General features: G+C 38.8%; 4 protein-coding genes and 7 non-coding genes across 11 annotated transcripts; 9 read left to right on the top strand and 2 right to left on the bottom strand.

The window, feature by feature from the left end:
- The first annotated feature begins 23,144 nt into the window (after positions 1 to 23,144).
- LOC118484604 lies at positions 23,145 to 23,243 on the top strand. The gene has a single exon (XR_004873711.1). It is a non-coding gene; the product is annotated as a small nucleolar RNA R41 (small nucleolar RNA).
- A 297-nt stretch (positions 23,244 to 23,540) lies between these two features.
- LOC118484598 lies at positions 23,541 to 23,643 on the top strand. Its single transcript, XR_004873705.1, has one exon. It is a non-coding gene; the product is annotated as a small nucleolar RNA Z103 (small nucleolar RNA).
- A 1,067-nt stretch (positions 23,644 to 24,710) lies between these two features.
- Positions 24,711 to 24,808, top strand: LOC118484606. Its single transcript, XR_004873713.1, has one exon. It is a non-coding gene; the product is annotated as a small nucleolar RNA R41 (small nucleolar RNA).
- Positions 24,809 to 24,855: 47 nt separating this feature from the next.
- LOC118484614 lies at positions 24,856 to 24,934 on the top strand. The gene has a single exon (XR_004873720.1). It is a non-coding gene; the product is annotated as a small nucleolar RNA Z155 (small nucleolar RNA).
- A 134-nt stretch (positions 24,935 to 25,068) lies between these two features.
- On the top strand, positions 25,069 to 25,171 carry LOC118484602. Its single transcript, XR_004873709.1, has one exon. It is a non-coding gene; the product is annotated as a small nucleolar RNA Z103 (small nucleolar RNA).
- Positions 25,172 to 62,677: 37,506 nt separating this feature from the next.
- LOC110889771 (glutaredoxin-C13) lies at positions 62,678 to 63,334 on the top strand. The gene has a single exon (XM_022137334.2). The coding sequence runs from the start codon at positions 62,759 to 62,761 to the stop codon at positions 63,059 to 63,061; it is 303 nt and encodes a 100-aa protein (XP_021993026.1). The 5' UTR covers positions 62,678 to 62,758; the 3' UTR covers positions 63,062 to 63,334.
- An 11,711-nt stretch (positions 63,335 to 75,045) lies between these two features.
- LOC110887873 lies at positions 75,046 to 76,767 on the top strand. Its single transcript, XM_022135437.1, has one exon. It carries the CDS (start codon positions 75,046 to 75,048, stop codon positions 76,765 to 76,767), a length of 1,722 nt encoding a protein of 573 aa, XP_021991129.1.
- Positions 76,768 to 81,714: 4,947 nt separating this feature from the next.
- LOC118484062 (glutathione S-transferase T3-like) lies at positions 81,715 to 108,861 on the bottom strand. The gene is made up of 3 exons (XM_035979950.1): positions 108,361 to 108,861; positions 108,016 to 108,261; positions 81,715 to 81,783 (listed from the first exon to the last, which is right to left on the bottom strand). Exons 1-3 carry the CDS (start codon positions 108,823 to 108,825, stop codon positions 81,715 to 81,717), a joined length of 780 nt encoding a protein of 259 aa, XP_035835843.1. The 5' UTR covers positions 108,826 to 108,861.
- Positions 87,178 to 87,284, top strand: LOC118484453. The gene has a single exon (XR_004873564.1). It is a non-coding gene; the product is annotated as a small nucleolar RNA R71 (small nucleolar RNA).
- Positions 108,862 to 121,774: 12,913 nt separating the features above from the next.
- LOC110887874 lies at positions 121,775 to 133,856 on the top strand. The gene is made up of 2 exons (XM_022135438.1): positions 121,775 to 122,116; positions 133,608 to 133,856. The coding sequence occupies exons 1-2, from the start codon at positions 121,775 to 121,777 to the stop codon at positions 133,854 to 133,856; spliced, it is 591 nt and encodes a 196-aa protein (XP_021991130.1).
- Positions 133,857 to 140,719: 6,863 nt separating this feature from the next.
- On the bottom strand, positions 140,720 to 140,826 carry LOC118484517. Its single transcript, XR_004873627.1, has one exon. It is a non-coding gene; the product is annotated as a small nucleolar RNA R71 (small nucleolar RNA).
- Positions 140,827 to 144,179: the final 3,353 nt, after the last annotated feature.

Here is a 144,179-nt window from a genome sequence, read left to right as displayed (position 1 = left end):
ATAAGTATATGATGGATAAGGGTCGAAATTTTGTTCTTCATAGTACTCATAAGAGGTGGGTTGTTCACGCCATGGTTCCTCATAATAAGCGTATGAAGGTGGAGGCTCATATCTTGACTCTTCAAAGTATGAGTATGAAGGCTCATACCTTGGTTCATCAAAATATGAGTATGAGGGAGGAGGTTCATACCTTTGGTCCTCATAGGATGTGTATGAAGTTGATGGCTCATACCTGGGCTCCTCATAATGGTTGTATGAAGTGGATGGTTGAAACAAGTTACAATATTGTACTGAGTGCGGGTTACCACAATTAGTGCAATAGTCTCTCCTATAATCATCCTCCTCATAGGTGTAGTTGTAGCCTCCTGAGTATTGATCCATAAGAATCACTCAACAGACCACAACTGAGTCTCGGGACCAGAAAACACGAATAAAGATGGAAACAGAAGCTGGACACGGCCCCGTGTACAGGGTCTGTATCTGGGCGTTTTAATTAAAGTTACTGGTCTCGTTGAGCACGGGGGCGTGTTCAATGAGCACGGCCCCGTGTTCAGACTCTGTATCTGGATATCTAACTAAAAATATGCAGCACGGGGGCGTGTTCAGTGGACACGGCCCCGTGTTCAGGCTACTGTAAATGCAAACTAAACTAAAATGTAGAAAAATGTGCGCGCGTTTTTAAAAAAAGTTTTGAAAAACTGATTAGGCCGTCGATTTTAAGCTTTCTTAAAATCCTTGTGTCCCCGGCAACGGCGCCAAAAACTTGATGTGCGTGAAGTGTGTTATAATTTGGATGTATATTTTAAGCCCTTTTTACACTTTTTAGCCAAGTTTTAAATTTATAAAACACGATATTTACTAACACTAAACACACATATGGGCAAGTGCACCCATCGTGGACGTAGTATAGTGTTGGTAAGATACCGAGGTCGTCCAAGGACACAAGAGCTTTTAGTACCGGTTTATCCTCAACGTCTAATCAAATCAAAATGTTAGAAAAAGATTTTTAAACTATGAAAATAAAACTAACTAAATGCTGAAAAATAAAATAAAAATAAAAACAGATAGACAAGATTAATCACTTGGATCCGACTCGTGTATTAGTATAACATTTGATTATTTTCGCACTTTTGCACTTGTTTCAGAGATTATCTTAGTTATTGTAGTAGGCCCCTCTTTTGAAAGCGACGTTACCCTCAACCCAGTAGTTTGAGTCAGCAAGGATACAATCCTAAAGGGTCGGATTATTGAAAGATAATGAATTAAGTTATTAATGCAAATTATGGTAGGCCCCTCTTTTGGAGGTGACGTTACCCTCGACTAAGTAGTCTGAGTCAGCAGGGATACAGTCCTAAATAGTCGGGTTATAGTATCAATAGTAGTTAACTTATGAGGGGGTCAAAGAGTTTGGACCCCCGCCATCCAATACCTTTGGGTATTGAAGGAGGTCCTACTAAATTTGACCCAGGTCCCTTGCAGGACCTCTAAACGCTGAACAAGGGCAAGACCCTTACCAAACCGTTCCCTTAACCCCCGACCAGGTAGCCAACATACCTCCATATAGACCGTGTAGATATGAATGGTGAAAATCTTTTATTTTATATAGACAGTAAAATAATGCCAAGACACCACGGACAAACGATAAGGAAGAATCACCTTCAACATAAGCAACTAGTTATTAAAGTCATTAATACAAAACCAATTAAAAAGTGCAAAAGATTAAAAATAAAAGTATTATACTAAACACTTGTCTTCACCAAGTGATGTAAGAGACTTAGGCAAACATGGCCTTGATTGTCAAGAACTCTTACGATCAATCTTGGATCCCGAGACGACTCACACACTCTATGATGGACAATGGATGATGGTGGTGGATGATGGTGTTGTGATGGTGGTGGGTGGTGGATGAAGTGTGAGAGAGGTGGTGTGCCAAGGGATGAGTTGCAATGAATCCAAGCACTCCCATTTATAGGCTAAACAGAGGCCTGGGCACGGCCCCGTGCCTGTCTGACACTATCTCTCCTCATTAATTGTAATTCGCAATTACAATTAATGCGCCTGCAGTACTTTGGGCACGCCCCCGTGTTTACTGGGCACGGCCCCGTGGTGAGCAATAGAAGCTTCTACGGGTTTGTCTTTTCTGCTGCTTCTTGGGCACGGCCCCGTGCTCGCTGAGCACGGGGCGTGTTCAGTCTTCTGCCTTCTCTGTTTTGCTTGGGAGGATGATGTCGAGGGGTCGGGCAATCCACTTTTGTTCCTTTTCTTGTATTTATGTTAGATTTAGCTGCCTTTTTGCTTCTTTTGTTAATTTGAGCTCATTTAATCCTGAAAATACAAAAGGAAGACAAAAACACACTTTTTCCAACATTAGTACTTAAAAAGGGTTAGTTTTATGCCTCATTTAATGTAATTTATATGTTGCATCTTACACACATCAGTGAGAGAGGTGGTGTGCCAAGGGATGAGTTGCAAGTGAACCAAGCACTCCTATTTATAGGCTGAACAGAAGCTCGGGCACGGCCCCGTGTCCGTTGGGCATGGCCCAGTGTCCATCCTCCTCTCTTTCTTCATTAATTGCAATTTGTCTGCATTAGTTGACCACGCCCCCGTGTCCGCTGAGCACGACCCCGTGTGCAGAAGCTTATCTGTACTATCAAGATTTGCCTGGATTCCGCGAATCTTAGAGTTGACCATGGCCCCGTGTCCGCTGAGCACAACCCCGTGGTGGGCGATGGAAGCTTCTACAACTTTGTCTTTTCTGCTGACACTTGGGCACGCCCCCGTGCTCACTGAGCACGGGGCGTGTTCAGCCTTCTGTTCTCTTGTTTTGCTTGGGAAGATGTTGTCAGGGGGTCGGGCATGCTACGTTTGTTCCTTTTCTTGTATTTGTGTTAGATTTAGCTGCCTTTTTGCTTCTTTTGTTTATTTGAGCTCATTTAATCCTGAAAATACAAAAGGAAGACAAAAACACACTTTTTCCAACATTAGTACTAAAAAAGGGTTAGTTTTATGCCAAAATTGATGTAATTTATATGTTGCATTTTGTGCACATCAACGCGCGACACCTGTGGTGAAACTGAAAGCAACTATGAGCAACACACTCACCAACAAAGGAAGCTGTTGCAATCATTTAGGCCTGCGCAACATTAACAATGAATGGGGAAGTTACAACGATGATGATGACACAACCTATAAGCAAGAAAGCACGGTTTTCAACAGATTACCACCAAATCATGAGGCATATAGGCCCCACGCACGCGCGGGGTATAATCCAAACGCTGAGTACGATTGCACGTTAAGCTATCGTCCAGATGGCATAGCTGAGAAATCAAAGTTTATCAGAGAAATTGCCACGGCTGATATTGACAAGACAAAATTACCACACAATGTGGGTAAGTACAATGGCTTAACAGATCCGGATGACTACCTCCAAGTTTTCACCAGCGCAGGGGTGGTAGGTGGTTGGTCATTACCCAATTCGTCATGAATTATTAAAAACGTTTCATAAGATAAATTACTTATTAGGGCATAACATGCCTTTTTGAAATTCCATTTATATACAAGTTCACATACCTTACGGGGGATCACTCAACACTCGGCCGAAGGTGTATTTTTAGTGAATCACTCGAGAGCGGCATTGAATTTACTCCTACCATATGCTTGCCAAGTAATCAATCCTCCTCCTTTTTAACTATAGACCTTTGTAAATATCAAGAGGGCTTTTTGGGCGAAAGGTTAGGCTTGGGCTAAAGGTGGATGGTTGGGTTAGTGGTTAGTAAAGGGGCAAAAAGCGTAAAAAGCGTCGGTTTTCGTAAGACTTGAAATTTCTCAAAACTTTTTATTTTTATGAAGCATTTCAAACAAAGTTATTTTTGATAAACTTGTTTGTTTATTTCTTTGGATTCATTCTCAATTTTTTTTATCAAGTCATAAGAGAAACCGAGCTTTGTTACTAAAATAAAGGGTTTAAAAGGAAAAGGGTTTAGGTGGGTAAAAGGGTGTTTGAATTGGGTTAAGAAACGAAAAGGTTTAGGCTCAAAGGGGTTAACTAGAGGGATTTTGGGTAGGTGGTAAAAAAAAGAAAAATAAGGGTGTAGAAATAAAATGGGTTAGTCCTAATGCCTCCATCAGTTACTTACTCGGGTTTAAGTTGGTAAGGACCGGGAATGTATTGTCGTGGCAAGTTCTAGAGTTGTAAGAACCAAGCGGCTATTCACACAAGAAACGAAAAATGAGCATTTAGTTTAAAGATATGTATTTGTATGCTCAATAAAGGCTCAAAACTCACTTTTGTGGGAATGGGTTTTTATGTGATCAAGTATATATAATTAAATTTTAACTAAGTTTGTCATGGCGTTTCATAATTTTCTTATTTTGGTTCTTTTTATCACGACGCTATCGGTTGTAAATTTGTAAAAATATAACCTTTTTAGAATTTTGAAATTCCCAGCTTAAACTTAGACAAGTAAAAAAAATGAAAATTTTTGAAAAAATTTGGGGTGATTAGCGGTTGCAATAGAGTTTTGTGTAAGGCTTGTTAATTAGGACTTGCAAGAATCAAAGTTTTAGCATCCCCCCACATTTAATTACACATTGTCCTCAATGTGTCCCAAAAATAAGTTTTTAGGTTGATTGAATATGTAAAAAGGTGTGAAAAAGCAAAATTTCATGTTACTGGTACTCTGGACACGGCCCCGTGGTGTCCGGGCACGGCCCCGTGTTCAAGTGCCAGTAACAAAAGTTTGTAAAAAGAAACAGAAGCCTGGACACGAGGGCGTGTTCAATGAGCACGGCCCGTGTCCAATTACCTGAACTGGACATTTCCTGCAGATTGTGCAGCACGGGACCTTGTCGGGCGGACACGGCCCGTGCTGAACTTGCTGTAATGAAGAAAATTTGTCGGACGGCCCTATTTTCGTACATGGGGCGCTGGTGCAAGTTTCCCTTATTATCCTTCACCATCCCGAGTGTGCTTTATCATTTACAACATCATCCAAACACTAAAACCATCATTTCATTAAAGTCATAGATATTTACATAATCCTAAAAAGCTAATAATTTAGATAAGCAAGTTAAATGAAGCACAAGAAGCTTAAACCAAGAAGTTCTAGCCTAAAAGTTATTTTAATTAGCAAAATTTCTGAAAAGATAATTCTCTCGGTTGGATGCGGCTTTAAAGAACTCCTTTCTCCGGGCATGGGTTCCTCACACGTCGGCAAGCCATTCCTCTATCTCCATTGGGAGGAGAAAGGCGGGCTCGTTGGCGTCGGTTTGAGGGGGTACAACTTCCATCGGGACTTCTTGTAAATCTTCAAGTGGAGGCTCCGCTGGAATGTCATCCCATCCGGTAGGATTGTTGACTCCAAGTGCTAGGTTCCAATCCTCTTGAAGGAGGATTGGTTCCATGGGAGGTGTTACAAGAATGTTTAACATCTAGTCCAAGAGGTTAATTTCTTGAAAACTGTTTTCCAGCCCCACCGTAAGATAATTTATACGGTCTATTAGGACCTCCTCTACCGAAGTCATCTCATCAAGAGCTTCCTGTAGCGCCATGACGTAGCGTACAAGAGTAGCTTCAATTGAAGACCTTCTCTCCCCTCGACTGTTTCTGGAATGTGCAGAAGATGTTCCACTGTTTTTGACTTGACATTCTATGAAAAACAAACCAGAAATAGCTTATTTTGATGAAACAGTACCTTGGACACGGCCCCGTGCTCAATGAGCACAGCCCCGTGTTCACTTTTCTGCAGATTTTTGGAACAAGGACTCTCGAAGTTTCAAGTTATTTTTCCAATTTGAAGCATTTTTTAGTAATAATAACTTAAAACAACGTTATACAATTTATTTTTAACAAGATTCCTTGAACAAAACCCAACAAACATCACAATAAAGCTTGAAATCTTAAGCTTTAATGGAGGTTTTGGAGCAAGAAAGATGAAGAAGAAGGAAATGGATAAAAGAGGAAAGGACAAGATGGTTGTTAGAACCTTCTTTTAGAAACTACCTAGGATGGTATGTGAGAAGATTCTCTCAAATCTCTGCCCTTGGATGGTCCAAATGTGTAGAATTCTTGGCTGCATTTATAGAAAACGACAGCAAGCTGGACACGGCCCCGTGTCGGCTGGACACGGTCCCGTGTGCAGGCAAGATCCTGACACACTTTGTCCGTATTCTGACAGAAAGTCAGAAGGTAATCTTTCTGGTGGGCACAGGGGCATGTTGGCTGGACACGGCCCCGTGTCAATAGGCTGTTTTATGAAGTTTGTCTCTTTTTAAGGAATTTATTCCTATCGGGTGGTTCCTTACTCGATGGGACAACCCCAAAGTGCCAAAGATACCTTAATTGCTCCACACTAAGACGAGAACGCAAGAGGTTGTCGATGAGGGTGATTCCTATGCTATATGTAGGTGGACAAGTCCAACCCTTTTCCGGGCTCTCGTTAAAGAAGGTGTATGCCGAATCACTCAGGTCTATGTATGCACCGAACGAAGTCGATGGAGAGTCCTTCACGGCACAATCGGCACAGGGACGACTATCGATCAAGTCCTCGCTAGAGTTGGAGGTATCATCGGGAATATTAGAGTTGTTTGAATGCGATCCTGATGCGTGTCAGTGTGTATATGTTTTAAGTATGTATTTTAAGCCCTTTTACACTTTTTAGCCAAGTTTTAAATTTATAAAACACGATATTTACTAACACTAAACACACATATGGGCTAGTGCACCCATCGTGGACGTAGTATAGTGTTGGTAAGATACCGAGGTCGTACAAGGACACAAGAGCTTTTAGTACCGGTTTATCCTCAACGTCTAATCAAATCAAAATGTTAGAAAAAGATTTTTAAACTAAGAAAATAAAACTAACTAAAATGCTGAAAATAAAATAAAAATAAAAACAGATAGACAAGATGAATCACTTGGATCTGACTCGTGTGTTAGTGTAACCTTTGATTATTTTCACACTTTTGCACTTGTTTAAGAGATTATCTTAGTTATTGTAGTAGGCCCCTCTTTTGAAGGCGACGTTACCCTCAACCCAGTAGTTTGAGTCAGCAAGGATACAATCCTAAAGGGTCGGATTATTGAAAGATAATTAATTAAGTTATTAATGCATAATGTGGTAGGCCCCTCTTTTGAAGGCGACGTTACCCTCTGCTAAGTAGTCTGAGTCAGCAGGGATACAGTCCTAAGTAGTTGGGTTAAAGTTTTAATAGTAGTTTAGCTTATGAGGGGATCAAAGAGGTTGGACCCCCGCCATCCAATACCTTTGGGTATTGAAGGAGGTCCTGCTAAATTTGACCCAGGTCCTTTGCAGGATCTATACACTGAACAATGACAAGACTCTTACCAAACCGTTCCCTTAAGCCCCGACCACGTAGCCAACATACCTCCATATAGACCGTGGAGATATGAATGGTGAAAATCTTTTATTTTATATAGACAGTAAAATAATGCCAAGACACCATGAACAAACGATAAGGAAGAATCACCTTCAACATAAGAAACTAGTAATTAAAGTCATTAATACAAAACCAATTAAAAAGTGTAAAAGATTAAAAATAAAAAGTATTACACTAAACACTTGTATTCACCAAGTGATGTAAGAGACTTAGGCAAACATGGCCTTTGATTGTCAAGAACTCATACGATCAATCTTGGATCCCGAGACGACTCACACACTCTATGATGGACAATGGATGATGGTGGTGGATGATGGTGTTATGGTGGTGGTGGGTGGTGGGCGAAGTGTGAGAGAGGTGGTGTGCCAAGGGATAAGTTGAAATGGCTCCAAACACTCCTATTTATAGGCTGAATAGAAGCTCGGGCACGGCCCCGTGTCCATCCTCATCTCTCTCTTCATTAATTGTAATTCGCAATTACAATAAATGTGCCTGCAGGAAGTTGATCACGCCTCCGTGTCCGCTGGGCACGGCCCCGTGGTGGGCAGTAGAAGCTTCTAAAGGTTTGTCTTTTCTGCTGCTACTTGGGCACGGCCCCGTGCTCGCTGAGCACGGGGCGTGTTCAGTCTTCTGTCTTCTTAGTTTTGCTTGGGAAGATGCTGTCGAGGGGTCGGGCATTCCACTTTTGTTCCTTTTCTTGTATTTATGTTAGATTTTGCTGTCTTTTTGCTTCTTTTATTAATTTGAGCTCATTTAATCCTGAAAATACAAAAGGAAGACAAAAGCACACTTTTTCGAACATTAGTACTAAAAAAGGGTTAGTTTTATGCCACAATTGATATAATTTATATGTTGCATTTTGTGCATATCAAATACCCTACACTTGAATCTTTGCTTGTCCTCAAGCAAAACTCTTTATAATGTGGCTTTATTCACTCCCAAATGGAATGGGTAGAAGAGAAGGTTTTTGGGCTTGTCATAGAGTGTCAGGATTTCCAAGATTCTTTATTGAGGTTTTATTTTTATTTATTTACAATCTTATTTGGCATGATTTATTAAGAACGTTTCTTAAGATAAATTACTTATTAGGGCATAACATACCTTTTTAAAATCTCATTTATATACAAGTTCACATACCTCACGGGGGATTACTCAACACTCGGCCGAACGTGTATTTTTAGTGAATCACTCGAGAGCGGCATGGAACTTACTCCTACCATAAGCTTGCCAAGCAATCAATCCTCCTCCTTTTTAACTATATACCTTTGTAAATATCAAGAGGACTTTCTGGGTGAAGGGTTAGGCTTGGGCTAAAGGTGGGTGGTTGGGTTAGTGGTTAGTAAAAAGGGCGAAAGGCGTAACAAACGTCGGTTTAAAAGACTTTTATTTTTCATATTTTTATTTTATTTTGATGAATTGTTAAAACAAAGTTATTTTTGATAAACTTTGTTAAAAATAAGAGAACCGAACGTTGTTACTAAAAAGTTAAAAATAAAAAGGTTTAGGTGGGTAAAAAGGGTTGTTTTGGGTTAAGTAATGAAAAGGTTTCGGCTCAAAGGGGTTAACTAGGGGGATTTTGGGTAGGTGGTAAAAAAAATGAAAAATAATGGTGTAGAATGAAAAAGGGTTAGTCCTAATGCCTCCATCATTTACTTACTCGGGTTTAAGTTGGTAAGGACCGGGAATGTATTGTTGTGGCAAGTTCTAGAATCATACGAACCAAGCGGCTATTCACACAAGAAACGAAAAATGAGCATTTAGTGTAAAGATATATATTTGTATGCTCGTTAAAGGCTCAAAACTCACTTTTGTGGGAAAAGGTTTTTTTTTATGTGATCAAGTATATATAATTAAATTTTAACTAAGTTTGTGATGCCTTTTCATAATTTTATCATGTTGGTTCTTTTTATCACGACGCTATCGGTTGTAAACTTGTAAATATATAACCTTGTTAAGACTTGAATTCCCAACTTAACCTTAGACAAGTAAAAAAAAATGAAAATCCAAAAATTTGGGGTGATTAGCGGTTCCAATAGAGTTTTGTGTAAGGCTTGTTATTAGGACTTGCAAAATTCAAGGTTTTAGCATCCCCCCCCCCCGCACACGTAAATTACACATTGTCCTCAATGTGTCCCAAAAATAAGTTTTTAGGTTGATTGAATGTGTAAAATGGTGTAAAAAGCAAAATTTTATGTTACTGGCAATCTGGACACGGCCCCGTGGGGACCGGGCACGGCCGTGTTCAGGTGCCAGCTACAAAAATTTAAGAAAAAGAACAGAAGCCTGGGCACGGGGGCGTGTTTAGTGAACACGGCCCGTGTCCAGTTACCTAAACTGGGCGAATTGCTGCAGACTGTGCAGCACGGGGCCGTGTTGGGTGAACACGACCCGTGCTGAGCCTACTGTAATGGAGAGATCGTTGTCGGATTGCCCTGTTTTAGTGCATGGAGCGATGTTTCTTGATTCCCTTGTTATCCTTCACCATCCCAAGTGTGTTTTATTTATTATAACACCATCCACACTTTAAAACCATCATTTCATTAAAAATCACAGAGAGGATTACATAGTCCTAGAAAAAAAATTAAAAACAAAGAAGAAACAAAAAGTTAAAAGTCCTAAATTAGATAGGTCTAGTGATACATAAAATTATCATAAGGAGTCCTAATTTCTTGTTAAGAACCAAAATTCCGGGAATATATTCTCGGTATTGTAGTAGGACTCTTGGCCGAGGGTTATCTTCCTGGATGTTGTTTAAAGCCATTCTTCTATCTCTCTTGGGAGAAAGAAGGTGGCTTCGTTTGCCTCAACATTTTGCAGAGGAGGGGAAGTGCCAACTGGGACTCCTTGTAATATGTCCCTAGGAGGCCCCGGGTGCATGGCATACCACTCGGCTGGTATGATAACTTCAGGCACCACGTTCCATGCCCTTTGGGTTATTATAGGCACCAAAGGAGGAGATGCGAGAATGTTCAACCTCTGGTGCAAGAGGTTAAACTCTCGGAGACACCCTTCCAGTCTCACCGTCAGATGGTTGATGCGGTCGACCAAAGCTTCTTCCACCCCCGTCATTTCATCAATAGCCTCTCTTAGGGCGTAAACATAGTTTACAAGAGAGTCTTCCGCCGTTGATGATCTCCTTTCGTGTCGGTTGTTCCTTGCGTGTGATGAAGACGTTCCGCTTGTTCTGCTCGCCATTCTGGGAAGAAAAACCGAAACGAGCTCAATTTTTGCAAAACAGTCCCTCAGACACGGCCCCGTGTTCGATGAACACGGCCCGTGTCCAGGTGTCTGTAAGTTTTTAAATCAAGGAATCTTGAAGTTTTAAATTATTTTACTGGTTCGTATATAAATTTTAAGCACAAATAACTCAAAACAAAGTTTGCATAACTTATTTTAGACAAGATTCCTTGAATAAGAACTTACAAACACTTCATTAAAGGTTGGAATCCTGAAGTTTCCAACTATAATGGAAGTGTTAATTAAAAATTGAGGAAGAAGGTAATGGACAAAAGTGGAAAAGACAAGATGGCTCTTGAGAACCTTCTTTTAGAACATACCTAGGATAGTATGAGTGAAGATCTCAGGAATCTCTGTCTTTTGAAGTGGTCCAAATGAGCAGGAATCATGCTGCATTTATAGAAAACGACAGCACGTTGGACACGGCCCCGTGTCGGCTGGACACGGCCCCGTGTGCAGACAGAATCCTGACACATTTTTGTCCGTAGTCTGATAAAATCAGAAGAGAATCTTTTGGTGGACACGGGGGCGTGTTGGCCGGACACAGCCCCGTGTCGAAGGGCTGATTATGAAGGTTGTCTATTTTTTTAAGGAACTTATCCGGATCGGGTGGTTCCTTATTGGATGGAACAACCCCAAAGTGCCTAAGATACCTTAATTGATCTAGGTTAAGACGAGAACGCAAGAGGTTGTCGGTGAGGGTGATTCCTATGCTATATGTAAGTGGACAAGTCCAACCCTTTTCCGGGCTCTCGTTAAAGAAGGTGTATGCCAAATTGCTCAGGTCTATGTATGCATCGAACGAAGTCGATAGGGAGTCCTTCACGGCATAATCGGCACAGGGACGACTATCGTCCAAGTCTTCGCTAGAGTTGAAGGTATTATCGGGAGCAACGAGGTTGTTTGAGTACGATCCCAACACTTCTTCTTGGTCATCGTCTTGAGATGAATTTAGGAAATCCATCCTAAGTTCTTTTAACCAATTAAGAATCAGATCTTCTAGTTGAAATAGTTCATCAAGAAGCATTTCCCCTAGAATATCTGGTTGGGCGCCTTCGAGGGAGAGATAAGGATTGTTTTTACTTTTGCCCCTCTTACGGATACAGGGAAACGATGGGTCTATATAGTAGGGCTTATAATTTTTAAAATAACATTCTAATTCTTTATGTCCGCCTCCACATAATTGACACCACGTACCATAAGAGTGCCGAAAGTAAAAAAATCATTATCACTCATTTCTGTGTCGGAATTTACCAACCGTCGGGATCTTACGGTTCTGTTTTCAGTAACTGAATCTTGGGCACGGGGGCGTGTTGAGTGGGCACGGCCCCGTGTTTAGCTTACTGTCTGACTTAAAACTAGATTGCCAGTCCCAAAGATTGGGCACGGGGCGTGTTCAGCGGGCACGGCCCGTGCTGAATTCTGCAGAAGCTGAAAAATTTAAGAAAATCCTAAAAATAAAAAGAAAATAAAAAAAAAACATGATTAGGCCGTTGATTTCTAACTTTCTTAAAATCCTTGTGTCCCCGGCAACGGCGCCAAAAACTTGATGCGTGTCAGTGTGTATATGTTTTAGGTATGTATTTTAAGTCCTTTTACACTTTTTAGCCAAGTTTTAAATTTATAAAACACGATATTTACTAACACTAAACACACATATGGGCAAGTGCACCCATTGTGGACATAGTATAGTGTTGGTAAGATATCGAGGTCGTCCAAGGACACAAGAGCTTTTAGTACCGGTTTATCCTCAACGTCTAATCAAATCAAAATGTTAGAAAAAGATTTTTAAACTAAGAAAATAAAACTAACTAAAATGCTGAAAATAAAATAAAAATAAAAACAGATAGACAAGGTGAATCACTTGGATCCGACTCGTGTGTTAGTGTAACCTTTGATTATTTTCGCACTTTTGCACTTGTTTAAGAGATTATCTTAGTTATTGTAGTAGGCCCCTCTTTTGAAGGCGACGTTACCCTCAACCCAGTAGTTTGAGTCAGCAAGGATACAATCCTAAAGGGTCGGATTATTGAAAGATAATTAATTAAGTTATTAATGCATAATGTGGTAGGCCCCTCTTTTGAAGGCGACGTTACCCTCAGCTAAGTAGTCTGAGTCAGCAGGGATACTGTCCTAAGTAGCTGAGTTAAAGTTTTAATAGTAGTTTAACTTATGAGGGGATCAAAGAGTTTGGTCCCCCGCCATCTAATACCTTTGGGTATTGAAGGAGGTCCTACTAAATTTGACCTAGGTCCTTTGCAGGATCTATACACTGAACAATGGCAAGACTCTTACCAAACCGTTCCCTTAACCCCCGACCAGGTAGCCATCATACCTCTATATAGACCGTGGAGATATAAATGGTGAAAATCTTTTATTTTATATAGACAGTAAAATAATGCCAAGACACCAAGGACAAACGATAAGGAAGAATCACCTTCAACATAAGAAACTTGTACTTAAAGTCATTAATACAAAACCAATTAAAAAGTGCAAAAGATTAAAAATAAAAAGTATTACACTAAACAGTTATCTTCACCAAGTGATGTAAGAGACTTAGGTAAACATGGCCTTTGATTGTCAAGAACTCTTACGATCAATCTTGGATCCCGAGAGTACTCACACACTCTATGATGGACAATGGATGATGGTGGTGGATGATGGTGTTATGGTGGTGGTGGGTGGTGGGTGAAGTATGAGAGAGGTGGTGTGCCAAGGGATAAGTTGAAATTGCTCCAAACACTCCTATTTATACGCTGAACAGAAGCTCGGGCACGGCCCCGTGTCCATCCTCGTCTCTCTCTTTATTAATTGTAATTCACAATTACAATAAATGTGCCTGTAGGAAGTTGACCACGCCCCCGTGTCCGCTGGGCACGACCCCGTGGTGGGCAGTAGAAGCTTCTAAAGGTTTGTCTTTTCTGCTGCTACTTGGGCACGGCCCCGTGCTCGCTGAGCACGGGGCGTGTTAAGTCTTCTGTCTTCTTAGTTTTGCTTGGGAAGATGCTTTCGAGGGGTCGGGTATTCCACTTTTGTTCCTTTTTTTGTATTTATGTTAGATTTTGCTGTCTTTTTGCTTCTTTTGTTAATTTGAGCTCATTTAATCCTGAAAATACAAAAGGAAGACAAAAGCACACTTTTTCCAACATTAGTACTAAAAAAGGGTTAGTTTTATGCCACAATTGATATAATTTATATGTTGCATTTTGTGCATATCAGATCCCAACAATTCTTCTTTGGTATCGTCTTGAGATGGATCACAAAAATCCATCCTAAGTTCTTTTAACCAATTTAGAATTAGTTCTTCTAGTTGAAATAGTTCATCAAGAAGCATTTCTCCAAGAATGTCCGGTTGAGCGCATTCGAGGGAGAGATAGGGATTATTTTTACTTTCGCCCCTCTTAAGGATACAGGAAAACAATGGGTCTATATAGTGGGGCTTATAATTCAGAAAAAAACATTTTAATTCTTCATGAGAGCCTCCACATATTTGACACCACGTACCATAAGAGTGCCGAAAGTAAAAAGTATCAGTATCACTCATGTTTGTGTCAGAAATTACCCACCTTCGGGATCTTACGGTTCTGTTTTCAGTAACCGAATCTTGGGCACGGGGGCGTGTTGAGTAGGCACGGCCCCGTGTTCAGCTTACTGTCCGACTTAAAATAAGATTGCCAGTTCCAATGATTGGGCACGGGGCGTGTTCAGCGGGCACGGCCCGTGCTAAGTTCTGCAGAAGCTGAAAAATTACGAAAATCCTAAAAATAAAAAAAAATTTAGAAAAAACTATTAGGCCGTTGATTCCTAACTTTCTTAAAATCCTTGTGTTCCCGGCAGCGGCGCCAAAAACTTGATGCATGTGAAGTGTTATATATATTAGGTGTATATTTTAAGCCCGTTTACACTTTTTAGCCAAGTTTTAAATTTATAAAACACGATATTTACTAACACTAAACACACATATGGGCAAGTGCACTCATCGTGGACGTAGTATAGTGTTGGTAAGATACCGAGGTCGTCCAAGGACACAAGAGCTTTTAGTACCGGTTTATCCTCAACGTCTAATCAAATCAAAAGTTAGAAAAAGGTTTTAAACTAGAAAAATAAAACTAACTAAGATGCTGAAAATAAAAATAACAGTAAAAACAGATAGACAAGATGAATCACTTGGATCCGAATCGTGTGTAGTGTAACCTTTGATTATTTCCGCACTTTTGCACATTTTAAGAGATTATCTTAGTTATTGTAATAGGCCCCTCTTTTGAAGGCGACGTTACCCTCAACCCAGTAGTTTGAGTCAGCAAGGATACAATCCTAAAGGGTCCTATTATTGAAATATAATTAATTAAGTTATTAATGCATAATGTGGTAGGCCCCTCTTTTGAAGGTGACCTTACCCTCGGCTAAGTAGTCTGAGTCAGCAGGGATACGGTCCTAAGTAGCCGGGTTAAAGTTTTAATAGTAGTTTAACTTATGAGGGGGTCAAAGAGTTTGGACCCCTGCCATCCAATACCGGTAGGTATTGAAGGAGGTCCTACTAAATTTGACCCAGGTCCTTTGCAGGATCTATACACTGAACAATGGCAAGACTCTTACCAAACCGTTCCCTTAACCCCTGACCAGGTAGCCAACATATCTCCATATAGACCATGGAGATATGAATGGTGAAAATCTTTTATTTTATATAGACAGTAAAATAATGCCAAGACACCACGGACAAACAATAAGGAAGAATCACCTTCAACATAAGAAACTAGTTATTAAAGTCATTAATACTTAACCAAATAAAAAGTGCGAAAAGATTAAAAATAAAAAGTATTACACTAAACACTTATCTTCAGCAAGTGATGTAAGAGATTTAGGTAAACATGGCCTTTGATTGTCAAGAACTCTTAAGATCAATCTTGGATCCCGAGACGACTCACACACTCTAAGATGGACAATGGATGATGGTGGTGGATGATGGTGTTGTGATGGTCGTGGGTGGTGGGTGAAGTGTGAGAGAGGTGGTGTGCCAAGCGATGAGTTGCAAGTGAACCAAGCACTCCTATTTATAGGCTGAACAGAAGCTCGGGCACGGCCCCGTGTCCATCCTCCTCTCTTTCTTCATTAATTGCAGTTTGTCTGCATTAGTTGACCACGCCCCCGTGTCCGCTGAGCACAACCCTGTGTGCAGAAGCATATCTGTACTATCAAGATTTGCCTGGATTCCGCGAATCTTATAGTTGACAACGGCTCCGTGTCCGCTGAGCACGGCCCCGTGGTGGGCGATGGAAGCTTCTACAACTTTGTCTTTTCTGCTGACACTTGGGCACGCCCCTGTGCTCACTGAGCACGGGGCGTGTTCAGCCTTCTGGTCTCTTGTTTTGCTTGGGAAGATGCTGTCAGGGGGTCGGGCATGCCACGTTTGTTCCTTTTCTTGTATTTGTGTTAGATTTAGCTGCCTTTTTGCTTTTTTTGTTTATTTGAGATTATTTAATCTTGAAAATACAAAAGGAAGACAAAAACACACTTTTTCCAACATTAGTACCAAAAAGGGTTAGTTTTATGCCACAATTGATGTAATTTATATGTTGCATTTTGTGCACATCAACGCGCGACAACTGTGGTGAAACTGAAAGCAACTATGAGCAACACACTCACCAACAAAGGAAGCTGTTGCACAGTCATTTAGGCCTGCGCAACATAAACAATGAATGGGGAATTTACAACGAAGATGATGACACAACCTATAAGCAAGAAAGCACGGTTTTCAGCAGATTACCACCAAATCATGAGGCATATAGGCCCCGCGCACGCGCGGGGTATAATCCAAACGCTGAGTACGATTGCACGTTAAGCTATCGTCCAGATGGCATAGCTGAGAAATCAAAGTTTATCAGAGAAATTGCCACGGCTGATATTGACAAGACAAAATTACCACACAATGTGGGTAAGTAAAATGGCTTAACAGATCCGGATGACTACCTCCAAGTTTTCACCAGCGCAGGGGTGGTCGGTGATTGGTCATTACCCAATTCGTCATGAATTATTAAAAACATTTCATACGATAACTTACTTATTAGGGCATAACATGCCTTTTTAAAATTCCATTTATATACAAGTTCACATACCTCACGGGGATCACTCAACACTCGGCCGAAGGTGTATTTTTAGTGAATCACTCGAGAGCGGCATGGAACTTATTCCTACCATATGCTTGCCAAGTAATCAATCCTCCTCCTTTTTAACTATAGACCTTTGTAATATCAAGAGGACTTTTTGGGCGAAAGGTTAGGCTTGGGCTAAAGGTGGGTGGTTGGGTTAGTGGTTAGTAAAGGGGCGAAAAGCGTAAAAAGCGTCGGTTTTCATAAGACTTGATATTTCTCAAAACTTTTTATTTTGATGAAGCATTTCAAACAAAGTTATTTTTGATAAACTTGTTTGTTTATTTCTTTGGCTTCATTCTCAATTTTTTTTAATCAAGTCATAAGAGAAACCGAGCTTTGTTACTAAAATAAAGGGTTTAAAAGGAAAAAGGGTTTAGGTGGGTAAAAGGGTGTTTGAATTGGGTTAAGAAACAAAAAGGTTTAGGCTCAAAGGGGTTAACTAGGGGGATTTTGGGTAGGTGGTCAAAAAAAGAAAAATAATGGTGTAGAAATAAAAAGGGTTAGTCCTAATGCCTCCATCATTTACTTACTCGGGTTTAAGTTGGTACGGACCGGGAATGTATTGTCGTGGCAAGTTCTAGAGTTGTAAGAACCAAGCGGCTATTCACACAAGAAACGAAAAATGAGCATTTAGTTTAAAGATATGTATTTGTATGCTCAATAAAGGCTCAAAACTCACTTTTGTGGGAATGAGTTTTTATGTGATCAAGTATATATAATCAAATTTTAACTAAGTTTGTCATGCCGTTTCATAATTTTCTTATGTTGGTTCTTTTATCACGATGCTATCGGTTGTAAATTTGTAAAAATATAACCTTTTTAGAATTTTGAAATTCCCAGCTTAAACTTAGACAAGTAAAGAAAATGAAAATTTTTGAAAAAAATTTGGGTGATTAGCGGTTCCAATAGAGTTTTGTGTAAGGCTTGATAATTAGGACTTGCAAGAATCAAAGTTTTAGCATCCCCCCCACACTTAAATTACACACTGCCCTCAATGTGTCCCAAAAATAAGTTTTTAGGTTGATTGAATGTGTAAAAAGGTGTGAAAAAACAAAATTTCATGTTACTGGTACTCTGGAAACGACCCCGTGTTCAGTAACAAAAGTTTGTAAAAAGAAATAGAAGCGTGGACACGAGGGCGTGTTCAATGAGCACGGCCCGTGTCCAATTACCTGAACTGGGCATTTCCTGCAGATTGTGCAGCACAGGGCCGTGTCGAGCGGACACAGCCCGTGCTGAACTTGCTGTAACGAAGAAAATTTGTCGGACGACCCTGTTTTCGTGCATGGGGCGCTGGTGCAAGTTTCCCTTATTATCCTTCTCCTTCCCGAGTGTGTTTTATCCATTACAACATCATCCAAACACTAAAACCATCATTTCATTAAAGTTATAGAGAATTACATAATCCTAAAAAGCTAATAATTTAGATAAGCAAGTTAAATGAAGCACAAGAAGCTTAAACCAATAAGTTCTAGCCTAAAAGTTATTTTAATTAGCAAAATTTCCGAAAAGATAATTCTCTCGGTTGGATGCGGCTTTAAAGAACTCCTTTCTCCGGGCATGGGTTCCTCACACGTCGGCGAGCCATTCCTCTATCTCCCTTGGGAGGAGAAAGGCGGGCTCGTTGGCGTCCGTTTGAGGGGGTACAACTTCCACTGGGACTTCTTGTAAATCTTCAAGTGGAGGCTCCGCTGGAATGTCATGCAATCCAGTAGGATTGTTGACTCCAAGTGCTAGGTTCCAATCCTGTTGAGGGAGGATTGGTTCCATGGGAGGTGTTACAAGAATGTTTAACCTCTGGTGCAAGAGGTTAATTTCTTGAAAACTGTTTTCCAGCCCCACCGTAAGATAATTTATACGGTCTATTAGGACCTACTCTATCGAAGTCATCTCATCAAGAGCTTCCCGTAGTGCCATGACGTAGCGTACAAGAGTAGCTTCAATCTAAGACCTTCTCTCCCTTCGACTGTTTCTGGAATGTGCAGAAGATGTTCCACTGTTTTGACTTGACATTCTACGAAAACAAACCAGAAATAGCTTATTTTGATGAAACAGTACCTTGGACACGGCCCCGTGTTCACCTTTCTGCAGATTTTTGGAACAAGGAATCTCAAAGTTTCAAGTTATTTTTCCGATTTGAAGCATTTTTGGGTAATAATAACTTAAAACAACGGTATACAACTTATTTTTAACAAGATTCCTTGAACAAAACCCAACAAACATCACAATAAAGCTTGAAATCTTAAGCTTTAATGGAGGTTTTGGAGCAAGAATGATGAAGAAGAAGGAAATGGATAAAAGAGGAAAGGACAAGATAGTTGTTAGAACCTTCTTTTTGCAACTACCTAGGATGGTATGTGAGAAGATTCTCTCAAATCTCTGCCCCTGGATGGTCTAAATGTGCAGGATTTTTGGCTGCATTTATAGAAAACGACAGCAAGCTGGACACGGCCCCGTGTGCAGGCAAGATCCTGACACACTTTGTCCGTATTCTGACAGAAAGTCAGAAGGGAATCTTTCTGGTGGGCACGGGGGCGCGTTGGCTGGGCACGGCCCCGTGTCAAAAGGCTGTTTTATGAAGTTTGTCTCTTTTTAAGGAATTTATTCGTATCGGGTGGTTCCTTACTCGATGGGACAACCCCAAAGTGCCTAAGATGCCTTAATTGCTCCAGACTAAGACGAGAACGCAAGAGGTTGTCGGTGAGGGTGATTTCTATGCTATATGTAGGTGGACAAGTCCAACCCTTTTCAGGGCTCTCGTTAAAGAAGGTGTATGCCAAATCGCTCAGGTCTATGTATGCACCGAACAAAGTCGATGGAGAGTCCTTCACGGCACAATCGGCACAGGTACGACTATCGATCAAGTCCTCGCTAGTGTTGGAGGTATCATCGGGAATATTTGAGTTGTTTGAATGCGATCCCAATAATTCTTCTTTGGTATCGTCTTGAGATGGATCACAAAAATCCATCCTAAGTTCTTTTAACCAATTAAGAATTAGATCTTCTAGTTGAAATAGTTCATCAAGAAGCACACAATGTGGGTAAGTACAATGGCTTAACAGATCCGGATGACTACCTCCAAGTTTTCACCAGCGCAGGGGTGGTAGGTGGTTGGTCATTACCCAATTGGTGTCATCTGTTTGTGCAAACCTTCGTGGGCGCGGCGCGCGCATGGTTTGACAGTTTACCAGAAGGAAATATCAAGTCCTGGATGGACTTTCAACACAAGTTTCTAGCACACTTTTCCCAACAGCGCATGCACACCAGAGATCCAGCAGATTGCTTAAACATCTGGAGGAAAGATCACGAAAGCATTGAAGACTTTATCACCACATACAACAATGAATGTCTGGAAATCGGAGATGTGGGAGAAAAGATGATGCGCACGCATTTCATGAGAGCTGTTAAATGTGATGACCTAATAAAAAAGGGTCAAAGGAAAAGATGGAGGTCCCAAATATTGGCATACTTTCATTGAAGCAGCGAAACTATTGCGGGAACAGACAAGCAACTGACCGACGACGACAGCCATCAGTATAACTATAGTCAGCATGCCAACGATAGACGTAACAAGAAGGGCAAGGGCCAACCCTGGAAAGCATCTGGCTATAAAGAAAGAAGCCCACCAGCTGAAGATGCCCGAGCGACCATCAATCAAATCAGCTACCGCAAAGAAGTCAAGAAAGAAATAGAGAAAAACATTGGACACCTCTGAAAAAAACCCTTTCTGAAGTCCTGTCAACTGAAAACCATCAATTTAAACCTCCATTGCAGATGCGAAACAAAAGAGGGCAAGACCCAAATCTCTTTTGTGAATTCCACAAAGACATAGGCCATTTAGTCAAAGGGGGAAAAAGACAATTGTCAAATCCAAAGAAGGGAAGAGGGTCCAGATAACCAGAAACTTCGAAAGCTGGAAACACACATTATCCAAAGAGGTCAGAGAAGACCGAGAAAAAATTACAACAAGCGCGCCCAGGATAACTCCTGGCGCGAGAGGCAAGTTGTCTTTCCAGTGGTACGAGGTGGTCCGAGAGAAAGAAGACCAATAGTCATTCCTGGTGTATTTGGCCACTACCAGACTGACTACATTTTTATAGACCCAGGAAGCACCGCGGACATCATATATGAGAAATGTTTCAATCAACTGGACCTTTAAGATAAGGCGTGCTTAGAGCCGGTGGATTACCCACTCACCAGTTTCTACAATGAGGTCGTCTTTCCTCTTGGCCAGATATCTTTCCCGGTGCTACTGTCTGATGGAAAGAACTCAAGGATGGAAGAAGTCATGTTCATGGTTGGTAGTGGTGGCGGTGGTTGTGGGGTCGACGGTGGTGGTGGGTGGAGGCAGCGAGTGGCGTTGGCAGCGGTGGTGGTTGGTGGCGACGGAGCCGATGGCGGTGATTCTCGGGTTGCTGGTGGAGGCGGCGATGGCGTTGGTGGTGTGTGGCCGGTGGTGGTTGCGTTGGTTAGTGGAGAAGGTGGTGGGTTGTGGTGTTGTTGATGAATGGTGCAAGAGGGGATGTAATGAAAAAAATGGGGCATGGATGGAATGTTTTTGAGGGAATGGAATGCCTTATGGAATGGGTGATTCCATTCCATTGACCAACCAAACACCCTTTTCTTCATTCCCTCGTAATGCTCCATTCGATTCCGCTTTTCATTCCTTCATGCCAAACACTACCTTAACTCTAGATTCTCTTATATATGTTGTTCTGTTACTTGTCCGTGAACACCAGTTAATCAAGTTAAGTGGATTTGATGTTTGTTCCCCAAAGTGTAACTCTTACGGCTCATAGCTCGGTCAACAGCAATGACTTATCGAGTCTGCATATTTAAATCCAATAACAAGAATCTTCGGGTTTAGAAACCCCTTTTCTTTTTAATTGGGAAAAAGAAAAACCGAAAACCATAAAAATATACCATTACCGATACCGATGTGGCGATGTTGCTCGGTCGGTTTTCCGTTTGATACGATAGCGGCACGATATACGTTTTCAATAAAATTTATATAATACACATGCTTTTGAAGAGTTAAAAGAATAAAAAATTAGGCTTATAAAAACTTATCAATTCTTGATCCCAACTGTTATTTCATTTACATTGACCCGTTGTTAGGCTTAAAAGAATTATGAGGTAATGGAATGGACAAGATAATGGAATGAACAAAGGAATGAAATGGATCATTACATTACATAGTCTTGTTTGGTTACCATGCAGGAAAGGAATAAATCATTACCTTGTGTTGTTTGGTAGGTAAGAAAAGAGGAATGAACTAAATCGGCGATGGGTGGAGGCGGAGATCGGTGGCGGCTAGTGGCGGTGGCAGGGATGGGTGGCAGTGGTCAGTGGTAGCGGCGGTGGGTGGCGGTGGTCGGTGGGTGAAGGTTGTTAGCGGTGGCGACGTAAATAGTTGGGGTTGGCGGTGGTCAGCGGTGGCGGGTGGCGGCGATGGTGTTGGCGACGGGTGGTGGTCGTGGCGATGACGGTGGGTGGTGGTGGTGGTCGACGGTAGCGGGTGGTGGCCGTGGAAGATGGTGGTAGTGGTCCGTGGAGGGTGGCGGTAGTGGTCGGGTGGCGGGTGGCGGCGATGGTGGTCGATGGTGGTGGCGGTGGCGGCGGCGACGACGGTGGGTGGTGGTCGACGGTAGCGAGTGGTAGCAGCAGAGGATGGTGGTGGTGGTCGGCGGAGGATGGTGGTGGGTGGTGACGATGGCAAGTGGTGATGGTGGCAGATGGTGGTGGTGATGGGCGGTGTTTGTGACGTAGGGTAAGAGAGGGAATTGAATGGAAAAAAAGGGGAATGTTACTTCATTTTCATTGACTAGTCTAAATTTTTTTAGTATTTGATGCCTTTTTTTTATAAAAGTCTGATCAGTTCTACCCGAGAAATTAATCCGGAACCAAACCATTAGTAATGATTCGATTTAGTTTGATTTAAATTTTTAAAGGTTTGGTTTCGGTTTCCATAAACAGAAACCTTTACTAATGGTCTATCTCACGGTTTGAGATGTAAACATTAAACCATCCAAACCGGACCATATACATCAATGACGCGTGAGGGTGAATAATGCAAAATATTAACTTTGAATAGATTAGCAGAAAATTTGGATTGAAATGCAATCATAATTGAGGGATGAATAATGCAAAATATTAACATTTGAAGGCCATAACCTGTACATTTTCCCCTTCCCTCTTTCATATACTCCCGCCGCATCCCATATATACAACAAACCCTAAAACCCTAATATTCCGCCATAAATACACTCTAGCGCAGTTGACTTCAAAATGGACCAATTTGCAGGCATCCTTAATCTCTCTGTATTAAAAACATCTTAATTTTTTTCTTAACGATTTAGAGGTGCAATGATGTTGAAATCTACCTATTTTATGAAGGAAAACTTGAGTTTTATCTTCATGATTAGAAACAACCAATGGATCCTTCTGAGCACTCTACTTTCATTCTATTTATTTATTATTAGTTCATGTCGATACAATGTAGTTTAGATGCCTTTAAGGTGATGAGAAAGTTGTCGGAAAATATGATGTCGATTGATAAATACTTCCAGACTACAATTATCTGATTAATGGATGATTCGTTTTCCACCTTTTGACATTTTTTTTTTAGAATTTTAATTGCTATTAGTTTTCATTTTTTTTTTTTTTTGGCTGCTGTTGCTCTTTTTTTTGTTGCTTTAGACGCAGTGAATTTTATTTTTTTAGTTTACATGACACGGTTTTAAGGAACGAAAGATGGAAGTGATGATTATTTCCCCAGATGACCGAAGCTGATTATACTGTGCGCTATTTTTACATTCTTTCTTTAGGAAGAATCCAAGCCAGAAATCTGATCCATCTTTTGATTTTTATTAATCAATTATTCTGGTTTTATGAGTTTAGCACTTAGCAGGTTCATGACTCGACTTAACAATAAGATTCGCCTGACAAAGGGGTTAATTAAAGTATAAGTTAAGCACATTGAACATAAGCTCACATGCCACGCTACAGTAGGCTTCTTCAATCAAGCTTAGGGTTGTAGACTAGTCAACCCATTTTTGAAATATTTAAGATGAGGTTGCTAAATTTATTAAGTTTGTTTAATAAACGAGCCTAGATCCCAGCTTTACTTATCAAGCTTGACTCGGCTTGTGATCTTAAATGAGTTTGATTATGTACCCTTTTTTCTTATCCAAATTCCAACAATATTATATTTAACTTCTTACAATAGTTTATTCCCACACCATATACCATATGTGTTTATTATTATTCTTTTGTAAACTCCAAGTGGGTGTTGTCCCACATCGCCTTGGGAAAAGAAATTATTAGTGTTTATAAACATGTGTCAGTTTTCTAAATCGCTGGACTCAGTCATGCGAGTCTGTGACCCAAGTGGGGGCATTAAGATGGGTTAGAAGGTTCATTTAAAGGGGACTAGTTATGGTTGTATGGTCAAGTAACCAAAGAGAATCGTTTCGGGCTACTAAAGGTTCACGGCTCCTTTCAGTCTTTGCAGGTATTTGTTTGGAGGATCCATGGTATAAATAATAAAAGCCCGCCTCTGTGGGAGAGAGGAAGTCCTTGAGAGAGAGACCGCTGGCTGATGGCTTCGAGCTATATAAACTGGAAGCCAATTGGAGTATCTGTTTCCATCCTTACCAAGGTGGGATGGCGTATGAGCTGACTTAACCAGAGCAGCAACCAACAATACCAGCTTACCATTCGACTGTTTGAGGCGCGTGAACCGGTTCTCCTGTTGTCTTTGACCAAATGTTCGGTAGCTCTTCCTTCTGGATCAACACCCCATTTTTTTAAATAACACGGTTAAAAAATCAGTTCTCGGTCTGATTTGGAGATGAACCTCATTCACAGTTGTGTTTATTAGCATGGGTTTTAGACTTGCATTTCTAGTTTTTTGAATGATTTAGAGGTGCAATGATGTTGAAATCTACCTATTTTATGAACGAAGCTTGAGTTTTCGATTCATGATTAGAAACAACCAATGGATCCTTCTGAGCACTCTAAATATATTCTATTTTTTTAACTCATGAATACAATGTAGTTTAGATGCCATTAAGGTGATGAGAAAGTTGTCGGAAAATATGATGTCGATTGATAAATACTTCCAGACTACAATTATCTGATTAATGGTTGGTTTGTCTTTTACCTTTTGAGTTTTTTAGAATTACATTTGTGATTTGTTTCATTTATTTTTTGGATCTGTTGCTTTAGACGGATTAAAAGTTTGTTATTTAAGTTTTATATGAAACAGTTGGAATGAAAGATGGAAGTGATGATTATTTCCCCAGATGATCGAAGCTGATTATATTGTGCGCTATTTTATTTTCTTCTTTTTAAGGAGAATCCAAGCCAGAAATCTGATCCCTCTTTTGAATTTTTTTTGGTTTTATTAATCAATGAAGTTTTTATCTGTTTAGAAGCTCATGTAGAAAACAATGTATTTGACATTTTTAAGGGCACCTTCACATTGGAGGTGTGTAAATGACTTAAGATGCTCATAAAAGATACCCCTGATCCCCAAAAAATGTTTTTGGAATACTCCTGAATTTTTGGGCTAGCTCCAACATTTGGGTCATAAAAACTATTGGAGTTGGATCTGTTGCTCAAGTGAGGGTCAATAATTTGAATAAAATTTTATTAATTCTAATATCTTTAGTCTTATTTTGTATATAAAATTTTATTAATTCTAATATCTTACTAATGCTGATATGTGTTTCTTCTTGTGAGGGTCAATAATTTGAAAGTCATTTGCTCTATGGGCTTGAAGTCTTGGATTGGGCTGAGTTCGTGAGTCAGAAGGTTCGTGAGCTAAAAAGTGTTGCAAAATAGTGGTTGTTGAAGTCCTTATATAAAAGGGTTGTGGATCTCACTTGTTATAACTCTCCAATAATTCACACAGTTCAGTAAGTTGTGTCTAGGGTTTCTTAAAGTGGATCTCATATGTTATTTGTGGGGTCTTGTGTTTTCTGTTCGATGATCATCAGATTAGTCGTTTGCAAAAGAACTTTATCTTGTGAAAAGTTCTAGTGATTGTAATTAGTTGATTTGCTATAAATTGCATAAACCTTTAGTTTCTGACATATCTTATTGTCGAATACCCAAATCCCGGATGCCATTAAATGGATCTTCGCTGACGTCAAGAGGTCTTTGTCTTCGTTACTTCAAAAGAGCAAATCGTTAGCCTCTCCACGGAGGACCCCGGGGGGGGGGGGGGGGGGATCCGTGACCAAGCTCCGGCGTGAGAGTAAGTAACCTTGCCAGAGAATGAGAAGGAGTTACTCCGATGCTTAAGATCACCGGAGTAGTTCCTTTAAGGTGTGAATCTAATAAATGCCTGAATGTTTTTAATGTGAGAATGTTGGTCGGAGATAATGCCGAGAGAGAGTAAATGAGAGTGTGTTAAATGTGGTCATACCTCTTGTTACCGTTTTCCTCTTCTTATATAAGCGAGCAACCTTATCTTGCATGTGGGATATTAGCTGACATGATCCAACGGCTTCTGGTAGTCTTTGGGGGGCTCAGACACGTGTCTGAACCCCAGCGGCAGGATGATAATCTCATTTAATGCTTGCGGCTGGAAGTGTACCATGCCAGCCGAGATGCTGGTTACATCGGACATTAAATGCTTTTTCTTTACTTATCTGAATTCATGCTTCCCGCTCATATTTTCATGTGGAAAACCTTAATGGAGAAGCAAACTTGTTCGTGGGTCTCAAGTGTTTGGGCTTTTGTGGTGTCAGCCCAAACCGGGTAAATGGGGCAACCCATTGGCCCTTCGTCAAGTCATCTTTAGTCCCTGGCTCTGAGACCCAAGGCTCATGATCCGGGGTTGAGCCATACCTGTATTTTCAGAAGGTAGTTTTCTGTCCTAGAAATGGGCCCGGGCCCCAAGTGGTTATTATTAACCCTCTATTAACCTGCCGAGTATTAATGGCGGGGTTTAATCCCCTTGATACACGTGCCTCCTTTTTGAATTTTGAAAGGACTCTCCCATCATCTCTTTAAATGCACTCTTAGCCTCTTTGATCTCTTGCTCTGTTTTCACTATCATCTTTCTTCTTCTCATTTCCTTTAACATTTCTCTGATCGTTATACCTACATTTGTCATGAGCCGTTCAGGCCGTTCGGCGATCAGATCGGTTTTGACAGCAAAGGACTTGAAGTCCTTTGTTGAAACGTACAATATCCCTGAGCAGTTTTCTCCTTCTTTGCCGGGTCCTAATGAACCGGCTGAGTGTACGCTGGACAGGATCCCCATTTATACGCTAGCATTTTCCTCCTGTGGGGTTAGGTATCATCTTTCCCCTTTTAAGGTTGCTTTGCTTCGTCATTTTGGTGTTCACTTTTCTCAGATACATCCTTTAGGATTTATGAGGGTGGTACACTTCGAGTTGTCCTGTGCAGCCGTTTCTGGGGAGACTTCTATTCCTCTGTTCTGCATGTTCTATAAGCTAATCTCTGATGGAGATTGGTTTACTTTTGCAAAGCGGCAGAACAGCGTGTCGAAACCTTGTTACAATTTTATGCCCACTTCTACCTATCCGAAGGATTGGAAGAGTAGGTTCATCTTTGTTTCTGCTACTATGCTGCCGGAATCTCCATTGCCAAGAGATCTTGAGGCTGTTATCGAGGATGCTGTTCCGACCCTGTCTGCTGCTGAAACCGTCCAGTGGAAACGGATGTACGAAAACCCAACGAGGGCCTTTACTTTTTCCGAGGGGATGCTTGCCATGGGGGGGCTGAGCCCTTCCTATCCGGTTCGTCCCAAGGCCTTTTTTGGCAAAAAGGGTATCCTTTATTCTTGACCTGCTATTTGCTGTTGTCCTTTTTTGTGCTTTAATGGTTGTGCAGTCATCTTTAGTGCTTTTCCTTGTGCAGAGCTAACTTTGTGGAGGCTACTTCAAGGTGATTCAAAGGATGTCAAGTTTGTAGTTGATAACAAAGTCGATCCTGGCTTGAATGCAGAGGTACATGTTACTGGGGGGTCTGCCCAGGTTGGGGGTTCTGTCACCGTGGGGGGTGATGAGGGGAACCCTTCTGATGAGGAGGAAAGTTCCGCTGACCTTCCCCCTGTTCAACACTCTGATCAAAGTGATGATGAAGCCTTGGAGGTTCGTTTGGTTCGTAAAAGAAAGGCTGCAAGTCCTAAGCCGACCCCTGCTCCTCGCGATATCCGGCAAAGACTCCGGAGTGTCAGCGGTCAGAAGCCCCCTCCTTTCTCGAAGGCTGTTTCCGATCTTCCCCCTGTTGGGGTCAAAGGTTCCTTGTCTAAACACCTGAGGTCTTCAAGTCTTGTGAGTGCACCTTTACTGGTAGGTCTTTTCTTCCCCCCATTCCCTTTTTCCTACCTTTGTTTTGTTTTTGATATCCTTTTTCTTGTTACGCAGGGGAGTTCTCTGGATCCCATAGAAATTCCTACTGGTCCCTCTTCTTCCCGTGTTCGGGATAAGACTTCCGAGGTGGGCATAGCCCGTTTTTCCCCAGCTTTTGAACTTTCACCCTCTCATGCTATTGGGACCAGTAAACCCACTCTCCTTGAAGGTCCTACTCATCGATCCCAAATGGAAAGTTTCTCATTCTTCAGTGATAGGGACTCCTGAGGCTGCTAGGGACTTTCTTACTCATGTTGTTCCTCCCTCCCATAAGTTTGTGAACTCCGTTTTGTGGGATGATCTTTTCGAGGATCAGTACAGCATGTCCCTTTGTGAGAGCTTTTTCAGGAGTGCTGGTATGCTGCAGCGGATTGATGATTTAAGGAGGGCGAATGAAGGACTCAAGGCTGAGCTCAAGACCTCCCAATCTGTTGCTGCCGAACTTAGATGCCAAGTGGTCGAAGCTGAGAGGAAGTTGTAGGAGGAGAAGGTATGTAGCCCTTCCTCCCCCCCTTTTTTTTGCTTTCGGGTTGTTTGTGATGCTTTTTTGTTCAGGGAGCAGGGCCATGCTGGAGCAGAGGAAACAAGCTTGGGAAAGGGAGATGGCGGCGCTGGTGGAGGAGAAGGAGGAGCTGGCTGCTGAGTTAAAATATTTGAAAGAGGTTGGTTCTGTCTCCCAGGAGCAATTGAACACCATGTATGCAGACTATGGGGTGACTTCTGATGATAACCAGCGGTTGGCCGGGGAAAAACATTGGCTGATCACGGAGGGGTTTGGGCCTTCCTTTCTGCTATCTCCCAGTCAAAGGATTTTAAGAGCGGTTTGGAGGAGATATATAGGGCTTACCGGGATGTCGGCTACCAGGCTGCGTTGAAGGATGGTTATGCTTATTCTGCTCAGGGTCTAGGCAGGAAGGAGACTCCGCTGTACAACTCCAAAGCTAAGAAGAAATTATCCAAGCTGGATGAGGAGTTTGGGAGCAAGACCCCGGTTATTCTGAAGAAAATCCTGGAGCATCCCTTAATATTGATAGATGAATTAAAGGCCCTGTTCTCCTCTGTTGGTCCTTCCTCTCCGCCATCTTTGTCTGGGGGTGCCCCCAGTGATTCCTGGACATTTGTTTTCTTCAATATGGTTGTAACTTGAATAACTACTTTCCTTAGGATACTTTTGAACTTTTTGTGTTTGAAAAGGGGGACCTTTGTGTGGGGGTCCTCCTTGGTACCTAATCGTATAACTTATGATCCTGTGTTGTTGTCCTGTCATTTGCATGCTTTTTTGTTATGCTTATTGTTTTGCAGGGACTTTTGCCTAGGATCAAGCCGGTGTTTTTCCTGGGGACCTTTGGACCGTTTCGCAGGAAGTTGAGCTTTGGTCTTTTTGGTTAAACCTGTTGTGTTTTGTATTTCGGCCAAAGTTACTAAGGCTTTTCTTTGTACATTTGTTTTGTTAATGAAGAAAGGATGATTTCTTTTTTGTAGTTTTGTTTACAGAAATGTGTTATGCTTGTGGTTTGTCAATAAACCAGGATTGTCTGTTCGAGGCCAATCATAGGACAAGTTTATAATGTGAGATTATGTTTTTGGTTGGTTTTGTCCGCTTTCTTTGGGTTAGCTAGACCCTATTTTGCCCCATGGCCGGGCTTTTGGCATGTTTGATATACCTTGTACGCGTGTGTTTACTTATTAGTTAGGCTTTATAGTGTTTATAGGCACGTCTGCCTAGATATAATACCTGCTCTTTTGTCAAAAGAGGACATGTTAATTGTCCATTTTTCATTTACTTGGGGGATTTAACTTCCCAACATAAGTCGTTACAAAAGATCTGTCCTTGGGGGTGAACCCCAGATTATCAGTTACATATTACAAAAGTGGCTCTTTGGCCGTTTTTTCCGGGGGCTTATCCCTCACATGTGGTACTTTCTAAGTTGCATGAGGTTCCATATCCTGGGGACCTCCTTGCCTTGGAGTGTTTCCAATTTGCAGCTCCCTTTGCCGTTTGCCCATATGACTCGGTAAGGCCCCTCCCAGTTGGGGCCTAGCTTTCCGGTGTTCTCCTGTAAGCTGGCTTCATTTGCTCTTAGGACCAGATCTCCTGGGACGAGGTTGAGCTTTTTCATCTTGGCGTTGTAACAACTTTCCAGCTGCTTCTTGTATTTGGCCTCCCAGATTGCTGCTACTTCTCTTCTTTCTTCCAAAAGGTTCAGATTCATCCGGAGGTCTTGCTCATTCTCCTCCTCCCTGAGCCTCATTCGGGCAGTTGGGGATCCTATTTCAGCCGGGATGACAGCTTCCGTCCCGTAAGTTAGGCTGAAAGGAGTTTCCCCATTGCAATCTTTAGGAGTGGTCCTATATGCCCATAGCACAAATGGTAGTTCCTCCAGCCATCCTTTTTGCTTCCTTCCGAGTCTCCCTTTCATTCCCTTAATGACGTTTTGATTGGCCCTTTCTACCAATCCATTGCTCTGAGCGTGGGTGATGGATGTAAACACTTGTTGTATATGCATCTATTCACACCAGGGTCTGAAGGGTATTCCCGCAAATTGGACGGCGTTGTCACTTACCAGCTCCTTTGGAACCCCATATCTGCAGATGATGTTGTCTAGCACAAATCGTCTCATTTGTTCCCCGGTTGTTTTTGCTAAGGGTTTTGCTTCTATCCACTTAGTGAAATAATCGATGGCGACTATCACATACTTGACCCCTCTTGGACCCTCCGGGAACGACCCTATTATGTCGATGGCCCACTTTTGAAAGGGCCAGGACGTCGAGACAGATATCATCGGGTGCTTGTGTCGGTGGTTCATAGGTACATGTACCTGGCAATTGTCACATTTCTTGATTTCCTCGGAAGCTGTCTCATACATTCGAGGCCAATAGAACCCCGCATTCATTGCCTTTGCTACTACTGTCCTTGGCCCCGAATGCATTCCACAAATCCCTTCGTGCATTTCCCTAATCACATATTCAGCTTCTTCCATGTCAACACACTTTAATAAGGGGCCTAGGTACGATCTTCGATACAGCTCCTCATCGATCAATTTATATTGCAGGGCCTTGACCCTTACCTTTCTGGCCGCCCACTCTCCCTCAGGCAGAGTTCCGTCTCTGAGGAACTTTACAATTGGTGTCATCCATGTTTCTTGTGCATTTTCGACTACAACCACCTCTTCTGTACCGAGGGAGGGGGAAGTCAGGACTTCCACTTTGACTTCTCTTGCTAGGTGGTTAAATGCTACTGAGGCTAGTTTGCTGAGGGCGTCGGATTTTCTGTTTCTCCCGCGGGGGATGTATTCTAGCTTGAAAGTTTTGAACACTTCGGCCATTTCTTTTACTTTTGCCACGTATTGTGCCATAGTGCTATCTTTTGCCTCGTATTCTCCTTGATATTGCTTGACTACCAGCTGCGAATCGGTGCTCGGCTCCACATGCCTTGCCTTCATTTTCTTTGCCAACCTCATCCCTGCTAAAAGGGCTTCATACTCGGCTGTATTGTGGGTGTTTTCGAAATCTAATCTTATGGCATAGGTCAACTCAACCCCCTTCAGGACTTATCAAGGTAATGCCTGCTCCACTTCCTTCCTCACTGGAGGCTCCATCTGTGAATATCTTCCATATAGCCTTGTCTTCCTCCTCTTTCTCTTTTCTTTCCAAGGCTTCCTATTTTTGGAGTTCTTTCCCTTCTTCCTCCGGAACCTCTGCTAAGAAGTCGGCCAGTATTTGTCCCTTTATGGCTGTTCTGGGCTTGAATTCCAGGGAGTGTTCTCCCAGCTCTACGACCCACTTAGCCAGCCGTCCGGACAGCTCCGGCCTTTTGAGCACCTTCTGGAGGGGTTGATCTGTCATTAAAGTGATCTTGTGTCCCTGGATGTCACACCCCCAAAATCCACCCGCGGAGTATCACCGCTTGGGAGCGTGACTGACCAGGATCAAGCCACCAATCATATAGAACATTGTAATAAGTAAAAGTAATTGCAATATAATCCAAACCAAATCCATATGAAAGGTGTTTCCAAAACATAAGTAAGTTATCAGTGTTTAGCGGAAGCGTATAATCAAAACCCAACATAAGTAAGTACGAAATGTCATAAGTGTTTAATAAGATAATCACGATCCAAGCCCACAACGACCCGCTCCTCCATGTGCAAGCTCCATATACCTAACGACCTGCAAGGCATGTAACAGAGGATCAACAACTAGTTGAGCGAGTTCACAGAAAGTAAATACGTAATAGTAAGTTCGTTTGTAACAGGTGGCTCTACTGGGCCGTTAGTACGTTCTATTGGTGGGGGCTTCCCCATGTTGTATATATCCACTAGACTACACGTAACCATAAGTATCCTTCACAACCGAGGATAGTAATAATCATAAGTATCCTTCACATCCGAGGATAGTAATAAGTATAAGTATCCTTCACATCCGAGGATAGGAATAAGTATAGGTATCCTTCACAACCGAGGATAGTAATAAGTATAAGCCTACGTAGAGGGTAAGTATGTGTCCTGCACAACCGAGGACAGTGAATAGCATAAATATGTGTCCTGCACAACCGAGGACAGTGGTATGGTAGTCTAGTAACAGTATAAGTACAGTTCTATTCAATCTCGATCCTTCAATCCCAATTCCCGTGCCCTGGGAATCCCATGCCTTAGTAAGGGTGTGAACTCACCTTGGTTTGCTCGGTATGCTAAATAATTGCTCACAGTTAATTAATCATGTCCTAAATACGCACGTACACATAATCAGTTTATATCCAAGTTGTTCACGTATAACTATAATCACAGAAGTACTAGCATGCGTCCACTATCATAAAAGTCATGTTCATCACTTAACAGCAGTTAAATATCTCAGTTAACATTTAACAAGGTTAAATCATGTTACTGTGCAAAAATAACCAAGTTGGCGAAACAAGGATTTTTGGCGAAACATAGGTTGACGAAACACATTGTGTTTCGTCAACTACCCTTTGACTAATCAAATTTCTATTTCGTTAACATCCTTGACGAATCACATTTTCTATTTCGCCAAACATCCTTGGCGAAACACTTTCTGTTTCGTCAAGATCCCCTTTGGCGAATCACACTTTTGTTTCGTCAAAGCCAAGACTGTGCTACTAAATAATCATGACACAAGACTCAAGTGGCCGACATAAGCAACCATCGCCCAATGCTATAGGGCCGATCACATTTTTAGTCAAATGAGGGGTGGCGGCCATGTGTAATTTAGTTACTCCATGACTTGGTTCTCTAGCCCCATTGGGCCAAACCCACACCCAATGGCCTTCCACTTGCCGCCCACATCCCTCAATCACACAAGATCCAAATTCAATTCACAGTAATATAACCGAATACACAGTTTCCTATATTCATTTAATATCATCATTATTTTCTACAAATTTTCACATGGTGCACTCAGACTTTTGTCCACTTGATTAGACCAAAAAAGTTAGTGGGTCGGTGGCTTCTAGTTCGATTGGACCATCCTAGTTCAAGCCGCCACTTGAGCCAATGGCACCCAACAATTCAACAACATTTGACCACAACTATTATCACATATAATAACTGACAAAAACACATGCAATCATAAGTGTAATAGCCGGCGGTTTTAAGCAAATCTTAAATCATTTAGTGATGCAACCATGTCAATCAACAACAAACATATCAAATAATTATCGCAGCAAATATGTAAGAATGATATTCAAATAATCGAATAACCAGATAATAACTAGAACTAACCACGATGAACAAGAAAGTGATGTTCTTCACGAATCACAAAGCCACAGGGCTGCCGTCAATAGAAGAGGAGTCTAGGGTTTTCTCTTTTTTTTTTAAAAATCTCGGTTCCGTTTCCCCTAATCTATAAATATACGCATATAAGTGTGGGCCGTAACTGGGCCTCGATGAATTTGACGGGTCGGCGAAACAGAACCCCATTTCGTCGAGGTATTATTGGCGAAACACATCTTGTGTTTCGTTGGGCCTATTCATGTGTAACCCGTTAATGGTTTTCTACTAAGTCTCATTATTAAAATATAATCACACACAAGCAATATTCAAAACGCGTTTCATTATAACATGTGCACAGTTACCAGTCAAACAAATCAACAATTACACAGTCAAAGTCAATGGTAAAGGTCAACGTGCATTAAATACGAGTCAAAAGTTCGAGTTGTCACATTATCCCCAACTTAAAAGAAATTTTGTCCCGAAATTTGGTACGTACTTACTGAGGAAGCTAGGTAAGCTGTATTGTTCACTGGTTTTCCTGGCGTGTCACATCATCCCCCCGTTGATTTGGAATTTCGTCCCGAAATTCAGTAGTAGTAGCTTCAGCCTCAGTAGTGGTTGCATTGGTTTCGAATAACTGGGGATACTTTTCTTTCATTTTATCTTCGCGTTCCCAGGCGTACTCTGGGCCACGTCGGGAGTTCCAACGAACTCGTACAAGAGGGATTCTCTTGTGCTTGAGGACCTTCACATCCCGGTCCGTGATTTCTACTGGTTCCTCGACGAACTACAACCGCTCGTCGATAGTGAGTTCCTTAAAAGGAACTATGAGGGTCTCATATGACAGGCACTTCTTCAGATTCGACACGTGAAATACATTGTGAACTGCACCAAGTTCAGCTGGTAGGTTCAATCTGTAGGCTACTGGGCCTATTCTTTCTATGATCTCGAACGGTCCAACATACCGTGGGTTGAGTTTGCCTCATTTACCAAATCGAACCACACCCTTCCAGGGTGAGACTTTAAGTAAAACCCGGTCCCCGACCTGAAATTCCAATGGCCTCTTACGCTTATCCGCGTAGGCTTTCTGACGGTCGCGTGCTGCCGCCATGCGTTGTCGTATCTGCGCAATCTTTTCTGTGGCGTCCACTACAATCTCTGGACCCGTAATCTGACTATCCCCCACCTCTGCCCAACAGAGAGGTGACCGGCATTTACGTCCGTACAATGCCTCGAATGGAGCGGCTTGAATGCTGGTGTGATAACTGTTATTGTATGAAAACTCCACTAAAGGGAGGTGCTTTTCCCAGCCGTTGCCGAAATCGATAACACACGCTCGAAGCATGTCTTCTAGGGTTTGAATCGTGCGCTCAAACTGCCCATCCGTCTGAGGGTGATATGCTGTGCTCATGTCTAAACGAGAGCCAAACGCTTTGTGCATCGCTTGCCATAGTTCTGACGTGAATCGTGCATCCCGATCCGAAATGATGGATGTGGGCACCCCGTGCCTCGAAACAACTTCTTTAAGATAAATGTCTGCGAGAGTGGAGAACTTATCCGTTTCCTTTATAGCTAGGAAGTGTGCAGACTTTGTGAGTCGATCCACGATGACCCATATTGTATCGTTCCCACGCTGAGATCTAGGTAGGCCTGTAACGAAATCCATGGAAATTTCTTCCCATTTCCATTGAGGTATCTTAGGCTGTTGCAGTAGACATGCGGGTTTCTGATATTCAACCTTGACTCTCGCACAGGTCAAGCACTTGCCAACATAGGTGGCGATGTGGGCTTTCATACTTGGCCACCAGTATGTTGTTTTGATATCGTGGTACATTTTATCCGACCCTGGATGTACCGAGTAGCGAGACTTGTGAGCTTCATCCATTACCAGCTCGCGTAAACCGCCATAAAGTGGGACCCAAATACGCCCCGTTACATAGTAGGCGCCGTCTTCCTTTTGTTCCATGCGTTGCCTTGAGCCGCGTAAGGCTTCAGCCGTGACATTCTCGGGTTTTAATGCTTCCACCTGAGCATCTCGTATCTGTGCAGGAAGACTAAACTGGATGGTGAGCTGTAAGGCTCGTACGCGTCTAGGTAGAGTGTCTTTTCGACTGAGAGCGTCAGCCACAACATTGGCCTTGCCTGGATGGTACTTGATGGCGCATTCGTAATCATTAAGCAGTTCGACCCATCGTCGTTGCCGCATATTCAATTCCTTCTGCTTGAAGATATGCTCGAGACTCCTGTGATCGGTGTAAATTGTGCACTTGGTACCGTACAGGTAGTGTCGCCATATCTTAAGCGCAAAAACAACAGCTCCCAGCTCTAAATCGTGCGTCGTGTAGTTCCGTTCATGAACCTTGAGTTGACGAGAGGCGTAGGCAATAACTTTATCCCGCTGCATCAATACACAACCAAGCCCTTGTATCGATGCGTCACAATAAACCACGAAGTCATCCGTGCCCTCGGGCAGTGAGAGGATAGGTGCGCTGCATAGTCTATCCTTCAAGTACTGAAAAGCAGTTTCCTGCGTATTACCCCATCTGTAAACGACACCTTTCTGTGTCAGCATAGTAAGCGGCTGCGCGATCTTGGAAAAGTCTTTGATAAACCGCCTGTAGTATCCCGCCAAACCCAAAAATTGGCGTATTTCTGTCGGTGTACGCGGTGCTGGCCAATTCCTGATCGAATCTACCTTGGATGGATCGACATGAATCCCATCCCTGTTCACCACATGGCCTAAGAAGTGGACTTCACGAAGCCAGAAGTCGCATTTTGAAAACTTTGCGTACAGTTGCTCCTTTCGAAGAAGTTCCAGGATAAGACGTAAATGCTGCTCGTGTTCCTCCTGACTCTTGGAGTAGATCAGAATGTCGTTGATGAAGACAATGACGAACTTGTCAAGATAAGGTTTGCACACTCTGTTCATAAGATCCATGAAGACTGCAGGCGCGTTCGTAAGCCCGAATGGCATGACCAGAAACTCGTAATGGCCGTAGCGAGTTCTGAATGCCGTCTTGGAGACGTCCTCATCCCGGACTCTCAGCTGATGGTAACCTGACCTTAGATCAATCTTGGAGTAGTAACTCGACCCCTGCAACTGGTCTAATAAGTCGTCAATACGAGGAAGAGGATAGCGGTTCTTCACCGTGACCTTGTTCAGCTCGCGATAATCAATGCACATTCTGAAAGTGCCATCCTTCTTTTTCACGAATAGTACTGGAGCTCCCCAAGGCGAAGAGCTTGGACGAATGAAGCCTTTATCTAAGAGCTCTTGTAGTTGCTTTGACAGTTCTTCCAGTTCGGTTGGAGCTAAACGATACGGTGCGCGAGCTATAGGTGCTGCTCCTGGAACTAGCTCGACTTGAAATTCGACCTGACGATGAGGCGGTAGACCAGGTAAATCTTCAGGAAACACCTGAGGAAATTCGCGTACAACAGGAATATCCTCTATTCTTTTCTCTTTCGAAGCGGCATCAGTAACCAGTGCCAAGATAGCAGTATGACCCTTGCGCAAACATTTCTGAGCCTTCAGGAAAGAGATGATGCCAACCACAGCACCACTCTTGTCGCCTTGAACTTCGAGAGGTTCCTTTCCCGAACGAGGAATACGAATGATCTTCTCCTTACACAGAATCTCTGCCTGCTGCTTGGATAACCAATCCATGCCGATGACGATGTCGAAACTACCCAGAATTATAGGAATAAGGTCAATGGAGAAACTCTGACCAGCTAAGACAATGCTACAACCCTTAACTATCTGCGTGGCCTCTACACTTTTACCGTTTGCTAGTTCTACGACATGCTTGGTGTTTAGGGGTGTTGGTGTACGTTTTAACAATTTGCTCATTTTCAAGGACATATAACTCGTATCCGCACCCGAATCAAACAAAACAGTAACATAAATATCATCGAGAAGGAACTTACCCATAACGACGTTGGGATCATTTCTGGCATCACCCTGCCCCAACACAAACACACGGCCCCTTGCATCATTGCCATTGTTGTTCCCACCATTGTTGTTGTTGTTGCCATTGCCCTGATTGTTGTTATGGTTGTTGTTGTTGTTCTGGTTCCTGTTCAGCTGAGGGCAATGCCTTTTGAAGTGACCCTCTGCACTGCAATGAAAACACCCCTTGTTGCCCTGCTGTTGATTCTGCTGTGCTTGAGGCTGCTGCTGATTCTGGTTCGCAGGGCGAGGGCTTCTACAATCTTTGGCCTCGTGACCCATCTTGAGGCATCTTTGGCAGCGACCCTTATTACACTGGCCACTGTGGTGCTTGTTGCAGGTGTTACACTTCGGGAGGTTTCCTCGATATCCTCCCTGTCTGTGGCTGCCTGAGGAGTGCTGACTGGGACTCTGGTAACTGTCTGTCTTTCATTGCTGAGCTTGTGACTGCACTGAAGCTGACCCCTTGCTAGAGTCCCCATCCCATTTTCTCTTACTTTCGCTGGGTGCAGCAAGTGTAGAAGAAGCAGTAGCGGTAGCAGTAGCGCTGATACGCTTTGGCAGTCTGTTCTGATCCACTGCCTGATCTGTGATGCGGTGAGCGAGGCGCTGAATAGCCTGAATATTGTCAAGATTAGCCGATGTTACGTGGCTCTGGATTTCCGGCACCAAACCCTTGAGATACAACTCAATACGCTTGTATGGAGGGTCTACCATGGTTGGACACAACACAGCCAACTCGTTCGATCTCTTTGTATAAGCCTCGATTTCTGACCCAGTCATCTTCAAATGATAAAACTCATCCTCCAGCTTGTGGATGTCTTCCCGAGTGCAGTATTCACGCTTAATCAATTCCTTGAAGTCATTCCAAGGGGTGGCATTAGCAGCTGCCAACCCTAGGATCTGCACCTGCGCGTTCCACTAAGTCAACGCGATCCCTTCCAAAGTGCCAGTTGCAAATTTAACCCTGCGTGCCTCAGGGCATTCACACATCTCGAACACAGACTCGAGCTTTTCAAACCAGTGGAGGAGTCCAACCGCTCCTTCAGTGCCGCTGAACGTGCTAGGGCGACAATCCATGAAATTCTTGAAAGTGCAGACAGGCTGCTGCGCGTGTTGACCTATTGTGTACGGATAGGACAAAGTTAAATATGAGCGTTAATGTAGGATCTAAAGATCCTAGTGTGAGTCTAATCTGCAGGGTATACTACCTGCTTGAGCAGCTGCAAGTGCCGCAGCAACTTGAGCCTGAACAAGAGCCTCTAGCTGGGCTTGAGTCATGTTGATTCTTCCGGCCATTGATCTTCACATCAAAGGCAACATAAGTAAGAAAGGTTCGCGAATAGTGCGATGACAGAATAGTGTAAGCACATAGATGTTCTTAAGCAATAACAAGTAGTGAGCAAGGTAATGTAAGCATACTACGAGCAAAGTTCTATGCAGTACTAGCAAGCAGGTAATAAACATAAACCTTATTACCTAGGGTGTCGAGTCTTGCACGTGGAGCGAAGCGTCGTTGTGGATCGTTGAGAGCACTGTTCTGGTTATAGTCTGGTTTTAATAAAACGTTTTCCCCATATTAAAACCAAGTTCTCTATAACCAATGGCTCTGATACCAATCTGTCACACCCCCAAAATCCACCCGCGGAGTATCACCGCTTGGGAGCGTGACTGACCAGGATCAAGCCACCAATCATATAGAACATTGTAATAAGTAAAAGTAATTGCAATATAATCCAAACCAAATCCATATGAAAGGTGTTTCCAAAACATAAGTAAGTTATCAGTGTTTAGCGGAAGCGTATAATCAAAACCCAACATAAGTAAGTACGAAATGTCATAAGTGTTTAATAAGATAATCACGATCCAAGCCCACAACGACCCGCTCCTCCATGTGCAAGCTCCATATACCTAACGACCTGCAAGGCATGTAACAGAGGATCAACAACTAGTTGAGCGAGTTCACAGAAAGTAAATACGTAATAGTAAGTTCGTTTGTAACAGGTGGCTCTACTGGGCCGTTAGTACGTTCTATTGGTGGGGGCTTCCCCATGTTGTATATATCCACTAGACTACTCGTAACCATAAGTATCCTTCACAACCGAGGATAGTAATAATCATAAGTATCCTTCACATCCGAGGATAGTAATAAGTATAAGTATCCTTCACATCCGAGGATAGGAATAAGTATAGGTATCCTTCACAACCGAGGATAGTAATAAGTATAATCCTACGTAGAGGGTAAGTATGTGTCCTGCACAACCGAGGACAGTGAATAGCATAAATATGTGTCCTGCACAACCGAGGACAGTGGTATGGTAGTCTAGTAACAGTATAAGTACAGTTCTATTCAATCTCGATCCTTCAATCCCAATTCCCGTGCCCTGGGAATCCCATGCCTTAGTAAGGGTGTGAACTCACCTTGGTTTGCTCGGTATGCTAAATAAGTGCTCACAGCTAATTAATCACGTCCTAAATACGCACGTACACATAATCAGTTTATATCCAAGTTGTTCACGTATAACTATAATCACAGAAGTACTAGCATGCGTCCACTATCATAAAAGTCATGTTCATCACTTAACAGCAGTTAAATATCTCAGTTAACATTTAACAAGGTTAAATCATGTTACTGTGCAAAAATAACCAAGTTGGCGAAACAAGGATTTTTGGCGAAACATAGGTTGAGGAAACACATTGTGTTTCGTCAACTACCCTTTGACTAATCAAATTTCTATTTCGTTAACATCCTTGACGAATCACATTTTCTATTTCGCCAAACATCCTTGGCGAAACACTTTCTGTTTCGTCAAGATCCCTTTTGGCGAATCACACTTTTGTTTCGTCAAAGCCAAGACTGTGCTACTAAATAATCATGACACAAGACTCAAGTGGCCGACATAAGCAACCACCGCCCAATGCTATAGGGCCGATCACATTTTTAGTCAAATGAGGGGTGGCGGCCATGTGTAATTTAGTTACTCCATGACTTGGTTCTCTAGCCCCATTGGGCCAAACCCACACCCAATGGCCTTCCACTTGCCGCCCACATCCCTCAATCACACAAGATCCAAATTCAATTCACAGTAATATAACCGAATACACAGTTTCCTATATTCATTTAATATCATCATTATTTTCTACAAATTTTCACATGGTGCACTCAGACTTTTGTCCACTTGATTAGACCAAAAAAGTTAGTGGGTCGGTGGCTTCTAGTTCGATTGGACCATCCTAGTTCAAGCCGCCACTTGAGCCAATGGAACCCAACAATTCAACAACATTTGACCACAACTATTATCACATATAATAACTGACAAAAACACATGCAATCATAAGTGTAATAGCCGGCGGTTTTAAGCAAATCTTAAATCATTTAGTGATGCAACCATGTCAATCAACAACAAACATATCAAATAATTATCGCAGCAAATATGTAAGAATGATATTCAAATAATCGAATAACCAGATAATAACTAGAACTAACCACGATGAACAAGAAAGTGATGTTCTTCACGAATCACAAAGCCACAGGGCTGCCGTCAATAGAAGAGGAGTCTAGGGTTTTCTCTTTTTTTTTTTAAATCTCGGTTCCGTTTCCCCTAATCTATAAATATACGCATATAAGTGTGGGCCGTAACTGGGCCTCGATGAATTTGACGGGTCGGCGAAACAGAACCCCATTTCGTCGAGGTATTATTGGCGAAACACATCTTGTGTTTCGTTGGGCCTATTCATGTGTAACCCGTTAATGGTTTTCTACTAAGTCTCATTATTAAAATATAATCACACACAAGCAATATTCAAAACGCGTTTCATTATAACATGTGCACAGTTACCAGTCAAACAAATCAACAATTACACAGTCAAAGTCAATGGTAAAGGTCAACGTGCATTAAATACGAGTCAAAAGTTCGAGTTGTCACACTGGAAGTACCTTCTGAGTCTTCGGGATGCGAAAACAAGGGCCAACGCTAACTTTTCCGGAGGCATGTAGCGCTCCTCAGGACCTTTAAGCGTTCTACTGATGAAGTATATTGGTATTTGCTTTCCCTCCCGTTCCACCATCATGACTGCGCTTATGGTTGTCTTTGAGGCTGATAAATACAGGTGCAGGTGTTCCCCAGGTACTGGGGTGGCTAGGGTTGGGAGCTGGCAGATATAGTTCTTCATTTCTTGGAAAGCAGTTTCTGCTTCAGAGGTCCATTTGAATTTATCTGTTTGAAGGCAATCCTTCAGTACCTTCATGAAGGGAGGGTCCTGTCGGCCACTTTTGAGAAAAAAACGGTTCAATGCAATTAGCCTTCCATTCAACTGCTGGAAATCTTTTAGGGACCTGGGATATCTCATTTCTGCCACGGCCTGGGTTTTCTCTGGGTTAGCTTTGATTCCGCCTTTGGTGACCACTACCCCCAGGAACTTCCCTTCTTCTACCCCAAAACAACACTTCCCAGGGTTCAATTTCATATTTACGTCTTGCATGGTTCGGATTGTTTCGGCTATGTCGTCTGTCATAGCCGCTTCGGTCAAACTCTTAATAACAATGTCATCTACATACACCTCCAGGTTTCGTCCCCGCTGTTCCCTGAAGAGGGCATTCATGAACCTCTGATAGGTTGCACCTGCGTTCTTGAGCCCGAAGGGCATTTTGGTATAACAAAATGTCCCTTCGTCTGTGATGAAGGCGGTCTTCTCCTCATCTTTCATTGACATCTGAATCTGATGATATCCTTTATAAGCATCCAAAAAGCACTTCAGGGGGTACTGAGACGAAGAGTCCACCTGCACATCTATTTCTGGGAGGGGGTAGCAGTCCTTGGGACATGCTTTGTTCAGATCTTGAAAGTCAATACACATCCTCTATCCCCCGTCTTTCTTTTGAACCATGAGTGGGTTGGCGACCCAGGATGGATACTTTACCTCCCTGACTATTCCTGCTCTGAGGAGTTTTCTGGTTTCCTCACAAGCAGCTCTTCTTTTGTTGGGCCCCATGCTTCGTTTTTTCTGTTTTACTGGCTTTGCCCAGGCGTATGTGTTGAGCCGGTGTTCAGTCAGGCTCCTGGGGTTCCCTGTCATGTCCCCATGCTGGAATGCGAATATGTCTATGTTGAGGAGGAGCAACTCTTTAAGGGCACTTTTGCACTTGTCACTCAAGTGACTTCCTACTTCAATCGTGTGCTCTTGGAACCTGTCACAAAGGACCCATTCTTCGACCCCCTCCCTTCGGGGTTTCCCGGGTGCCTCCCCCTCAGACACAGAAGAGATTACTTCATATGAGGACTTTACCCAGGCTAAGCCTTTTGGTGTCTGGAATACTAAGGCTCCGTGTGGGGTGGATGCTTGTGCTTGCAAATCCCCAATTCCGGGTCTTCCTAAGATTGCGTTATATTTTGAGGGTGCCCAGACCATTGTGAAAGTTAGGGTTATAGTTCGAACGCGGTCCCCTACCCTGACTGTGAATGTGAGTCTGATTTTTACCAAGGGGTGTGATACACTGTTGTTGAATCCTACTAAGGGGATGGAGTCTTCCTCAAGCCGATCTCTTACATCTCTGTCAAATCTGAGGAAACAATGCTCATATATTACTTCGACACCGGACCCTCCATCCACATGTATTCGGGATACCTTGTGACCAGCTATTATGGCCGAGATGTTGAGGGGGAGTCGTAGCACTTCGTTTTCCTCCAAGTGTGGCATGAGGATGGGAGCTTTCATGCAGTCCGGGGAGCCCAGGATTCTGGCCTTTACACTTCGGGTGGTATCGAAGTCATTCCTCCTTCTAATCATATCCACATCTGCCCTCCCAGGTTCCCTTGCATCTCTTCCCTTGCGATCCTCTCCTCCCTCCTTGATTTCCTTAACCAAATATGCCAGTCTTCCCGTTTTCACTACGGCTTCTATCTCTCTCTTCAGATACATGTAGTCATCAGTTTTATGGCCAAACCCTTTGTGGAAGTCACAATACTCGTTTGGTTGTGCCTTTGGCCCAGGTTTTATGGGTGGTGGCCTTGGGAAGGAGTTCTTTACCCTCTCAGTTGCCAGTATCTCGGTTGTGCTATTGGTGAGAGGGGTGAAATTATCAGAGTAAGGAGGGGGGCCTCTCCCCCGAGGTCTATGTGGGGAATATGAGGGCCTTGCTCTGTCGTGTAACATTCTATCAAAAGCAGGTTTTCTGGGATAAGGTGTACCTTTGTCAGGAGGTTTTGCAGCCGGGGTGACCCTTCGGGGTGTGACGTCCGTCTCCTTAGCTTTGCTAACTGTGTCTTTTCCCCTGACAAAGGCTCTGACCCTGTCCATGAGGTTGTCAAACGAGTGGGGGAATTCCTCCCCCAGTTTCTCACATAGCTGTGCATGCTTTAGCCCGTTTATGAAACTGCTGATCTTCATGACCTCCGGGACATCCTTGATTTTCATGCTCTCATTGACAAACCTCTCCATGTACTGGTCTATCCGCTCGTTGTCCCTCTGCCTTTTGTGCAGAATCTCGTTTGGATTCTTGACCACTTTTCTCTGCTGCCCAAAGTTCCTGAAGAACTTTGGTGAAACTGCTGATCTTCATGACCTCCGGGACATCCTTGATGTTCATGCTCTCCTTGACAAACCTCTCCATGTACTGGTCTATCCGCTCGTTGTCCCTCTGCCTTATGTGCAGAATCGCGTTTGGATTCTTGACCACTTTTCTCTGCTGACCAAAGTTCCTGAGGAACTTCTCGCTTAGCTCTTCATAACTGTCGATTCCTCCTGAAGGGAGGCTGTCAAACCAGAGCCGGGCTCCCTCCGTCAAAGTTTGTACAAACATGTGGCACCAAACCGGCATGGGCCATCGCCCAAGTTGTCCCGCTCCCCTGAAGGCATGGAGGTGATCTTCAGGGTCTCTTGTCCCATCATAGCGGTCAAAGTTTGGAGGTAGCTTTGTTTTAGGGGGCATCAGTGCTTCTGCAATCCTCCAAGTGAACTTCAAGACTTCAGCTAAGTCCCGTGGCAGGTAAGGTTGGTCCAAGCCATCATCATTTTGATTATCCTTTTCTTTCCCCTTTCCTTTTGACTTCTTTCCTGTGATGAGATCCTCCCTTTCCTCTGAGGACATCTGTCGGAGGGCTGTCATGAATGTTTCTAGTGGGTCACCACTGCTGCTTCTGTTTTGAGGGGCTGTCCCTTCCTGGTTGGAGGGTGTATCAAAGGAAAGTCTAGCCCTAAGGCTGTTAAGCTTTTCTTGTCTCCCCAAATCTTCGAGATACTTTGTTAACTTTTCTCTGTGCATGGCTACAAAATCTGGAGTGATATGTTCCGCTCTTTCTAGGTTTTCCACTTGATTCTCGTTGCCTTCTTCATGAGTTATATCTTCTACTTTGACCTTATTATGATCATTCTGTACCGTCTGGATGGTACGTGAGCTGGGTGGGGTTGCCATGCTGCTGTTTGTGAGACAGGCTGCTCTTAACGTCGGAGTTTGATGTGGGAACACCGGTCAGGCTGATGTCCCACGGATGGCACTAATGTCGAATACCCAAATCCTGGATGCCGTTAAATGGATCTTCGCTGACGTCAAGATGCCTTTGTTTTCGTTACTACAAAAGAACAAACCGTTAGCCTCGCCACGGAGGACCCCGGGGGGGGGGGATCTGTGACCAAGCTCCGTCGTGAGAGTAAGTAAACTTGCCGGAGAATGAGAAGGAGTTACTCCGATGGTTAAGATCACCGGAGTAGTTCCTTTAAGGTGTGAATCTAATAAATGCCTGAATGTGTTTAATGTGAGAATGTTGGTCGGAGATAATGCCGAGAGAGAGTAAATGAGAGTGTGTTAAATGTGTTCATACCTCTTGTTACCGTTTTCCTCTTCTTATATAAGCGAGCAACCTTATCTTGCATGTGGGATATTAGCTGACATGATCCAACGGCTTCTGGTAGTCTTTGGGTGGCTCAGACACGTGTCTGAACCCCAGCGGCAGGATGATAATCTCATTTAATGCTTACGGCTAGAAGTGTACCATGCCTGCCGAGATGCTGGTTACATCGGACATTAAATGCTCTTTTTTTACTTTTCTGAATTCATGCTTCCCGCTCATATTTTCATGTGGAAAACCTTAATGGAGAAGCAAACTTGTTCGTGGGTCTCAAGTGTTTGGGCTTTTGTGGTGTCAGCCCAAACCGGGTAAATGGGGCAACCCATTGACCCGTCGTCACTTATAAATGACAATGTGATTCTACCATTATGTTTTATTAATAAGAGTTGAATACGGATCTCGGACACTAGATGTATGTTTCGTTACAACAATCTTTTAAGCGATTGTATGGTGTGAAATGTGTTTTTCATCTTGAAAAGTTGTCACGACACTGATACCTTCTAATATATTAGAAAAGTGGTTTAAATTAGAAAATAATAACTTTTTTGCACCAAAACTGAAAATATATCTTTCTCGTTTTTACATCTATACAATTTATTTTTCATTTATAGATATTTAAATTTATACCTTATATGTTTATTATTATTCATCGGTAAACTCTATGTGGGTATCGTCCCACATCGCTTATAGAAAAGAGATTATTAACGTTTATAAGCACCGCTTAAACTTCTTGGTCGCCGGGCTTAGTCACGCGAGCCTGTGACCCAAGTGGGAGCATTAAAGTGGGTTCGAAGGTCGATACACAGAGGACTAGCCATGGTTGTTAAATCAAGTAATCAGAGAAATCAGGTCGTGCTTTAAAAGGTTTACGGCTGTGCACAAGTGTTGCACATTTCAGTCTTTGGAGATTTGTCGGAGGACCCACAGTAAAAGTCCGGGTATTTTAGAGACCGTGGGCTGGTGGAATCACTTTCAAGGGCGAGCCATCTGAATATCCATTTCCATTCGACCCAGGTTGTATGGTTTATTAGCTGACTTAACAAGAGTAGCAACCAACACAATGTTACACTGACTGTTTGAGGCGTACGAACTATTCCTCTTGGTGTCTTGACTGAGAGTTCCTGTCTCTTCTTCTCGATCAACACCCCACTTTTTTAAACAAAATGGTTAGTTAGAAATCAAACCGAATTTCAAGAATTAGTTCTCAATTTGCTTTCGTCAGAAAAAAGCTAAACGAAATTTTATTTATTGTTTATAAAACACTCAGGGACGAATCACTACAAGAAAACTGGGTTTTTAGTACGCGCAAAAGCGTCCTAAAATGCTATTTTATAGGACCTTTCATTTAATAGGACCAACGGTAAAAGTGTTTCATGTAAAGGGGTTGTAATAAGTCCCGGAACTAAAAAAAAAATCCTAACATCTCAAATAAGATTATGAAACCAATTTTATGGTCGCGTAATATGTCTTTGAACAACCAAAATAGTGTCCTAATAAAAAAAACATATTAGGACACTTTTACGATGTTCTAATATGTGCTTACATTCTTTTAATCTTTTGATACACTTACAAGCATCCTTAGAAATTAATTGATAGGACCCTTATGATGTAACATTATAGCTAATTTAGTACCAAGAAAAGGGTCCTAATATACCAAATAAGATTATGAAACCAATTTTATGGTCGCATAATATGTCTATAGACAACTTAAATAGCGTCCTAAAAAAAGAACATATTAGGACACTTTTACAATGTTCTAATTTGTGATTACCTACTTTTAATCTTTTGATACACATACAAGCGTTCTTAAAAATTAATTTATAGGACCTTTATGATGTAACGTAAAGCTACTTTAATATCAAGAAAATAGTCCTAATATCCCAAATAAGATTATAAAACCAATTTTATAAACAGACCACCTAATAGTTATTGTATAACATCAACTAATGAAAGAAATAACATTATCTAACATAAAGTCTTAACATTTAACAAAGAAATTAAAAGCAATTAAAGAAATAAGAAGCATAAAATCTTAAGTCATCATGCGTCCTCAATCCTCATGGACTACCTACAAATAAACCATCCATTTATAAGCATTAAGTTCAATGATATTAAAATTATTTGTATCACAAGTTTAACAAATACATACCGAGATGAATGGATAGGGCCATGCAATGGATACACCGATGCATTCTAAATCAGTTCTATTCAGAAATTCAGATTGTTGATTAAGTATAATGAAATACTAACATAAAAGATTAATTGCTTGATCTCAGCATCATGTTAAATAATGTGTGCAGATTGAGAATAATAAAATAAAAAAATACCTCAAGCACACTGTGAGCTAGGTCACTATTTCCATCCACAAGTCCAATTGTGGTTTGTGATGAATCCCATTCCGGATCAACTTCATCTGAAACAAGCATGTAAGTTGCATAAGATAAGCTTTAACACTAGAAGAGATAAAGTAGAGGTGGCAACGTGGTCGGGCCGGGTCGGGTAACATGTCCGGGTCAACCCAATCCTTTTGTACAAAAATGGCAATAATTATATACATAAACTTATAACTGTAAATATATAAATAAATGAATATATACACATATAAATGAATAACTAGTAAATAATAAGTCAGCCAAGCTCGAGCTTGAAAAATTACTCACATACCATGCTTGAGCTCTCTTAATTAAACGAGCCGAACCCCTACGTTTGACCCATCAGAGATAAATAAATTCTAAAAAAATGAATAGCCATTTTTATTAGTAACAGGTCTAACTTGCCACCTCCAGGATGAATTAACGAATAGCCATATCCCATAAGTGTGTTCATACCTAAACCCATTTCAAGTTCCGTCTGATCGGCACTGAAAACCCAATTGTGCTCCTTTTCTTCATCTGAAAAAGAACTAGAAATGAGTTAACAAACGGGCAAAAGTTCAAAATGTCTTGAAAACTACATTAAAGGGGCTATTGGAACTCCACCTTCAACAGGTTCGGGGTTTAGCTCTGCACACTAACTAGCAAATCCGCCAGTTATGATTTAATAAGAAACATATTAATATGGAATAAACGCATTACAAGTATGTAATGTAGTGAGAATTATACGTTGATTAGGATCTGAAGGCACTAGCCTCATCTCGGTAATCTTTGATAAATCCAACCTCTCATTAGATTCAGAATCAGAATCAGAGCTTTCTTTCTGATTCATCAGCATCTTCATCTCCTGTGTCAATCTAAGACAATAATAAAATAATAGGAACTAACACGTGTAGAATAAACAAAATAATTATCGTATAGCCAATGTTTAAAGTATTAACAGAAATTAGACCTGGCAAAAGGGTTGAGTCGGGTCATGGGTCAAAACGGGTTCGGGTCAAAATGGGTTCGGGTCAAAACGGGTTAATTTAAAAAAGGGTTCTTTTAGTTCGGGTCGAAACGGGTTCGGGTCGAAATGAGTCGGGGTCGGAACGGGTTCGGGTTGAAACGGGTCCGTGTCAGAACGGGTTTCGGGTCGGGTCGGGTCAGTTAAAAACTGTTTTTTAAGAAAAAAAGAGATTGTATAGCGAGGGGCAAATTTGTCGGGTTGAAACGGGTTCGGGTCAATACTTTGTGACACCAATCAATCAGGATTTAAGCATAAATAGGTGATCAATAAAGGCACAAATTTGATAAATAATTCTACCGGCAATTCTCAACTCTGTAGAACATGCAATATTTTGGTCAATATTAGAGAACATACAATCGTTTATAATGATCATACAGATTCAATGTTTTCATTTTTCAACATTAAGATAATAGAAATATGGTCAAACTCTACTTTCATCACATTAATGGTTGACTTTTGTTAACAAAGTCAAAACTACTCTTTATAATACTTTTTTTTGACTGGCCAACAAACTCCATTTTACTACTCAAAGTGGCTAACCATTAGCCACACCACAATCGTACAGTTACACCAAATGGAGAAAAAATAAAAAGACATGAGTCTACACAGTAGCCCACATCCAGATTACAAAATCAAACCATTTACTTCAAAAATTCCTCCACTATCCCAAGACACTAGTGGTGAGACAACTGAAAAGGAGTAGAACTATATCAACAAAAACTGAGAAGACCAAACCAACACAAAACATACATTTAGAACACACAAATAACACAATCAAATGAAAAAAAGATAATACCTGAGCTTCATACTCCTTGCTGTACTACTTAGCCCTGTTGAAGATCAATTTCCTGTTGGTTGCATTCTTCTTCTTTGCAAGAGCCCACTCTTCATTTCTTTTATGTTTCTTCAAAACAGACTCGGATCAACATACTTCGGATCCACCAGCACACGATGCTTAAACGCCTCGATCTGAAAAAGGATATAAAGACAATATCCATCACATTTAATACAAAATGTCAACCACACCCACAATCTACAACCGAATCAAAGGTTTATATTAAAAACTAGCAAGATTTCAAGTCCATCAACCTCAACCACACCCACTTCTCTCAGTTATCTATATTATTTTATTTAACGGTCGTTGCTTGACTGCATCATTACTAATTCGATTTCAATAGTTTATACTGCTATAAGATTTCACAAATAACGGATTTTGTTTAGATTTACAGTTTAGAGTGAAACACTCCTAGCAATAAACTTATAAATGAGAGATACCCATATACTAAAATGCACAAAGTTGAAGTTTTTTTAAACAAATGCAAGAATGTGAAACACCCAGATAGTGAAATTAGCAAAATACCCAAATCAACAAAACTAGACAATGGTAACAACAGAGGAAACCCTAGGCAACGAAACTTCATATTTCTTATTATATCACAACTGCCTCAAATCAACAAGCTTTCGTTAGCAATTTACAGTAAAATAACGCAGCAGTCTAATTCAATTCCATACATTTTATGCTAAATTAAACGAGTTATTAAACCCTAAGGCGTTCGAACAACTGGAATTACTTAAGGAAGATTAAATTCAGATGAACAAACAACTAATAGAAAAGAAGGATAGAGAAACTACGGAGGTTTCTTGTTGAATTCGTCACTGTCTCCACCGTCATTGCCGTCAGAGAACGGTCGTTGAACTATTGCCGGTTGTTTGATGGATCACTAGAGAAAAGCTTGCAGTGCAAAGTCTTTGATTCTCTGAAAGTGAGAACTGAGAAGAAACCCCAGGTCAGCTGTTTGGCATTGCGATAAGAGGTTCGCCGGTGTCTGATCTCTCGGTGAAAAATCTTAGTCCTTTTGTTGCCATTATTGATTCTAAAACCCTAGGTTAGTTGTTTGGCTGGGTTTGTTTTCGTTTTTCAGTTAGTGCAACGATTGATTCTGGCCGGTAAAAAAAAGGAAATCATTTAGGATTGAAATCTGAAGCGGGATTGGTTGGGAGGGAAATTTTTGGTGAAAATGAAACAAATTCATAGAAGAAAAATCAATTAGGGGGAGTTAAAATTGGAAGCCGGATCAAACTTGGGGGAAATTTTTGGATGAAAATGTGAAAGCATTAAGGGGGTGTTTGGCCTAGCTTTTTTAACAAAGCTTATAGATTTTTTAGCTTTTTTTTTTAAAAAAATAAGCTTAACTTGGTTTTTGGTTTAGCTTTTTAAGCTTATGCTTGTTAGCTTATATAAACTAATTTAAAGAAGCTTATTTGAAGATGGTTTTTTAGCTTATTTGAAGAAGCTTATTTATGTAAGGGCAAATGATAAAAAATAAGCTATAAGCTAATCCAAACACTTAAAAAGAGCTTATCAAATGATAGAAAATAAGCTATAAGCTACTTTAAAATATAAGCATAAGCCAAAAATTAAAAGTTAGGCCAAACACCCTCTAAGATCCATTAAGACCTGCAATATGGTCCATCAAGACATGTAAGATCAACTAGTGTCCATAAAGATCCATTAAGGCCCAATATGGTCTACTCATGTATGATCTACTATTGTCCATTGTGATCCATTAGGGCCCAATATGGTCCACTTAGACATGTATAATCTACCATTGTCCATTGTGATCCATTAAGGTCTAACATGGTCCATGATGACATGTGTGATCTCCTATCTCCTATTGTCCATTGTGATCCATTAAGTACCAATATGGTCCATTAAGACATGTATGATCTACTATTGTCCATTGTGACCCATTAAGAGCCAATATGATCCATTAAAGCAAGTATGATCTACTACTGTGCACTATGATCCATTCAGGCCCAACATTGTCCATTAAGATATGTATGATCTAATATTGTCCATTGTGATCCATTAAGGCCCAATATGGTCCATTAAAACATGTATGATCTACTATTATCCATCGTGCTCCATTAAGGCCTAATATGTTCCATTAAAACATGTATGATCAACTATTGTCCACTTTGATCCATTAAGGGACATATGGTCCATTAAGACATATACGATCCACTATTTGGCCGTTGTGAATTATTTAGGCCCAATATGGTCCATTAACACATATATGATATACTACTGTTTATCGTGATCCATTAAGGCCCAATATTGCCCATTAAGACTTGTACGATCTACTATTTGACCGTTGTGAATTATTTAGGCCCAATATTGTCCATTAACTAATATAATTTTTCAAATGAAAATATTAATTGAGAGAGAAGTTTTGAATGAAATATTTTGATGGGAAGTTTTAGAATGAAATATTTTGGGGGAAGTTATTTTGGGGGTAAATTTAACTTTTAGGATGAAATGTTTTGGTGGGAATTTTTAGGATGAAATATATTGGTGGGAAGTTTTAGGATTAAATATTTTAAGGGAAAATTTAAATTCTAGGATAAATATTTTGATGGAAAGTTTTAGAATGAAATAATTTTGAGAAATTTTTTAATATATTGTAAGTTTAACATTTAGTCACACATTTTTTCATGACATTTGATAATATTTCGTCACACGAAAACAAACAAAGTGACAATGATGTGATGAATGTTATGTAAAGGCCCATGATTTTTTTTTTAAATTTTAAGTGTAGATATTGTATAACCTTTAGCTAAAGAAAATAATATACATAACCATATGTATTAAATTTTAGCCACATTAGTAAATATATAATGTGATCGTAGATCATATTTGGCAATACTTTTATAGTGTGGCTGTTTTTTCTTAACGTGTGGCTAAAGGTTTCGAATACTTATGTTTTTAGTCAAATGAAACAATATATTGTGGTCGTAGCTCACATTTGACATACTTTTTTAGTGTGGCTAATAAATGTCACACCTTTTTTCTTAAAGTGTGGCTAAAGATTTTGAATTTCATATGTTATTGGTTACATGAATACAAATACTATGATCATAGATAACAATTGGCCACCCTTTGCTAGTGTGGCTAATATATGCCATAAATTTTTTTAAAGTGTGGCTAAAGGTGTCAAATAAATATGTTTTTGGTCACATGAAGCAAAAATATGTGGCCATAGATCACATTTTGCTACACATTTGGAGTTATGGCTAATAATTTTCTAAAAGTGTGGCTAAAGGTTCTGAACCGGTATAAATGGTCATATTAAATGTGTGGCTAAAGGTGTTTTAAAATGTGATGAATGACCTTTAGCCACACATTTTTTTCAAATGTGTGGCATGACAGTTTTGCCAAAAGTGTGGCTATAGCCCTTTTTCACGTAGTGGTCATCGATTGAATGAAGGATTGAATAATTTGAGATCCTATTATGATGGGAATTCAAAGAATGAAAATGGGAGGGAGTTTCTAATTTTTTAGTACAAATTAGGAGGGAATAAAAATTCCATTATGATCCAAATTTTTGACCTTTTGTATCAAAGAATACGATAGTTTACATAAACGTCCTATAAAACTTATGTTTTACGACTTAAATATCAAGTGTCCTAATACGATGTATTTTAATAACACCATAATGATTAAGCGTCTTATAAAGGTTAAAGTTATAAGACCCTAGTGTCAAGTGTACTATTAAGTTATGTTATAATAGAACTCTAGCGAATAAGCGTCCCATTAAACTGATGTTTTATGACTCAAATATCAGGTGTCCTATTACAATGTATTATAATAACACCACAATGATTAAGCGTCCTATATAGGTTAAATTTATAAGACCCAAGTGTCAAGTGTCTTTTTAAGTTATAATATAATAAAACTCTAGCGAATAAGCGTCCTATAAAACTAACGTTTTATGACTCAAATATCAAGTGTCCTATTACAGTGTATTATAATAACACCACAATGATTAAGCGTCCTATAAAGTTTAAAGTTATAAGACCCAAGTGTCAAGTGTCCTATTAAGTTAAATTCTAATATGACTTCGACGAGAAAGGGCCCTATAACACTGAACATTTATGACTTAACTACAACGTGTCCTATTAAGTTATGTTATAATAGGAACCCAAATGATCAAGTGTCCTAATACAGCACCACATAATGAGACGCTAACAATTAAATGTCTTATAAAGTACTTTATTAGGATCTACATTTTAAGTGTCCTATTAAATTATATGATAATAGGACCCAAAAAAATCATCCATCCTAATAAATAGTTTTTTAGGACACCAGTTTAGTAGAGTATATTATAAAACGACCCCAAAAGTTCATTAGACCTATTAAATAGTTTTTTAGGACCCTCTTTTACAAGCGTCCCACAGAAAAGGTCCTAAAAAGCCATTTTTGTTGTAGTGAATTTAAACATAGCCCAAAGGGATGGTTAGGCCCCAATTGAACTCATAAGTTTAGATACACATTCATTTATTTATTTATTTATTTACTAGGTTAGAACCCCGTGTATTACACGGTTTGAATAATAAATGTAATTTTATATATATTTAATAATAAAAAAGTTATATGTTTATGAAACTCGCATATTTTAATGGTTAAATAAATTTAATTTTATATATCAAATAGTAAAAAAAAGTTATTTTAAAAACCATGTGTATTACACATATTAAATAAATGTAATTTTGTATTCTAAATACTAAAATCGCCGTATCTTTAAAAAAACCCGTGTATAATCGGGTTGAATAAATCTACCAGATGATAAAAAAATTACATCCTTAAAAACCCTGTATATTACACGTGTTGAATAGATTTAAAAAAGAGTTATATCTTTAAAAACCATGTGTATTACACATATTACATAAATGTAATAAATACTAAAAACGTCGTATCTTTAAAAAAAAACCCGTGTATAGTCGGTTGAAAAATCTACCAAATAAAAACAATTATATCCTTAAAAATCTCGTGTATTACACGTGTTGAATAAATCTAATTTTACATAGCAAATGATAAAAAAAAGTTATATCTTTAAAAACTTTGTGTATTACACGGGTTATATAAATGTAACTTTGTATAGTAAATAATAAAAGTTAAATTTTTAAAAACCCCACGTTTTACACGAGTTGAATAAATATAATTTTGTATACCAAATAATAAAAAAAGTTATGTTTTTAATAAATTAGGGTAAAATTTAATATTAATTTATTACTAGGTTAGAACCCCGTACATTACACGGGTTGAATAAATGTAATTTTATATATTAAATAATAAAAAAGTTATATCTTTATGAACCTCGTATATTGTACGGTTTAAATAAATGTAATTTTATATATCAAATAATAAAAAAGTTATATCTTTAAAAATCATGTGTATTACACAGATTAAATAAATGTAATTTTGTATACTAAATGCTAAAAACATCGTATCTTTAAAAAACCCGTCAGATAAACGTTGAACCTCGCACGCACGTTGCGACGTGTTAACTCGAAAATTTAGAAAGACACGTTAAACGGAGAACTTATGAATGATGAAAAGTATATAAGAGACGAAAGTTGAAAGTAAAAAAAAAATGTTGAGATTAAATTGCGAAAGATGAAAAGCTTTCTGTTGAAAGTAAAAAAAAAAAATTAAAGGGGCTAAATTGCAACAGATGAAAACTTTTGAATTAGAAGTGAAAAATCAAATTAATCAAAGGGGTTATAATACCAAATATTAAAACTTTAGACTTAAATTGCCAAAGTTTGAAACTTTAGAGTTAAAAAAGAAATCAATTTCAGATTATGAAAACAAAAGAGATAAATAGATTTAGTTAAATTGATATTTAATATTATTATTATTTAATAAAAGAGATAAATAAATTATTATTATTATTTAATAAAAGAGATAAATAAAAAATAAATGTGAGAAATTACAGAGAATGACACGTGCCCAAAAAGAATTTTTGTTTATTAGTATAGAAAGATTTATATATTTAATATAAGATAAGTAGGAAAGAGAGGTATTTGTTTTAAAAAATATTAAATTAACAATTTAGATTTGAGGATAATATTTTATTAAAGTATGATAAGATTTAATATTAATTTATTATTTATTTAGTTAATATAAGATAATTTGAGGATTCTTCAATGAATAACACGTGTTAAAACTTGATTTCTTTTATTATAGTAGATAGATGAGCCCCATTAAGTTTAGATTTCATTAAAGTTCCAACCCTAGTAGTCGCACCACTCCATAAAAACAAAAAATGTTCACTAAAAGAAACCTATTTTGCCGTTAAAAAAAAAAAACCTATTTTAGTATATGTTAGGACTTGGGAGAATCAAAATTGGACTTGGAGAATCGGAGGACGCCATTTGCAAAACCGAATTCGAGTTGGGAATTGGTAGAATCATAATCGTAATTGCCTGACACAATCGCAGTCGAAGTTCCAATCGAATTCGATATTGTTCGACGTTTTTGTTGGATTACTCGTTTACTTGGATTTCTTGGAAGAAAATGTCAGCCAATATTGAAAGTCATTTTACCTTTTTGATCAACAGGGCCTTTTTGGCTTAGAATTTGTATAAAACTATAAATTGTTTGATGTTTTAACAGGTGCTACTACTATGGAATGGTTTTATAAACTACACTTCGTATTTCGGACCTAGTTAAGTTTGTTTAGTAGTCCTAAACAGGGATGAGCTCGGTACCGGTACCGAAAGTATCGATACCGAAAATCACCAAATATAGGTACCGGTAAGGTACCAGTATATGTGTGTAAAATCATGAAAAAGGCTCAGGTTGGGCGAGATAAGAAATTAAAATTAGGCCATTCTAGCAAAGTGAAAATGGAGGATAAAGAATTTTCCAAATCTTGTGGACTCGTGTCATATCGACGATCCGTGGTAGTCAAAATATTGTTGATAGTGTTCCGCTTAAAAAGGATAGTGGTGTGTGGAAACACATCTTGGCTAGCAATAAATATTAGAAGAAAGTGGGCATCAAAGAGTTGGATAGTTGGGGCATTGTTATGGGAGATAATAGTAGTCCTATGTTTTATGTTACTTAGTTCAGAGAAGAGGTGGCAAAGAAGATAGGCACAAAGATTAATGTTGGTTCATTTAAGTGGAATGCATGAGCTCCTATTAAAATCAACTTGTTCGTTTCAAGGTCGATCCTCAGGTGCATAGCTACGAAGGCTGTTTTGGCGGATTGGGGGGGGGGGGGGGTTAATATTGGGGATACAACATGCAGCCTATGTGCTTTCGAAGGTAAGTGGGTACAACACCTGTTGACTACGTTCATTATGTCAAAAGCTATTTGGTGGGATATTTTTTCTTGAGTAAAGATACCATTCCCTTTGGATGCAAAATCTAGTCAAGATATGCTTAAAGCAATCAAACAGCAACGTGGAAGTTCTAAATGGAGAAGAGTCATTAAGATGGTGTTCTTTGCGATAATGTGGAAAATTTGGAGGTCGAGAGGAATGACATCCTCTTTAATAATGCAAAACTCTCTATAATGAAAAGGATGATGATAGTCAAGGAAGAATCATTTCTGTGGGTAAAGAATAGATCCTTGTATGGGAGTCTAAATTGGGATAGATGTTGTGATTTTAATATTAGAGATGTGATCATGTAAATGTCTTTGTTCATTTTTTTTTGTTTTGGGATTCCAACTACTTATTGTCCCCTTTCTCTATATTTGAAAGGGTCGGCTCAATAGGCTTGACAACCTAGGTATAGATAGGCCTAGGGCCACACAAAAAAATTAGGGCCTTCAATTTTTTTAGAAAGTTTTTATATATAGTATATGTATTAGGTCCAAATAAATACCTTTATTTCAAAACTAAACAGGTTTCTCATTGAAGAAGTCCAAAATAAATATTAGGCTAAATTACACTTTTCGTCCTTTATGTTTGTAGCAGGTTGCAATAGATAGCCTTTAACTTCAATAATTACAGTCACAATCCTTTATTTGGAAAACACATTACACCTTTCGTCCTTTAGCATTAACCAAGTTAAAATTTTCAGTTATGTCTATCCACTTAAGGGTATTTTGGTCATTTCATGTTTTATTTAAAATGTCTATTAATAAATAAACACCATCTTTCCCAATTCCCCAACCCTAACCTTAGAATATCTCCTCCTCATCTCTCTCCAACCAACCTCTACCACCACCACTCATTATCGCCGGATGCAGTAAGAACAAAAACAGTCTCCAAACTGATGTGCTGAATAAAAACCATGTGCGAGAAGATTCAGTTCTATGTGCCATATTCAAATTCTTCAACACCACCGTGTTTGATAATTTCATTTATTAATCAGTCAATGAAAACTCATACATCAACAAATAAAAAATCAAACAGAAGAATCATAACATATTCTTGAATCACAAACTGAACAAATCAATCAAATAATTTCTTAAAAGCTGTTATGAAACAATGGATCAGACAATCAAAATAAATTCATCTACAATATATCAAGTTCTTCACACACATGGAAGATATTTTATAACAACAAAAAAAATCAACCTCTTCACACCGACATCGGAATCCAGTTAAACCGACTCTTTTCCAGCAACCGGAGCACCGATTAATAACCTTCATTTCTTTATTTGTCTTCACAACCGTCCGATCTACCGTCATATCTGTAGATTCATCATGTGACGCAAACGTCACCGTCAAGGTGTCAACCTCGCCGGAGACCTTGGTTCATTAATTCAGACCTGCAACTATGGTTGGGGTTTTTCTAAGGGGGTTTTGTCACAGGTAGAAAGAGAGGCAGGAGTGAGAAAGATGGAGAGTGATTTTGTTTTCGGTATGGCGAGAGGGATGCTATGGCGGTTGTGGTGCTATGGCAGTGGTGGTGCTCTGGTAAAGTGAAGCATTTGGAGAGAGATGTATTTAGGTGTGTAAATGTATATTTTCTGTTTTTATTGGTATTAGTTGTTTGTTTTTTAATTTTATTTATTTTAGTGTAAAGTGACATAATTGCCCTAATGTGATAATCACATGATCTGACTTAACTGAAAATTTTAACCTGTTTAGTGCTAAAGGACGAAAGGTGTAATGTGTTTTTCAAATAAAGGATTGTGACTGTAATTATTGAAGTTAAAGGCTATCCATCGCAACCCGCTACAAACATAAAGAACGAAAAATGTAATTTACCCTAAATATTATTTGGCAAAAAAATGCCAAGTTTCGAAGCTCATTTCGTCATGATTTTCAGTTATTACAACACAACGACCATAGACCTAATCATCATTATTCTGCGGCTTAAAGCCCCTAAATATAGCCTTAATCATCATTCCCACTTTCCATCGCAACCTGCTTTCAATTTCTAGGCTGTCGGTGGCCTCGGGATTGGAGAAGAGTTTATCAACGAAATTAAGGCCCCCACTTTATAGTTCGCTTAGGGTCTTCAAAAACGTAGGAACGATCCTTCATATTTGAATAAAAATATAGTGGAAAAAACATATCAATTAATCAATCTAAACTTTTTGGAGCAAGGCTTCTTAAGTTAAAGGTCACTTACAAGATAGAGAAATATTACATAGGGAAGTATTGGGTACATGTGATACGTGTTTTAATTGGAGCATTTGTTAACCAGAATAATCATTGGCAATTCATGGTTGCCCATACCAGATTTTTTTATAAGGTGACAAAAAGTTTACCACTTTATATGATTCTTTAGCAGTAATTGTCATCCAGAATAATGAAATACAGGCTTTTATATGACAGATTCTTACAGATATAAAGGCTTCAATGTCAGTGGCTGCTATTTCCTTAGAAATGCTCATATTCACTAGCGTCTGTGAGAATTCATGTATCATGTTCGAGCTCAAGAAAATGTGTCCTTCCGTAATGTTTTATTATTATTATTATCTTTTAAAATCAAACGAGTATTGGCCCCACTAAACCTAATGGCAATGGACTAACTTAACCATAAAAATGGTTTTGTAAATGGGTATATCTTTTAGTTGGTATTCGTATACTATTTAAAAAAAAAAAATAACATATATATATGTCGGATTTAAAAAAAAAAAAAAACGCTTGCCACTTGAAATCACGAGACTGGTGCGGTGGTCCTCCTCGCACACCCTCATCACCGCCTCTGGCTCATATAAACAACAAATTTTAATTTTTTTTTTCAGGAACTTATTAGGCAAGAGCTAGTTAACATATCAAATACATTTTTCCTACCACAAGTTATGGCATAATAATCTGATATGTGTTATGTGTTATGCATTCAATAAGATGATTTATCTAATCAATTTAATTCATTAAGCTAGACTATCTTTTACCCATTTTTTAAAATACACCCACTAAAATACGCAACTAGATTTGAAGAACATAAGGATTTCGTTGATTGATACCTACGATGACTCGAGCTTTGGTCACACTTGACCTAAAAAAAAATATGTGAGGCGACGTGTGACATGTCAAAATAGTATGTTGTATAAATAGATCCAAACTGGTCATGGTAGGTAACTAACCTGAAACACCTCTCCCAAACATCTAATTTAGCTTTAATAAATAATAAAACATATACTTTTAGCCACTTCCTCACATTTCCTGTTATCTTCTATGATAGTTTTGTGATATTACCTTTTTCTGATAAAACATAGCCCAAATAGTTACATTCGTAAGTAAATGACTTGAAATAGTTGCCTTTTGTAGGATGTAATCCTCCTACTTCCGCAGTACGTGTTCATAAGCAGTAAATATATATAAAGGCTTAGCTGAATGTATCATTTCCTATCATATTGATGGATCTCTAAAGCACATGCTCATTGGAGCAACAAGTGTATGATTCTAGCTAAAACACTGGAGATAAAGCCACATATGTTTAGTTTATATGCTGTGAAAAGAGAAAATAATCTCAAAGAAAAATTCGATAATTTTTTGAATGCTCAAACCATTACGTCAAGCTCCTTTTTATAGGGTGACTCCAGGTTGAACCAAAATCGGAAAACTGAAATAGTCCGCCTAAGTATGAAATTGACTTCCTAAATAAGTGTGTGAATTACTCAAATCAAAGATTCATGCGTCCTTACATAAAAAAGAATACATCGAAATTATAAAAATTGGGGAAAATAGTCGGTATCTTGCCACGAGATCCATATTGTGAAGACCTTTTCCGTCCAGGACTTACGGGCTCATAACTTCAAACATAGTCCAAGCTATGCCCTTTTTAAGTTGGGCCATTTTCTATTCATTTTAAGTCTAGTTGGTACCCAAGTATGAGTCAGCAAGCTTCTGGATCAGCTCAGCTTCATTATGGCATCATATATATAATGATTTTAATTCATGGTAGAATTTCATGCCCACTAAGAACGGTCCACTTTGAATAACACTCCCATGGTTCCCTTATTTCTGGTGTTAACCTTCACTTCCTTAGCTTACTTGAGCATGAAAATAGTGATAAACACGACTGAGCACAATTACTAGGAATATTCGAATGTACAGCGCAAACAGAATAAAAGACTAAAAGATTATGATCTAACATATTTGACAGAGAACTTATCCCTTGTCCAATGTGACAAGTGAACAATGAGGTCCTTACTACCACCACCACAAACTAATGAAGTGATGCTTTCAGAAAGTATGATTGAAAAGAAGGTTTATAGTATTAATTCAGTCCAAGTTGAGTTATTATTGTGGAGTCACTAAGACTTTCTACATTTCTTATTGTTTTAGTATAGAAGTTCAGCAGCAGCTTGGTATCATCTCTATATAACCGAAAAATATTTTCTAACATGGAGACCTGATTTGCAGGCAGTCCTGATTTCAGGTGATATACAATTAAAACGAAACATAGATAATACAAAAACGAAACTCTTGTAAAAAACACTGAAATTGTTAGATTCTGATCAATAGTTATGGCTATTTTTATCATAACGCTCCGTCCACAACTTGGCCATTTGTTAATCTGTTCCTTACCAGCCATATGTACTAAATTTTAAGCAACATAAACACAAAAGGTAATCCTGTAGTTTTCAACTGGAATTCATCAACAACTAGAATCAAGATCATGATGGTTGGTTTTTCTAATATAGTATACTAGATATATACGTTTCTAGAAACTAGAATACTGATCTAGGCATATAATATATTGGTATATCAACTGCCTAAAAATTATATTTACATTCTCTGTTGATGATGAAATTTATTTTATATCTGTAGTTGGTAATACTTCCTTCACTTTAGACTCACTGAACTTGAAACCATGTGAAAAGAACTCACACACTCACAAGATTCGCGTGTTTGAAAGAGTGTAACCAAGTTGGTGGCGCAATATAAAGAATCGTACATAGCCCACTTAAGGCAATCTCATTCCCAATCTTTTTACCCTGAGGAATATATATTCTATAAATTGATTGAAGGAATCTGTTTGAACAAATATTGACCAGCCCTTTTGAACTTTCATCTTTTCATGTACTGCTAAGTAATTAGGCCCGTAGAATGTGGAGGACTTAAACCCGTGGTCTTTAATTTGCCCACGTTGTTCAGTCAACTAAACTAACTTAATGATCAAAGTATACATGAAATCTATGTTTTTTTCTATGTATGAACTAATGCAAGTTCAAGAAGAATATATGTGTTCAACTTGTTCCTTGAAACGGTATCTGTCTTTCTAAAGATACCTTTAGTAGTTTTCAAGCATCTCTTCTTTGGAATTTCTTGTTTGGAGAAAAGATGTCCAGCTTTGCTGATATTTTTATAAATAGGAGTGGCATGAAAACCTCAAACTTCAAGCAAATCTCACCCCCCTCTTCCTATAAGAAAATCCAAATCACCGGATCGCAATCTAATTTAGATTTTGATCCTTTGAGATGGAGAAGATACAAGCATTGACATCACAAAATGGAGTTGTGATTTTCACCAAGAGCACATGTTGCTTGTGTTATGCTGTCACCATTCTCTTCCAAGAACTTAGGGTGAACCCTATAGTTTATGAAATCGACCAACATCCTGAAGGAAGGGAGATGGAGAAGTCACTTCCTAAACAAGGGTGTAACACTGTGCCGGCTGTGTTCATAGGTGGCAAGCTTGTCGGGTCCACCAACGAGGTCATGTCCCTCCACCTAAGCGGCTCGCTCATTCCACTGCTGAAACCATATCAGTCACTATCTTAAATGAACTCGGGTGTACAATTTATCTAAGGAAATAAGGTTGGCTCCAGCCTGATGAGCAGTGGTCAGCTAGATGATTAATTCTTACTAGTATTAAAAATATCTTTTTATTAGCTTCAGCTTCTACTAAGCAAGATTGGCTTGTTAGGTTACTATGATTATTATTACAATTTTAGACTGAATGTAGCTTATTTATTCTATCAACATGTGTTTCTTGAAAACACATGGCTATGCTTCAGATGAATGTAATTATGATCTATTAAAAACTTGCACGTGTTTGTGTGTATATATATATATATATGTATGTATGTATGTATGAATCTTCCAAAGCGAAAGGAGGGCTAAAATATTAAATAGTTTGGATCCTTCCAGATTCATTTGATGTATACAAAACGGGTATGAAAGCTTGCGTTAGAATCATACAGAAAAAATAAGGAAAGTGCAGGCGGGCCGGAGATGTAGCTGATATATTCCAAGTATGGCATTTCTGAACTTTGGTTTTCATAAAAAGTTCAGAAGATATATGCTCTACTTTTAAATAAAGAGTGGTACTGAATACTTTTATCTTCAGTCACCATTATTCATTTATAATGAGTAATTACGTTTTTACGTATGTGGTTATATCACTTTTACTATATTAGTCCAAAATAAGATTTTTTAATATATCTACCCCATGGTCTCTATAACTAACCATTTTGGCCCCTAAGTCTAGAGATGATGGGGGCCAAAACGGTTAGTTATAGAGACCACAGGGGCCAAAATTGTTAGATTTAGGGGCCAAAATGGTTAGTTATAGAGACCATGAGGGCAGATATGTTAAAAATTCTTATTTTAAGCTAATATAGTAAAAGTGATATAACCATAGTGGCCAAAAACGTAATTTATTCTTTGGTAATTATATTTTTGTTTCCAAGTTCCAATTCCCATTTTTATAAGAGCGTCCGACCCCATTTTTGTGGGTGATGTGAAACGTTTTATTGCCGTTTTTAGTACTTAATGATGAAGAGGAAATTGGTGTTTTTGAAGAATGGGTGTTTTGCACATTGTGTTTTTTAGATGTGTAACTGACTGGGCATGTTTTTTGGGCCTTTTTACTCCTTCAAAACAAGAAGATTGCACCAAAACAATGAATTACTAATATATGCTAGCTTCTTCATTAGACTTACTTTGATCTTTTTTCATCTGAATATTCCTCATTTCATAAAGTTGCATACATGCAAATAAAAACCAATAAATATGTAAACTATAATAAGCTGTTGGAATCATACGAACACAAACGACCATCAAATATACGTATAGTATTTTAACAATTACAGTTTCCAGTTCCCCAGGATACAAGGGTCAACAATGAATCGAGTAAGGAATTTTTTAATTGATCTAATCAAAATAGTTCATTTTTTTATTTTATATTTACCAAAATTTGATTTATTTGATTCGAATTTGTATTTGACTTTTATGCCCAGATCAAAATTCGATTCGTATTTGAAACTTGAATCTAAATAAGTTCGACTTAATTCAAAGTCACCCTGTATAATAGTTTCTTTTTTACTTTTATTTTCAGAACTATGACAAACTAAATTTTGAAGGTTATTTTCCATGTTTGTGAATGTATGTCTGTGTATAGTATAAGGTTTAAATATAAAGGGTTGTTAACGTAGAAACTATTAAAAAGATTTAATAGGTTGCACAATTATTTTCGTATAACATGTGTAATTATAACCATGCATAATTATATTCAAAATAACGTGCGTAATTGTACGATTGACTCATGAGTAATTTGTATCTTGTGCATAATAATTAACATAATGTGCGTAATTATATAATTTACTCATAAATAATTTGTATCCATGCATAATTTGTATCTCATGCGTAATTATGAAACTTACCATGCGTAATTTGTATCCTTCATGAGTAATTTTGATTTCCTCATGAGTATAGAACTGAGGAGCCCGTTTATTGTTGTGATAAGAAGATAGGTTTTGATTCGTTACGCTTAACTTGATCTGATACTACTTAAGTTGATATCAAGTTAGTCATAGTCAGAGGAAGAAGATAAATGTAACCATGGCAAGATTTCAAAAATTGTAAACTTTCGATCATTTTCATGTTCAATAAAATTTTATATTTTGTTTACCTGATTCAGTATCATACGTTCAACCAAAACAATATTCACAACACTTACGGAACAAAATCCAAGTTAAACATGCCTTGATACCCTTCACATAGCTTAAATAACAAGCTAGAAAGTTTAAAAATGACAAACAACTGATAATACAAGTCAAGAGGCCAAAATTGTCAAAACAAATTGTTAGAAGGCCTTGCGGACCGTAAGACCTAAGCCTTGCGGTTCGTATGGGTGCCCAGATGCAAAATTTTTGCTCGTTCACCAAGTTCTGACACCTTTCTTCAACTTGTGACACCTTGCACGAATTTTGTCATCTTCAATCTAGTTGTGACACATGTTAGGACACTAAGCAACATCAAAACACACTTGGCAACACCTCCTTGATCCTCCATTGTTATAAATAGGCTCCTTGTTCTTGAGTTTATTCACACCTTTCATTCTTCACTTCTTAAAACATTCTTTCGAGCTTGCTTCTGGACTTAAAGCCTCTTTTTCTAGTTCTAATCTTTTCATCCAAACACTAGTAACTATTTCTCCTAGTCTATTTCATGTTATTAGCTAGTTATTAGCCAAAATTCAAGCAAATTGACTTTTACTTTGACCTTTAGCTCTAACAATTTCGGTCAAGTCAAAGTTCAAAATTGAACTTTGCTACGTGATCGTAACGATGAAGTTGTTAATCCCTTGCGATTACACCCTCTCATCATTAAGTTTAGTTGGCGAAACGATGAGTCAAACATATTTTAAATAAAAGTCGAAACCGCAGAAATTGCATTTTACGATGAATGAACTTTTAAGTATTAAAACAAAAAGTTTTTACACCAAATCATTTTATATAACATTAAAAGACATGTTTTATCATCTCTAGCTCATTATTTCTAGTTTGGTCAACTTTAGGACCCAATCAAGCCATATGACCATAATAATATACGGAATAATCCTCTAAGATTATACCTTATGGTCATTTCGTTTGGTGGGTCAATTGACGAGTCAACTATTTATGTCTAAAACTGTCAAAAATGCCCCTTTGGCATAAAATGGTTTCTAAAACGTATATGATCTATATTCTAACTTCAAGACTGATCATATGACATCATAAAACTTGTTTTTACATGTCGGGCTCATCATAAACCCATTTCGACCATCTGGGCCCGTGTTTACGCGTATGACTAGTTAATTAGAGCAAACTAGTTATAAAGGGTCAAAACTTTTCAAAAACACTTCCAAATCAGAATGTCAGGGTTTAACCAACCATATTACATGAGATCCCTTGCTCATATGGTTATAAACGACATTCTATCCATTCTTCCATCAAAATCCGTATTTTATACATTTAAGAAGTTACCAACGAAAACTTTCTGTTTTGGACAGATTCTGTGTTTTCACTTTAACCAAGCATAACTTAGTCAAAACTTAACCAAACAAAGTAAACTCTTACATTTTTAAGTTCATCGAAATACAATTTCAACGATGTTTAATACATCTACAAACTCTTATGTTTGGACCCTCCAAATATCTAAAATTAAACCGAAGGTCAAAACTGAATGATCTGTAAAGATCAATAGTTTTGACCATATTCTGGGTTCCAAACAGGAAAACTTTCTAGATAAAAGTTGGAGAGCATACTTTGATTTAGTAGATTGGAATTTTTTTATAATTTTCGACAACGTTTACTATTTGAATATATTTTACAAAGACAACACAAAATCCTGTCAAAATTCTTATCTTCTAAAATCTACAATGTTTCCATAACCCATTTCATCCACAAATATCAACGCAACAAAACTTTAACGAAAAAATCCTTATTTCTAGGAAACACTTGAGCTTTGCAAAGTACGTGTAAACACATCATGGACAACCGAAGTGAGTACATAGTCCCCAGTTTTACGTTTTCAAATCGTTTTGGGGTGATTAATATGTGCTAACCATTTTTTTCTCAAATACTACGTATGGCATATGTAAATACTAAGTTCTCTTTGTGTGTACAAATCCCAAATCCTTGTTGGATCTTTCTATACAAATAGTTAGATCGTTATTGGATATTCAAAGTATTATTCTAAATCCTTGATTGGATGTCTAAAAAGTACTTTCACAAGTTCTTGGTTAGTATCTAGGCTAAGTGTTTACGTGCAAATCTTGTGTGGTGAATCGAAGTACAAATCACAAGTTAGATCCATGTTGGATACTCAAAAATACTTTTCAAAATCCTTGATTGGATTTCTAAAAGTGCTTTCACAAGCTTTTGGTTGATTTCTATGCTAAGTGTTTATATGCAAACTTGTGTGATGAAACAAAGTATAATGCACAATTTTTGTTAACACAAATTGCTTGGTATTATACATATTTCCATCCACATTACACTTTTGTCACAAACTTTAACTATCTAACACAATGTATTGCAATACTAAACTTTTCGCCATATACTTGGCTACAAAAATCTATTTTCACGCAACAACTCGTGCAGTTGGACAATGTATTGCAATAACAAAACTTTCGCCAAATACTTGGCCACAAAACCTATGTCACTCACCAACTTTATTGTTGACCATCTATTTTCATATATGTTTCAGGTATTGATACACGAGGATATTTCAAGCATGCTTCACATATGTGACATTTGCACTTTTTCAATCGTTGTACAATTCCGAACATTTTCATATTCAATAAAACCTTGTATTTTATTTACGAAATGCATATTTTCAATCGTTACACAATTTCGATCATTTTCGTGTTCAATAAAATGTTATATTTTATTTACGAAACACACAACTATATGATCGAACGAAACAATATCCACGACATTTCTGCACCAAAATCTGAGTTACACATGCCTTAACACCTGTATATAACCTAAATACTAGGTTAAAAGGGGTTAAAAATGACAAAATGCAACAATACAAATCCAGGGGCCAAATCTGCCAAAAACCAAAAATTCTGATCTTCAAGAGGCTTACGGACCGTAAGCAAAAGACTCCATACAGTCCGTATGGAGCTGTCAGCAACAGAAAACTGGCAGCTAGTTGTTCTTCTGCATTTCTTGGCCTCCAAGTCGCGATTTTGCCACCATTTCAGTTCCTTTGGACACCTGGGATGACAGTAATCAGTCCTTGATGACTCATGGAACACTTGGCTTGATTTGGTGATCATTTGGTCAATATAAATAACCTTGTTCATCCACCATTTCAACTTGCTCATTTCAAAAATTCTTTCTCCCTCTCTTGGAGCTTGTTTCCAGCTGATTGGAAGCCTCCTATCTTGAGTTCTGAAAGTGTTCTTCAACACAAGTAAGTGCTCTTCCTAGTTCTTTCTTTTTTTGGCTATTTTGAGCCAAAAGTCAAAAAGTTTGACTTTCTGTTTGATTTTCGGTTCTAACCATTTTTGCTCAAGTCAAAGTTCAATTAAAATTCACAACGTGATCGTAATCAGGAAGGTATTAATCCCTTGCGATTGCACCTTCTGATTACCACATTTCTTAGGCGAAGTGACAAGTCAAAGTTTTATGAGTTAAATGTCAAAATGCGCAAAAGTGCATTTTACGATGAAAACATTTTTGGGTATTAAAACTAAAGTGTGAACACCAAATCCGTTTTATATCATTATTAGACATGTTCAAACATGTCTAACTCGTCATTTCTAGTTTAGTGCTTTTTATTTAGTTGTATGTCAAGCGGTTTGACTATCGCTTTGACTTTCAAATCTAACACGTTTGGTCAATCTTAGGATTCGACCAAACGCATTTTTATGACAATTATAATATAGGGAATAATCCTCTAAGTTTATACCTTATGGTCATATAGTTTGGTTAGTTATATGATGATTCGATTTTATATACTTTTATAATGCCGAAAACGCCCATTTGGCGCATAAAATGGTTTTAATCATATAAGACCAAAGATTTGACATCTAAATTGATGTTATAACATAATCAAACTTGTTTTGACATATATGACTCATCATAGGACTTGTTTAACCATCCGAACACATAATTACGCTTACGACCCGTTAAAGTGGCGTAAACCACTTTAACGAGTCATAACGGGTTAAAGCACTTAGGAACCCTTTCTAATCAGAATGTTAAGCTTATTAAACCATATTATACGAGATCCTTCCCTCATTTGGTTTATAGAATTCATTCTATCCAATCCTCCGATTAAAGTTTCTTATTGCACTAACACATAGATATCCGACATACTAGGAAACAATTGACCTTTTGAGCTTTGTTTGAACATTGACAAGACATATACGCAATCCCAAGTGAGTACACAGTCCACTCTTTTACTTTTTTCAAATGTTTTGGGGTGATTCATATGTGCCTATCACTACTTTCATGTTTTCATGACATTATACATCGTTTAATTACCTAGTATGTATAGTACATGATTTCAAAGACATTATACATGGTATATTTACCTAATATACCTAGTACATGGTTTCAAAGACATTATACATGGTATATTTACCTAATATACCTAGTACATGGTTTCTAAGACATTATACATGGTATATATACATAATATACCTAGTACACGGTTTTAAAGATATTATACATGGTATATTTACCTAATATACCTAGTACATGGTTTCAAAGACATTATACATGGTTTCAAAACATTACACGACATGCTTACATTGTACTAAATCAAATCAAACACACAAACAAAAAAATATTATTATTATTATTATTAACTATTACCCTATTTAATATCCAAAAGAAAAAGAATTAAACCATTTATAAAGAAGAAAGCACCGTACAATGAGGTTGACTAATAAATAGATGTTGACTATTTTTAACATGATTAAATTACAAAAACACCCCTATGTACATCATCTTCTTCAGAACATTAAATTTTCCCTCCCCTAGTAAATTTTTCGTCGGAATCAGATTCTGGTGACTACTTTTAACAATTTTCTTCATTTTCGCTGCACTTACTGAGTTACTGGTCAACTAACAATCTTAGGGGGTCAAGAAAACAAAAAGCCACAGGATGAAGAATCAAAACTTTCATGGACGGCCGGCGGCCGGAGGGTCAGCGGACCCTCCTGACCCCCCCTATAGTTCCGCCCCTGTTGGTGCGTTGAACTCGACAATGATACATTCATTAACAATGATCACGCCGACCGGTAGTATGTTATGGTACCATAGGATTAACAACCTCATTCCCGCTTCCTAGATTTGTTTGAAAGTGACCTTAGGGAATGACATAATCCGATGACATTTTTGATAAACCATTGTCTTTATAAGGTTTTATTCGACAGTCGACAAGGCTTGAATGTATTCGCCAAGAATCTATATATATGTTTACATAATAAAAGCAATTGTTTTATAAGACAAAACTTTTTGATTATACAAGACAAGACAAGACAAGACATTTTGGTTGTTTATACAAGACATTATCTTATGGTTTAAACAAGACCTTTTGTTTACCATACAAGACATTTGTGGTTTATACCATACAAGACATTTGTTGGTTTATACAAGACATGACATATTTTAATTTATACAAACATAACATTTTGTTTGGTTATTTCAAAGACATATTTGGTAATTAAGTTAACCATTCATCATTTCTTCTAAATCAAATGAGTTTTCATATGATTTCACAAAGAAACACTTTTATTATAGATTCATGGCTACTTTTGGAATAGTTTAAACATTTCTTTTAACATTCAAAGCCATGAGTCGTCATCACAAAACCTATGTTACTCACAGGCATTTTTATGTTGACGTTTATTTTCACATATGTTTCAGGAGCTAATGTTTGATGATTTTGAGCATGCTACACATAGGACGGACACGGGCCTTAGTTATCTTAAAACATAAAGACAATTGTTGTGTTTAGTTTGTTATTATTTCAAGACAATGTAATTAAACATTTCAATAATACAAAACTTTATGACTCCCCGACGTTTCCGCCGCGGTTTGTTGTTTTACGCAGTCTGGATGTTACAATAGGAACGGATTTTGGCCTTAGATTACTTTTAAATTTAAAAACAATTACTTATACTCCTTTGTGTTTGTAAAACAATATAATCAATATAATGAAACTTTAGTACCACGTGTTATGAATAATTTGTAACGTGACTCCCCGACATTTCCGTCGCGGGTTGTTTTTTACATGGTCGAGGTGTTACAATAAATTTGATCTGAAGTCAATCAAGGTAGGCTGATATCACATTAATCTCAGATAAGGTTGACATTGATTTGATCCGAAACTAGCAATGTTGATATCAAATTCGATCCGATACCATTGAAGTTAGAAAGATAGTCGAAGTTTAATTACCAATATTGGAAGGAAGAAACATAAGACATGAACAATGACTAAGAAGGATGACATTTTAAAAGAAGAAGGAACTACGATGATGCTCCAATGCTAAATTCTAAGTTCCATGAATTACAATATTTGGGCAGTAAAAAATAAAGCAATTTTCAATGTACATGGAATATGGGAAAGAATCGTATCGACATGAGAAGTTGATACAAAGAAAATGATTGTTGTTTATCTCTATAAAGCCATGTCAGAAGAACTATTATTTCAAATTGCCCATCATACAAGTTTTAAAGATATTTGGGAAGATTTGAAAGCAAGATATATAGGAGCAGACAGAGTTAAAGAAGCAAGAATGCAAACTCTTTAATCAGAATTTGAAGCTCTAAAGATGAAAGATTTTGAATCACTAGATAATTTTACTGGCAAAATTAGCAAACTTGTCTCGCAAGCCAACAACCTTGGATCTACAATTGATAACAATAGATTAGTTCGGAAACTATTCAGCTCCGTACTAGAAGAGTACATTCAGATTGTTGTTGCATTTAAACAATTTGATAATCTTAAAACTATGTAATTTCAAGAAGTTATCGGGAGATTAAAGGCATATGAAGAATGCATCAAGAAACCAGCAGAAGGTGACATGCACACTAAACTCGTATTTGACGTTAAAATCTCGAAAAAAAATTCAATCACCAAATTTTTTTCGGACACTCATATCATCACCACGATCAAAAAAATGTTTTTGACACATTCGCACAGATGAGAAAGGTTCATTCGTGCGAATGTCTCCTTCGTGCAGATGAAATGATTTTTAGAACGAAATAGGCTGGTTCGTACGGATGAGGTCTGGTTCGCGTGGATGAATGCTTATCTGTGTGGATGAAGGTTGGTTCGTGCGGATGAACATGATTTATCAAACGGATCAAGCTTCATTCGTGCAGATGAATGATTCCTTCGCACAAATGTGACACTCCTGCGCATGAAAGTATCTCGTCCATTCGAAACATCGTTGTTCACCTTTTCGATCTAAAATCTTTATTTCTTCGACTTTTATGATGATTCATTCATAGACTAGGTCAAAATTCATTATTAAACAATCCTATGGTATCAATTTTACTTTTGGTCCGTGGATTGTCCGTTATTTGATGTTTTACGTCTAAAACCCCTAAAAGTTCATAAATCATGAGTATAGGTGATTCAATCAACTGTTAGATAGATTGAATCAGTACCATAGCTCTGATACCAATTGAAAATTCCGGATCCGGTAGGTTTAGACGGAAGTTTGGATAGGATAGAACTAATTCAGTGGAAATCTCATCATAATAGTCATAAGTAGAAGGTTTCTGTAACACCCCAAAATATGCAATTTATTTATGTTATTTGAAATGTCTAGACAAGTTATATTTAACCTAGTTAAGTAGTTATACTAGTAACTTGATAGGAAGAAAAGTTGAATGATAAATAAACAAACTAAGAAAGTGAAGGGACTAAACTTGTTAAAAAGAATAAAAGTTTTAATTAAACAAATAAAGGAAAAAAGGGAAAACACAAAACACACGTACTGGTGTGTTTGTGTTGGATCGATCAGAGGGAGAAGCCAAGAACAAACCCTAACTTTCAGAAAATCACAAGATTAAGAAGGAATTAAGGGCCTAAATTGATGCATGAGCTCCAATCTTTAACTATCTAAGCTTGTTCAACACAAGGTAAGTCGAAAATTCTGATTTGATGATTTGTAGAAAGTGGGTTATAACCCAATCATGAAATCATGTGGAAATCTTGTGTAATTATGAGTTAGGAATTCGTAATAGACTGAGGAATTTGTATAATTTTGATTGTTTGGATGATTAGGGTTCATACCCACTTGTTGTAGGAAGAAGATGAACATGATGATTTATAATGATATGTTTATGGAAGTGAATTGATACATAATCTGAATGTGATAGAGAAATTAGATTAGTTAAAATGGTGTAGGATGAAAGAAAGTCATGAACTTGATTGATTCTTGTTAGATTAGAAGGTGAATAAGTAGGGTTATGCAATAAATACTTGTACTTTGTGCTTTGTTGATAACATGCACATCAAGTGTTTGACAAAATGCCTCAATGAAAATGCTAGTCATATAAGCCATAAACCTTGTGTGAACTGAACATGTTTATGAAGTATGAGTAAATTGTATGATGTTTTATCGATTGATATGTGTAAATGAGCATGAAACATGAATTAAAAGAATGAATGGTTATATGTAGGCATTAAGGAAGAAAGTTCGAGTCAAGTGAAGCAACAAGGGGATCAAGACCGAGGTACCCTACTTGTACAATTTTGGTTTTACTTTAGATATGTGTTTATCCATAATTGTGCTAATTTGAATCAAGCATGGTTAAGATATATGAATGGACCCTTCTCTTGAATGGGTCGAATGATGAAATTGTAAGACTAGAAAGAGTGGCATGAAGTTCCGTTGGAACTCACTACCGTACAAGTATGAAAGAATGTAGTTTAATACAAGTCGTGAATGTCACGTTTATTTCAAGTCCGTAAGTTAATTTCTTGGGTTAAAGAAGGAAACTTTGTTCTAATGAGTTTTGATGTTGTGGTCATGTAGGTAAATCTCATGTCTAGCTATCAAGCTTTGCCCGGATCGAACACACCTCAAGCCCGTCAAGCGCTCCGCATTTTGTATAAAGTCAATGTCAAATTACCTAGTTACTTATATCTATGCTTTGTACTTAAAACTAGTTTGGTCATGGTTGTCTTTTGAAAAGTTGTCGTAAGTGCGTACATAAACTTAATGGTTTCGAAACTAAAAATAGGTCATCTTTTGTTGTGTATGTCATGTCTTTTGAATGTTTGCGTATAGTTTGAATGAAATTTGATTATGAAAAACAGGGTACCGCCCGTTTACAAATGGGTCATGCCCAAATTTTGTTAGAAAAGTATGTTGTCATTTAATAAATTTAAAGGAAAAATTATGGACGTTACAAGTTGGTATCAGAGCGTAGGTTTGAGGGATCCAAGCATCAAATGCTTGAACTCAAACCGGAAGCTCATGTGAAGAGTGTGTTCGGCCCGCGGCGCGAAGCAAGTAAGTACCTTTAAAGTTGATTTTGTATTATGAATGAGTTGGTTAGGGAATGTAAGGAAAATCATCACGGGATGATGTGTAAAAGTTTGGGACGAAACGGACTGGTACGGGTTAAAACGGGTTGAACAGATGGCTGCAAAATAAGAAATTCATCGAAGTATGCTGGGCGTCACCGTAAGTTACGGTGACACCGTAACTTACGGTAGACACTGGGACGAAATTCTTCTGCCGTAAGGCAGTAGCCTTACACCGTAAAAGAAATAATGCCACCGTAAATTACGGTGACACCGTAATTTACGGCGGAGACTGTTTTCAGCCTTTTTCAATTGCGATGTTCTGCTTAATGTTTTCTATCATACGTGAAGTATTGCAAACGCTATAATAAGACTCTAAAGAATGATAGAATGCATGAATGTTAACTTTCAAAGGAAGCTATGTACTATTAGAATGATTATATGATGGAAAGGATGATTGAATGCTTGAAATAAAGAACGATGTTTATGTGTAGATGACGGATACGAATGAGGATGAAGCCACGCAACAAGAGCGACTGAAAATTATGATCTCGGAAGAGATTGGAAGGGCAATGCAAGCAAGTATTCCTCATTTAGCCCAAGAAGTAGAAGGTCATGTGCTGGAAGTGGTAGAAACAATGATGGCGGGTAAGATGGAAGAGTTGAAGGGAATGATTAGCGAAGTGCAAGGAAAGAAAGGAACTCGCAAATGCACATACAAAGAATTTATGGCGTGCAACCCGTTACCGTTCAAAGGAGAAATTGATCCTATAGCGTGCCAAAGGTGGATTGCAAGTACTGAAGCGGTGTTCATATGGAGTCATTGTGAGAAGGAGGATCAAGTGATGTTCGCCACCGGTTTGCTACAACTCCGAGCTAAAGATTGGTGGGATGTTTATAGTAAAGAGATTGGGGAAGAAAAAGTTCAAGTCTTGACATGGCAAGAGTTCAAGGAACCTTTTCTAAAGTACCACAGTCCGCAATCTGCCATTGACAAGATCCAAGAAGATTTCTTACATCTTCGTCAGAAAGATGAAACCATTGATGAAATCACCAACGTGTTCCTTGACAAGCTGAAGTTCTGTAAAGATATAGCAGGAACGGAAAGAATGAAGATAAACCGTTATTACGGTATGTTGAAGGCTGAATATCGGGAGTTCATAATTCCCGCTAAATGTGAAACTTTGAATGAGCTCATTGACTTGGCCCGAGATAGGGAGATTGAAATAAGAAGACAAGCAGAAAGAGGCGAAAAGAGAGTATCTGAAAATGTTTCCAGCTCGAGCCCTTCAAAGAAACCAAAATTTCAAGATCAAAGCAAGAAGGATAAGGCGAAGGGTAGTGTTCCGAAATGCAAAACGTGTGGAAAGTTACACATGGGGGAGTGTTTGAAAGGGAAGAAGGGCTGTTACAATTGTGGTCAAGAGGGACACCCATACTATAGGTGTCCTAATCCTTCAAGAACGTGTTACAACTGTTTCCAACCGGGTCATATTAAGGCTGAGTGTCCCAAGCTTCAACAGAAAACCGATAAGGAAGCAAGAAAGGAGGAAGCCCCAAGAGCTAAGGGGAAGATGTTTCAGATCACAACCAAGGAAGCGAAGGACCACCCGAATGTTGTATCAGGTATATTCTCATTGAACTCGATGCCTACGTACATGTTATTTGATACCGGTGCCAGTAGATCGTTTGTATCAAGTGAATTAGTGTCACACCCCTCCTTTAAAATCGAAAGACTGCATGTACCATTAGAAGTAGAAATAGCCGATAGTAAGAGTTATTTGTTGCACGAAGTTTGTAGAGATTGTGAAATAATCATTGAAGACGAGAAGTTTGCCATTGACCTTATTCCCATGATATTGGGGGAATTTAAGGTTATAGTTGGCATGGATTGGCTAGCTAAACATCAGGCCGAAATTCAATGTGAGAAGAAGGTAATTCATGTGTTAACATCGGAAGGAAAACGAGTAAGCATACAAGGGGAAAGGAATATCAACTCGAAGCTTTGTTCTATAGTCCAAGCATACAAGTACGTACGAAATGGAAGCAAGGCATTTCTAACTTACGTGGTGGATACTAAGCAGAATACCCCTAAGATAGAAGAGGTTGAAGTCGTGAACGAGTTTCTTGATGTTTTTCCGAAGATTTACCGGGGCTTCCACCAGAACGCGAAGTGGATTTCAAGATTGAATTGTACCCTGATGCCAAACCCGTAGCCAAGGCCCCTTATAGGTTGGCCCCAACTGAAATACGGGAGTTAATGGTACAAATACAAGAATTGCTCGACAAGGGTTTTATACGCCCGAGTGTGTCGCCATGGGGAGCGCCTGTACTTTTTGTCAAAAAGAAAGATGGTTCGATGCGCATGTGCATCGATTACCGAGAGTTGAATAAGCTGACAGTGAAAAACCGATACCCATTGCCCCGAATCGATGATCTCTTCGATCAGTTACAAGGGGCAAGTTGGTTTTCAAAAATAGATTTGCGGTCCGGGTACCATCAGTTAAGAGTGCGAGAGGAGGATGTGGCGAAAACGGCTTTTAGAACGCGATACGGGCATTATGAGTTCTTATTAATGTCCTTTGGATTAACGAACGCGCCTGCCGCATTCATGGATCTTATGAATCGAGTTTGTCGGCCCATGTTAGACAAATTCGTTATAGTTTTTATCGATGACATCCTGGTTTATTCCCGGAGTAAAGCCGAACATGCATGCCATTTACGTGAGGTTCTTGAAGTACTTTGCAAGGAGAAATTGTACGCGAAATTCTCCAAGTGTGCTTTTTGGCTTAGAGAGGTACAATTTCTCGGTCATGTGATTAATGCGGATGGTATCTTAGTAGACCCGTCAAAGGTGGAAGCCGTTATGAAGTGGGTACCTCCCAAGAACCCAAGTGAAGTAAGAAGCTTTTTGGGTTTAGCAGGCTATTATAGGAGGTTATCCAAGACTTTTCTAAATTGGCCTTGCCGTTGACCAAGTTAACCAAGAAGGATGAGAAGTTTTCATGGGGTGCAGATCAAGAAAGGGCGTTTCAAACCTTGAAAGAAAAGTTGTCGAGTTCCCCGGTACTAACCTTACCAGATGGAACGGAAGACTTGGTGGTGTTTACGGATGCGTCACACCAAGGGTTGGGATGTGCTTTAATGCAAAGGGGTAGAGTCATTGCCTATGCTTCTAGGCAATTGAAGACACACGAAAGTAATTACCCAACCCATGATTTGGAGTTAGCTGCAGTAGTATTTGCTTTGAAGATATGGAGGCACTATCTTTACGGTACGAAAAGCGTTATTTATTCTGACCACAAAAGCCTTAAATATTTTTTCGAGCAAAGGGAATTAAATATGAGGCAACGAAGGTGGTTAGAACTTCTTAAAGATTATGATTGTGAGATCCTTTATCATCCGGGTAAAGCTAACGTAGTAGCCGATGCCCTGAGCCGAAAGGATTACCCGCCTCCAATTCAAGTAAAGTCCATGAAGATGGTAATTGCACCTCGATTTCTCGAAATGGTTAAAGAAGCCCAAATCAAGTCACTAAGCGGAATGGATTCTAAAAAGGAAAGAACAAAGGGGTTTGTGGATAAATTCGAAGAAAGATCTGATGGAATTAAAACCATGTATGGTCGTATTTGGATACCTCGGTTTAGCGAAGCAAAGGGTGTATTACTCGAAGAAGCTCACAAATCCCGATTTTCGGTTCATCCTGGAGCTACAAAAATGTATTTGGACTTGAAGAAAAGTTATTGGTGGCCCGGCATGAAGCGTGATATTGTCAAGTATGTTGCCAAATGTTTGACATGTCTGCAGGTAAAGGCAGAACATCAAAAACCATATGGGAAGTTGCAACCGTTAGAGATTCCGGTATGGAAATGGGAAGAATTGACGATGGACCTAGTGACCAAGCTTCCTAAGACAAGGAAAGGTCACGATGCTATATGGGTGATCGTAGATCGCCTCACCAAGAGCGCGCATTTCTTACCCATTCGGGAAGCTTTCTCTTCCGAAAAGATGGTGGAGATCTATGTTAACGAGATAATATCACGACATGGAGTTCCTGTATCTATTGTGTCGGATCGAGATACCCGATTCACATCTCGATATTGGCAAGGTTTTCATGAAAGTATGGGTACAAAATTACATTTCAGTACCGCTTACCACCCCCAAACGGATGGTCAGTCCGAGCGGACTATTCAAACACTTATCGACATGCTGCGGGCATGTGTAATAGACTTCGGGGGAAGCTGGGATGACCACTTGCCGTTGGTGGAATTTTCATACAACAATAGCTACCACAACGGCATTCGAATGGCACCATATGAATTGTTGTATGGAAGAAAGTGTAGAACTCCAATTTGTTGGGGAGAGGTGGGACAGAGAGAAATTGCACCCAACGAGGTGGTGGCTAAAACTAACGAGAAGATCGATCTTGTGCGAGCCCGTTTAAAAGCGGCTCAAGATCGACAAAAGGCCTATGCAGATCAAAGGAGGCGACCCATCGAATTTCAAATAGGTGATTATGTGTTATTAAAGGTTTCCCCATGGAAAGGTATAATCCGCTTCCGTAAGCGAGGAAAGCTAGGTCCCCGCTACATAGGACCTTTCAAGATTGTAGCCCGGGTTGGGGAGGTAGCATATCGGTTGGAATTACCGTCAACTTTGGATGGAATACATGACACATTCCATGTGTCACAATTGAGAAAGTGTCTAGCGGATGAGACGGCATATGTGCCCCTTGACGATATTGAGCTGGATGAAAAATTGAATTATATCGAGAGGCCGATAGCTATCAAGGATTCCAAGGTAACGCACCTTCGGAACAAAACTATGAAGCAAGTCTTGGTGCAATGGCAGCATCGGAAGGGATCGGATCTTACATGGGAGTTAGAGGATGAAACGAGGAAGCTCTACCCGACACTATTTGGTACGCATTAAGGTTTCGGGGACGAAACCTCTTTTAAGGGGGGTAGACTTGTAACACCCCAAAATATGCAATTTATTTATGTTATTTGAAATGTCTAGACAAGTTATATTTAACCTAGTTAAGTAGTTATACTAGTAACTTGATAGGAAGAAAAGTTGAATGATAAATAAACAAACTAAGAAAGTGAAGGGACTAAACTTGTTAAAAAGAATAAAAGTTTTAATTAAACAAATAAAGGAAAAAAGGGAAAACACAAAACACACGTACTGGTGTGTTTGTGTTGGATCGATCAGAGGGAGAAGCCAAGAACAAACCCTAACATTCAGAAAATCACAAGATTAAGAAGGAATTAAGGGCCTAAATTGATGCATGAGCTCCAATCTTTAACTATCTAAGCTTGTTCAACACAAGGTAAGTCGAAAATTCTGATTTGATGATTTGTAGAAAGTGGGTTATAACCCAATCATGAAATCATGTGGAAATCTTGTGTAATTATGAGTTAGGAATTCGTAATAGACTGAGGAATTTGTATAATTTTGATTGTTTGGATGATTAGGGTTCATACCCACTTGTTGTAGGAAGAAGATGAACATGATGATTTATAATGATATGTTTATGGAAGTGAATTGATACATAATCTGAATGTGATAGAGAAATTAGATTAGTTAAAATGGTGTAGGATGAAAGAAAGTCATGAACTTGATTGATTCTTGTTAGATTAGAAGGTGAATAAGTAGGGTTATGCAATAAATACTTGTACTTTGTGCTTTGTTGATAACATGCACATCAAGTGTTTGACAAAATGCCTCAATGAAAATGCTAGTCATATAAGCCATAAACCTTGTGTGAATTGAACATGTTTATGAAGTATGAGTAAATTGTATGATGTTTTATCGATTGATATGTGTAAATGAGCATGAAACATGAATTAAAAGAATGAATGGTTATATGTAGGCATTAAGGAAGAAAGTTCGAGTCAAGTGAAGCAACAAGGGGATCAAGACCGAGGTACCCTACTTGTACAATTTTGGTTTTACTTTAGATATGTGTTTATCCATAATTGTGCTAATTTGAATCAAGCATGGTTAAGATATATGAATGGACCCTTCTCTTGAATGGGTCGAATGATGAAATTGTAAGACTAGAAAGAGTGGCATGAAGTTCCGTTGGAACTCACTACCGTACAAGTATGAAAGAATGTAGTTTAATACAAGTCGTGAATGTCACGTTTATTTCAAGTCCGTAAGTTAATTTCTTGGGTTAAAGAAGGAAACTTTGTTCTAATGAGTTTTGATGTTGTGGTCATGTAGGTAAATCTCATGTCTAGCTATCAAGCTTTGCCCGGATCGAACACACCTCAAGCCCGTCAAGCGCTCCGCATTTTGTATAAAGTCAATGTCAAATTACCTAGTTACTTATGTCTATGCTTTGTACTTAAAACTAGTTTGGTCATGGTTGTCTTTTGAAAAGTTGTCGTAAGTGCGTACATAAACTTAATGGTTTCGAAACTAAAAATAGGTCATCTTTTGTTGTGTATGTCATGTCTTTTGAATGTTTGCGTATAGTTTGAATGAAATTTGATTATGAAAAACAGGGTACCGCCCGTTTACAAACGGGTCATGCCCAAATTTTGTTAGAAAAGTATGTTGTCATTTAATAAATTTAAAGGAAAAATTATGGACGTTACAGTTTCATTACATACTGAAAGAGTATACATCATTTACAAGCTGGAGAGAACATCATGCAATCTCTCCAGAATTTCCCCTCTAAAGTCCAAAACTTAACATCTAATGAACACATGACCCTATTTATACATGAAGTTTGGTGAGAATGAACACATCCGTGAGGATGTGTCTTGTCCATGCGGATGAGTCTCATCTGTACGAACGTGCTCTCGTCCTCTCTAAGGTCTCATGTGTTTGTTTCTAACTCGTAACTATACAATATTCACAACACGCTCTATCTAGCCTATTCGCACAGTGGTGGGCATACATAATGTTCACTAACAGAGATAGTCGTGCTCCTTGGTTTAGAGATCCATTTGGTCATTTTATTCATATGATAGTAAGTCAGGCCATTACATGCAGGAGAGACAACAGAGAGAGATACACCTTGACTGATTCATTTTATATGTGGTGTTTGATGACACACCACCATGTTCAACTTGCACATGCATTAGCTTCTTATTTCACTTTACATATATTTCGCGCACCTCAGGCTAGTATTGGTGGTGGTGTATGGATTACTGAGATAGCACATCAGCTAGATCTAATCCCAACAGATGAGTGGCAGCATTTGACACTATGTGCTCCTACATAGAATATTAAGATATCCACATTAGGTCAGATGGTTATTCTTAGGGATACGCCAAAAGGCCCTAGATTGGTAGAGGTTAGACCCCCTGGACTTGTTGGTTTTGGTCTAGGGCATGCTGCTAGGCATCATATTGCTAGAGGACCTAGGGGTAGTTATGGAGGTGTTGATGCTGGTGGTCATGCTGGTTGTGTTGCTCAAGGAGATGTTGTTGATGCGTGTGTAGCGTTATGTATTTTTATGTATATTTTTAGCCCTTTTTAACAATATAGTCAAGTTTTAAATTTATAAAACATGATATTTTACTAACACTAAACACACATATGGGCAAGTGCACCCATCATGAGCGTAGTATAGCATCAGTAAGATACCGAGGTCGTCCACGGACACAAGAGCTTTTAGTACCGGTTTATCCTCAACGTCTAATCAAATCAAAAGTTTAGAAAAAGTTTTAAACATGAAAATAAAAACTAAAAATGCTGAAAATAAAAATAAAATAAAACATATAGATAAGATGAATCACTTGGATCCGACTCGCCTTTAGTGTAACCTTTGATGTTTTCCGCACTTTTGCACTATTTAAGAGATTATCTTAGTTATAGTAGTAGGCCCCTCTTTTGAAGGTGACGTTACCCTCAACCCAGTAATTTGTCAGCAAGGATACAATCATAAAGGGTTGGATTATTGAAAGATAATTAATTAAGTTATTAATGCGTAATGTGGTAAGCCCCTCTTTTGAAGGTGACGTTACCCTCGGCTAAGTGGTTTGAGTCAGCAGGGATACAATCCCAAGTAGCTGGGTTAATGTATTAATAGTAGTTTACATAAGAGGGGATCAAGCCATTCGCACCCCTGCCATCCAATACCAGTGGGTATTGAAGGAGGTCCAAGTAAGCTTGACCCAGGTCCTTGCAGGATCTATACACTGAACAAGGCAAGAACCTTACCAAACCATTCCCTTAACCCCCGACCAGGTAGCCAACATATCTCCATATAGACCGTAGAGATGTGAATGGTGTAAATCATTTATTTTATATAGACAGTAAAATAACGCCAAGACACCACGGACAAATGATAAGGAAGTTTCACCTTCAACATAAGAAACTAGTAATTAATGTCATAAATACAAAACCAAATAAAAAGTGCGAAAAAATTAAAAAACAAAAGTATTACACTAAATGCTTGTCTTCACCAAGTGATGTAAGAGACTTAGGCAAACATGGCCTTTGATTGTCAAGAACTCTTAATATCAATCTTGGATCCCAAGACTACTACACACACTCAATGATGGATGATGGATGATGGGGGTGGATGTGGGTGTTGTGATGGTGATGGAGTGTGGGTGAAGTGGGAGAGAGGTGGTTTGCCAAGGGATGCCTTTGAAGTGAACCAAGCACCTCTATTTATAGCCTGCACAGAAGCCCGGACACGGCCCCATGTCCACCCACTTTCTCTTTCTTCATTAATTGCAGTTTGTCTGTATTAGCTCCACATGCCCCCGTGTCCGCTGGGCATGGCCCCGTGTGCAGAAGCGTATCTGTACTATCAAGATTTGCTTGGATTCTGCGAATCTTAGCGTTGACCACGGCCGTGTTGAGCTGGGCACGCCCCCGTGTTAGGAAATAGAAGCTTCTACAACTTTGTCTTTTCTGCAGACACGTGAGCACGCCCTCGTGTCCGCTGGGCACGGGGCGTGTTCAGCCTTCTGATCTCTTATTTTTGCTTGGGAAGATGCTTGTCGAGGGGTCGGGCATGCCATGTTCATTACTTTTCTTGTATTTATGTTAGATTTGGCTGCATTTTTGCTTCTTTTGTTCATTTAAGCTCATTTAACCCTAAAAATACAAAAGGAAGACAAAAGCACACTTTTTCCAACATTAGTACTAAAAAAGGGTTAGTTTTATACCTCATTTGATGTAATTTACATGTTGCATTTTACACACATCAAATACCCCCACACTTGAATCTTTGCTTGTCCTCAAGCAAAACTCTTTATAATGTGGCTTACACACCCAAATGGAATGGGTACAAGAGAAGTTTTGGGCTTGTCTTGAGTGTCGGGATTCCAAGATCTTTATTTAGGCTTTATTTTTATGCTATTTATAATCATATTCGTTATGATTTATTTAGAACGTTTCATAAGAGAAATTACTTATTTGGGCATAACATGCCTCTTTAAAATTCCATTTATATACAAGTTCACATACCTTACGGGAGAGCACTCAACACACGGCCGAAGATGTATTTTTGTGAAACACTCGAGACTGGCATGGAACTTACTTCTACCATATGCTTGCCAAGCAATCAATCCTCCTCCTTTTTAACTCAAAACCTTTGTAAATATGAAGAGGACTTGGGGAAAGGTTAGGCTTGGGTTAAAGGCAGGTGGTTTTGGGTTAGTGGTTAGTAGAAAGGGCGAAAGGCGTAAAAAGCATCGGTTTTCGTAAATATTTTTATTTTTGTGACTTTTTATTTAAACTAAGCATTTTTCAAAGAAAGTTTCTTTTGAGGAACTTGTTTGTTTATCGCTAAATTTTTTTTATAAGAAATGTCACATGAAAACCGAGTTTTTTACTAAAATAAAGGGTTTAAAATAAAAATGGTTTTTGGTGGGAAAAATGGTGTTTGTTTTGTGGGTTTAGAAATGAAAAGGTTTAGGCTCAAAGGGGTTAATTTGGGGGATTTTGGATAGGTGGTAAAAAAAATAATGGTGTTGAAAAGAAAAAGGGTTAGTCCTAGTGCCTCCATCATTTATTTACTTGGGTTTAAGTTGGTAAGAACCGGGAATGTATCATTATGGCAAGTTCTAGAGTCGTAAGAAACCAAGCGACTATTCACACAAGAAACGATAGATGAGCATTTAGTTTAAAGATGTGTATTTGTATGCTCAATAAAGACTCGAAACTCACTTTTTGTGGGAATGGGTTTTTAATGTGATCAAGTATATATAATCAAATTTTAACTAGATTTGTCATGCCGTTTCATAATTTTCTTATGTTGGTTCTTTTTATCATGACGCTATCGGTTGTAAATTTGTAAAAATATAAACTTTTTAGAACTTGTTATTCCCAAATTAAACCAAGACAAGTAAAAAAAATGAATTTTTTTTTTGAAAAAATTTGGGGTGTTTAGCGGTTCAAATAGAGTTTTGTGTAAGGCTTGTAATTAGGACTTGCAAAATTCAAGATTTTAGCATCCCCCCCTACACACACACTTAAATTACACATTGTCCTCAATATGCCCCAAAATAAGTTTTTAGGTTGATTGAATGTATAAAAAATGTGTTAAAAACAAAAAAAAAATTTGGTTACTAGGCATCTGGACACGGGCCGTGGTGACCGGGCACGACCCCGTGTTTAGATTGTCAGTATCAGAAATAACAGAAGGCTGGGCACGGGGGCGTGTTCAGCGAACACGCCCCATGTCCAGTTACCTGAACTGGCCGTTTTTCTGCAGACCCTTGAGCACAGGGCGTGTTGGCTGGGCACGACCCGTGCTAAACTTGCTGTAATGAAGAAAAATTATCGGGAGACTCTGTTTTTGTGTATGGGGGTGTTGGTTCAAGTTTCCCTTAGTATCCTTCACCATCCCGAGTGTGTTTTATTCCTGAAAATTAAAACTAAACTAGAAAGCATAAAAGTTAATCTAATTAAAATTAAGGATAGTTCCGCGGAATGCCTCTGTGGTGTGCCACGTTTATAAGGGTCCTTGGCTAGACCCAAAGCCAGTCATATGTTACCCAAGTAGGACGGGTTGCATCCCATGTTGCACCGTCGGAGAGCATCATCCAAACTTGAGTCTATGACTTTCATGTAGTTGACCGGGTCGTCATCTTCTACTCTTTTCCCAACCTCAAACTTCATTTCCTTGTCCCCAACCCTCAATGTTAGTGTCCCACCATACATGTCCACCACTGCGTGAGCCGTGGCTAGGAATGGTCTTCCTAAGATGAGTGGTACTTCGGTATCTTCCTCCATATCTAATATGACAAAGTCGGCCGGGAAGACAAAGTCTCCGACGTTTACCAATAGATTTTCGGCTACACCTTGTGGATATTTAATGGACCTATCGGCGAGCTGTATGCTCATTTTTGTAGGGCTTGTTTTCCCTAGGCCGAGTCGGTCGAACATTGATGCGGGCATGAGGTTGATGCTAGCCCCAAGATCGGCTAGTTCATTGCGTATGGGTGATTCCCCAATCGAACAAGGGATGGTAAAGCTTCCGGGGTCGATCTGCTTTTGTGGGAGTTTGTTGAGTTGTAAGGCGGAGCATTCTTCGCTTAAATTAACTAATTGCAATGATTCAATTTTCCTTTTGTGAGTGAGAAAGTCCCTCATGAATTTTGAATATTTAGGCATTTGGGTTTGGACTTTCACAAATGGAATATTGACATGCAATTGTTTTAGTAAATTTACGAATTTTGTGAATTGCTCATCGGTCTTTTGGCGAAGTAACCGACCGGGATAAGGTACCGGAGGATTCTTGGGGGGCTCTTGGTTCGGTGTAGGAGTCGTCTCTTTTTGGGGTGTTGGCGAAGCTGTGGTTTGGATAGGAGGACTCCTTTCAGTTGTGGGAAGCGGAGCCTCCTCGGGACCTACGGTACGGTTTCTCAATGTGATAAGATGTACTTGCGCCCTTGGGTTTGTTTTGGTATTGCTAGGTAACGCACCTTGTGGCCTCTCAGAAAAATTTTGAGCTAGTTGATTTAATTGTTTTTCAATGTTTTGAATACTAGCTTGTTGGTTTCTACAATTAGATTCTATTTGTTGAAATCGATCCGAGTTTTTCTTATCAATGTCAGAGATGAGGCGTGAGACGGTGTCTTCAAACCTCTCTCGTCCCCCTTGTTGTTGTTGAGAGAAATTTTGTGACTCGTTTCGTGGTTGTTGAAAGTTTGTTCTTTGGTTTTGATTTTGTTGGTTACTACTATTGCCAGGTTCTCTCCAACCAAGGTTAGGGTGGTTACGCATCCTTGGTTGTAGGTACCTGTCGGAGGACCTGACGACCTAGGTCTATTATCAATATAGTTTACCATTTCCGTTTGATTATCCATTTCTTTCATACAACTCCAATTTTCATGCGGCCCACCACACCCTTCACAAGCCATAACTGAGGCCGTTTTTGCCATTTCTAGCTTTTTGATTTTTGAAGAAAGGGCCTCGATTTGGGCTTGTAAAGATGTGCTTTCGTCAACCTTATGGGCTCCCGGGGCAATAGATTTAGTGCCTCGGGGAGTGTGCCACTGAAAATTGTTTTGAGCAATTTACTCAATTTGATTATAAATTTCATTTGGACGGTAATTACCTTAAAGTCCCCGGAGCAAGAGTCAAGTGTTTGTCTCGTGTGTGGCAACAACCCAATATAAAAAGTGGATACTTGTTGCCATACCGCAAGACCATGGTGAGGACACTTCCTTAGTAGCTCCTTGAACCTTTCCCAAGTATCATATAAGGATTCCCCATCCTCTTGTGAGTATGTATTAATTTCAGTCATTAATGTAGCCGTTTTAGAAGGAGGGAAATACTTATACAAAAACTTTTGGGCTAGTTCATCCTAGGTGTTTACCGAACCAACTGGGAGGGTGTTAAGCCAAGCCTTAGCTTGGTCTTTTAGTGAAAAGGGAAACATTCGAAGGCGGATGGCGTCGTTTGAGGCTCCGTTGATCCTAAAAGTATCACATATTTCCAAGAAGTTAGTATTTTGTAAATGGGGACCTTCGTCCGCAAGCCCGTGGAAGGTTGCGGAGTTTTGGAGCATTTGTATCAAATGCGGCCGAAGTTCGAAGTTGTTGGTATCGACATTCGGTGCATTGATAGCGGCGCCAAGATTACCTACAGTGGGTCGTAGGTAATCCATGAGGGTACGTTGATCCGCCATTGGAAGTGGGTCCCCCGAAACTTTCTCTTGGTTTTTAGCTTTAAGTCTTTTTCTTAGAAAGCGTTTGAATTCGTCTAGAGGTTCTTTTATGTCTCTATTGGAATTGGAGCTCATACACTGCGTAGAAAGTTCAAGTGCGGCGCCTGGATTCCAAGTTCTGCAATAAAAACAAAAAGAACGTTGGTCAGAAGTTTCACCACGGCCCCGTGCTCAGATGAACACGGCCCGTGGTCGGAGTTACGGTGACTGTTTTCCGGAACCATATTACTGGAGAGCTCGACACGGCCCCGTGCTGCACCAACACGACCCCGTGCTCAGCTCTCTGTAACTCGGAAAAAAAAAACTGCCAGTAACGATGTTGGGCACGGCCCGTGTCCGACCAGGCACGACCCCGTGCTGCAGTCTGCAGAAGCTGAATATTTAAGAAAATTCCTAAAAAAACAGAAAAATAAGAAAAACGATTAGGCCGTTGATTCCTAACTTTTTTAAAATCCTTGTGTCCCCGACAACGGTGCCAAAAACTTAATGCGTGTGTAGCGTTATGTATTTTTATCTATATTTTAAGCCCTTTTAACACTTTAGTCAAGTTTTAATTTTATAAAACACGATATTTTACTAACACTAAACACACATATGGGCAAGTGCACCCATCATGAGCGTAGTATAGCGTCGGTAAGATACCGAGGTCATCCAAGGACACAAGAGCTTTTAGTACCGGTTTATTCTCAACGTCTAATCAAATCAAAAGTTTAGAAAAACTTTTAAACATGAAAATAAAAACTAAAAATGCTGAAAATAAAAATGAAATAAAACAGATAGACAAGATGAATCACTTGAATCCAACTCGCCTTTAGTGTAACCTTTGATGTTTTCCGCACGTTTGCACTTTTTAAGAGATTATCTTAGTTATAGTAGTAGGCCTCTCTTTTAAAGGTGCCGTTACCCTCAACCCAGTAGTTTGAGTCAGCAAGGATACAATCCTAAAGGGTTGGATTATTGAAAGATAATTAATTAAGTTATTAATGCGTAATGTGGTAGGCCCCTCTTTTGAAGGTGACGTTACCCTCGGCTAAGTGGTTTGAGTCAGCAGGGATACAATACCAAGTAGCCGGGTTAATGTATTAATAGTAGTTTACATATGAGGGGATCAAGCCATTCGCACCCCCGCCATCCAATACCAGTGGGTATTCAAGGAGGTCCTAGTAAGCTTGACCCAGGTCCTTGCAGGATCTATACACTGAACAAGGCAAGAACCTTACCAAACCATTCCCTTAACCCCCGACCAGGTAGCCAACATATCTCTATATAGACCGTAGAGATATGAATGGTGTAAATCTTTTATTTTATATAGACAGTAAAATAACGCCAAGACACCACAAACAAATGATAAGGAAGTTTCACCTTCAACATAAGAAACTAGTTATGAAAGTCATTAATACAAAACTAAATAAAAAGTGCGAAAAGATTAAAAAACAAAAGTATTACACTAAATGCTTGTCTTCACCAAGTGATGTAAGAGACTTAGGCAAACATGGCCTTTGATTGTCAAGAACTCTTACTATCAATCTTGGATCCCGAGACTACTACACACACTCTATGATGGATGATGGTGGTGGATGTGGGTGTTGTGATGGTGGTGGAGTGTGGGTGAAGTGGGAGAGAGGTGGTTTGCTAAGGGATGCCTTTGAAGTGAACCAAGCACCTCTATTTATAGCCTGCACAGAAGCCCGGACACGGCCCCGTGTCCAGCGGACACGGCCCCGTGTCCACCCACTTTCTCTTTCTTCATTAATTGCAGTTTGTGTGTATTAGCTCCACACGCCCCCGTGTCTGTTGGGCATGGCCCCGTGTGCATAAGCGTATCTGTTCTATCAAGATTTGCTTGGATTCTGCGAATCTTAGCATTGACCACGGTCGTGTTGAGCTAGGCACGCCCCCGTGTTGGGAAATAGAAGTTTCTACAACTTTGTCTTTTCTACAGACACGTGAGCACGCCCCCGTGTCCGCTGGGTACGGGGCGTGTTCAGCCTTCTAGTCTCTTGTTTTTGCTTGGGAAGATGCTTATCGAGTGGTCGGGCATGCCATGTTCTTTCCTTTTCTTGTATTTATGTTAGATTTGGCTCATTTTTGCTTCTTTTGTTCATTTAGGCTCATTTAACCATGAAAATACAAAAGGAAGACAAAAGCACACTTTTTCCAACATTAGTACTAAAAAAGGGTTAGTTTTATGCCTCATTTGGTGTAATTTATATGTTGCGTTTTACACGCATCAATTGTTCATGCTGGTGGTGATATTGGAGGTGTGGGTGCTGTTGAGGGAGGTCTTATGAGTTTCATATAGAGGTTGGAGATAGCTATGAGTTGGGTTATGCATTCAATTTAGAGGTAAGCTGAGAGGACAGAGATAGATATAGATCCTTTGCCTCAGATCTACCCATCCTTGCCCGATCAGTAGTTTATTTGTGGTTGTGTATTGTTTCACCCATACATTTTATATGATGTTTGTTCCAGACATTTTAACTGTTGGTGCAGTTGTCTATCGACTACATCTTAGTTCGAGTCTTAGGCTAGGGCTGATTGTACAGTGAACGGAAATCAAGAAACACATAAGATTAGATAGGTTCGCTTATATGTCAATATTGTAGGTTCGCTTATGTGTCCTTGATAGGTCCGCTCATATGACATATGATAGGTTCGCTTTTATGGTCATGTCATATAAATGAACCCATCAGTCTATAAATAGGGGACTGATGAACGGATCTAGTAGTGCAGTTGTGTGTGTGTACGGCGAAGCCCTGCCAATTTGTCTCCAGCTCTTGTAATTTGTCAGCAAATCAATAAACGAGACGTTAAATAGTGAAATCAAGCTATACGAAGACCGAATCAATGAATTCCGCCTCTGATTTAGTCTAAGCACTCTTCTGATCGACTCGTCAGGTCGTATAACGATCCTACATGTGGTATCAGAGCTCAGGAGGAAGAGTTCTTACCGTTTAGCTCGATTTTCGCTCAAAATTCTGATTTCTACACTTTCTTTTCTTGGTTCAGGGAGATTTCATGGTCAGAATTAGGTCAAAATTGCACAGATTACGTGTTGTTAGACATAGACAAACCCTTGAAGTTTTCAGACTGAAATGCGGACTAAATATGGGTGAAAACATGTTCGAAACAAGATCCGCTTTTACGAACATTTAGGAGATCCGCTTTTTAGATCAATCATGTTCGCTCAAAATAGCAAATTCGATTCAATATTTCAGCAGGTTCGCTCCAAACTACAATTAAGTTCGCTCCTAAGACACGTGGTCTATAGGTTCGCTCCAATTTGTAATAAGATTCGCTTCAGTGTCTTTGATTTGATAGATTCGCTCAAAAGTAAGGATCAGGTCTGCTTATCTGATTATCCGGGTTCGCTCTTAAGTCATTTTCAAAAGGTCCGCTCCAAAGTGCTTGTGAGATCCGCTCCACTGTACATCAAACAGATTCTCTTTTAAGAACATCTTGTGGTTCGCTCATAGGGGTTGTTTCTGGTTCGCTCCTAGTGATTGAATCTGGTTCGCTTATTGTGTTGGTTTCTGGTCCGCTCATAGGACTGATTCTGGTTCGCTCCTAGCTGGTTCGCTTATTTGAACACTAGTTGGTTCGCTTTTGTGGATTTGACTAGATTCGCTTTTGTGAACCTGATTAGATTCGCTCATTTGATCGTCACTGTTTCGCTTTTATGAATGTGACAACACGCAATTCGAACCTATTTTGTGTAACGATACATGCTCAGGTGAACTATTATAATTATTGATTGTTATGATTTTGTGTTGTGGGTAATGGAATGTTATTTTGTATGTGTTGTGTTATGATTATGTGATTATATTACTGGACCCGAAACCGCACAACATGAACCAATCGCACAACACTACACACAACTACACAAGCCGATTGGGCTTTGCACTAGTAATCGGACAAGGGGCAGCCCAAGTGAGGGCCGGCCCACTCCTCTTGTACGTACAAACACCCACCTCTAGGGTTGTTCTCCATTTTTGTTACAACACTCAATCACACAAAAACCCTAGCTCTCCTCTCTCCCTCTCTTTCGCGAACCGAAGGCAGCCAAGCAATCCCCCATCACCTTGGATCTTTCTTGTTCAGATCATCATCTTTTCTTAACCGGTTAGTGTTTCATTATTAGTTGATGTTATGATTCCGTTTAATGACTAAGTGTTGCTTGTATGTCGAACAATGAAGTTCATGTGAGTATGTTTAAGTGAATCGGATGTCACAACTAAGAACTGAATAGATGATAATTCGTTGTTATGTTATATGGTTTGGATTGTTAGCTTGTTGATGTGCTAGTGTATCGGGTTATGTTCATATAATCGGCCACAGGTTCATGTGAATCGATAGCTTAGTGTTCATGCTTGGATTAGGGTTTATGTGAATTGGTTGTAACAACCTGTTTTGATCGATCATTGCTAGAATGGAAGTTGTTAATTGATAAATGATAAGTTTGGAAACTGCCAATTGGGTCAACGAATTGATTGTAATTGTAACCGAATAACAAGATTATCGGATCACAAGGGGGGGGGGGGGCTTTGATCGCACAAGGGCCCCCAATCACACAAGCCAGTCTCACAACATGGCTGAATCACACAAGCTTTCTGATCGAACAAGTCGGTCCACTCGCACAAGATCCTTTGGATCGCACAAGTTGAAATAATGTTAACTGTTGGGCCGGACAATCTTAGTGGGCTGGACTTATCCGATCGCACAAGAGCCCAAACGTATAAGCTAGTCGACCGCACAAGCTCCCTAATCGCACAAGCCTTGTCCGTCGCACAAGGTGTATGAACCGCACAAGTTTGACTTACCTGTTTAGTGACTGGGCCGATACGCTTATTGGACTGTTTACTTATATGTTGGGCTTAATTATTGTTTGGGCCGGGCTCTATCATGTCGCACAACACGCTGTGGGTCGCACAAGGATGTGCTGATCGCACAACGTGTTGGGCCGAGACTTATGTGGGCTTCATCCGTATGATAAACTTATAACATTTAAAACATGCTATGTGTGTACTATGTTGACATGATTGATACGTGTTAGCAATATGTTAAACTATGTGTAATCATACGTGCTTTATGTGAACCAAACCTGACTTGTATGATAAACGTGTTAGGACGTGATTGACCATTCTTAATTCAAGTAACTTTGGTATAACCTGCCGAGCAATCCCAGGTGAGTTCGATGCATTTTCTCAAGCATGCGTCCCGGTGGTTTGGGACAACTGGTAAACATATGGAAGGGAAACTTTGGGTAAACAACTTAATCGGTTTTGGTCATTGAACATGGGATCTATCATCGGATTGCCTGGAGGGCAATGGGGGTAATTAGTTGATAGCGCTATTAGGTGGGAAACCTCACACCGGGCAGTAAGGACGGGCGTGAACTAATTATCTGGGTAGGGCTATGGTTGTTAGAGGCACACTCCTCGGAGACATATGGGCACACTCCCTAGGGTATCTAACGAAGGCAACATAGCAATCGGTCGTTAAGGGGTACCCACTCCCCGGATACACATGGGCACACTCCCTAGGGTATCTAACCTGAGCAACATTGTAACGCAACATTGAATCGCATTAACATACATCTGGTAACAAATCACGTTAACAAAACCTTGAACTCACCAGCGTAGTCTGACACACTCGTTTGCATGCTTGTAGGTCGTTAACCTTGGAACATGGACTTGCTATCTGGGAGTGCTGGAGTGGTCATGGATCGAAGCTATTGGATTACTTATAATTGATACATTGGTTTTGAGTTTTATTATGAAACAATTGCTAAACGACTTATCATATGCTTCCGCTATATAACTCTTTGTGAATCGATATTATGTTTGACATTTAATCTTGGCAATTAATGACATGTTTTATTTAAATATTTCTCAATGGTTCAATGTGATTGGTGGCTCAGACTCTGATGTGTAACACGCCTCGCGGGGTTTCCGCAGGTGGTATTTTGGGGGTGTTACAGTTTGGTATCAGAGCCACTGGTTATAGTGAACTAGGTTTTAAAACGTTTTGTAAAACCAGACTATAACCGAACACCTTCGAAAATCGATCATGACACTCAGCTCCAGATTGCAAGGTTCGTCCCTCTCACTTTATACATTACTTGCTTAGCAGTCACACACTCACAACATATATATGAAATGAGACATTAAACATCTAGTGACACTGTGACACTACTCTTCGACTCATGTGAACCATAGACCTGTGATACCATCTGTGGTGTTGTTTGAACGGGGGAAACTTTGAGCGCAAGCTAAGAGGCACTGAGATAAGCATGCAAATTGCCTTATTATTATGGGTGCACACTTAATAATAATGCGAGGTGCATGCAAGTCCCAGTGATGCTTATCGAGCGTGAGAAGGGTTCTGCCTTACTATGTGCAAACTTGGTAGTACATAGATATCAGTATGATACTTGACTTCCATCTCGTTTCGAATTTCTAAACCGGTTCATCTCCACATATAGAATCATGAGTGGACGAGGACACGGACGTGGCAACATCAACATGACTCAGGCTGAGTTGACTGACTTAATCAATACCCGTGTGGCTGAGGCCTTAGCAGCCTATCAAGCTGGTCAGCAAGCGCAACCCCACAACAACCAGCCTGCGTGTACGTTCAAAATGTTTATGGACTGTAAGCCACAGACCTTCACCGGGACTGAAGGGGCTGTGGGACTTCTGAGATGGTTCGAGAAAGCAGAGTCTGTGTTTGCTATCTGTAACTGCCCCGCTGGGGACAGGGTGAAATATGCTGCGGGTACCTTGGCAGATGGTGCCCTAACATGGTGGAACGCCCAAGTACAGTTGTTGGGCATCGAGGCAGCGAATGCTACAACTTGGGAAGACTTTAAAGAACTGATCAGGGAGGAGTACTGTCCTCGGGATGAGGTCCAGAAGTTGGAAAACGAATACTACGACCTGAAGATGGTTGGATCTGAGGTCGAAGCGTATGTGAAGCGATCGTATGAATTGGCCGACATGTGCCCGAACTTGTCCCGGCCTATGTCTCGGAGGATTGAGTTATTCATCAAAGGGTTGCCTCCGCGTGTGAAGAGTTTGGTCACTGCAGCCCATCTCAATGATTTAACACAGATTGTTCGACTGACTCATAAGATTGTGGACCAAGAGGTCGAGAGCAATTCGTTACCCCGCGTATTTCAGCCACTGCTGCTGCGGCACCCACTGCTACTACATCTGCTAATGATAACAAACGGAAGTGGAGCGACTACGACAAAGCATCCAGTGCTGGTCATACTCAGAAAAGGCCAGACAACAACAACAACCGCAGCATCAGCCAGTCGTCTTCTGTCAATCAAGGCCAGGGAAGTGGCCACAGCCAGGGTTCGTATGCAGGGAAGAAGCCACGATGTAACAAGTGTGGCTATCATCATTTCGGGGCGTGTAGTCGGATGTGTAACAGGTGTGGTAAGGCAGGTCATGAGGCCAGGGATTGTAGGGCCCCACAACCCAAACACCAGCAGCAACAAAACCAGCAGAATCAGAGACAACAGGGACAACCACCCCAGCAGAACCAGGGTTTCAGGAAGGGGTGCTATCAGTGTGGTGACGAATGTCACTTTAAGCGGGATTGCCCTCAGTTAAACCAGAACGCTAACTACAACAACCGCCCGAATAACAACAATGCTGGAAACAACAACAACGGCAACAATGGTGGAAATGGTGCTCGAGGCAGAGTGTTCCAGCTTGGAGCAGGGGATGCCAGGAATGACGGCAACGTTGTAACTGGTACGTTTCCTGTTAACAATCGTATTGCTTCTGTATTATTTGATTCGGGTGCCGATTGGAGTTATGTGTCCCTAGAGTTTAGTCAACGATTAGGGGTAACGCCAACACCTTTAGAAGTTAAACAAGTAGTAGAACTAGCAGATGGTAAAACGATAGAAGCCTCGAATGTCCTTTTTGGATGTAAACTAGACCTCGTGGGTCAGGTGTTTGACATTGACCTCCTTCCCGTTACGCTCGGTAGTTTTGACATAGTGGTAGGCATGGATTGGTTGTCTAAGCACCAAGCGGAGATTTTGTGTAAGGAGAAAGTTGTGCGTATTCCTCTCCCTGATGGGGAGTCACTGTTAGTTCAAGGGCATCGTAGTGGGACGATGGTTGGGATTATCACGGCCATGCGTGCACAGCAGTATCTACAAAAGGGGTATCCTGCAATGTTAGCGTTAGTTACCAACGCTCAGTCTGAAGAAAGTAAGATCGAGGATCTACCAGTGGTGCGAGAATTCGCTGATGTGTTCCCAGAGGAGCTGCCAGGGTTACCTCCTCACCGTCAAGTAGAATTTCGGATTGATCTTGCGCCGGGAGCGGCTCCAATTGCTCGAGCTCCTTACCGGCTAGCACCTGGAGAGTTACAGGAGTTGTCCAATCAACTACAGGAGTTGTTGGATAGGGGTTTCATCCGACCCAGTTCGTCGCCTTGGGGAGCCCCAGTTCTGTTCGTAAAGAAGAAAGACGGGTCATTCCGTATGTGTATTGATTATCGAGAGCTCAACAAGGTGACCATTAAGAACCGCTATCCATTACCACGCATCGACGACTTGTTTGACCAGTTGCAAGGGTCAAGTTTCTATTCAAAGATCGACTTAAGGTCGGGTTATCATCAGGTACGAGTTAGGGAGGATGATGTTCCCAAGACTGCTTTTCGAACGCGCTACGGACACTACGAGTTTTTGGTTATGCCGTTTGGAATGACTAATGCACCAGCGGTTTTCATGGATCTCATGAACCGCGTATGTAAGCCATATCTTGACGAGTTTGTTATAGTGTTTATTGACGACATCTTAGTCTATTCCAAGAACAGGGAAGATCACGAGCGCCACCTACGTCTCATCTTGGAACTTTTGAGAAGAGAACAGCTGTATGCGAAATTTTCAAAGTGCGACTTTTGGATTCGAGAAGTGCATTTCCTTGGGCACGTTGTTAACGAGAAAGGGATACATGTGGATCCTGCGAAGGTGGATGCGGTTAAGAATTGGGCGGCACCAAAGACTCCATCTGAGGTGCGACAATTTCTTGGTCTCGCAGGATATTATCGGAGGTTTATTTGAGATTTCTCAAAAATCGCACAGCCTCTCACCTCGCTGACACAGAAGAACACGATATACTCCTGGGGAACGAAGCAGGAAGAGGCCTTCCAGTTGTTAAAGCAGAAACTTTGCAGTGCACCGATCTTGTCATTACTAGAGGGTACCGAAGATTTTGTGGTTTATTGTGATGCTTCGATTCAGGGTCTCGGTTGCGTGTTGATGCAACGCGAGAAGGTGATAGCTTATGCTTCTCGTCAGCTGAAGGTGCACGAGAAGAACTACACGACACACGACTTGGAGTTAGGAGCGGTGGTATTTGCGTTGAAGATTTGGAGGCACTATCTGTACGGTACCAAATGCACCATCTACACCGACCATCGGAGTCTCCAGCACATCTTCGACCAGAAAGAGTTGAATATGCGACAACGACGATGGGTGGAATTATTGAACGATTATGAATGTGCCATCAAGTATCATCCGGGCAAGGCAAACGTCGTAGCCGACGCCCTCAGCAGGAAGGATAATGCACCTAGGCGTGTGCGAGCATTGCAACTCACAATCCAGTCCAACCTTCCTTCCCAGATACGAGACGCTCAGTTAGAAGCGTTGAAACCAGAGAATGTTCGAGCTGAAGCTCTACGTGGCTCGAGGCAACGACTAGAACGAAAGGGAGACGGTGCTTGCTACGTAACTGGACGCATTTGGGTCCCATTCTTTGGCAACTTACGAGAACTTGTAATGGAAGAGGCACATAAGTCACGTTACTCCATACATCCTGGATCAGATAAGATGTACCATGACTTAAAAACTACGTACTGGTGGCCTAGCATGAAAGCTCACATAGCAACCTACGTCAGCAAATGTTTGACTTATGCTAAAGTCAAAGCCGAACATCAAAAGCCCTCAGGTCTACTGCAACAACCAGAGATACCCACTTGGAAGTGGGAACAGATCGCTATGGATTTTGTGACAGGATTACCAAGAACTCAGGCTGGGAATGACACTATTTGGGTGATTGTTGATCGCCTCACGAAGTCAGCACATTTCCTGGCAATCAAGGAAACAGACAAATTTTCTCAGCTGGCAGCAGTGTATCTTAAGGAGGTGGTTTCTAGGCATGGGGTGCCTACTTCTATCATTTCAGACCGAGATCCGGTTTTCACTTCAGAGTTATGGCAGTCAATGCATAAGTCGTTCGGTTCCCAACTCGACATGAGTACCGCTTATCACCCGCAGACAGATGGTCAAAGCGAGCGCACCATCCAGACACTTGAAGATATGCTTCGGGCGTGCGTACTCGACTTTGGGAAAGGATGGGAGAAGCACCTACCGTTGATAGAATTCTCCTACAACAACAGCTACCATTCAAGTATTAAGGCAGCCCCGTTCGAAGCACTGTACGGACGAAAATGCCGTTCACCTCTCTGTTGGCATGAGGTGGGTGATAGTCAGATCACAGGGCCCGAGTTTGTGCTTGAGGCATCAGAAAGCATTGTGCAGATCCGAAACCGTATGGCCGCAGCTCGCGACCGGCAGAAAAGCTACGCTGACAAGTGTAGTAAACCGTTGGAATTCGAAGTTAATGATCGCGTTATGTTAAAAGTCTCACCCTGGAAGGGTGTGGTGCGTTTTGGGAAACGCGGCAAACTAAACCCTCGCTATGTAGGGCCATTCAAAATTCTGGAACGGATTGGAAAGGTGGCTTACAGGTTGGAATTACCGGCTGAATTGGGTAATGTCCATGATGTATTTCACGTATCGCAACTAAAGAAGTGTTTGGTCGATGAAACACTAGTTGTACCATTTCAAGAGCTGAAGATAGATGACAAATTGCAGTTTGTCGAAGAACCAATTGAGATTATGGATCGGGAAGTTAAAGTTCGGAAACACAGCCGTATACCGATTGTGAGAGTTCGTTGGAACTCAAGACGTGGTCCAGAGTTCACGTGGGAACGCGAGGACCAGATGAAACTTAAGTATCCACATTTGTTCCCCGAAGACCAGTCGAAACCTAGTGAACCTAGTGTTGATGCAACTAGTGAATTTCGGGACGAAATTCCCATTCAAGTTGGGGATGATGTGACACCCCAGGAAAACTAGTGAACGATATAGCTTACGTTAGTGAGTGCATACCAAATTTCGGGACGAAATTTCTTTTTAGTTGGGGATACTGTGACAACACGCAATTCGAACCCATTTTGTGTAACGATACATGCTCAGGTGAACTATTATAATTATTGATTGTTATGATTTTGTGTTGTGGGTAATGGAATGTTATTTTGTATGTGTTGTGTTATGATCATGTGATTATATTACTGGACCCGAAACCGCACAACATGAACCAATCGCACAACACTACACACAACTACACAAGCCGATAGGGCTTTGCACTAGTAATCGGACAAGGGGCAGCCCAAGTGAGGGCCGGCCCACTCCTCTTGTACGTACAAACACCCACCTCTAGGGTTGTTCTCCCATTTTTGTTACAACACTCAATCACACAAAAACCCTAGCTCTCCTCTCTCCCTCTCTTTCGCGAACCGAAGGCAGCCAAGCAATCCCCCATCACCTCGGATCTTTCTTGTTCGGATCATCCTCTTTTCTTAACCGGTTAGTGTTTCATTATTAGTGTATGTTATGATTCCGTTTAGTGACTAAGTGTTGCTTGTATGTCGAACAATGAAGTTCATGTGAGTATGTTTAAGTGAATCGGATGTCACAACTAAGAACTGAATAGATGATAATTCGTTGTTATGTTATATGGTTTGGATTGTTAGCTTGTTGATGTGCTAGTGTATCGGGTTATGTTCATATAATCGGCCACAGGTTCATGTGAATCGATAGCTTAGTGTTCATGCTTGGATTAGGGTTTATGTGAATTGGTTGTAACAACCTGTTTTGATCGATCATTGCTAGAATGGAAGTTGTTAATTGATAAATGATAAGTTTGGAAACTGCCAATTGGGTCAACGAATTGATTGTAATTGTAACCGAATAACAAGATTATCGGATCACAAGGGGGGGGGCTTTGATCGCACAAGGGCCCCCAATCACACAAGCCAGTCGCACAACATGGCTGAATCACACAAGCTTTCTAATCGAACAAGTCGGTCCACTCGCACAAGATCCTTTGGATCGCACAAGTTGAAATAATGTTAACTGTTGGGCCGGACAATCTTAGTGGGCTGGACTTATCCGATCGCACAAGAGCCCAAACGTATAAGCTAGTCGACCGCACAAGCTCCCTAATTGCACAAGCCTTGTCCGTCGCACAAGGTGTATGAACCGCACAAGTTTGACTTACCTGTTTAGTGACTGGGCCGATACGCTTATTGGACTGTTTACTTATATGTTGGGCTTAATTATTGTTTGGGCCGGGCTCTATCATGTCGCACAACACGCTGTGGGTCGCACAAGGATGTGCTGATCGCACAACGTGTTGGGCCGAGACTTATGTGGGCTTCATCCGTATGATAAACTTATAACATTTAAAACATGCTATGTGTGTACTATGTTGACATGATTGATACGTGTTAGCAATATGTTAAACTATGTGTAATCATACGTGCTTTACGTGAACCAAACCTGACTTGTATGATAAACGTGTTAGGACGTGATTGACCATTCTTAATTCAAGTAACTTTGGTATAACCTGCCGAGCAATCCCAGGTGAGTTCGATGCATTTTCTCAAGCATGCGTCCCGGTGGTTTGGGACAACTGGTAAACATATGGAAGGGAAACTTTGGGTAAACAACTTAATCGGTTTTGGTCATTGAACATGGGATCTATCATCGGATTGCCTGGAGGGCAATGGGGGTAATTAGTTGATAGCGCTATTAGGTGGGAAACCTCACACCGGGCCGTAAGGACGGGCGTGAACTAATTATCTGGGTAGGGCTATGGTTGTTAGAGGCACACTCCTCGGATACATATGGGCACACTCCCTAGGGTATCTAACGAAGGCAACATAGCAATCGGTCGTTAAGGGGTACCCACTCCCCGGATACACATGGGCACACTCCCTAGGGTATCTAACCTGAGCAACATTGTAACGCAACATTGAATCGCATTAACATACATCTGGTAACAAATCACGTTAACAAAACCTTGAACTCACCAGCGTAGTCTGACACACTCGTTTGCATGCTTGTAGGTCGTTAACATTGGAACATGGACTTGCTATCTGGGAGTGCTGGAGTGGTCATGGATCGAAGCTATTGGATTACTTATAATTGATACATTGGTTTTGAGTTTTATTATGAAACAATTGCTAAACGACTTATCATATGCTTCCGCTATATAACTCTTTGTGAATCGATATTATGTTTGACATTTAATCTTGGCAATTAATGACATGTTTTATTTAAATATTTCTCAATGGTTCAATGTGATTGGTGGCTCAGACTCTGATGTGTAACACGCCTCGCGGGGTTTCCGCAGGTGGTATTTTGGGGGTGTTACAATGAACAACAAAGACTTGTCAGGATTTTTGTTGACAGTTGGACAAAATGTTTGATGAAGAAGATAATAAGTTTGTTGAAAGTTTAAATAGATTTGGAAGGCATCGTACAAGTATGTATGATCAAGATGATAAGAGGATTTGGATTCTTAGACTTGAAAACTTTGCTTGTCAACAGAATGAAAGCTTGAAAGAGATGGAAAAAAGATTTGATTACTTGATGGACAAGTTAAAATCGTTTGGAATAAATTTGACAGATACTGAAAAGATATCAAAGTTGGAAGCTGCTTTACCTGTCGAATGGGATGATGTTCTAAAGAAATTAAAACAAAAGCCTAAATTCTCGAAATTACATCCATCTGATTTCATCAGTAAACTTCAAAAGCGTCATTATGAAGATTTTGAAAAGAAGAAAATATTGATGAATAAAATCAAAGAGAATCTAGATAAACTGAATCTGGGAAATCTAGATAAAATCAATTTGGATGTAATTACTGAGATTAATAAAAGAATTTGTATATGTTTTGGTGCAAAACAAAACATGAAGTATGATTATAAAAGAGGATGTTATATTAATGAAAATTTAAAACCTCTTGACTTTGTTAAAATTGTTTGTGCAGGAACATACAAGGCAGAAATAAATGAAACGTCAATGACTGACGAATCTGTGAAGAATGAAGTTTCAAATTCTGCATCAGTGTGCTCCAAATGTGACAGCTTCAAGACTGAGAATGACAAACTCTTGAAAGATGCGGAAAGTTTGACATTGGAAGTCAAGAAGTTGGAAGACGAGAAGCAAACTGATATTAAACAGACTCTTATATTTCAGGAAATGTGTGAGAAACTGAAGGTTGAAAATGACAAACTGTTAAGTAATTTGAACAGTTTGACATTTGAAAACAAGAAGTTGAAAGAAAAAGAAAAAGTTTTTGAAGAGAAAATTAAGGATTTTGAAATTGAAAAATCAAGAAGTGAAAATGAATTTCAAAATCAAATGAAAATTCTTGAAGATGGGAGAAATGTTTTCAGTCAAAACAACATTGAAAAGCAAAAATTGATCAATTCCCATCTTCAGAAAATTATTAAACTTGAAAAAGAAAGTGAATGTGCTAGAAAGAAAATTGAAGAGTTGGAAAAAGAGTTTGAAAGCAAAAAGAAATCTTCAGAAGATGAGGATTTCTGGATTAAGCTGGAAAACAAGAATCTGAAAGCAAATGAAGCGAAATTTCAAGAACAGGTAAAAGTTTTGGAAAATGAAAAATCTGTTCTTGAAAACATGAAAAATGAGAATGAAAATTCAATCAAGTCTCATCTTGAAAGAATATCTCAGTTTGAAAAAGAAGCTGAGAATTCCAGAAGCAAGATTGATGAACTTGAGAAGAAATTGATAGGTTTTGTGACTGCATCAGACAGTGTGAATTTTCCCTGTCCAAAACCGATCAATTCTGTTCCAATAAGTGACGATGTCACAAACTTTGACAATGTCAAAGTTGAAGATTGCGATGAAAAATCTGATGATGAAAATGAAAAATTAGAAAAACAAAAATTGTTTTTAAAACTAAAAGAAAATTTTCAGAAAACTGTTCTACAATCGACTGAAAAAGGTGAATGTTCTAAACAAAGACCTTTGAAGAAGAAAGTGGAACAGAAACAAAAAGATAATAAAAGTTCATCAGATCGATCATCCAATCGTAATGAAAAATTACAAAAAGTAAAAAATGAAAACTCAAAAAGTGTGGGTAATAAGTGGTGCAGGTTGGACCACAGTGCTCAAAAGCAAAATCCAGTAAACATGAGGAAGGAATATCACCAAGCCAGACAATGCTATGATCTGAGCGTTTGGTGTGAAGGTGGTATACGGTACGATAACAGAGTGTGTTACCGATGCGGTTAGCAAGGACACATTGCTGTTAACTGCCGGAATTGGAGTTATGAGACCAGAAGATGCTACAATTGCCAAATCAAAGGTCACATTGCCAGAGAATGCCCAAGGAGATCAAATGAAAGATTGAGGGCTAAGTCTCAGAAATTGGCGAAAATTCCAGTCAAAGTCAAGCCCCATGAACAGAAGGTTCAAAAACCTAAAGTTCAAGAACAGACAATTCAAGAAAAGAAAGTTAAACTTTCACAGGGGCAGAAAGACAGACTGAGGAAAAAGAGGAAGAAGGCGAGAGAGTATCTCGAGAAGATTTTGTCCTGAGGTTCATCCGTTGGAAAGAATAAGAGTTCTGATGAATCAACTTCCTCGGCTGCAAAGTCAAGCAAGATGAGTTCATCAGATACAAATCTGAGGACAAAAGAGGAAAAGAGGAAGAAGAAAATGGTCGGCGATGAATCTGACAGGTCAAAGTCAGACAAGCCACCTGCGGGCAATGATTCTAGTTCGTCAAAGCCAGAAGAGCCATTGGTTGAGGTAAAAAAGGAGAATTCGGGTTTAATAATGGATGATGCAAACTTTCCACCATTGTTGAACAAGAATTCGAAATCACCCAAGGACCATCAGGCTTGGGTGAATCTGTTTAAATAGAAAAACCTGACTTGCCGGAGTTCCCAGGTTGGTAAGCGTGGAACATGAATCGACATATTTCTTGAGAAATTTCACTTTGGTGATTTTTCGCCTCAAATGTGGTAAATCAGGGACATTAAGTTGTACTTGATTTTCTACAAATGTTGTTTGGGTTTTGAAACTGTCATGCGTGTGTAGAAAACACTGTGATGAGATAACCCCGAACCTACAAATGTTTGGTAAACAAACTAATTTTTCCGGAAAAACCATTCTGATTAAAACAAACTTGAGTGTTTTGAAATCATTATGGGAAAATAGTTTGTTGTGAGGGGGAGTTCTGATTGTTTACGCCATGTGGATGGAGAATTGATGCGATTCTCATCATGTTGTCAAACTTTGTATAGTTTGTTTCAAATTTTCCCAGAAAATCAAAATTGAAACATATTTTGATTTTAGGGGGAGTAAAATTTAAAAAAAAAATTAGAAAAATTGAAAATGTCCAAAACATTGAAAAATTAAAAATGAGTTTTTGGTGCGAATAAGAGGAAATGATAGTACATCAGCTAGACTGGCACAGTACGCTAAAGATTTGTAATGTATAAATGCAATTAAGCAGTGTCGCTAAAGATGTGTCGATAGGTTTTCACAGAATTAGTAGATCAGTTTGGGATATAAACATAAATTTTACTTACGTCTACGTGGGGAACAGCTCCAAGATATATAGGTAACCCCTGAAATCCTGGTTGAAGGGTCCCGTATTCTGAGATACTAGGTCTTTATGCTCAGTGATATCTGGGGTATTATCCCGGGACTTCTGCTGTATGGAAGTACTGACCTAGTCCCCGGATAATACTTTCTGCAAAAAGCTTTGAAATACAAGCTCGCCCTCAGCAATTTGATTAAACAATAAAATTGATAATCATTGCTGTTGTAACAAAAGATCCTCTAAAGGGGACCCACCAAAAGTCGAAGCCGTCATCTCTCTGCGTATACGGAAGTATCGACCTGAGCTCTCACGGCCCTCGCACATTACCCCTTAACAGATATCAGCTGTGGTATACTCACCTGTAAGACTGAATACTGGGGTCTGGATACGGGAGTATATACTGAGGTGGGGCACATGTAGATGTTTAAGTTTTAAAACACTAAGTCAGTATCCCGAACAGGTTGAACATTTTGTGAGAATTTAAGTGGATTAGAATATCGGCAATCTACGCGAATTGTTTAAAAGCTTAAAATGAAATAACAGCTTAACGGTGCTAGTGTCTAGTCAGCAGTTGATATGATCCTCTTGCACGAACTCACAAAAATATGTTTGTATATATTTCATTTCTGCATTTTAATTGATGTTATTGCATTTGTGTTTCATATTTGAAAAATTCAAAAAGATTTTCGACAACTGATGTTGGAGAGCTGAAATTCAAAATTTCAAAGGCTAAACAAGATGAATAGTTGGTTTGGTTAAAATGATTTGAAATGGTTAATTAGATTTTGGAAAGTTAATAAATTGTTAAATGTGAAAAATTCTTGAATATTCTTAAATGATTAGTTGATTCATTAAGTTGAATCACAATTGTGTTTGTTTGTAATAGATTGTTTGAGTTGTGCAGGTTTCTGATCCTGTTGCTACGGAAAGCCAGGAGATACATCAGAACCTGAGAAGAAGTTTAAACTGATAAAGCCAGGAGTTGATTTCAATGGTGATAACGATTTCCAGACGGCGATCCCAGCATGATGATAGGGGAAGTCTGATGAAAGTTAGAGCCAGAGAAAGATCCAGGTACTTAATTCCAGGAAGAGTTCCTGAAGAAGACCGATCAAGATTGATGAGCTGTCAATGTTTGAAGACTCTCACTGAAGATTCCGTCAACATTCAAGGGGGAGTCTGTTGGTGCAGTTGTCTGTCGACTACATCTTAGTTCGAGTCTTAGGCTAGAGCTGATTGTACAGTGAACGGAAATCAATAAACACATAAGATTAGATAGGTTCGCTTATATGTCAATATTGTAGGTTCGTTTATGTGTCCTTGATAGGTCCGCTCATATGACATATGATAGGTTCGCTTTTATGGTCATGTCATATAAGCGAACCCATCAGTCTATAAATAGGGGACTGATGAGCGGATCTAGTAGTGCAGTTGTGTGTGTGTACGGCGAAGCCCTGCCAATTTGTCTCCAGCTCTTGTAATTTGTCAGCAAATCAATAAACGAGACGTTAAATAGTGAAATCAAGCTATACGAAGACCGAATCAATGAATTCCGCCTCTGATTTAGTCTAAGCACTCTTCTGATCGACTCGTCAGGTCGTATAACGATCCTACATTAACACTCTTTTATCTGTATTTATTTGATACCCAGCCTATGAGTATATACTTAGTTTATGTTTATGTATATTATGGTTGCTACGCTACATTTGATATTATACCATACACACATGTGTGGAATTTTGCTTGATATATATTGTGACCGATGTTTGTAATTTCATGATGATTAATATGTAGTACTAGTTCTTGTTATAGAATGAAAACAGGTCCATACCGGAAGCACGACATGTTGAAGTTGCTTTGGTTGCTTAGTCTAGAAACTCAATATCATCGATTTTTTTTTATTTTTTTAAATTTTTTTGATTTATTTATTTGTTTATATTTTTAGCCTATCATGCTCAAATCCATTTTGACAAAAACTCATCTTAACTTAAACTCATTTCTTAATAAACTCATCCTAACCCAAACACATTGTAACCCATATCCATCCTAACCCATTACTCAAACCTGCCAAACCCACGCATTTTGCCACCCCTAATTTAAACTAGTAACTATAATCATTTACATTCGTTTTTTCTTATATTTTTATTTAATTTGGTTGTTGTTCTCTAGTTTAGCTTATTTTTTATATTATTTAGTTTACTTGTTATTTAATTGCCGTTAAAAGAATAAAGTTGTAATCAGTGGCGGAGGCAGAAATTTTTCATATGATGTTTTTTTTATAGGTACCCCGGTTTATAGTAACCCGGAATCGAACTTTTTAAATCGGTTCGGATCTAGACGGGTCAAATCACATAATAAATACAAATATCATAGCAAAAGTACAATGTCATTGAATAAAAACACATAATAAAATTAAAAAGTCATTTGAAATATGTAAAAAAAATGCATTTAATAGTTGCTTTGTACGCATTTTCATGTTTTGAAAACGATTCATAATGTTTTCAATGGCAACTTGTAAAAAAAAAAAAAAAAAAAAAAAAAAAAAACCCCTCTTTTTCATTAAAACAAACAAGTGCACGCATCATTCAAATGATCATCAAACATCGTGTTAGGTTAAACAATTGAAACAAAACCAATTAGACATGGAGCTATAATGCTTACTGGATTAGAACAAATAAAAATAAAAAATGGACCTTTAATAATTTAAAGTATACTAATTAAATTCAAGTAATTGGGCTTAATTTTTGAAATATAAATTTGTTTATTATGTAATTGTTTTAGAAGAAAACAAAACAATGGTGTTGTTTGTAAAAAGACAATGGTGTCACTCGTAAAAAAACAATGGTGTTGCTCGAATTTTTCCTATTATACGTTGTATTTGCTACCCAAATTCAATGGTGTCGGAAGACACCGTTGATCAAAGTGTGGCTCCACCATTGGTTCTAATTTAACTTAGGGTGTAAGGGGTGCTCACCTCTTAGGTGAGTCCCCCCTCTTACACACAACCAACCACAAAGTGCCATGTCAACTCCCCTCTAACACTCCCCTAATACCCATTTTTGATGGCGGCACTCCCCTATTAGGTGAGTTCAAAATTATTATTTTTTTTGTAAAATTATGGATGTTTATAAATTAAATAAAAGACATTTCATTAAATTTAAAAAAAAATACATTCAAAGTAGAAAATAAAAAACACATTCAAAGTAGAAAATAAAAAACACATTCAAAGTAGAAAATAAAAAATTACATTAAAACTAGAAAACTAAAATTTTAGAAATCGCATGGCCACCCGTACTTGTTAGCGATTTCTCGCTTTCGGGCGAGGATGATCGGCAACATACTTGGCGTAACATCGTCGTGCGGCTTAAGGAATGTTTTCATATCTCGATCGTAATTGTAGTTTTTCATCGTCTCGAGTTGTGCCGATTTGAGCTCGCGAGCCTCCGACTCTCTTTTTTTCCTCAATTCGATCGCCTCCAATTCTACCGCTTGCTTCGCTTCTTTCATGGCGGTGTACACTTTGAATTGTGCCGCCAACTCGGCCGAGCTTCCCTCGGACGATGTAGCTTGACGCTTGTCTCGCCGTTGTGCTCTTTGTTCATATCCGGTATCGAAAGGTCCACGTCAACGGGCTTTCTTTTATGTGCCGAACCTTCACCTTCCTCACCCATCAATGGGACTTGGGCCCATTTCTCGTGTCTTCGAACGACCTCCCACGCCTCGATGTGTTGAAAACCGCTTGGAAATCTTTCTTTAAATTCTTTTAACGCGACTTTCATCACGTCGAGATCCTTACATCCGCTTCCTCGTGTGCGATCCTACATGTTATAAAATAAAAAAATTAGAAAGTGTTAAAAAAGTATGAACTTAGAAAAAAAAATAAAAATATGCAATGTTAAAAAAAATATAATTTTTACCGCTTGTTGGTATAGGCCGTTGAAAAAGTTTATTTTCGCATGCATCGGGTTCCATTTAGACCGTACTTGATGAACGGTCCGGTTACTTCCACCGATAGTTTTGTTAAAATGCTCTAAAATTTTACCCCAAAAACTTTCGCGACTTTGTTGATTGCCCTTTTTTTTGTTGGTAGAACAATGTACCCACGCCTTCGCCAACGCCTCTTCTTGTTCTTTTGTCCATTTTTCGCTCACCGTTTTCCCTTTTTTTTCTCGAGCCTCATCTTCTTCGTTGCCCGCGTCTTCGTCCACATTATATTCATCTTCCTCGTCGTCGTCGCCCAAATTTTGAGTTTCGGGCACTACCTCATCGTCCTCGTCGTCGTGAATAGGTAGAGGACGTTCGACATTTCCTCGTGTAGAAGGAACTTGTGGAGAACGATAAGCATATGGGTCGAAGGCGGGGGATTGAGGAGGAGCGTCCATTGATAACAAATTTTGAAAATAGCCGAAATTGGGTTGTTGGGTGCTGTAAAACGAGGGGTGTGTAGGTTGTTGGAAAAAAACGGGGGTTGTGAAGTGTATCCGAAAGGGGGTTGTGGTTGAGCATTTGCACCGCTCGAACCATCTCGAGACGGTTTCGAGACCCGTCCCTTAGTTTTTTTCTTGGCCTCGCGGGGTCGGTTCTCCATTGCTCGGTGTATAAAAAATAAAAAGTGAAGGGGGTTTGGTTGGAGAGTATAGAAAATAAAAAGTGAAGTGGGTGTGGTTGGAGAGTTTAAAAAATGTGTGAGAATGAGATGGTTTGAGTATAAAAAAATGGTGAGAATGAGATGGTTATTTATATTAGTTTAAAAAAAGTGAATTTTTTTTTTATAAAATTCGACCGTTACATTCCGACCGTTCCTCATTTTTCGTGCCTTTTCACTCGGTGAACCCACACCCAAAACCCACCCCGAATCGGGACCCCGCGGTGATGGCGGCGGTGTTCCCGATCGGGGAAACGCCTCACCGAATCACCTCCCCGAGGACGCCCCGTACACCCTTATATGTATTTTTCATTAAATAATAATGTAGACTAACTATAACTATTTGTGATTTTAATGTAGTTTAGTATTGTTGTTTTAAATAAATGATTCTATGCTTTTCAAAATGCTTGGAAGACAACATATGCATACTTGCATACCCTCAAAACGTTTTTATTGTGTAAGAAGGAAATAATATCCGTAATGATAGTACATGCCCGTATTTTTTTATTCTTTTTTTTTTTTTTTTTTTTTTTGTATTGTAATGATGGTGCATAACCAGGTTAGAAAACTAGGGTCCACCAGTGTTGGCACCCCCTCGACTATATTTTGCAGAATAACGGCATAAAATCTTTAATCTTTTGACCAAATCACAAAAGTCGGTGAATATTTTCAAGACGATAAAAGAAATGGATACTTTTTGTTATCGGATAGAAAAAAAATAGATTTTTAATAAGTTGGAAGCGTTGTTCCATAATCAACGGAGGAGGGGGCTCTAAAGGAGGGCGGGCATCTCGTTGGTAAGCCTCCCTGGGTAGGAATCCGAGTCAGCATGCTGCCGCCACCCCACGGGTAGGCTTGGCGGGTTGTGTTGATCGGCTCCCGAACCCACTCATCATTTCACCTTTTGACCGTTGATAACGGTCATATGACCGTTTATTTAATATAAATATTTAATTTTTAATTTTTAAACTCTATAAATAACCATCTCTTAACCCATTTCACTTCCATCTCATTTGATTTTCTATCTCTAAAACTTTATACTCATTTTCATTCTCATGGCTAATTATTCGTACAAAGAGTTTGGTATTTACCAACCCCAAACGATTTCGAAGACGATTTTTCAACCGATAGTAGCCTAGCGTTTTTCATGGAGAAGCTAGAGGAACTCAAAGCGAAAGACACGGCAATTTCATCGGCCGTTCCAAAAATCTACCACACCTCGAGGAGGAATATGATGTTTAAGATAATTTTTAAATTTTATCATTACTCGTTGAGTTAAGTTCACGTACAAAGTGTCTTATTGTACAAAACGTATGAAAGGCATGAAAAAGCCAAAAAAAATACGGTGGCATATTCGTAATTATTTACTCGCAAAGTAATTATCAAAATTACTCTACAAATGATCTTGTAGGGTAATTTTGATTTTGTAGAGTAATTTTGTAAAATGTGCTTGTAGGGTAATTTTGATCTTGTAGAGTATCTTAATTACTCTACAAATGATCTTGTATGGTAATTTTGATCTTGTAAGGTAATTTTGTAGAGTATCATAATTACTCTACAAATGATTTTGTAGAGTAATTTTGAATTGTATGTTGTTTGATAAACTTGTAGAATAGTTTTGATGCAGAGTAATTTTGATAATTACCATACAAGATCAAAATTACTCTACTAGATACACTTGTAGTACAAATGACTTTGTAGAGTAACTTTGAATTGTTTGTTGTTTGATAAACTTGCAGAGTAATTTTGATACACTTGTAAAGTAATTTTGATCTAGAGTAATTTTGATACACTTGCAGAGTAATTTTGATACACTTTCTGTCATTTATGTTTGTATTGAACTGCAATGTATAACCTTTAACTTCAATAATTATAGTCACAATCCTTTATTTGGAAAACCCATTACACCTTTCATCCTTACCACTAACTAGGTTAAAAAATTTAAGTCTATTCACTTAAGGGTAATTTTGTAATTTTACCTATTTACTTAATAAAATATATATTTAGAAAAAGAAAAACTCAAGGAAATCTATTTTATATTTATAAATCAACCATTCACTGTGATAACCCGCATTTCCGAGGTAAAAACTGTTCGATCTCTTTTATTATGTTCGCATATATTCTACTTATCGCATCGTACTGCACTCGAACGAATATGTAACATATATTTTTATAGTACATATCCAAAGTCCTATCTCGTTAGTCGACCCAACCTACTCGCGTAACCCGAAACCTATGAGGTCCGAACCATAGCGTGTGTATTATAAATTTATATTTTACACTTATATTAATTGTTTAAGAGTAAAAAAATAAAAAAAAATATAAATACCAATTAATAATAAAAGCTCTTTATTTATTTGGTTACGTATTGTGCATGAGAAACACCAAAAACCCCAGTGCCCACTCCCATCTCCCTCAAGTTTATGGCAGCAGATGGATCCCCCCCCCCCTTCAGTCGCGATTCTCTTCTTGGCGCACTCTCCATCTCATTCTAGCTCTCTCATCTCCTTCTGGTTAGTGTTGTGATATGTTTTGGTTATAAGTGCTACTCATACATGGCTACGTTTTCATTGTTTGATTGATCTCTGGTAGTTATAAGAATACTTGTATGCTAAGTGCTGAAAATTGTACGTATATAAAGTCTATATTTAGTTACGGACTCGGTTAGTTGCTAGAGTTGGGCATGGGAAGGATCTTGAATGGTTTTGGATAAAATCTTGTTGTTTTAATAACGTAGGTGACGTATAGGGATGATAATATGCAGTAAATAATCATTATGGGTCGTTGGGTGCGCTAGTTTTTCGGTTGGGGAGATCGGGTAACGAAAACAGGTTCTGTCCGACAGTTACAGCTGATTTTAATCGGCTGTAACCGGGTCATAATATAAAAAAACTGGGCTTTCTTGAGTCTATAATGTGTTATTTAGAAATATGCTTCAATTGGGATGGGATCATAATTTTTGGACGCTGTTTGATATTTTAAATAAATTATTTCGTTTCAGCAAATAAAGCTGCGTTTTTCTGCAGGTTTTATGTGTTAATTTTTAAGTCATAACTTGATGAATATTTAGAGTTAGACCATGAAATTTATACTGTAGATGGTCTTAGGTGTCTGTGCGAACCTCCAACTGGAATTTCGTCAATCGGATAGCGAGGATTTTTAAATGAATTTTTCCGTGAACTACAGTCAGAAAGTGACAAATCTAATTGCTGCTTAGTAAATGATTTTCTATAATTTTTGGTAAAGAGTTAGACTCCAAAATTTTAACACAAGACCAAACCCTCCAAGGGGCACGTCACATAAAAAGATCATAATTTTTTCAATCTCGTAAGTACATTAAACGGATATCCCAAAACAGCCTATTTTCAGTGAATTCAGTTATGCATGCTTATGAGTTTGTAAAGTGTCGAATTTGCTACTTTTAGTGCCCATACCTGCTTAATGATTGTATAAATGGTGTATTGCGTGCCGTAGTGTATATTGCGAACATATGCTTAAAAACTAATCAGTAATATAGTTGTGACAACTTTTATGCATGTTAATTGCTAGATACGTGTAGGACTTGCGTGAATTACATAAACGACCCCTAATGTTCTTGGTAACCATAATAGGACATGGTTGACCATACTAGCTAACATTACTTAATCTGCCGAGCTAATCTAAGGTGAGTTCACACATTTACTAATAGCATGTATTCCCGGTTGTTGGGAACCTCACTTTCCCTGGTTTAGGATTGCCTAGTATTCCTAGTTTAGAATACCTGTTAAATACTATTTATACTTCATGTCTTTAGCGGACTAAACGAACTCTATCTGAAAGTCCCCACACACCTATACCGATTAGTCGTCGGGGTTTGGCGAACGGGGTATTAGTTGATAGCGCGATCAGGTTTGACAAACCTCACACCGTGCCGAGAAGGACGGGCGTGAACTTTGCCTTGGCAACTAGTCAATGATGAAAGGCATTGACACAGGGCACAAACAACTTAAACATTCAAGTTTTGGTATTCCACAGTTTAGTAGCTTAACAATGGGGTAGCTCCCCATGACATGTTTTATAAACTAAGTATTTTAACAACCTGTTTTCGAAACAACACTAAAAACCGTGAACTCGCCAACTTTATGTTGACACACTTGTGCATGCTTTGCAGTTTGTTAGGTATAACTCGGAAGCTTGGAGCGTTGGAGTGTCGTGGTTGCGTTAACTATTTGATTTGTTTTCTGTTAAACAGTTATGGTTTTAAATATTGCTTGGATTTTTAAATATTGCTTGTAAGTGCAGTTCCTGCCGGGTAACTGTCGCTTATCAGTTCTGGTCAACCAAAGCAGAAGTCCAAGTTAAAGTCAACCATAACGAAGAATTCAAGACCACATGAAGACCTGCATTGATCAAGGGGGAGTTGTTAATGCACTTTGGGTGAAAAGTGCATGCCTTCCAATTGTTAGGGTCTTTATTGTACTTGTCTTGAAAATTAGTCCCAAGTTTATCCTAGGGACAACTTGTCCAAGTTTTAGGAGAACTTTTGTCTGAGTTTTATGTGAAGAATTGGTTTGTCCGAGGTTTAGTCCCTAGCCTACATATATGTGTGTATTGTGTAGATTAGGGCAACTCTTGTAGCTTGGTGCACCTCTCCCACTCGTTCATCCTCCTGGTGTGAATTCTAGAGAGAGAGACTATGTGTTAGTGAGAGAAAGCTAGGGTTTAGATCTTTGTGATCTAAACCAGCTTGTAGATGATGTATACTCCTTTGGTTTTTGTAATCTGTGATGACTGATTCATCAATAAAGAGATTCATCTTCTACATATTTCTATCTTGTTCTTCATATTTTGTTCTTCATGTCTTGAATCAAGTGCAATGTTTGATGTTCGTCATCGATCCGGTGCTTTCACAGTGGAATCACCATTGCTCTTGATTTGATGTTTGTTTCCGCCAAACATCTTGAAGACGTGAAGATTTTGGTCCTGATATGAAGATATTCGAGCTGTGTCAGAGAGAACTGATGGTTTCTCTTGTTGCAGATCTAGGGTTTTGATCCAAAAAGGTTTGTCTGAGTTTTTAAAACTCTGTGTTTGTTGTTTTCGGGGTTTTATTGAACCAGTGTGAAGTCACATTGGGGAGATAGTGTTACTGGCTCTGAGTTTTGATTGTTCTGAGTTTTCAAATCTCAACTCTTGTCCGAATTTTTATCTTGTCTGAGTTTTCATTTGACTGTCTGAGTTTCTAAACAAGTCCGAGCTTTTAAACAGTTTGTCCGAGTTTCTTAGCCAGACTTTCCGCACACCTTCTAATTTTCTTAACTCAGACTTTTAACAGAGGTCTGACATTTAAATCCAAATCTCCGACTTTTTACCCCAACAAATGAAATGTCTTCATTCCGACTTTTAAATATTCATGGACTGAGTTTTTGTTTTTGTACTGTAACTGTCCGAGTTTTCAGATATTACATCTTGTGATCTTCCGAGTTTTTAAACAAGGGTTATCTCCGAGTTTTATATATTTTTGCTGTCCGACTATTAGGTTTCAAGGCATTCCGAGTTTTCTTTTAAACAGTTAAATGAAGTCTGAGCTTTATCCATGTCCGAGCTTTATCGATGTTAACAAACTGTTCGTTTATTCCGAGTTCTTTGAAAGAAACAAATAGCTTCAGAATGTTCCGAGTTTTCAAAAGGGTTGCTGTCCGAGTTTTGAGTTTAAGATGTTCCGAGTTTTTGATACGAGTTAAACAGTCAAGTCCGATGTTTACATTCAAGTCCGATGTTTACATTCTGTTCCGAGTTTCACTGTAATACCTTGTGCGAGTTTCACTGTAATCACTTGTTCAGAGTTTTATAAATTACTGGCTCCGAGTTTTTTAAATATAAATTATTCCGAGTTTGTTACTTGTTCAGAGTACTGTTCATTCAGAGTCTTATTTACTCCGAGTTTTGCAGTCTCAATGTAGTTCCGAGTTTTGCAATCTTCTCATTGTCCGAGTTTATATGGTCCGAGGTTCAACAATTGTCTGAGTTTACAGCAAAACAGTTTTTGCTTCGAGTTTCTTTACATTATTCTAAGTTTAAGGTTAACTTTTGAGTCCGAGCTTTTAAAAAAAGTCAACTCCTGTCCGAGTTTTAAATCAACTGTGTTTGTTCGTTCCGAGTTTGACATACATCAGAAATCGAGTCCGACTTTTTTTTGAGTTTTTTATGCTGTCCGAGCTTTTGACATACATCTGTGCTATCAGCGAGTGAGTTTAAACAATCAAGGGTCCGAGTTTTTTTTCTTTTGAAGCTCAAAGGGTCCGAGTTTTTGAAGTTCAAAACAGTAGTTGAGTCTCTCCGAAGGTTTTAAAGTTCTGTGATCTTTATATTTCCGAGTTTTTAGTTCCTATTGGTTGTCTCCGAGTTTTGATCTCATATCAGTTGTTCCGAGCTTTGAAACAGCTTTTGGGTCCGAGTTTTTGGTTCCGAGTTTTATGAGATCGCTATTAGGGCCGAGATTGCTCTTCAAAACATCTTGTAAACCCTTGGCAGCATTAATATTCATATGAAGTGCAGCCGATTTGCTCAACACTTCGGCATTAGGGTTCATTACTCGAAGAGACATGTTTGTTTCTGATATGAATTAACTGGATCGATTATGCACGCTGCCGATCTGAGAACTGTCTCCTTCACCTAAGGAAGATGATGTTTATGCGTTCAGGAACGTAGAGTCGTTGAGGTGCGTCAAGTCGCTCGAAGCTGTATGTGGATTGCTTGTTTATGCCGAAGCCTTCAAATCCGAACTTTCTCATTGAAAGGAAAGGAAACGAAACCCTAGGTTGTTTGTTTGTTTGTTTGTTGTATTGAGATGAGAAGGATGGGAATAAACCCTAGCTTTGGTGACGGTGATGTCGGCTGAAAATGTTAAGTTAGGGCTAGGGTTTCATGGGGTCACCTTGGTGGATGGATCCTCGTAGTAGGCCACGATTGGCTAAATGGTGACTTGGGCTTACATTTTTGAGTTGGCAGATTATTATTTTCATGTGTGAGAATTATTATTGGGCCCACATGGAGCAAAGATGGCTTTTGATTATGAACTAATACTTGGCTCTTACTAGAGAGTTTTGTGACCAGCTGGGAATTAAAATTGTTGGTTTTCTAATCTGAGACGTACTCCGGGTTTCTATGTGTCTCCGGAGGTTTGAAACAAGTAGTTCGATTGTTCCGAGATTAGTTCTTCAGAGTTTCTTTATTTCTTTGCTTGTTTCGAATTCCTTTGTACTCTAAGTACTGCTCAATGATTTGATCCGAGGTTTCAAGAGCTTTCGGGTTTTACGAGTTCTGAATTTTTCTAGAATTCCGGGTTACCTGGGGTACCGGATTTTTAGCTAAATTTAGAAGTTTGTGTTGTTCGGAAGTTTCGAGTTGTGCACGTTCCGAGTTTTTCTAGTTATTCCGGGTTACCTGGGGTACCGGATAACTAACTAAGAGTCAGAATTATGCGTAGTTTGAAGACTTGAAGTCGGTTTCGGATTATCGAAAAGTTTTATGGTACTTATGTTGTCCGGATCAAGTGAGGAGGTGAAGAAAATAAGACTTGCTTGGATTTTCTGTTTTGTTTACAAAGAAAAAGGGGGAGTAAAAATTTTGAAATTCCTGTTTTCTTTGTAAATATAAAGCTTGTGCGTGAAATAGCTCATGTGTGATGGAGTTTTTGTCACGTGTGTTTATGTTATTAATCAAATGTTGACATGATGAAGCTGAATTCTCGGTTGATGACTAGTTGAAGATTGAGCCTTATTAAGTTGCTATTTAGAGTAGAGAAGATTAGTACTGGTCTCGAAATAATGTGGGGCTTCTTGATTTGAGGGGAAGGTCGGAGATGAAAGCCATCAGGGATTCAGGGGATTCGTGAAGATAGGAGATTGATTCATGAAGATTCGTGACGAGATGAGATCATACATGAAGGCTTGAAGACTTCTGATCAAGATGGTGGATGTACTTTTACAAAGTTCAGTTTGTTATTAACTTATCGAACCAAACTTCTTGTCTTTGTGAAGTTTGAAGTGTTCAAGATTGGGCGTTGGAAATCCAATGTTTCTTTCTGCTACCGGTTAGGTTTGAAGATTAATGTATCGAGCGATATTCCTATATGTGGTTGTAGGTCGGTTCGCGTTAATTTGATTCGAGAGTAGTTTGAGGGGGAGGATCTACAGTGTTTGATGTTGGATTCTTCGGGTTTCTCAAAGCGGCCTTAAGTGATCGTCAGCAAGTCTTTAATTAGAAGGGTTGAAGATCGCTGTGCTCTACCTAAAAGATCAAGTCTCAACCAAAGTTGAAAGCTGACATGATATCTTCAGTTAAAAGGGAGTCTCTAAGTGTAGTATCCGGTGATTGAAGATTATCGATGCAACACAGAACTGATGCAACAGTTAAGGGGGAGACTGTAAGTGCAGTTCCTGTCGGGTAACTGTCGCTTATCAGTTCTGGTCAACCAAAGCAGAAGTCCATGTTAAAGTCAACCATAACGAAGAATTCAAGACCACATGAAGACCTGCATTGATCAAGGGGGAGTTGTTAATGCACTTTGGGTGAAAAGTGCATGCCTTCCAATTGTTAGGGTCTTTATTGTACATGTCTTGAAAATTAGTCCCAAGTTTATCCTAGGGACAACTTGTCCAAGTTTTAGGAGAACTTTTGTCTGAGTTTTATGTGAAGAATTGGTTTGTCCGAGGTTTAGTCCCTAGCCTACATATATGTGTGTATTGTGTAGATTAGGGCAACTCTTGTAGCTTGGTGCACCTCTCCCACTCGTTCATCCTTCTGTGTGAATTCTAGAGAGAGAGAGACTATGTGTTAGTGAGAGAAAGCTAGGGTTTAGATCTTTGTGATCTAAACCAGCTTGTAGATGATGTATACTCCTTTGGTTTGTGTAATCTGTGATGACTGATTCATAATAAAGAGTTCATCTTCTACATCTTTCTATAGTGTTCTTCATATTTTGTTCTTCATGTCTTGAATCAAGTGCAATGTTTGATGTTCGTCATCGATCCGGTGTTTTCACAATTAATTGTTCAACATGATTAGTGAGTTGATCATGGTCGGTCCCGCTTCTCATAGTAAAACTCTGTTTGTGGATTTGAGGGTGTGACTGATGGGTATCAGAGCCATTGGTTATAGTGAACTCAGTTTTAAAACTTTTTGAGAAAAACCAGACTATAATTGTTTCTGTACTAAGCAAGCCGCAACGACACTACACTCCAAAGTACAAGTCCCAACATCTTTTATAGCATAAATCACGTATGTGCCTACTTGTTACTTATTCGTTGCATGGCATCTACTTACTTATTGCATTACATCTCAGATATGTCTAGTTCCCAAGACCCTAATGGTAAGTGACCGGTTGCCCCCTCATCACCTTTTTACGCTAAATCAATCCCTGGCTCAAGAAAATGCAACTTACAATCATAATAGTTGTTTAAGGAAATAATTAACCGTATATATTGTACTTCATTCCCAATCCCGCAATCCTTCAAACAGTTGTAATAAGTATTAGTGAATTTGCTACCTGGTATATGAACAAAAGTAAGATTGTGTTTCCGTAATCAACGAAGATATATGTATATATAAAGGTAAAACAGTAATTTAGCCTAAGATCCAAGAAGCTCACAAGACTAGGTATTTTGAAGCTGAGACTCCACTCCACGAAGCTCATAAGCCTAGGTACTTTGAAGCTAAGATTCCAAATGATATTCTACTTCGGTTGCTTGCTCTTGATTCAATTTAGTCAAAACAACCAATGATCTCTTGGCCTAGTGTTAAGGGGTGGTGGAAATTAGATTTGCTTCTCTTGGAGATCCTGGTTCAAATCCAGGCAAGGGGGGTTTTAATACCAACTTGGTGATACTAACATACTAACTACTAACCCAGTTAGCGACTTCCTAACCATACGCCGTTTCAAAATAATAAAATTTGTCAAAATAGTTTTAAATATCTCTCAAGTCGATCTCGAGTAAATTAGGAGGTGAATTGCTGAAGTCACTTGCATATTGCATATGCTGGTTGATAATTCGAGCCCTTACTTTTATAAGTAGTTGAATAATTCTAAACCACTTAAAAGCATATCATTTTGAACACAATAAACAATCAAGATCAGTGGCGGACCTAAAAAAAATTTTATAGGGGGCGAAAATATTTAAGGTTTGGTTGTCTATGCTAAACATAAAAAATGGTCAAATTCGGGTTGGGTCGGATGGGATCATATAATAAAAAGATAATACCAAATTCAATTTTAAATACACTATAAAAATATGTCAATCATCGTTCTAAATCGATAAGAAATACAGTATCTGTACAATTGCTTCTAGGGTTTTCTAATTTTTAAAGCCCAATAATTATGTAATCTATGTGTTTCTATCAAACATTAACCTAATAAAACTAGTTCTATACCCGTCCGATGAACGGGTTTTTTCATGTTATAATATTATTAATATTTTTTCCCATTCTAAACAAAATCATTATTTCCTACATATACAAAAACAAGTTAGGAGAATAGTGCCACGCAGCAATTATGTTAATGGGAACATAAGAATATATAATTTAAATAAGAAAGAAGTGATAAGCTAGGTAAAATAAAAGATTATTTCATTATTATTATTAAGTATTTCAAATTAACTAGGTTTAAATAAGTTCGCCGCGTTGCGGCGAGTTTCTTTTGTTATTTAGTCTGTGTTTACATGTGTTTTGAAATCACTACGCGCGTGTTTTGAAATCACTACGAGCATGCTGCGAACGTAACTGCTGACAAGAATAAAAAGAAAATGTAAAAAACACTAAAAGATAACCGAAAGAAAATCAGCCTAAAAAGTTGTATGGTAACGATGCTGTTCGTATGAAACCCGTGGTCAGAGATGAGCAAATTGTTCTGGGTACCGGTACCAAATTTGCCGAACCGAAAGATCTTAAGTACCAATCGACACTGACTTTTGGCGTTCCTGGTACTGGTTCAATACCGTTTTTTACCTTCATATACCGGTACCGTAACCGGTATTTTCGGTATCAATACCGATTCTGTATCGGTTGGCACCAAGCTCATCCCTACCCCTAAAACTAAAAAAAAAAAATGTTAAAGAAAATCAACAAAAAAAAGTTGTACGATGCCATTGTTCGTACGGTAACCGTGATTATGGATGATTAAATGGTACCGGGTAGCAGCACTGAATTTCCCAAACCAAAATATTTCCAATATTAATTCGGCACCAGCTTTTGGCGTTTTTTGTATTAGTGCCAGCTTTTACCTTCATGTACTGATACCGAACAGGAACGTCCCGGTATTTTCGATACCAGTACTGGTTCAATACCGGTTGGCACCAAGCTTATCCCAACCCCTGATATTAAAAAAAGAATTAAAGTTTAAAAGAAAAGAAAATAATTAATATATAGTAATATTAAATATTAAATAATAAAAGTATTTAGAAAACTATATATTATTATAATTTTTAAATCACTATTCATTTCAGTTCTAAAATTAATATATAGTAATAATAATAATAATAATAATAATAATAATAATAGTAATAATAATAATAATAATAATATATAGTAAAGTAATAATAATAATAATAATAATAATAGTAATAACTAGAAAAAATCATAAGGTGCTTTCCTTCTCTTTCTCTATGATAAATCATTTATTTTGTTTTTTTTCTTTGACTTTGGTGTTTCTATTCCACATTTTGAAAATTAGAACAATAGTGAAACTTGTTCATTAAATCATATTCTTTTATCTCTGAAAAAATCATAAGGTGCTTTCCTTCTCTTTCTCTATGATAAATCATTTATTTTGTTTTTTTTCTTTGACTTTGGTGTTTCTATTCCACATTTTGAAAATTAGAACAATAGTGAAACTTGTTCATTAAATCATATTCTTTTATCTCTGTAAAATATTTGGTATAAAATTATTTATAATAATTAATTTATAACATCAAAATAAATGAACAAAACATGAACACTGTATTTTATGTCTTTTGTTTTTTTATATTTATGCTATTAAAATTAAAATTTTCTGTATACTTATGCTATAAAAGAATTATGTTCATAAGTTTACGTGATGAGCCAAAGAGTTTAACGCACAAAATCAAATTATTAAGGATTTGAATATAGGAAAAAAGACACAGTTAAAAAAGCTAGCAAATCGTCATTCAACATAACTAATATAAATTAACTAATTATTGTATGTTAAAAATTGTCTTCCCAAAAAAGTAGTCAATTTTGAAAAGAAAAAGGTGCACGTGTCATCAACTGTATTGGAACAAACATTTTAGTTGATATGTGTAATTAGGCTGGACAGTATGGGGGGTCGTCCCAGCCCCGTCCCAGCCCGTCGCCGCTCCAACACTGTGCCCCCCCCCCCCGGCTTCGTCCTGGGCGTCCTCTTCTGTACGTTGGAGCCGATCCACAAGATGACCAAAAACAAGGCCTCTCCCTCTCTCACACACATATATATACAATATATACATATACATTTTAGGTCCATCCCCCATTTCCATACCTCCATCCTATTTGCCCCATCCTCATGCCCATCCTATGTGGCGCTTACGTGGCAGACCATCCTCCAAGGGAGGACCATCACCATATCGTGTAGCCTTACACAAACACCCGATATATGCTCGGGGCTCAAGATTAATCTTGCTAAGTCTAATATATTTGCTATTGGAGTGGGTTCGATGGAAGTTGAAGATATGGCATTTCTTATCAGGTGTAGAGCAGGGGACTTCCCTTTTAATTATCTTGGATTAAAAGTCAGGGCAAACTTGAATCGGGTTGCTAACTGGAGTCCGGCGTATGATATTTTTGAGAAAACACTGTCAAAATGCAAAGCCGCTCAATTGTCTATCGAAGGTAAGGTGACTCTAATAAAGGCCATTCTAGAGAGCTTACCCAATTATTATTTTTCCTTATACAAGGCCCCTGTCAAGGTTATTAATGATTTGGAATCTAAAATAAGGAAAATCCTATGGGGAGGTGACGATGTTAACAATAAGCTCTATTGGGTGGCGTGGAACACGGTAACTTTACCGAAAGATTGTGGAGGGCTTGGCCTTAATAAGCTCAAAAATATTAATATTTCGCTTTTTGCAAAATGGGGATGGAGATTTAAATCGGATAAGAACAATTTATGAACGAGAGTCGTTGAAGCTATTCATAATATGAGACTGTGCTGGGAGTTTATTCATTCCTGAAAATCGATGGGTGGGGTGGGCTGTAATATTGCAAACGTTCTTTCTAGAACTTCTATCGACGGGACTCCTTTAAGGAATTTTTTAAAAGAGAAGTTGGAAATGGGGAAGATACTTCTTTCTGGCTTGATCCATGGTTGTGTAATGAGCCTTTAAAAGATAAGTTTCCTGAGCTATTCAAGTTGGAAAGGGAGAAGATGCAGGGTCAACGATCGGATTAACATCAGAAACAGTGGGTCGGTCGCTGGGCTTAGGTATGTTTGGGCTTGGGTAGGAATATATCGGCTGGATTAGAAACCTCGGTTCTATTGGAGTTATGCAGCATGTTGTATAATGTCAACTTAAATAATATTGGTGAGGTGTGGGAATGGATTGGTGCTAGCGATAAAGATTCCAATGTTGGAACAGTTAAATGTTTGTTAAATAAAGATAGGGTCCAAAATAACTACTACGTCCCGAACACTTGTAAATGGTTGCCTGCTAAATGTAATATTTTCATTAGGAGGGAAGCCATGAACAAAATTACTACAGTAGATGCATTGAGGAAAAGAAACATTGATATTCCGGATTCCAGCTACATTTTGTGTAGAGATGGAGAAGACTCGTTGAGCATATTTTCTCCAGAATTTGTTTTTCTTTGATTTCAAAGATATTACCGGGATTTATGATCACGTGGGCCTAAAAGGTGTTAAGAAGGAGGTGCTTAAAGGGATCATTAGATCGGATGTTGGTGTATTTGGAAGGCCAGAAATAGAGCCAGATTTGACAACAAAGAAGTAAAGATACGTGACATTATGAGTGATATAAAGGCGACGGGTTTCTTATGGTTCAAAAATAGGTCGAATTTTAAAGATATTTCGTGGCATGATTGGTGTAAATTTGTAACTATGTAGTGTCGTTTGTTGTCGGGCCCCTCGGTTTGAGGTTGGTCGTTTTTTCATGAAGTTTTCCTCTAAAAAAAATATAAACACCCCTACTTAAATACTTAAAATAAAATAAAAGATCATCTTCTCCAAAAGCCAAAAAAAACAGTCCTTGTATGTCGGAAACTTTTTCAGGTGAGCCCCGTTTTCATGGTTTTTTCTTTTATTTTGATTAAAATTTGCAACAACTGTTCTTCTATTAGCAACTTCATGGGGTGCGGAGTTAAAATTTCATGGGGGCGTTTGAGATTTTCACGTACGTTTAACATTAAAATAAAAAAAAAATTCAAGAGGGGCGGCCGCCCACCCACCTTAAGCCGTAGATCCGCCCCTGATGAAGGCACTCCATGAAACCCACTTCTTCGCTAAACCCCTAAGTCATAATCATGCAAACTTACACACGCCTTTCAACGATTTCCAACAGATATTTATGATTACCTTTTATATTTATATTCATGTTTTTAATAGTGTTATGACTTTAATTGTTTAAAGATTACATGTCCTGACGTCGGAATGTTGTGTTTTACCTGAACTTGTGCATTGGCATGATATTGATTGGTCCCGTAAGTTTTCCGATAAAAGATTCTCATGATTAAAAACACATATTTACTTTTAAATAAAGCCAACCCCATGAATGCAAAATAAACATAACTAGAAAACAATTAAATTTTGAGTCAATACTAAAGTATAAAAGTAGAAAACAAATAAATCATTGTACAATATGTGATGTAAAATTGATTTATCTAAGCCCATTATGGTATGATGGTTTCCATTAAAAGAATAACTCAAATCATGTATAATTCAAACACTTCAACACTTTAAATGGAAGATTGCACAAAAGTATTTGACCAACAAATTATTATTAATGATGAAATAACAACAATGCAAATCATTAAAATCACTTTTTAGAGTGATAACAAGAGAAAAAAAAAAACAAAATGACAGATCTAAGGTTGATCACCTCTAAGCCTCCTAGCCAATTGCATATCCTTTGGTGTAATTGTGACTCTCTTGGCATGAAAGGCACACAAGTTTGTATCTTCAAACAATCCCACCAGATAAGCCTCGGCTGCCTCTTGAAGTGTTGCCACAACACCGCCTTGAAACCTCATATCTATCTTAAAAGTATGTGCAATCTCTCTTACAAGTCTCTGAAATGGTACTCTTTTGATCAACAATTCAGTGCACTTCTGGTACATTTTTATTTCTCTTAGCGCTATTGTCCCTTGTCTAAATTTGTGTGGGATTATAACTCCTCCTAGCCTGGCAGAAGATTTATAGGCTTTCTTAGTTGCTAGCTTGTTACTTCTAGCCTTTCGACAAGCAGATTTGTGAGGTGTTTGCTTAGTTCTAGACATTTTCTTGTGAACTATAAGAGATTGATGCGTAATTGTATGTTTAGAGAAAGATTTGATAGTGTATGTTGATTTTCCTAGGAGATCATCGGATTTTATACTGCTTTCGGCCGTAAGTACATATTTTTAAAATTTTTGGTTGAGATCATGCACGAGATTTGTACGGTAGGATTATAGTACGGAGAAACGAACGGTTGAGATTTGAAGATAATAATAATAAAGGACACGGATCGATATCCATCCGTTTGTATGTATGTATTTAAAAAATGCCTTATATATCGAAGACAATTTGGAATGATGCTTATACGTTTTATCGATCCTAGTCTCATAACCAATTGAAAAACCATATAAAGAGTCTAATCATATACCCATCAGGAACCTGTTACTACTGTTAGGATTCCCATTACCTACAACTCAATCTTAAACACACCTAAAAACCAACTTAAAATGTTATATGTTAACTGCCTGTCTTACTAACAATTCTATGGGTTTTTTTCCATCCCATTGATGATTTATAAATATAACACAAATTAGTAGAGGATCACACACTTATTCATCACACTTTCTATTTTCTAATGTTGTTATGTTTCTTATCAACCATGTTTAAGTATAGTTGGATGGATTAACTCGAAACATACTATTCGACGAATTTGATTGGATTCAGGCTCATATGATATGGATATGAAACATACAAACCAACACAATCAAATTGTAATTTGGTTGGATTTAGATCAGTTTTTGGATATAAACATACAAAACACTAAGAACATGCCCAATGGGGGTGGGGCACAAACACCTCCACTTCGACCACCCCCATGTTGATCAGTTCTATTTAAACATAAGGGAAAACATGTAAATAATACCTGATACAGCAAACAGGCCAGCAGAGAATCCAGTCAGAGACGCAGCCACGGAGTTCGACATAGTTGTCAGCTTGATCTAGTTCCCCTTTAGGATGTATCTTCTTGATGGTAGTACCGAGTTCTTTAGGGTTGAAGAACTCGTAGTAATGGAGAGAGAGAGGAGGCGATTTTAGTGATGATGTTATGAATGTCTAACCCTAATCCCTCTATAATCATCTCCTTATATACACCCAAGGGGAAACCCAATTAGTTAATTAGGGTAATATGGCCCATCAACAATTACCAACTAATTATATTATAGGTTTTATATATTTTGATCTATATTATATAAATGATAATGATGGCTACTAGATTAAATATAAATAAATAAATATTTAATCTTACATTCTCCCACTTAGCCGAATAATCATTTATCATGAGTATTAGATTAGTCTAATCAGAAGTTAATACTCATTTTAGCTTTAAACCAAGAACCGTAGCAGAGAAATACAGCCGTTGAGTCATTATGCAACTCAGGACCCCCATTAGTCATACTACATCCTCAATTTAAAACCTAACAGTTATGATCAAAATACAAACAAGCCCTTTAGCGCTTGATTTGTATTTATATTTGTCTATATGTCATTACACCGGCAGAACATATGTAAGAGACATACAAAATCAAACTGATGAGGAAAATTAGTTAATAGTTAGTCATTCATAGTACGATATGCAGTTGTACATAGTCATCAATATACCCGTGATTATTATAAGCACTTACATAATAGTTATGGGTGATAGACTTTTAGTTATAGGATCCTTAAGCATATCATGAATGCATTCGATACAAAGATTTAGTTTCCTCAATTCGTTCACAAATGAATAATTAATTGTGTATCGAAATTTAATGCTGCACCTCTCGAACTGTTACTGTTCAAGGAGACATGGTAGCTGACTTTATCACAATAAGTCTTCAATATATTAATTATATGGAGTTAATAAACTTATGAGTCCACTGATAAATTTCCAACAACATTTAGTGACTATATTATGTCGTTATAACTTAGGTTGTTGATATCAGTCCATTATGACTCCTCCATGATATAGGTTTTGTCTGCTGACATAAGGATATACCCGAAATTACATTTTGTCAACTTTGAACATTACAAAGTTAAAGTAATCAACCGGTTTGAGTTCTCACTTCTTCTTTAAATTATAGTCTCTCGTTTCTTTTAAAGATATTGTAATACTATATTAGATGCTTCACATTAATCTAGGCATATCTAGTGTGTTGCAATGTGAGTAATATCTAAACGAGTATAGACTTGAACTTTCATAAGGCTTCTAATTAATGAAGCATAAGGAAATAATCTCATTTATCCTATTATCCTCTAAAGGAGAGTAGTATTTTGTTACATATGTAAGAACCCATTTAATGTTAAACTTATGGAACGATACTATTGTCCCATTGGGTCTATCTCGGTATGTTATGATATCTATTACATTAGAAATATCTCTGAGATCTGTTATATCAAAATTTGTGTTAACAATGCTTTAACTTATGTAACATATACTTGTCAAAAGAATGTCATCTATATAGACAAGTTTAATTTAGTTGCTCCCACTCATCTTGAGGTAGGTACATTAATCCACTTGGTTGTTGATGAAAATAATTACGTTAAGATTTCATCACATTATGATGTTTGCATTAACCCATACATTGATTTTATTTGCTTATAGACAAACCGTTCTTTAACCTTAAGCTTAGAACTTTCAGTTTGTTTTATGAACATGTAAATATGTCAGCCAATTGTTAGGGAATGTTGTTTTAATGTTCATCTAATGTAGCTAAAAAATTATTATATGCTACTAGAACAGTGATGATCCTAAAAGAAATCTTTTGTTAGATATTTAAAAAGATTCTTTAATAATATATCTTTTCCTGAGTATAACCTTTGACAATCAATCATGCTTTTATGTGTCTTAACGTTTATATTGGGATTTGGTTTAGTTATGAACACTCTTAGGTAATTCAATCAAATCCCAAACGTTATACGAACACATAAAAACAGTTTTACTAGAAAACAATTTCATTCCATTTAGAAGATTGATTGACGCTAATGGCTTAATTAGAAGAGATAGGATCGGAAAACTTTTCCAAAATCTGTTTCAACTTCAGTTAGGGAGGTTATGTAATCATCAAAGTTAGTAGGCTTTTAAACCTAGATGACCTCCTGAATTGATTATTGGGTTTTAAAAGTTTCAGTTTTATGGATTAGCTCTTGGTTACGTTGCTATCATTTTCATTCTAAGTTTGTAAGAGTTGGTGCAGTATGGTGTACAAGAGGTGTAATCGGAGTTAAATTCGGAGTGAAATTTAATGACTTAATGACACTCTTCCCCCCCCCCCCCCCGCCTCTTGTATTCCTTGCAAGTCATGATAAGGACTTTGACTGCTCCCACTGACCTTAGAAATCTTTAGGAACTCAGCATGCTTAGGGTCAATATTTAATGACCAACAAATTCTGATAGAGAAACACAAATTAATGACGTTAATCGTTGTAGTTTCTCTTGTTGAGGATTATGTTAGTTTAGGTAAGAAACCTAAGTGTGCCCACAATTAAGCAACAATGAAACTTTTGTAAGTGTAGCATTAGATTGTAAAGAGACAAGTTTTGATGAAACAGTGCCAAAATGAGCAGTGACTTGTACAAGAGGTGTAAATTGAAGTAACGTGAAGTTTGCACTCCCCCACCTCTTGCAACTTTTTACAAGTTATAATTAAGACACTTAATGCTCCCACTAATCTATGATGTCTCTAGAAATGCTACAAGATAAGTTTCAATTAGGTATGTGACGTGGGAACCTATCATATATATGTTAGACTTTACTTGATTTCCTTAATGTCCAGATGTCATAAGAAACTTAGGGACATATTTAATAAAAATCATGTTAAGCACATATATGAATAGATTTCTTTAAGACCATGGGCCATATGCGACAAAATTTAGTTATAATTTGATAGTCTTTTCAATGATAAATGAATTATGTCTGAATGTTCCATTTGGAATAAGTTCCTCGAATGTCAATGACTTATGATGGACCCATACTTATTCCTTAAGCCAAGTCATATTTTAGGGCTTTAACGTCATGATTTAAAGTCACTTAGAATGAGATTAGATGAAAATCATCCTCATTAACCATGTCATGATTTCTCATGAATTTCGGTTATAATGGATGAAATTTGTAAGTCTCATTTTCCTTTTGTCAAATTATTATTTGCATGATGACAAAAGTTGTGAAAGTATAAGGTGTCATCTAGCTTCATCTTAGTAATGTTTCTATCCAGATATTGAGAACAAATAAGATGAGAGTTTAAGGTTAGTGTGACTTTATGTTGACTATTCAAACCTCACAACCTTCATAACATTGCTTAATTATGATACTATATTCTGACTAATACTCAGAATATATGTACAGTATCGAAAAACGTTGTTAGAAGACTGCTTATTATTGTTCTTATAGCCTTAACATTTAATTTTATCACTGACTCTCATTTTAGTTATTTGCTAACTTATGGTAAGGAAACGTTTAGAACTAGAATCAACTTATCACGTGTTAATAGGAATATTAAAATTACCAGACTTAAATATCATTAGTAAGTGACTATCTAATTAATTTATCCAACTGTTCTTTAGAGTAATGGATAGTCTCGTTGCTTATGCTTAGTCTAATGGCATAATTATGTAGTGAGATTCTCTTTTGAAGAACTTTAAAGTTGGAATCTTGTACTTGTATTTTGACTATGGACCTTAGAACAATCCTCTTTTAATGTTTCAGTGGTTGTAAGGTGAACAACATCTTATTTTCCAGTTTCAAACAATTATTTCTTTGTACATATGTTGCTTATCAACATACTCATTTTCCTTTGGTACTTTTGAGTGTTATAGTTGATTTATAATGCATCAAATTGTATAAGTGAAAATCTTAGTATGTAATGTACTGAAAAATTGTACTTCCATGCGTAAGCCCTTAACTTTATGGGTCATGGTATTGTACATTATAATGTATTCACATAAACCACTTAACTTTATAGTTTACAATTTTAAATGAAGGCATGCATCTTAGGAATTCTTGTTATTATTCCACAGATAATAGATTAGTCTTAGGAAAAACTTAATCTGTGATAGCATTTATGTTAGAGAGTTCTTGATTATCATGAGAGACATCATGTTTGATTTGTCCTATTCATCATGCTCTACTTTTCTTCTGTAGTAATCATTATCAGAAGAGAGCAGTAGGATTATCGTGTCTTAAGGGATAATCAAGGATTTAATTTAAGAGCTAATTCTTATAGAAACTTTAAATAAAGCAAAATATTTTAGGTTTAAGAATTAGAGTGGATGAGAAATTGATTTATAGAAGAAAATTACAGTGAATAAGATTATGGGTACTAAAAATAAGGCAGACGAAATGGTCATAAAAATTAATGAAGGATCATTGATATAAGGATAATCATGTGAAGAGGATGTGATATGTCTATTACTAACATCAAAATAATAGACTATTTAAAGTTCTACTTAAACGAAGATAAATCAGCTTTGGCCAGAAGTGTAATCATTTAAGCATGTGTGCAAAGTAATCGTGACAAATTAGCTTTGGCCAGAAATGAGACAATCACTTTAGTTATGCACTTGTTAAGTATGCTAGACATAAATGAATTAAATCAGCTTTGGCCAGAAGTAAGACATTCACGTTTGTAATGCATAATTAACATAGCTTCTATAATACTTGAACAATAAATAGATGCATCAAATCAGCTTTGGCCAGAAGTGATACATCAGAAGCTCATTCAAGTTAAGCCATTTTGGTTTTGTAAAACATTATTTGATCCTTATTAATTAACTAAGTATTTACAAAACCAATTATTTAATAGCTAAGTCTTAGTTCACATTAAACAGCCAAAAATAATGAGGTTTCGAGTGAGATCTCGACTCAGTTATGAGGTCTCGAGTGAGATCTCGAGTCAAGTCTCGACTCATTTGTAACATTATGAGGTCTCGACTCAGTAAGGTCTCGAGTCGCAACCTCGTTGTTCCGAGTCGGAACCATGGTCTCGACTACTGTATTTTATGAGATCTCGACTCATAATGAGGTCTCGAGTCGCAACCACGGTCTCGAGTTGTGAAGATTGAAGCCTTTAATCGAAACCTCAGTGGTCTCGAGTTGAAACTTTATGGTCTCGAGTCGAGACCTTTTGTCTCGAGTTGTAAAGATTTGAGGACCTTATGATTTCGAGTCGAGACCTTGTAATCTCGAGTGAGGTTGTAGTCTCGAGTGAGATCTAATGGTCTCGAGTCGTAATCTAATGGTCTCGAGTCCACTGTTAATAGCTGTTATTGTGATAAGTTTGAATTGTAAGGGATTATGGGATTTAGTTTCCTATTTTAATGTTGATCTAAATTTATCAAAATATTTCAAAATAATATCCATTTAATTTTTAGAATAGATTTCGAAATTCTAAGAGATAAATTTTAGATCAAAACTAGGAAAAACACCCAATAATCTAAATTTAACTCCAAAACTTAGGGAATTTTCGAATTTCTCATAAGAACATAAGACGAACCCTAAAATTAAAACATAATTCTGGAACTCGAAACCTGAAAATTAAGGCTTCTATAACAGATTTCGGACATGTTGATTTTAACCATTATGATTTCTAGTCACTGATTTAACATTCCTTTTCCGAAAACAATGATTTCGGGTCATGACTCGAAATCGGCTGATTGTGATTATGAAGTTCAAAATTTCTGTTATCATGATTTTCGAAAAACTGACTCGAAACAGTAACTCGAGAACAGAGTTTCGAATTTTATTAAACTTTGAAAATTTATGTTTTCCAGATTTCAATCCCAGAATAATGGATAGGAAAACAAAACTGATTAATCAACATATGCTCTGATACCACATGTTGATCAGTTCTGTTTAAACATAAGGGAAAACATGTAAATAATACCTGATACAGCAAACAGGCCAGCAGAGAATCCAGTCAGAGACGCAGCCACGGAGTTCGACATAGTTGTCAGCTTGATCCGATTCCCCTTTAGGATGTATCTTCTTGATGGTAGTACCGAGTTCTTTAGGGTTGACGAACTCGTAGTAATGGAGAGAGAGAGGAGGCGATTTTAGTGATGATGTTATGAATGTCTAACCCTAATCCCTCTATAATAATCTCCTTATATACATCCAAGGGGAAACCCAATTAGTTAATTAGGGTAATATGGCCCATCAACAATTACCAACTAATTATATTATAGGTTTTATATATTTTGATCTATATTATATAAATGATAATAATGGCTACTAGATTAAATATAAATAAATAAATATTTAATCTTACACCCTATTGGTGAAGATGGATGCACACCATCTCTCTCTCTCTCTCTCTCTCTCTCTCTCTCTCTCTCTTCTTCCTCTCTCTCTCTCTCTTCCTCTCACAGTTTCCATATCGGCCACAAATTTCTCACATACGAACCTCAAATTGTTAAAATGTAAGTTATTTGATAAACAGAGAACGAATATTCTGATAATCTAAGAAGAAAAAAACATGCCTTGTCATAATGATGAGTTACTAAAGAGGGATTATTAATGATGGTGATAAGTTCATTAAGGAGTTGGCATCATCAGCAATAAAAAACTTGATGCCATAAGCTTTTAGGCATCAAATAGTCCAGAAATCATGAAAATTTAATCTAGTTTACAACTTTTAATTCATGAGATACAATTAAATCTTCAACAGTCTGATAGTAATAACTCATTAGCTGACCATCAATCCAATATATATATATATATATATATATATATATATATATATATATATATATATATATATATACATATTCAAGTTCATCAGTTCACAATGAAGTCTTTGGATTCTATGGCATGGTGGTGTGATCCAATTCTTGGACAACTTGAAAATAAATTCAAAAATTAAATAAAAACGCCCAAACTAAGCAAACCCGATTAGTTTACATTGGGTACAGATTAACTAACGTGATCTCGAGTGGTAGAAACGAAAAATGAAAAGGGAATGATGCACATGTAAAACAAGGTTGTCCGGTCCTTTTAACTGTGCGGCAACTGATCATCCTAACTACAAAGCATCATCAAATTCATTTTAATTTAGTTTTTAACCAGAGATGGTAAGTTATAATACAAACCATAAACACGGCATGACTTGACACAAACTGTAAAGTGTTGTCCTTTTGTTTTTTGGTTTGTATGTGTAGGTACGATCATATAAAAATCTTATTTATAACTATGTTTTGGATAAGAGAAGCTAAAAACCTATGAGATATATAAAAAATTACTTAGGTGGATTTTGTTTTTTCAGAGGTAAAATGTCTGCAGTCTTCAGACTAAATCTGCAGACATCTGTAGCAGACTTGGTTTTAAAAAGCGAGAGGCGCACAAAAGCGACCAGGTCTAAAATTGAGGCGCGAAGCGCTAAAGCGCTAGGCTTTCCGTACCCGAGGCGCAAGATGTTTATATACTTTTTTTTATATATCCCATACATATCCCATAGGTTTTTAGCTTTCTTTAACCAAAATATAGCTATAAGTAAGGCTTTTATACCATTTTAATTACATGTACAAGTCAAAAAAACCCAAGGTACAACATTTTTATGCAGTAAAAAACCTAAGTTACATGAGGCGCGCGCCTCAGGCCAAAAATCCCACAAAAAAAAATCAAAAAAATGCGCTTTTTGGTCGCTTCCTGTAATTACACAAGGCGAGAAGCAAAAAAAGCCCCAAGCCCTGCGCCTTGCGCCTAGGCGCGCCTAGGGCGCGCTTTTTAAAACCAAGGTAGCAGAAGAGGTGGACCAAACCTCTGCAGGCTGCAAGAAGAAGATTGTTTGTTTTTTAACTTCTGCAAGCTAAATTCCATAATAGAACATCTAATCATAACAAACAAAAAACTATAATCAAACCATTTATCACAATGAACATCTAAATTCCATAACAAACACAAAAAATTAACATAATCATAAGCAGAAATTAACATAACCATAACAAAAAATTAACATAATCATAAGCAAAAATCAGAATAAAAACACCAAAAAAATAACATAATCATAAGCAAAAAACTAATTAAGAACTAACATTATAAAAAATAAACATACATATACATACCTGTGAAGAGGAAGGAGGAGGGAGGTGGCAGTGGCGGCGGGGAGGAGGGAGGTGGCAGCGTTGTCGGGGAGAAGGGAGGTGGCAGCGGCGTCGGGGAGGAGGGAGAAGGATGTGGTAGCAGGGGGAGAATGGATGTGGCAGCGGCGGCGTGGAGGAGGGAGGCGGAGCTGGGGTGGAGGAGAGGTGGTGGAGGAGATGGAGGAGTTCTAGGGTTTTTGTGTGTGTTTGTGATATCTCGCAAAAATGAAAGACAATAAGAGGTAAGAAGAGCCTTACCCACATCTGCACCAAAAAGAGACACCCAAACCTTTTTTAGTAAAAGGTCTTCGAGAAAACAAACAATCTTCAGACCCAAAGGTAAGTGCGTGGTCTACGCGACGCAGACATAAGAGGCCAGGAAGATTTTCTTGGAAAAAAACAAACAGCACCTTAATCACCTTGCGCGTAGGAAAAAGCCGCCGCTTTTTACACTTTGGGCATCGGTTTTAGACCTTGTTGCTTTCGTGTGCATCGTGCTTTTTACTGGAATGCCAGGCTTGGATGATGAGCCATATAATTAGCAGGTTGATCTAGAGAGTTATGTTGGACAAATGGGTGCCTTTATGTTGTTTGCTTCTATAAATGTTTGACCCATAGTCACATAATTCGCCAGATCACCCACGATCTCCGATCCAGTTCGATCGATCCCAAATCCGATACGTTCGCGATCCCGGATCACGATTTCAAAGTTATAATTTGCGTTCCCAACTCATAGATTCAATCGTATTGTTTGCTATTGGGATCGTGATTTGCGTGAATTCAGAACGTGTATACAAATAACATGGAACGTCGAACCAAAAAGAAGATGGAAAGTCAGACAGAATTTGGAAAGTTTCTATTTTTAAAAAATCCCCCCAATCTTGATTCTGAATTCACATGCAACCAATTACGCCTAAATATTGGCTACCCTCAATCCTATATATAGGCTACCCTCAATCAATACTCTCCTCAAATCCATTCGAGAATCCAATTTCTTTTCTCTACTTTTATATTCAATCATGGTGTTCCGAAAAAAACGAAGTATTAGAGATGATATTGGACATCAATCAGAGGCATTGCATGATGATTTTATTGATCTTGGGGAGGAGGAAGACAACAACCAGAACCAGAATGCTACTAAGGAGTCACAAGGTATTTTGTTTATACTTTATAAGTTTATATTAGTTTTACTATGTTGGGGATGAGTTTTATTAGTTTTATATTAGTTGAGAGTGTATGTTGGGGATGAGTTTTATTAGTTTTATATTAGTTGTTAATTGATAAAGTGATAAGCTGATAAAGTGATAAGATTACATTTTATTAGTTTTATATTACGTATGTGTTTTAGATCAGAAAGTTATATTACGTATGTGTTTCAGATCAGAAAGTTATTAGTTTTATATTACGCAGGTACAGCAGGTTACACCGCCTTTGTATGGTGGTTTTCGATCCCAGGGGCTGAACCAATGGTTTTACATGCATAGGGGACACCTGGGATGATCAGGAATCACTTGTAGGCTTGTGTGTAATAATCTTGTGAAGTTTATTTGGCAATATAAGAACTTGTTGGTTTACTAGTTCATTGCTCATTCACAAAAATCATTCTCAACACACTCTCTGGAGCTCTGTGGACTTCAAGCAAGTTTTCTCAAGTTCCTAATTCGTGCTAAGAGCCTTTATAAGCATTCTTAGCCTTCCTAATTCAAGTTTTATTAGTCTAATGACCAAAAGTCAAAGTCGTCGTAATTAAGCTTTGACTTAGTGATTATTCACTAATGGTCCAGTCATTTTTCAAATTGAAAGTGGCTATGAGTTGGTAATTATGTGGGTAATAAACTCTTAAAAGGGCACCCTCTGATTTCCACTCTAACTTGGTTAATTGTCGGGTCAAACCTAAATATAAAAAGTCAACAGAAAGCTATTTTTCAAATAAATCCATATCTGATAATGTAGAAGTTATGGAACACATTTTAACACTAAAATAACTTGTTAAATAATGTATGAACATGTCTAAGCATGTTCAACCCGACAATTCTGAGTTTAGGCTCGGTTCGGAACCGAAAGTCGCAGAAGTAGACTTTTGCTTTGACTTTCAGTTCTGACCCGATTTTGCTTAGTTTAGATATGCCTTAGGGTTCCTTTAGGACCATGTTGTAGGTTAGTATAACCCTCTAAGGCTATACAACTTGGTTCCCAATTAATCCGATTCATTTGCATGTTTCCGTTAATTGCTTAAATGTTGACCATTATGCCCTTTTGACATTAAAACGAGATTTTTGAAAATGTGAGAAGACAAAAACCTTTATTACTGATTTATAAACATGTCCTAAAAATTTGACGTCGGTTTGAGGTCAAAATTAGGAGTTATGCTCAATATCGTAATTTGAAAGCTTTTTATTACTTAAACGGCATATTTGGCATAAAGCCTATCTAAACCCAAATTTTGACACTAAAACTTTTACCCACAGATGTAATATAATATTTTGGGATATTTGAAGATTTTTATTTATTTTTAAACTGATCATAACTTAGGGTTCTTGCTTTGATTCGATAATTGTCGGTTATACCCTTTTTGCTAATAAAATGAGTTTTACATAACATTTTGATACCAAACCTTTTGCTACTGATTTTATATGTTAAATAAAATATTTTAAGCCTTCTGGACTGATAAAAATCTCAGCTTTCCTTATATAACCTGAAAATCGCCTAAAATCGACTTTTTACACGTTTTAAACGCATAGTATGGATTAAAACTATTTTTGACATATAAGACTTAATATCTACTGATGGTTTAAGTAAATTTTTATACTTTAATAGTAAGCAAAAGTTTTGAACTCAGATTTCCAAATTTAACCTTCAAGCTTATGTGAAATGACCAAAATGCCCCTATGGCGCATAGTTTGGTTATGAATGATAAATTTTAGATATATGCAATACCCTACTGATATGACTTGCAAAAATAAATATTTTTACTGATCATTTTAGATCAGAACCTTAGAATTATATTCAATCTCTTTTTATAACCTTTAAAATGACCAAAATACCCCTACGGGGCTTAATTTGAGTTTAAATTCGTTTTGGGCATAATGGAAGGTATCCTACTGATATCACAACATATTTAAGGCATATTAACTTAGGGAACTTGTACATGACTCATTTGGTTACCGTTATGCATTTTTCGCGTTCGGTACGGTTTATGTGACTAGTTTGCATAAATTGACCGAAACGGGTCAAACTTTATCATTTTTGCTTCAAAATCCAGAATGTGTTTAGTTTACCCATATTATACAAGTCTTCGTACTTGTCGGGTCTAAATCACATTCTAATCCGGTCTTCGTTTAATCTTGCGTTTTGGAACCGTATATCTTCCTTTAAAACTAACGGGTCTAAGTTTAATCTTACGTAAGACCCGTTAGGAATCTAATAGGTTATTAAAACCTTCGTTCCAGATTTAGGAGCTCAGTAAAAGATATTTGCACTTGCTGATTGTATACGGCTGAGATAAATTTGAATATTTTGCTCAGGTAAATACTTTTAACTTATTTTCCCTTATACGGGCTTGGGGTACGGTATATAAAATACCGCTTGGTCGGGTATTGAATTTTTAATCATATGAAAGTTAAATCATTGAGATAACCCGTTTAATCTGTTTTGTTTGTTTAAAGCCTTTGGGGGGTTAATGACCATGTCCGGGATATCCTCGGCTCATTCACTAAAATGACCACGACTAAAGCACGGGGTGTAGCCATACACGTGCCGGTGCGTATGTAAAATTAATGAACCCACATGTTCGATAATTACTCGTCGTGGGTTATATTAAGTGGGGTGTCTATAAATCTTTAACCCGGTATTCAGGCCCGGCTACTGAACGTATAACAAACATGTAATTCTTTTACAAGTTTATTTTTAAATAATTATCCCAAGTTATAAAAGATTATTTGTGCCTTGTGCATTTAAATCAATTTTCTTAAAACATTTTCAAAAGTGTCAGTTAATTGTTTTTACCAGTGTAAACTGACGTATTTTCCAAAAGGTTAAGTGCAGGTACTAGGCGAAATAGGCTGGCTACTCCCAAGTGAATTAAATAAAGAGTCATGCAAGCTTTATCACTTTAAAAGTCTGTTGAACAATGTTTCCTTTGTTTTAGATCTGCCTGTGGATCTTTTTTTACAACCCATTTTGTAATACTTATGCTACCTTCATTCAGTTTGTAATATTTTTACTCTAGACTTCCGTTGTGCATTGAACTGTGATAAATTGACTATGATGATATCAACTACATCACGATACGCCCCACCGGGCCCACCGGTAATACGTGGAAATATCGGGGTGTGACAGGTTGGTATCAGAGCCAACATTGAGTAAATTAAACACTAGCCTTTTGTGTTTAATCTCAATGACACAGCTGCACATTCCTTGACCTCCGAGTCTAGGCAAAGGACTTAGGACTAATCATAAATCTTTATTTTGTCCTTTATTGTTTTCTTGGTTGTTCCTTTTTGTTTGTGTTGATGATGTGTGTAAAATGCAACATATAAATCACATCAATTAAGGCATAAAACTAACCCTTTTTAAGTACTAATGTTGGAAAAAGAGTGTTTTTGTCTTCCTTTTGTATTTTCAGGATGAAATGAGCTCAGAATCACAAAAGAAGCAAAAAGACAACTAATTCTACCATAAATACAAGAAAAGGAACAAAAGTAGACTGCCCGGACCCTCAACGGCACCTCCCAAGGCAAAGTAGAGAAAACAGAGTCTGAACACGCCCCGTGTCCAGCGAACACGGGGGCGTGCCCAGGAAGCAGCAGAAAAGACAAACCAGTAGAAGCTTCCATTGCCCACCACGGGGCCGTGTCCAGCGGGCACGGGGGCGTGGTGAAAGTACAGCAGGCGCATTAATTGTAATTGCGAATTACAATTAATGAAGAGAGAGAATGTCAGACGGGCACGGGGCCGTGTCCAGCGGACACGGGGCCGTGTCCAGCCTTCTGTTCAGCCTATAAATAGAGGAGCTTGGTTCCATTCTCTCTCATCCCTTGGCACACCACCTCTCTCACACTTCATCCACCACCCACCACCACCATAACACCATCATCCACCACCATCATCCATTGTCCATCGTAGAGTGTGTGAGTCGTCTCGGGATCCAAGATTGATAGTAAGAGTTCTTGACAATCAAGGCCATGTTTGCCTAAGTCTCTTACATCACTTGGTGAAGACAAGTGTTTAGTATAATACTTTTTATTTTTAATCTTTTGCACTTTTTATTTGGTTTTGTATTAATGACTTTAATAACTAGTTACTTATGTTGAAGGTGATCTTTCCTTATCGTTTGTCCGTGGTGTCTTGGCATTATTTTACTGTCTATATAAAATAAAAGATTTTCACCATTCATATCTCCACGGTCTATATGGAGGTATGTTGGCTACCTGGTCGGGGGTTAAGGGAACGGTTTGGTAAGGGTCTTGCCCTTGTTCAGCGTTTAGAGGTCCTGCTTGGGACCTGGGTCAATTTTAGTAGGATCTCCTTCAATGCCCATAGGTATTGGATGGCGGGGATCCAAACTCTTTGACCCCCTCATAAGTTAACTACTATTAATACTATAACCCGGCTATTTAGGACTGTATCCCTGCTGACTCAGACTACTTAGCCGAGGGTAACGTCACCGCCAAAAGCGGGGCCTACCACAATTTGCATTAATAACTTAATTCATTATCTTTCAATAATCCGACCCTTTAGGATTGTATCCTTGCTGACTCAAACTACTGGGTTGAGGGTAACGTCGCCTTCAAAAGAGGGGCCTACTACAATAACTAAGATAATCTCTTAAACAAGTGCAAAAGTGCGAAAATAATCAAAGGTTATACTAATACACATGTCGGATCCAAATGATTCATCTTGTCTATCTGTTTTTATTTTATTTTTATTTTTCAGCATTTAGTTAGTTTTTATTTTTCTTAGTTTAAAACATTTTTTCTCACTTTCTGATTTGATTAGACGTTGAGGATAAACCGGTATTAAAAGCTCTTGTGTCCTTGGACGACCTCGGTATCTTACCAACACTATACTACGTCCACGATGGGTGCACTTGCCCATATGTGTGTTTAGTGTTAGTGAATATCGTGTTTTATAAATTTAAAACTTGGCTAAAAGTGTAAAAAAGGGGCTTAAATACTCATCAAAAATATATTACACCTAACGCACATCAAGTTTTTGGCGCCGTTGCCGGGGACACAAGGATTTTAAGAAAGTTAGGAATCAACGGCCTAATCATATTTCTATTTTTCTTTAATTTTTTAGGATTTTTTCTTAGTTCTTCAGCTTCTGCAGAGCTCAGCACGGGGCCGTGCCTGGTCGGACACGGGCCGTGCTCAGCATCGTTACTGGCAGTTTTTTGTTTTTCAAGTTACAGAAGGCTGACCATGGGGCCGTGCTGGTGCAACACGGGGCCGTGTCCAGCTTCCAGTAACTGGGATCTGGAAAACAATCACTGCAACTCCGACCACGGGGCCGTGTTCACTCAACACGGGGCCGTGGTGAACCTTCTGACCAACATTCTTTTCTGTTTTTATTGCAGGACTTGGAACCCGACACCAACCTCACGTAGTGTATGAACTCCAGTTCCAATAAAGACATAAAAGAACCGCTAGAAGAACCCGAACGCTTTCTCAGAAAAAGGTTAAAAGCCAAAAACCAAGAGAAGGTTTCGGGTGATCCACCTCCAATGGCGGACCAACGTACCCTTATGGATTATCTACGGCCCACCGTAGGTAATCTAGGCGCCGCTATCAATGCTCCGAATGTCGAAGCCAATATCTTCGAACTTCGACCGCATCTGATACAAATGCTCCAAAACTCTGCAACCTTCCACGGGCTTGCGGACGAGGATCCCCATCTACATATAACTAATTTCTTAGAAATATGTGATACCTTTCGGATCAATGGAGCATCAAACGACGCCATCCGCCTCCGTATGTTTCCGTTCTCACTAAAAGACCGAGCGAAAGCTTGGCTCAACGCCCTCCCAGCTGGATCGGTAAACACCTGGGATGAACTAGCCCAAAAATTTCTATATAAGTATTTCCTTCCTGCTAAAACTGCTAAATTAATGGCTGAAATTAATACATACTCACAAGAGGACGGGGAATCCTTATATGAAACTTGGGAAAGGTTCAAGGAGCTATTACACAAGTGTCCCCATCACGGCCTCGCAATATGGCAACAAGTGTCCACTTTCTACAATGGATTGTTGCCACACACTAGGCAGACACTTGATTCTAGCTCCGGGGGACTTTTAGGTAACCGACGCCCACAAGAAATATATAATCAGATTGAGGAAATTGCTCAAACCAATTTTCAATGGCACACCCCCCGGGGAAATAAGTCTATCGCCCCGGGCGCCCATAAGGTCGACGAAAGCACTTCTTTACAAGCCCAAATCGAGGCCCTTTCTTCAAAAATAAAAAAATTACAACTGACAAAAACAGTCTCGGTTATGGCTTGTGAAGGGTGTGGTGGGTCACATGAAAATTGGAGTTGCATGAAAGAAATGGACGATCAACAAGAAATGGTAAACTACATTGATAACAGACCTAGGCCGTCGGGTCCCCCAACGGGAACTTACAACCAAGGATGGCGAAACCACCCAAACCTTGGTTGGAGGGAACCCGGCAATAGTAGTAACCAACAAACCCGACGAACAAACTTTCAGCAATCAAGAAATGAGTCACAAAATTTCACTCAACAACAAGGTGGACGAGAAAGGCTCGAAGATACTATATCTCGCCTCGTCTCTGACACTGATAAGAAAAACTCGGAAAGATTTCTACAATTAGAATCTAATTTTAGGAATCAACAAGCTAGCATTCAAAACATAGAAAAACAAATAAATCAAATAGCTCAAAACTTTTCCGAGAGACCGCAAGGCGCATTACCTAGCAATACCGAAACAAACCCAAAGGCGCAAGTTCACCTCATCACACTACGAAACCGCACCGTAGGGCCTGCAGAAGTACCACCACCTACAGAAGAAACAGTACCAACACCTCTGCAGGAGAAGAACTCTCCTCCATCACCAGAGCCTACCAAGGCTCCTCGAGTTCCGTACCCCGGTAGGTTAATTCGTCAAAAGACAAATGAGCAATTCGCAAAATTCGAAAGTCTGTTAAAACAATTGCATGTCAATATTCCTTTTATCGAAGTCCTAACCCAAATGCCCAAATACTCTAAATTTATGAGGGACTTCCTTACACATAAGAAGAAAATTGAAAATTTGCAATTAGTTAATTTAGGCGAAGAATGCTCTGCCCTCGTACTCAACAAACTTCCCCAAAAGAAAATCGATCCCGGAAGTTTCACAATTCCGTGCTCAATAGGGGAATCGCCCGTTCGCAATGCCTTGGCCGACCTAGGGGCTAGCATTAACCTTATGCCCTCATCAATGTTCAAGAGGCTTGGCTTGGGAACCACGAGCCCTACAAAAATGAGCATACAACTCGCTGATCGATCCGTCAAATTCCCACAAGGTGTCATCGAGAATGTCTTGGTAAGGGTAAGCAGATTCATTTATCCGGCTGACTTTGTCATACTCGATATGGAGGAAGACACCGAGGTCCCCCTTATACTAGGAAGACCCTTTCTTGCCACAGCACAAGCAGTGGTAGATATGAATGACGGGACACTCACTTTGAGGTATGGGGATGATGAGGTGAAGTTCGGAGTTGGGAAGAGAATAGAGGACGACGACCCAGTCAATTACATGAAGGTTATTGATTCAAGCTTGGATGCCGCTCTCCGACGATGTAACATGGGAAGCCAGGCATCCCACTCAGAAGATATATAACCTCGACTCGGGTCTAGCCAAGGACCCTTATAAACGTGGCGCACCACGGAGGCATTCCGCGGAACTATCCTTAGTTTAGTTTAATCTTTTAGTTTTTGCAGAATAAAACACACTCATGGTGGTAATGGATGAAAAAGGGAACGAGAAAAATGGAACCATGCACGAAGAACAGAGCAACCCGACAAAAATCTCCATCACAGAAGGCTCAACACGGGCCGTGCCCAACCAACACGGCCCCGTGCTGAGCCCCCTGCAGAAAATCACCCAGTTCAGGTAACTGGACACGGGCCGTGTTCAGCGGACACGCCCCCATGTCCAGGCTTCTGTTTCAATTCTCTAATTTTTGTTACTGGCACTTGACCACGGGGCCGTGCCCGGTCAACACGGGGCCGTGTCCAGGATGCCAGTAACACAAAACTTTGCTTTTAAACCCGTTTTTACACATTCCAATCAAACAAAAACATTATTTTTGGACACATTGAGGACAATGTGTAATTTAAGTGTGGGGGGGATGCTAAAACCTTGAATTTTGCAAATCCTAAACACAAGCCTTACACAAAACTCTATTGGAACCGCTAAACACCCCAAATTTTTTCAAAAACTTTTTTTTTATTTTTTATTTATTTACTTGTCTTAGTTTAAGTTGGGAATAACAAGTTCTAAAAAGGTTATATTTTTACAAGTTTACAACCGATAGCGTCGTGATAACAAAGAACCAACATAAGAAAATTATGAAACGGCATAACAAGTCTAGTTAAAAATTCGATTATATATACTTGATCACATTAAAAACCCATTCCCACAAAAGTGAGTTTTGAGCCTTTATTGAGCATAAAAATATACATATTTAGACTAAATGCTCATTTTTCGTTTCTTGTGAGAATAGCCGCTTGGTTCTTACAAATCTAGAACTTGCCACGACGATACATTCCCGTTCCTTACCAACTTAAACCCAAGTAAGTAAATGATAGAGGCATTAGGACTAACCATTTTTCTTTCAAAACCATTATTTTTCATTTTTTTTATCACCTACCCAAAATCCCCCTAGATAGCCCCTTTGAGCCTAAACCTTTCATTTCATTACCCCAAAAACCCTTTTTACCCACCAAAAACCTTTTTATTTTTTTCACCCTTTATTTTAGTAACAAGCTCGGTTTTTCGTAAACTCGCCTTAAAAAAAAAAAAAATTTGAAGTCAAAAACAAACAAAAGCTATATAAAAGCTTGTTTGGAGAAATACTTCAAAATAAAAAGTCGCTAAAAACAAGGCATTTTACGAAAACCGACGCTTTTTACGATTTTCGCCCTTTTTACTAACCACTAACCCAACCACCCACCTTTAACCCAAGCCTAACCCTTCACCCAAAAGTCCTCTTGATATTTATAAAGGTAAAAAGTTAAAAAGGAGGAGGATTGATTGCTTGGCAAGCCTATGGAAGACGTAAGTTCCATGCCGCTCTCGAGTGATTCACTAAAATATACACCTTCGACCGAGTGTTGAGTGATCCCCCGTGAGGTATGTGAACTTGTATATAAATGGAATTTTAATAAGGCATGCTATGCCCAAATAAGTAATTTATCTTATGAAACGTTCAAAATAAATCATAACGAATAGGATTGTAAATAAATAAAATATAACTTACAAAGACCTTGGATTCCCGACACTCTAGGACAAGCTAAAAAAAAAAAAAAACTTCTCTTCTACCTATTCCATTTGGGAG

Source organism: Helianthus annuus, chromosome 11, assembly GCF_002127325.2.
Source record: "Helianthus annuus cultivar XRQ/B chromosome 11, HanXRQr2.0-SUNRISE, whole genome shotgun sequence".
Classification (NCBI taxonomy): Eukaryota; Viridiplantae; Streptophyta; class Magnoliopsida; order Asterales; family Asteraceae; genus Helianthus; species Helianthus annuus.
This window is presented reverse-complemented; position numbering and strand designations above follow the sequence as displayed.

Excerpts from the sequence above, each read along its gene's own strand:
- LOC110889771 (XM_022137334.2), top strand. The coding sequence starts at position 62,759 with ATGGAGAAGATACAAGCATTGACATCACAAAATGGAGTTGTGATTTTC.
- LOC110887873 (XM_022135437.1), top strand. The coding sequence starts at position 75,046 with ATGACGGATACGAATGAGGATGAAGCCACGCAACAAGAGCGACTGAAA.
- LOC118484062 (XM_035979950.1), bottom strand. The coding sequence starts at position 108,825 with ATGGACGCTCCTCCTCAATCCCCCGCCTTCGACCCATATGCTTATCGT. Across the intron at positions 108,262-108,360 it reads ACGGCCTATACCAACAAGCG|GATCGCACACGAGGAAGCGG; the intron begins GTAAAAATTATA and ends TATAACATGTAG. Across the intron at positions 81,784-108,015 it reads AGCACAACGGCGAGACAAGC|GAGCACATAGTGTCAAATGC; the intron begins GTCAAGCTACAT and ends TATTCTATGTAG.
- LOC110887874 (XM_022135438.1), top strand. The coding sequence starts at position 121,775 with ATGGAAGTTGAAGATATGGCATTTCTTATCAGGTGTAGAGCAGGGGAC. Across the intron at positions 122,117-133,607 it reads ATTGGGTGGCGTGGAACACG|AGGAAGGAGGAGGGAGGTGG; the intron begins GTAACTTTACCG and ends ATACCTGTGAAG.